The sequence below is a fragment of the Ovis aries genome, chromosome 17, assembly GCF_016772045.2.
Source record: "Ovis aries strain OAR_USU_Benz2616 breed Rambouillet chromosome 17, ARS-UI_Ramb_v3.0, whole genome shotgun sequence".
NCBI lineage: Eukaryota > Metazoa > Chordata > Mammalia > Artiodactyla > Bovidae > Ovis > Ovis aries.
Genome location: NC_056070.1, coordinates 62,908,511 through 63,009,957, shown reverse-complemented (window position 1 = coordinate 63,009,957; position 101,447 = coordinate 62,908,511). Strand labels below are relative to the sequence as shown.

Below are 101,447 nucleotides of genomic sequence, written 5' to 3'. Positions count from 1 at the left end.
AAGATCCCCTGGAGAAGGGAAAGGCTCCAGATCTTTGTTCCCCAACCAGGGATCAAACCTGTGGCCCCTGCAGTGGAAGCATGGAGTCCTAACCACTGGACTGCCAGGGAAGTCCCAAACAATTAATAATTTTAAAGCAAACAATTCAGTGGCATTGCATGACCACCATCTCTCTCCTGGAGAATTCCATGGACCGTATAGTCCATGGGGTCACAAAGAGCTGGACACCACTGAGCGACTTTCACTTTCATTTTTCCTCCCTGAGATTGGGAACAAGGCAAGAATATCTGCTCTTACCGCTTCATGCAACACTGGGAGGTCCTAGCCAAGACAATAAGACAAGGAAAAAAAGGGACAAAGGGCAAAGTGAAATGATCTTTATTTGCAGATGACATGATGATGTGTGTAGAAAACCCTAAAGAATTTACAAAACAAAACTAGAATTAATCATTTTATTTAACAAGATCAAAGGATATAAGGTAACTATATAAAAATGTAATTCTCTATATCGTCATCCCTTGGTATCCATGGGGGACTGGTTCTGGGAATCACCTGCCCATGGATACTGAAATCCACAGATGCTCAAGTCCCTTATACAAAAATGAGATAATACAGCCAGCTCTCCCTATTTGCAGCCGCAGAACATACGGATACAGGAGGGCAGACTATACTAGTAACAAACAATTGAGAAGTTAAATATATAAAAACATTTCCAATAGCATGAAAAAATATAGAATATTTAGGGGTACATTTAACACAACATGTAAGATCTGCAGTCTGAAAACTACAAAACCTTCCTGAGAGAAATTAAAGAGCTAAATAGGTGGAGAGATATACCACATTCATGTGTAAAATGTCATTCTCTCCATATTGACTTATAGATTCAATACAATCCTGATCAAAATTCCAGCAGGGTTTTTTTTTTTTTTTGTAGAAATTATCAAGTAGATTCTAAAGTACATATGAAAATAAAGGGTAGCCAAAACAATTTTTGAAAACAGGAATGAATTTGCAGCACTTAATGCTACTTGATTTTAAGAATTACTATAAATCTGTAGTAATCAAGACAATGTAGTATTAATATAAGAATACACATATAGATCAACAAAACAGAATAAAGTCCAAAAGTAAATCCACATATATACAGTCAATTGATTATTTTACTGAAATGCCATGATGATTCAGTGGAAAAAGGAAGCTAGTATTGAAATATATCAACACAGAAGGAGAAAAAAGAGCTATGACCCCGGCGTCATATCATACATAAAAACTTTTAGGAGAAAATGTAAGAAAAAACTTGTGGCCTAGGGGTAGGCAAAAATTGCTTAGAACACAAAAAAGAGTAAACAATAAAAGTCATTGATTGAAAAGTACAACTTAAAATTTCAAACTTCTGTTCTTCAAAAAATTAAAAAATGAAATTTTTCTATTAAAAAATGAAACTGTAAGCCACAGACTAAACAAAAATATTACGTGTGTCTCTCACAAAGTACTTCTCTATTCAGAATATATAAAGAAATCTTACAACTAAATAACGAGAAGACAAATAACCCAATAAAACATAGGCAAAAGAATTATTATTATTTTTAAATATGTTAAATGAATGAGTAGTTTTTTATTTCAAGGAAGTTATAGCCCAGTGTATAAGACACATTTGTCGTTGTTTAGTCGCTGAGTCGTGTCTGACTCTTTGGTGACCCCATGGACGGTAGACCAGCAAGCTCCTCTGTCCATGGGATTTCCCAGGCAGGAATACTGGAGTGGGTTGCCATTTCCTTCTCCAGGTAGGCAAAAGAATTAAACAAATACTTTCTGAAAGAAGACAAACATGGTCAATATGCATGTGAAAAGATGCTCAGTGGTTGACAGGGAAGTACAAACTTAAACCGCAATAAGGAACACTACACACAGATGGAAGGGCTAAAATTAACATGACTGATGATACAAAATGTTGGTGAGAATATGGAGTAACTGGAACTCACATATACTTCTAGTGGGAGTATAAGATGGTAGAATTACGTTGGAAAAGTTCGGCAGCTTCTTATGACATTAAATATAAACTTACCATATGGTTTGGCTATTCTACTCCTACCTATTTACCTGAAATAAACAAAAAAAACATATGTCCATACAAAGACATTTACATGAAGTTCAGAGCGTCTTTATTCATAATAGCCCCAAACTGGAAACAACCCAAATGCCATTGAACAGGAGAATTGGATAAAAGATTTACATCATATCTATGCAGTGGAATACTACTCAGCAATTTACAAAAGAATTACCAATACATGTAACAAGGTAGAGGTATCTCATAAACGATTTAGTTCAACAAAAGAAGCAAGTTGGACTTCTCTTGTTGTCCAGTGGTTAAGAATCCACCTGCCAATGCGGGGAACATGGGTTCCATCCCTAGTTTGGAAAGATTTCACATGCCGCAGAGCAACTAAGCCTGTGCGCCCTAGAGAGCCTGTGCTCTTCAGCAAGAGAAACCACTGCAATGAGAAAGCCTGCCCATCACAATGAAGAATAGTAGCCCCCGGCTCGCTGCAACCAGAGAAGGCCTGCATACAGCAACAAAGACCCAGTGCAACAAAAAATAAACAAAAAAGAAGCAAGTTACAAAAAAGGACACACTGTATGGTTTCATTTATATGAAGTCCTAGAACAGACAAAGCAAAAATCTATAGTCACAGAAAGCAAATTAGAGATTTCCTGGAGCAGGGCCCAGGAGGATTAACTGCAAAGGGCAAGAGAGAAAATTCGGGGGAACAAAAATGGTTATATCTATATTGGAGTGTTTTTACTGTAGCCCAATAATCATTGGAAGGCCTGATGCTGAAGCTGATACTCCAATACTTTGGCCACCTGATGCAAAGAACTGACTCATTGGAAAAGACCCTGATGTTTGGAAAGATTGAAGGCAGGAGGAGAAGGGGATGATAGAGGATGAGATGCTGCTGCTGCTGCTGCTAAGTCACCTCAGTCGTGTCCGACTCTGCGACCCCATAGACGGCAGCCCACCAGGCTCCCCTGTCCCTGGGATTCTCCAGGCAAGAACACCGGAGTGGGTGAGGATGAAATGGTTGGATGGCATCACAGACTTGATGGACATGAGTTTGAGCAAGCTCCGGGAGTTGGTGATGGACAGGGAAGCCTGGCATGCTGCAGTCCACAGGGTCACAAAGAGTCGGACACCACTGAGCGCCTGAACTGAACTGAATAAACTTGATTGAAAAAAATACTCCATGTGGGTTCAGTTCCTGGCTTGGCCACTTAGCTGTATAATTCTGGACAAGTTGTTTCACTTTTCTGTGCCTCTGTTTCCTCAACAGAAAAGTGACGATAATAATAGTATTCAGAGGGTTTCTGCCTCATTTTCTTTAGATAGCCTCCTAGGATTTTTGCCGTTGCTGTTGTTCAGTCACGCAGTCGTGCCCGACCTTTGCAACCCCATAGACTATACACTCCCCTGTCCTTCACCGTCTCCTGGAGCTTGCTCAGACTCATGACCGTCAAGTGGGTGGTGCCATCCATCCTCTGTGTCCCCTTCTCTTCCTGCCTTCTATCTTTCCCAGCATTAGGGTCTTCTCTAATGAGTCGGCTCTTCACATCAGGGATTTGGAAGGGATTAAATGAGTGAATGCATTGGGAACTGTGGTGGCCAACCTCCAAGAAGGCTTCCAGTGATTCCTACCTCCTGGTATTCCTTCCCCCTTGCCCCTCCCCGGCACCCCACCCCTGTCCATAGTGAATAGGCTGACCTGTAAAACCTACAGGGTATTGTTGAAATGATGGTCTGTGGATTTCCAGACGAGGTCAGAAAACATCTTGAGGATTGTGCTCTTGGCTCATTCTTTCTGAGGGAAGCAAGCCACCCACCATATCATGAGGACTCTCAAGCAGCCCTGTGGAGAAATCTGGATGGCAAAGAACTTGAAGCCTCCTGCCAACAGCCAGCACCGCCTCGCCAGCCTCAGGAGTGAACTGCTAGAGACGAGTGGCCGACAGCTTTGCTGTAACTTCAGGAGAGACAGAGTCAGGACCGTCCAGCGAAGCTGCTCCCAGCTGACCCATAGGAACTGTGTGAGGTAATATGTATTTGTTTTAAGCCACTAAGTTGTTCAGTAACTTGGAGGTTTGTTTGTTTGTTTGGGGCAAAAATTCACATGTATAAATTATCAGACAACGGTTTGGGTTTTTTGTTTTTTTTTTTGGCTACACCACACCGTTCGGCTTGTAGGATCTTAGTTCCCTGATCAGGGATCGAACCCGGGGCCTCAGCAGTGGAAATCGTGGAGTCCTAACCATTGGACCACCATGGAGTCCTCTGAGATAACTTGTTCCACAACAGTAAATAACTAAATATAATCACTAATAATAGTAGCTGACATTTATTGAGCGTGTGTCATGAGACCTACTGTGACTCCTACTGTTTACTACCAGATGGTGATCAAGTTGATGACCCTCCATCCGTCCATCCATCCAGGAGCAGGCTCCACTTTCCCCCAACCTGCTTTGTGCCCAGGAAGACCAACCACTTCAGACTCAACAATCTCCCATGTCCTTTGGCTTCTAATCAGGTTTGGTCATTGCGGAGCCCCCAGGAGGTGGAGATGGGAAGAGAAAAGGAAGTCGGATGCTTATTCCTCTGCACCTCCAACCCCCTCTCAACTGCAGGCCACCTCAGGCTGGCTGCTCCCACAAAAGAAGGTCACAGCTTCTCTGAAAGGTGGCCCTCTGCACACAGCTCCTTCTGGGAAGAACTGCTCCCTGGGCTCAGCCTGCTCCTAGCAAGGTGGCAGCAATTTCCCTACCCTCTGCTCACACCTAAGCTGTCCTTTATTCGGTCTTTCTCAAGTTGCCCAATTTTGAGCACGCCATCTGTTTCCTTGGGGGACGACTGGCCACCCTAATTAAGATCCCCTACGTTAGAGAAGGAAGTGGGGATTCAAAGAGAAGCAAAAACAAAGGAGGGAAGAATAGCGGCCACCCAGAGGTGAGTTCTGCAGCCAGCAAGCACTAATGATGCTTGTTGAACAAAAGAATGAATGACCTTTTGGGCACCAGGGAGGACCCTGCTTCCTTGAAGGTAACAGGTGCTAGACCCAGAACTACTTCAGACAGACCACCGAAGACGTTCCCCACAACCGGCCCAACCTGAATTGGCTTCAGGAAGTCTTGCCTTGTAAGGATTAACTCACAGCCTGGGACACCAAGGAAGCAGCCCCCCCACCTCGGGAAGAAACTCTGGAGTTATTTTTGAAAAGCAAGCAAGGCCTGCGGGCGGCCCTGGCAGAGCTCAGAGCTGGAAAGGAGAGCAAGAAGCAGAGAGGACAGACAGCGACAGCAGAACCCACACCACGCCCCTGTGACGCCGACCCCACGCTCTGCGACATAACACAGGCAACCCCTCCCCTCATCCTGTGTCCCTTTGGGGATTTTTTTTTAATTGTGGTAAAATATACATACCATAAAATTTAGTCTTGGAAATTTCTGAGCTATTCCCACCGCATGCTGAACAACACTGGAGACTCAATTCCAAAAGGAACAGGGAGAAAATATTTGCATCCAAATGGTATGTGAGGTTTGGCTGGAAAAACCCTGAAACTGGAGGGAGGGTCACCGCCCTGGGGCAAAGTCTTGGGGGCCAAGGATTAGGAGAGATTTGACATTCTTCCACCCCTACCAAACAGAAGTAGCTGTGGGGCGGGAGAGCGGAGCAGAGAGCAGGTGTTGGGCTAGAGTCTGAGCTGCAGAGGCAGAAAGTGAGCGGCAGGGAGGCAGCTAATGAACCCTAAACGAACTGACAGAGGTGTTTGCAACTGTCGGGGGAGCGGTGGGGGGAGGTCAGAGGCAGCCAGAGGGAGCCATCAAGTCCCCAAAATAACTTGTGCCTCTGCTGGGAGACTCTGGAACTAATCAAGAAGGGGATAATCCGAAAATCTCATCAGAGAGAGGTTGTGAGAGCCCTCCAAGTGGGGACTGGAGGGGAGGAAAATGAAGGAAAGATGTGGTTTGCAGTGCTCTTGTCCTCGAAGATGGTGCCAACCTCAAACAAGGTTTTCCTAGGAGCTCAATCAGGGGGTACCTACCGGTAGCTACCCTCTGTTGGGTGCCTACCCTCTGCCTAGGATGGAGTGCCCAGCTGAGAATGGGAGCTCTGTAGTCAGCCTGCTGGATTCGAATCCCTGCGCTCTTTTTTGCTGGCTCTGGGATCTTGGACAAATCATTTTGCCCCCATTCTGAGCCTCAGTTTCCTTATCTGGAAGCTGGGCATAAAATTCATTCCTGCCCCATGGAGTAGTTGCGAATATGTGCTCAATGCATGAGGGCTTTTAATGCAAATCTTCCCAGCGACCCCAGAAGGTGGGTTTCCATCTCCTCATCTTCCAGGGGTGTAAACTGAGGCTCCGAGAGTCCAAGGCCACAAGATTACGAAGTAGAAGCGTCAGAAGCATGTCGCTTCACTAGGCCCAGCAGCCCTGGCCCCTCCTCCCAGGGGCAGAAGGTAGTAGCCAAAGCCCCTTACTCACCACTTGTCTCTGGCCCCATGCGGGGAGGCGGGACCAGCGCGGACACTGGAAGGGACCTCCAGGTGACATACCAGGATATCCAATGGTGAGAATGTAGCCCTTGGCCCAGTCCTTTCTCCTCTCTGGGCCAGTTTCCCCAGCTCCAGAACAAGAAGGTAATAACAGGTGATTCTAGTTCCAGAGAGTCTAGATTCTCAGTCGAGGCTCTCTTGTGGGTGCCTCAGGCAGAAGGTGGTGGAAGAGGGGTTAAGAGGGAAACCTGGACAGCTGCAAGGCAGTCTTTCTTCATTGCTCCCCTCCCTCCCTCTGGGGGATGGCTCCAGGCAGAGGGAACAGCAGACACAAAGGTCGAGAAATGAGAGGGAGCATGGCGTGTTCAGGGAGCTGCGAGCAGAGTCATCTAGCAGCCTGGCTTATTTGTCCATTCAATTTATTCAACTCACATGCATTACTGTGGGCCAGGCCCTTACTGGGCACAGAGCAGTGAACCAACATAGACGGATTCAAGGTGCAGGGCTCGCATTCTTTTTCTTATAGTTTTTTAAATTTTTATTATTTCTTTTCGGTTGGGCTGGATCTTCACGTTGCTGCATGCCGCCTTTCTCTGGTTGTGGCGAATGAGGCTACTCTCTAGTTAAGGTGCGTGGGCTTCTCATTGCGGTGGCTTCTGTTGTTGCAGAGCGCAGACTTTAGGGCTCAAGGGCTCAGTAGTTGTGGCGCCCAGGACCAGTTGCCCTGCAGCATCTGGAGTCTTCCTGGACCAGGGATCAAACCCGTGTCTCCAGCATTGGCAGGCAGACTCCCAACTACTGGACCGCAGGGGAAGTCCAGAGCTCACATTCTAATTGGGGTAACAAGTAAATCAGTAATAGGGTAATTTCAGAATGGGATGAGTGCTCTGTGAATAACAGCACATTTTTATAAAGCATCTAACATGGGCAGCACATTTTTCAAAAGCATCATCCTTACTACAACACTATGAGCTAGGCACTATTGTCATCAGCCCCATTTATAGCTGAGGAAACTGGCACAGAAAGGTTAAGTAACTTGCCCAGTGCGACCCAGCTAATAAGCAGCAGAGCTGAGATTCAAACCCAGGCCATCTGGCTCCTTTGTGCTGGCTGGTAGGAAGGGCATTAAGTAGGGCAACTTGTTCAGGAAAGATCACTCTGACAACGTGACATTTGAGCGGAGATGCATGATAAGACGCCAGCCCTAGGAAGTCCAGGAGGCAGAAGGATCCAGATGGAGGGAACATTGAGTACAAAGGCCCTGAGGCGGGAAGGAGCTTGACAGGTTGGAGAGAAAGCAAGGAGGTCAGTTTTAGCTGAAGCAGAGGGACAGGAGAAGAGGTCAGGGTTGGCGGGGAGCATTAAGACACATGGAGGTGGGAAGAGGTGCCGAGGACACTCCTGGGGTCCTCCCAGCTGCTCCAAGGATGCTGAGGAAATGGTCCAGAGCCCCCTCCTCCCCTCACTTTAGGCCAATCAGTTCCAGACAGCTGAACTTTTTCCCCCTGGGCCTATTGCTGGGCAAGGGCCCCAGCTGGACTCTTGCCCACTGTTCATCCTCTGTGACTGATGGGGATGGGACACGAGGAAGAGCTCATTGCATTCCTCTCTCCTTATCCTAAATCCGCCTCCTCCTTAGCCCCACAAAGCCACAAATGAGGGCCTCTCATCCTTCAGCAGAGGCCAGCTCCTGCCCTCAAGAACCAACCCCCTACTAGGTCTGAGTCCAGTCCCAGCCCCATGAGGGGTGAGGTGGTCCTCAATGTGGCCTCAGAGGGCCTGAGGGTCTGAGCTTTTGCCTTCGGGAGAAATCTTGGGGTGGAGGGGAGGTAGAAAAGACTTTAAGCTCCTAGTCCTATAGGTCTGAGTTAGAATCCAGATTCTACCACCACCCCTCCCGTGGTGGGGGGCGGGTCATGGGCATGTGGTCTTACCTCTCTGAGCCTCAGTTTCCTCATCTGAAGAATGGGGACAATAATAATACCTACCTCCTAGTGTTACCATAGGAATTAAATATGCTGAGAGGGAGCTTCCTAGGGGGCTGGAAATGTTCTACGTCTGTACCTGAGAGGTGGCATATACAAAATTTGATTAACAAACTTAAGATTTGTTCAGTTCACTGTAGGAACATTATAGCTCAATTTTTTAAAATTGTATTTATTTATTTTTGGTTGCACTGGGCCTTCATTGATGTATGCAGGCTTTCTCTTGTTGCAGCAAGTGGGGGCTACTCTCTTGTTGTGGAGCACAGGCTCTAGGGCACTTGGGCTTCAGTAGTTTCTGTGCTCAGGCTCAGTAATTGTGGTACACAGGCTTAGCTGTCACGTGACATGTGGAATCTTTCCAGACCAGGGATTGAACCTGAGTCCCTTGCATTGGCAGGTGGATTCTCAGCCAGTGGACCACCTGGGGTGCTTTCCTAGTGGCTCAGATGGTAAATAATCTGCCTGCAATTCAGGATGCCAGGGTTTGATCCCTGGGTTGGGAAGATCCCCTGGAAAAGGAAATGGCAACCCACTCCAGTATTCTTGCCTGGAGAATTCCATGGACAGAGGAGCCTGGCAGGCTACAGTCTAAGGGGTCACAAAGAGTTCGATACAACTGAGGGATTAACACAGGGAAGGGCTACAGCTCAATTTTTTGAAAAGTGAGGAAGCTCAGATCTTAAAGACAGAAGGTCTGCAATTAAATTCTGGCTCTGCTGCTAACTTGCTATGCAACTTTGGACAAGTTAAGGAGCCAACTGAGCTTTAGTTTTCTCACATGAAAAATGGAGCTAGGAATATCCATCACTCTGAATTTTTTAAGGATTTTAGATAATATTTGAAAAGTACCAGGCAATGAGCACACAGTAAATGTTAAAAAAAAAAAAAGTACTATGTGCCTGGCCCATGGTTGGCACCACGTAAATGTTACCTGGTATTAGTATTAGGTGTCCCATAGCAATTCGTTGAATGAATGAAAACCTTAGCATCCTTCTATGTTTCCTTTAGCATTTGGTGCCTGGATGACTCAGGGGGCTCAAACTCAACATGTCCAGGACTGAGTTCTTTCCTTCGCCTATGTCTTGTTCTTTCCTCAGGCTTCCCCATCTGCCCAATGACAGTAACTCAGTCCAGAAATATGGATGGCATCCTGCCTGCCTTCTCCTCCATTTTCCCTCCCCAAGCCTTCATGGCCAACTCATCACCAAGACCTGCTAGGTTGGATTGCCTCTGAAGATGGCTCCTAACTATCCCTCCCCTTCTGGTAAGGGCATGCTGACTATTTGCCAAGGGATAGAGCTTAACCACATGCCAAAGCATGGAGCTAGACCCCTGCTTCACTCCATATACACAGCCTCCTGGACTTCCCATGACTGATGTCTATGGTCTCCTCTCAACCGTCACCTTTAGAGTATTGTTCCCTGAACAAACTGCCCTATTTAATGCTCTCCCCACTAGTCAGCACAGTGAAGCCTGATGGCCTGGGTTTGAGTCTCAGTTCTGCTGCTTATTAGCTAGGTGGCATTGGGTAAGTTACTCAACCTCTCTGTGCCTCAAAATTAACACAAAATGGATCAGTGACCTAAAGAGCTAAAACTATAAAACAATTTGAAGAATATATAGGGGTGAATCTTCATGACTTTGGATTTGGCAATGAATTCTTAGATTTGACACCAAAAACATGAGAAAGAAAATAAAAAATAAATGGGACTTCATGAAAAGTAAAAACTTCTGTGCACTAAAGGACGAAGAAAGTGAGAAGGTTACCTATAGGATGGGAGAAATATTCATAAATCAGGTAAAGGTCTAGTGTTCAGAATGTGCAAAGAACTCTTAAACTCAGCAACAGAAAAGACAAACAGCCCAACTAAAAGATGAACAAAGTACATTTCTCCAAAGAAGATAGACAAATGGTCAACAAGCACATGAAGAGGTGTACAAGATCACTGGCCATTAAGTAAATACAAATCAAAACCACAATGACATTATCACCTCACACCCACTAGGATTGCTTCAATTAAAAAAAAATGTTAGCAAGTATCTGGAGAAATAGTAGTTCCCATTGCTGATGGAAATATACAATGCTACAGCTGCTATGAAAAAAAGTTTGTTGGGGCCTCAAAAAGTTAAGTATGGAATTACCATATGACCCAGCTCCCAGGTAAAGAACTGAAAACAGCTATTCAGACAACAATTTATACACAAATGATCATTTGTATATTCACAATTCATAATCACCAAAAGATGGAAACAACCCAAATGTCCATCAGATGAATGGATTAGCAAATTGCATTATGTCCAAACAATGGAATACAATTAAGCCATTGAAAAAAAAAAAATGAAGCACGGATACTTGCTGCACATAGATGAACTTCAAAAACATTAGGCTAAAGAAATCAGACACAAAAAGTCACATTTTATGATTTCTTTTATATGAAATATGTAGAATGGGCAAATCCATAGAGACAGGAAACAGACTAGTGATTGCCAGGGGCTGGAAAGAGGGGGAATGAAGAGCAATGAGATGATGAAAGTTCTTACGAGATGATGAAAGTTAAAATTAGGGAGAAGTGCTGGTCGCACAACATTGTGAATGCACTAAAAGCCACTAAATTGCACTAATTGCACTAAATTGTGCAAGAATAAAGACAGAGTGCTTACTTCCTCTCCCCATGAATGAGGCTGGCCTTAGGACTGACCATTTTGATGCAGCAGAAGTGATGTTCTGGGGCTTCAGAGCCAGGCCTAAGGAATAAGGCAACTTCCGCTTCTTGGAAGCCAGCTGCTATGCTGTAAGAAGCCCAAGCCTCATGGACAGGCCACATGGAGATGAACTGAGGCTCCCCCCAGCACCGACTACCAGGCTTATGTGAGTGAGGCCACTTCAGAAACTTCCAGCTATCCCAGTGCCCCCAGCCACACAAAGAAGAACTGTACTGTTATAGAATCATGAAAAATAATAGCTTGCTGTTTTATAATTAATTGCAATTTTAAGTGAAAAGGCCCTGGTGACTAGGAGCGGCCTGGAGAAGAAAGAAGTCAGGGAGAGGCTGCTAGGGGCAGGGGTGATAAGCTAAAGGCTGGCAGAGTGCAGCCCTCCTCCATGCACCCAACACTTTCTACCCAGATGGTCGTGGTAGTCCAGGGGTTAAAGATGCTGCTTCTACTTAAAGAGACACAGGTTCAATCCCTGGTCAGGGAACTAAGATCCTGCATGGCCGTGAGGTGTGGCCAAAAACAAAAAAACACCTCATACCCAATCTCTGGACGGTACCTACTGAACACTTGGGCCATCTCCCCAGTAAAGAGACAGCGTCATGCATTCGTTTGCATGAGCTCTGCAGGCAGGCAGTCCAGAATTCAAATCCTAGCTCTGCAACCTCCTGGCAATGTGACGCTGGAGAAGGGACTTCACCTCTCTGAGCCTCACTCCATGCATAAAATAGGGCATGACAATGGCTCCTCTTCTGTTGCCATGAGGAATAAATGAGGTAAAAAATACTTTGTATAGTAGCTGGCACCTGGCAGGTTCCCTGAAATATCAACCAATCTCCTGTTGCCACGCCATGAGCTACCCTAATGTAGGCCTAGAATGGTGCCTGGCACAGGGCAGGTATTCAGCCAATGCCTTAGGGATGAACAAGTGAGGAAACGAATGAGGAAACACTAAAAATCATAATAGCCACCAGTACGAATTCATTCAATCCTCCAGAACAACTAAAGAAGATGGGAACTATTATCGTGCCCATTTTACAGGCAATGGAATTGAGGTCCAAGAGAATGTATACAGGTCGTAAGTAGTGGAGGCTGGATCTGAACCCAGATAGTCTGAGTCGTTTAACCTTTCAATCACCATGCTATAAAGCCACTCAAACCCCCAGGGTCTGCCTCTTCTGTCAGCTTTGGCTTCTAACCAGTGTTGTGATCTCAAGCATGTGAACTTCTCTCCCAGCCTCAGGTTCCCTGCTTGTCAAGAGAGGACTGCAGGAGTCAGTGTTGAAGGGCACTTCCTATTGGTCTAAGGGTCCAGGCCATGGCCAGTATCTAGCCAGTGCTGGTGGCCTGTTTGACCCCCCAGCCCAGCTGGGGTGACACTTTGCAGGGGCTGGACTGTCACAGGGAGGTCGCTGCATATTGACAGCTGCACTATCCACCTCCCCACCCTGGGGGGAGGCTGGCCTCTGCCTATTCCCGGTCCCTTAGGGCTCCTGAGGGAAGCTGAGGCGGCCACCCCCAGATGTCTATTCCTGTCCCTGGCCTAGCGCCGTGCTGGGGAAGCAACAGCTATTTTGAGACCCTTCTCCCTCCAAGCATGAGCGGTGGGAAGGCGCTGGGAACATCCCGAACTGGGAGGCTGCCCGTCTCAGCCTCACCCTGGATCTGGGCCACACCAGCCCTGCAGCTCTGCCCCTTTTTCCAGCTCTGGTGATGTGATCAATTCTGATCACAACACACCACAGTGGGATAACCCAGGAGAACCAGTCCTGAAGGACGTCTGTTGGAGGCTGGGGAGCAGCGGGGGTTGGGCCTCTCCCTTCAGGGTGGGGGCTGGAAAAGCCATAGCTGAACCCACCAGCTGGGAGACAGGACTGCTCTGAGCTTGAAACTGGGGGAGATAGCATTCAGGACAATAAGTAAAAATATTCAGCATTTCTTGAGTGGCTACAATTAGATGGGCTCTAAGTACTTGACAAGGAAGTATGTGTGTGTGAAAGACTCTGCGACCCTATGGACTGTAGCCTGCCAGCCTCCTCTGTCCATGGGATTCTCCAGGCAAGAATACTGGAGTGGGTTGCCATTCCCTTCTCCAGGGGATCTTCCTGACTCAGGGATTAACCCTGGGTCTCCTGCATTGCAGGAAGATTCTTCACTGTCTGAGCCACCAGGGAAGCCCTAACATGGAGGTAAGTCATTTAATTCTCACAGAGAGGAAACAGGTTCAGAGAGAAGTGACTTGCCCAAGGGCACACAGTAAGTGGCTGAGTCCAGACTTGAACTCCATAGGCTCTGGGGTCTGTTTTTAACTACTGTTCTGCCCTCTGGACCTTCCCTTCCCTCTTCACCAAGAGGCTAATAAAAATTAGGGGAATGAGCACTGATGTGACGATCAGTCCTTTGCCATTCCCAGATGTGTTGCTGAGCAAAACCACCTAGGTGAGCTCAGCTTCCTCACCTGCAAAACGAGGATCATGACAGAATCCACGACCAGAGTTGAGGGAAGGATTACTAATAACACACTGTGGCAACTGGGGCTCAATAAGTGCTCTAAATTATGAAACTAACATATGCTCATGGTAAAATAATATGGTCCAAAGAGGGACACAGTAAAAAGTGACATTCCCCTTCTATTTTGCACCTATAATTCTACTCCCCAGAGGTAACCACTATTAAAGCTTTTGTGTCACCTTCTGGAAAATTTTCAAGCCCATAAAGACAGAGAAGCTGACTAGGACAGTGGTTAAGGACAAGAACTGCCTGGGTCCAAGCCTGGCCCTGCTGCTTACCAGCTATAGCTGTGTGTTCTCACAGGAGACAATGAGCACATGTCCTTCCACTCTGCCATCTTCAGCCAACCTTCCTTACCAGCTATGTGACGCTTCAGCAAGTTCCTGGTTCTCCCTGAGCCTCAGTGTCCTCATCTGTCATAAGGGGTTACTAAAACTAAGTCCTGGGCTTCCCTGGTGGCTCAGTGGTTAAAGAATCTGCCTGCCAGTGCACGAGACACAGGTTCAATCCCTGATCCGGGAAGATCCCTCACGCCAAGGAGCCACTAAGCCTTGCACCACAACTCTTGAGACTGTGCTCTAGAGCCCTAGAGCCGGGGAGCCGTGATTACTGCACCCATGCGCCACAACTGCTGAAGCCCTCACACCCGAGAGCCCATGCTCCGCAACAAGAGAAGACATCGCTAGGAGAAGCCCATGCTCAGCTAGAGAGTAGCCCCTGCCTGCCACAACTAGAGAAAAGCCCAAGTAGCCACGAAGACCCAGCACAACCAGGAATAAATGAATAAATAAGATGGAAACAAAGGAAAAAACAGCTAAGTCCCTGCCTTACGGGGTAGCTGTGAGGATTAAATGAGTCAATCTATGTGACGCATATGACCAAGCCATGACCAACCTAGACAGCATATTAAAAAGCAGAGACATTACTTTGCTGACAAAGGTCCGTTTAGTCAAAGCCATGGTTTTTCCAGTAGTCACGTGTGGATATGAGAGTTGGACCATAAAGAAGGCTGAGTGCCGAAGAATTGATGCTTTTGAACTGTGGTGTTGGAGAAGACTCTCTTTTTATGTTTTTTTTTTTAAATTATTTATATATTTTTTATGTTATTTATTTTTAAATTATTTTTTATTTTTATTTTTTAATTTTTTGGAAGACTTGAGAGTCCCTTGAATGGCAAGGAGATTAAACCAGTCAATTCTAAAGGAAATCAGTCCTGAATATTCACTGGAAGGACTGATGCTGAAGCTGAAGCTTCAATACTTTGGCCACTTGATGAGAAGAACTGACTCCTTGGAAAAGACCCCAATGCTGGAAAAGATTGAAGGCAGAGGGAGAAGGGGATGACAGAGGATGAGATGGTTGGATGACATCACCAACTCAATGAACATGAGTTTGAGCAAGCTCCAGGAGTTAGTGATGGACAGGGAAGCCTGGCGTGCTGCAGTCCGTGGGGTCTCAACAAGCTGGACATGACTGAGCAACTGAACTGAACTGATGTGAAGCATTTAGCAAATTCTCTGGCACATGGTTGTTCAATAAATGTAGACATACAGTGGATCCTTTCTGGTGGACACTAAGGTAGCCTTTTACCATCACAAACAATGATGCAAGACACATCCTGGGCTACTTGTCATTGGGTACAAGCCCAAGAATCTCAATGGGATAAATTGCTGGTGGAGAAATTGCTGGGTCAAACAGTAGTGCCCTTGTAATTTCAATTAATGTGGGGATAAACGAATCCTCATGGCAAGCGGGGCAAAGGGAAGGAGGTCCACAAGGCAGGGAGGATGAGGGACAAGCATGATATTCTGTCTCTGAGGCTCAGGGAGGGCTGTCCCTGCCCCAGCAACCCAGAGTATGCAGCAGCCCCCCAGGCCCCTGGCCAAGGCGATGGAAGGTTTAATTTTATCCAGGTTGTCCCCGTGAAGGTTTTATAGGTAACTGGTTGATTGGATTAGAGGAGCAGGAGCCCCTAATGAGCAGCAGCTGCTTAGCAAGATGCTGACGCGGAACTATTTTTCTTTGCCACCATCCACTGTGGCAGCATGCAGGCTCCAGTCAGGACCCCCTGGATGCCAAAGATACTTCAGAATGGCATCCCAACTGCATATACCTCCTTTGAACATCCTTCTAGGTCCCAGACATCCCAGGAGAGATAGAAAGCAAGAGGTCAAGAGCACAGGTTTGAGGGGTAAAACAAAAGGTCTCTGCTGAAATTGTTACGGAAACTCAAATCCATGTGCCCAACGCACAGTGAGGCCAAACGATACCAAAACATCAGAGTTTGGAACAGAGAAAGGTTTGGGGCAGGGTCCTAAAGGAGACCGGTGGCTCGTGCCTTTAAAACCCCAAACTCCCAGAAAGCTCTCAGCAAAGCCCTTTTCTAGGAAAGGTAAGGAAGGGGCATGGTGAGTTGCAAACGTCTTGGTGTCAGATCCTTTGTTCCTGAGATCAGGTCGCAATCAGGTAACAACGTTCCTATAAATCTCCGCCAAACAAATGTTATTCTCTGTTCTGACAAGAAAGGGCAAGGTCCCAAAGGCACACCTGTCACCCTCCAAGGTCCAGGCCCTGGTTAAGAGGAAGGGGTCCCTGGAGGAGCTGTCACCCTGTCCCAAAGCCTTCGTCCAGCACCCAGTCTGGGTCCTCCCACCAGTGCTCAGGCCCAGCTGAGGAGGCAGGTCTCAGCTGGTGGCATCCTCAGGGCCAGGTCCCCAGGCCCTGCCAAGCTATCATCACTGAGGGACCCAAGCATCCGGACCCAGCCAGTCCTTAGGCTCCTCAGTTCAGTTCAGTCCTCCAGTCATGTCCAACTCTTTGCGAACCCATTCTCTGCAGCATGCCAGGCCTCTCTGTCCATCACCAACTCCCAGAACTCATGTCCATTGAGTTGGTGATGCCATCCAACCATCTCATCCTCTGTCGTCCCCTTCTCCTTCCGTGTTCAGTCTTTCCCAGCATCAGGGTATTTTCAAATGAGTCAGCTCTTTGCATGAGGTGGCCAAAGTATTGGAGTTTCAGCTTTAGCATCAGTCATTTCAATGAACACCCAGGACTGATCTCCTTTAGGATGGACTGGTAGGATCTCCTTGCAGTCCAAGGGACTCTCAAGAGTCTTCTCCAACCACAGTTCAAAAACATCAACCCAGCCAGCCCTCAGGCTCCTCAGGCCACCCAAATGGCCAGGGCCAGGTCCCACAGATGGCATCACACACAGCTGGCCACCGCCAGTAGGTCGCAGCATAGAGGCAGGGAAGGGGGAGAGGGTCCCCGCTGCCTCAAGGCCTGGGCCCGGCCATGGACGGCCATAGTGAGGGCTCTGGAGCCCTGCAGGACACAGCCTGTCCCCTGGGTCCCCTGCTCACTGGCCTGAGGCCGGGTGAGCTGGAGTGCACCGGAGAGCAGGCGGTGATCAGTCTCTTACGTTACTCTCCTCCTGACGGACGACCACTTCAACGACTGTTGGCTGAATAGCCCACGAAGGGTCACTTGGTGACAGTTGCTCGCTTGGGAGAGGGGCCCACTGTGGTGCCTCCCAGTGGCTGATGGGACTTCTAACCACCGCTCTAACTGGCCCACATTACTGGTCTTGTGATAACCACTGCCTGTTAATGGGTGGCACAGCAGTGGCGCCCTGCAAGGGTGACCTGGGCAAATCACTTTCCTCCCTGAGCCTCAGAGAATAATGGGGTCCATGTTCATGGGGTTATTGTGAGGACTAAAGGAAGTCAAGCCCACAAAGTGCTCAGGACAGTGTCTGGCTCATAGTGAGAGTCCAATAAATGGTAGCCCAGAACATAAGGATGAAGAATAGAGGCAGCTAGGGACTTCCTGAGTGGTCCAGTGGTTAAGAATCTGCTTCCGATTCAAGGGACGCAGGTTCCATCCCACATGCCATGTGGCAACTAAACCCTCAGGACACACCTAAAAGAGAAGCCTGGGCAGTGCAACTGAGACCTGATGCAGTCAAAAATAAATAAAAATTGAAAAAAAAAAAAGAAGGAAAGCAGCTATACTGGATCCCATCCCAGAAGAGAACAAGATAGATAGCATACTCAAAAGCAGAGACATTATTTTGCCGACTAAGGTCCATCTAGTCAAGACTATGGTTTTTCCAGTGGTCATGTATGGATGTGAGAGTTGGACTGTGAAGAAGACTGAGCGCCGAAGAATTGATGCTTTTGAACTGCGGTGTTGGAGAAGACTCTTGAGAGTCCCTTGGACTGCAAGGAGATCCAACCAGTCCCTTCTGAAGGAGATCAGCCCTGGGATTTCTTTTGGAGGGAATGATGCTAAAGCTGAAACTCCAGTACTTTGGCCACCTCATGCGAAGAGTTGACTCATTGGAAAAGACTCTGATGCTGGGAGGGATTGAGGGCAGGAGGAGAAGGGGACGACAGAGGATGAGATGGCTGGATGGCATCACGGACTCAATGGACGTGAGTCTGAGTGAACTCCGGGAGTTGGTGATGGGACAGGGAGGCCTGGTGTGCTGCGATTCATGGGTTTGCAAAGAGTCGGACACGACTGAGCGACTGAACTGACCTGAACCCTCGTGTTGAACCTCTGAACTGTGTGCTCAGTTGTGTCTGACTCTTTGTGACCCCATGGACTGTAGCCTGTCAGGCTCCTCTGTCCATGGGATTTTTCAGGCAAGAATACTGGAATGGGTTGCCGTTTCCTCCTTCAGGGGATGTTCCCCACCCAGGGATCCTGCATTCCCTGGTGGTTCAGATGGTAAAGCATCTGTCTACAATGTGGGAGACCTGGTTTCGATCCCTGGGTCGGGAAGATTCCCTGGAGAAGGAAATGGCAACCCACTCCAGTACTCTCACCTAGAAAATCCCATGGTGGGAGGGGCCTGGTCCATGGGGTTGCAAAGAGTTGGACACAACTGAGCGACTTCACTTTCACTTTTTCTTTAGGCTGAGCCATCCTGGAAGCCCACCTTGATGTTATGGGAGCTTTTATTGTCCCCCTAGCCACCCCACATGGCTTGCAGGATCTTAGTTCCCCGACCAGGGACTGAACCTGGGCTGTCAGCAGTAAAAGCAGCAAGTCCCAACCGCCGGATCACCAGGGAATTCACGGTGCTAGGTGTTTGCCCACGGTATCTCATTTAAATCTCACATGCACCCACATGCATCACTATGGGAGCATTCTAACAGTAGCCCCAACCACCTCCTAGGAAATGGACCAGGTTTCCCAGTCTGTGAAATGGGTTGTGACTTACCTTTCCAAGTAAACTTTAAAGGCCTTACTGGAGCTGATACTCGGCTTTGTGTCTGATCCAAAAGGGCAAATTGATGGTGAGAACCTTCAAATGGGAAGGAGGGAAAGAGCTCAAAGGAAGTCCCCCTCAACGCCCGCACTCCCCCGCCCCCCCGCCCGCCTCTTTTATCTGATCTGGGACGCAAGCATCTGAAAGTCCCAGGAGTCACAACAGCCACGTACCCCACTGATTCAGGCCGCACCGTGTTAAGAGCACTGGATTAGACTATTTCAGCGTGAGTTTTGCGCCTGAGTTCGCCTTTCCGAGCCTCAGCCCTCTTCCTCATCTGTAAAGTGGGATGATAATGATTCCAAAGACTGACTGAGCCAGGCGCACAGTGCAGAGCAGACGCCTCCGGGGCGCACCCCTGCCGCCGCCCAGCGGATCTCGCGGTCCCGGGCTGCAACCGCCGTCCACGCCCCCGCGGGGGGATTCCCCCACGGCCTCCCGCGCCGCGCGGCGGGGACCCGAGTGATTGCAAACAGCCGCCGGCCTCATTAGGAGACGTGTAATTAGCGGCTGGCTAGGCGGGAGCAGACACCGGCTAATTACCGCCGGGAGCGGCCCTTGCCGCCCACGCCTCCCCTCCCTGCAGCCCGGCCCGCGGGTGTCGGGACCCTGGTCGGTCCTGGACGCAGGGCGCCGGGCAGGATCCGAGGAGAGGAGGCCCAGCACGAACCCGGTGTGCTTCCCCCGGGGCTGTGCCTGCGGGTGGCAGTAAGTCATTCGCTCAAAATCACGTTTACAGTGCACTCAAGGTGCTAGCTAGGCGTTTGCCCGTGGCATCTCGTTTAAATCTCATATGCACCACGCACGAGGGAGAAACCATTATTATCCCATCACACTGATGATGAAACTGAGATCTGGAGACATGAATTAATCGCCTCGACAGCACGTGTCTGGTAAACGACGGAGATATTCTAATTTACACCTGTAGTCTCTCCAGTGTATATACAAAGTGGACGGCGAAACCGCTCACAGGAAGACTTTAGCGGGTTAGACCAGAGCCAGGACCCCGAAGTCGGATGTCCTGGAGTTGGAATTCTGATCTTGCTTCTTATTGAACGTGTGACTTTGGTCAGAGCTCCAGCTGCATCTATGAAATGGCGCGATTGGGGAATTAAATGAGTTGAAGGCTGGAGTTAGGGGAGTTATTTTAAGGATGGAAGGGGAGGCGGGGACACGACTGAAAGCGATTTAGCAGCAGCAGCAGCAGCAGCAGCAGGGGAGGCGGGAAACGCAGAGGCCGAGACTTTCTCCACACATTACGAGCATCTGCCGCCCCCTGCTGGCCAAAGGAGGACGCTGGCGGGGACCGTTTTTAGATAATGAGGTGGTTCTTGGATGAGGAGGAAAGAGCCCTGGGAAGGGCCACAGCTGTCCCCCCTTTAAGGTGATTTAGAGTGAGATGGAAAAATTGAGAACTCATTCCACATACTGCAAACAGTCGGTTGTGAAATCTGACTCCCTTCATGGTTCTCACAGGGCCTGCCAGGTCCCTGACAGGTCTACAAATAAATAGTCAAGGATGGCTACAAAGAGCTAGATATAAGGCTGAGCATCAAAGCACTGGGTATAACAAGAAATTCTGGAACAAATTTAAACGTCCATCATGGAAATATAGACCTGTTTAGCAGTGCTACCTCTAAACAGTGCGATCTGGGGCAGCTGAACACACGCACATACACAAAGTTCAAGAACAGGCAAAGCTTATCAATCATGATAGAAATCAGAATAGAGGTCACTTCTGGGAAGGTTTTTGGCTGACAAGAGGGCACAGGAAACTTCTTGGGCACTGGAAATGTTCTATCTGGGCAATAGTTGCAAAAGTCTATACATATGTAAAAATTCACTTAATATGCCCTTTATGTATGTTATGCCTCATTAAGATAACCTTTATTTTTTAAAGGATATTCGGGCAGGGGAGGGGAAGAATACTAAACTATATGATTCTATTCTTAAAAAGAAAATAAAAGAAAAAAATATAATTTAACATACAGCAGAAGATCTCATCTCAGTTTGTGTTTGTTTTTGTTTTTTTGCCTCAGGACACTTTTTCACTCATTAAATTACTGAGGATCCCAAAGAGCTTTTGTTTAGTGGAATATGTTGATATTTACCATGTTTATTAAAACTGAGAAATATTTAAAACACAATGCACAATTCTTTTCACCATCAGAGCAATAATGTCAGTACATGTCGTGTGGCCTCTGGAAAGCTTTACTGTCCACTCTGAGAAAGTGAAACAAATAGCATCTTAGTAGTATTAAGAAAGTAACTTGATCCTGGAGACTCTCTGAAAGAATCTCAGAAAACTCAATGGTTCCTGGACATCACATAGAGAACTGCAGGCATAAGGGGAAAACTAGGGAAGAAAACCCACTACATGATAAATTATTCTCTCTTGATGCTGGGGTTATAACTTATCTTTATTTGCTTCTTTGTGCTTTTCTGTTTAAAAAACGAGTACACACTGAATAAACAGAAACAAAATACAATGATCACAGATGGGTTTTGCACAAAAAGTGAGACAATACACCTGACTCCGTAAGTTTGTTGAAAGGCCTAAACAGTAATAACATATTTGGCTGTAAGGGGAAATTGAACTGAGCTGTATTCTGAATATGAGAGTCCTGATTTCCCCTCTGTGAATCCTTGGCTTGTGTGTGCAAGATCTTGCCCTCAAGATCTTCCAGCCGGGGGAGAAAATATAAATGCACGCACGACTGTGTTGCAAAGTAATAGAAAGTAAACATCGTGGAGGCTCCAAATGCCGCGGGAGCATCCTACGAAATTAATGAGTGGGCACAACCACCTATCACAGGCACAAAAATGCATCAATCGCGCAGCCTGCTGCTGCTGCTAAGTCGCTTCAGTCCTGTCCGACTCTGTGCGACCCCATAACGGCAGCTCACCAGGCTCCGCCGTCCCTGGGATTCTCCAGGCAAGAACACTGGAAGTGGGTTGCCATTTCCTTCTCCAATGCATGAAAGTGAAAAGTGAAAGTGAAGTCGCTCAGTCGTGTCCGACTCTTAGCGACCCCATGGACTGCAGCCCACCAGGCTTCTCCACCCATGGGATTTTCCAGGCAAGAGTACTTGAGTGGGGTGCCATTGCCTTCTCCGATCGCTCAGCCTATCTCTGAACAACTCCATCAGCTCGGAATTGAGCAGGACGCCTGCGCACTGTAGAGAGAGGCGGAGCTCAGGGGAGACTGACACAGGGCTCCGCCTACATTCTAGCTCCGCCTCCCTGAGTGGCTGCCAGGCCAACTTCCTATTGGCCGCCGAGGAGAAAGCAGACATCCGGTTTGCGCGTCTGGCCGCCGGAGGTGGAGGCAGCCATGGTGCGGTTCAAGCATAGGTAAGCAGTCTCTTGTCAACAGCCCCTTGCCCGGTCCCCGCGGGCCTAGCCCCGTGCTCACTTCCCTCTCGCCCGCCGCAGGTACCTGCTCTGCGAAGTGGTGTCTGACGACCCCCGCTGCCGCCTGACTCTGGAGGACCGAGTGCTGGGCACCCTGGTACGGGACACGATCGCCCGCGTGCACGGGACTTTCGGTGCTGCCGCCTGTTCCATCGGCTTCGCGGGTGCGAGGGTGCTTGGGAACCGGGCGGACGGCGGGGCTTGGAAGGGGCAGTGGCCACAGGAGGGAGAAAGGGGCACGAAGGACCCCGGGAACTGCCAAGCCTTGTGTACTGTCCTATGTAAGATACCGTTCTTTTTAGCAGGGTCGCATCCCGAGGTCTGAGTGAATCCAGTTAGGCGGAGAGCTAGTAGGCCACGAGTTAAGTCCTTGGGTTGGGAAGATTCCCTGGAGAAGGGTATTCTTTCCTGGAGAATCCCATGGACAGAGGGAGCTTAGCGGGTTACAGCCCATAGGGTCACAAAGGGCCGGACACGAGTGAAGCGAGTTAGTAGGCTGTGGGACATTGAGCAAGAACCCCTTGTATCTAATTACCCTTGAAAAGGGCCTGTATAGGACGCACTGCTGCTGCTGCTGCTGCTAAGTCGCTTCAGTCGTGTCCGACTCTGTGCGACCCCATAGATGGCAGCCCACTAGGCTCCTCGGTCCCTGAGATTCTCCAGGCAAGAACACTGGAGTGGGTTGCCATTTCCTTCTCCAATGTATGAAAGTGAAAAGTGAAAGTGAAGTCGCTCAGTCGTGCCCAACTCTTAGCGACCCCATGGACTGGAGCCTACCAGGCTCCTCTGTCCATGGGATTTTCCAGGCAAGAGTACTGAAGTGGGGTGCCATTGCCTTCTCCTACAGGACACACAGTTGTATGTAAACAGGAGCAGGCACTCTCAACATCCACACTACTGTCATTCACTTTTACCATATTCTTTGAATTCCAGAGGTGATCCACATAGGCATAGCTGTCCCACCTCAGGTGAGACTCAGATGACTGAAAAACCTACATAACCCAGTCATAGGACAACTTGGTTTTCAGCCAGGGGCTGGAGAAGGTGGATCTCTGCACTAGTCAGTGCATTAGAAGAACGTTTTAAATTCTAAATTCACCAATTCTGAGTGGTGTGTAGGGCACTGGATGTTTCTCCCTTCCATAAATGAAGTGTTAAGTCGCTCAGTCTTGTCCGTCCCAGGCTCCTCTATCCGATTCATGAAATTCTCCAGGTAAGAATACTGGAGTGGATAGCCATTTCCTTCTCCAGGGGATCATCCCAACCCAGGGATCAAACCTGGGTCTTCTGCATTACAGGGGGATTCTTTACCATCTGTAAATGGGCTGTCCTAATTTTTTTTCCCCTTCAGAAATGAAGTTTTTACTTACTGATGCATTCCAAGTGCCACTGTCTTGAGCCATCTCTGATCTCTAGCATGTAGGCGTTCAATCGTCCAAAGATTTTTAACCCATCCCTGACAGTCCAGTTCCCCAAATGATTTTTCTTCCCCCTGCTGTAGTGCGATACCTCAACGCCTATACCGGAATAGTGCTACTCCGATGCAGGAAGGAATTCTACCGGCTTGTGTGGTCAGCTCTTCCCTTCATTACATACTTGGAGAACAAAGGACACCGCTACCCGTGTTTTCTCAACACCTTACATGTGGGAGGTAGGGGTGCATGGGATATGGCTGGGTTTGTAACAGGTTCAGCATCGGTCTTCTGTGGTAGGTGGGTATTCCTGCTCTCCTGCTAAAGGCAAGATACTTTTTCCGAGCTCTGCAAGACTCTGAGGCAAATACTTTCCACAAGCTGCTGACCACAAAGCTCTTACCTGTGCCAGGTACAATTAGAACATGCCAGAAGTTCCTGATTCAGTACAACAGGAGACAGCTGTTGATCCTGTTGCAGAACTGTACTGATGAAGGTAAGGGATGCTAGCCCTGTGCCCACTGAGCAGGGACTGCCCATGGCCTCTGGCTGAATGAGAGGTCACTCATGCTCTTCACCATGCTCTTTCTGCAGGAGAGCGGGAGGCTATCCAGAAGTCTGTCACTAAAAGCTGTTTACTAGAGGAGGAGTCCGCTGGGGAGGAGCTTTCTGATAGCGGCGGTGAGGAGACTGCTGAGCCAATGGAGTGAACCTTTGCGCGCTGTGCTGTGCCCAGGCCTTGGGGTCCACCCACTGGGATGGGACATTCTGAGAGGCAGCAGCATCTTCTGCAGTTCCCAAACTGGATGACTGCGGACCCGAGGCCAGGTGACCAGCTCAAAATGAACTTACTTAAAACTAATCGAAGTCACCTTTACCCAGCATTGCCTGGTTAAGTGGTTCTGCAGTTGTGAAGCCCCTGTCCTTACACGCATCTTTGTATCTAACAGCAGGTTTAATAAATGTATTTGGCTTCTGTTAGCACTTTTCACTTTCATGCATTGGAGAAGGAAATGGCAACCCACTCCAGTGTTCTTAGCTGGAGACTCCCAGGGACAGGGGAGCCTGGTGGGCTGCTATGGGGTCACAGAGTCGGACACGACTGAAATGACTTAGCAGCAGGAGCATTTAGTGTGAATGTGAAGTTCATGGTTGGCCTAGTCTCTTTCCTCTTCTATCCCTGGCCTCAGTAGCAAGACCAGCTCCCTGTGTGGTCCTAGATGTATAGCCTCCCACTGGAGACCTAATATTCCTGCCCTCGGCTGGGCCCTAAGCAATCCAGGTCATTCAGAGAAGCAGTTTTGAAGTTTACTTGTCCACAGTGCGGGGCATGTAGGATCTCAGCTCCTTGACCAGGGATTGATCCCAGGTCCCTCACAGTGGAAACTCAAGAGTCTTAACCACTAGACATCTAGGGAAGTCCCCAGAGTAATAGTGTTAGTGAGACACAGCAACTAAACCGGCACAGATCTATAGCTGGTCTCAATGACCCAAAGGACCTTAAAAATAAACAGATTCTTTGCCAATACCTAACCAGGTAACCTGACAAAAAATAATAATACAATTCTTACACTTTTGAGTGGGGGAAAATATCTTTGTAATAATGATGTCACCTGAACTCATTATTACAAAGTCAAATAGCAGCTGCCAACATCTGGTGGTTTTCTGCAGTTCCACCCTTCTCTATTGCCTTATACCTGCCTGGCGCCCAAAGGTAGGTGAGACAATGCACTCACAGGAATTAGGAGAGATGAGAGACATGACCCGTTCTGATCTGCTACCTACTGAAGACACTTCAAGGAGATACTCTCTCCTTCATAAAATGGACATCACTCAAAAGTCCCTCAACATATTAATACATTTAATAAACATTTGTCATTTTAAGAATGGGAGGGTAGAACTAATGAGCCCAGATCAAGAACCCTTTAGGCCTGACACTAGTTAAGACATGACTCCATGAAAACAGAATTGCTCAAGTTCACAGCAGCTGTTACCTTAACCTATTAAGAAATATATGTCTAGCTGACCTGAAATAAATCTTAAAAGAAACCAGAAAGCTCACAATGCTTATGCAGGTGATTTATTTCAACTATTTGCCTTCATAGTCTATTATACCTAGAGGTCACTTTATTAAGCAGCAAAATAATTCACATCACTCAAATTCATTCAGCTCAAACCAAGGCGTAAGACTGCTCTAGACAACAGGGAGGCAGGGGGGGGCAGGGGCTGGGGGAGGCATCCCCACTGCTTTCAAACCTGTCCTGCTCTGCCTCCGGGTGTGCCAGACTCCTGTTTCTGTAATTCATTCAGGCCACTGTCACTTGAAACAAGTTTGACCTAAAGGCTATCAGGTCCTAGGGCCTCCTTAGTCAATTACAGTTACAACTTTCTGTGCCAAACAGAAGGTAAAACCCTCCATCACACATACAACCTGGGTCTGACACCACAGCCTGGTTGTCATAAGAAAAACTACAATTCAAGCTGGGTATCCTACATCCATTTTATTCCCATCCCTCTGTTTCTTTAACGAGAGGAGTACTGAACAGATAGAAAAGATTCAACTATTTTTAAAAGACACACCAATAGGTGTGCTGAAAGCAAGGTGCCCTAACACTGGTTTGGGCTGCTCCAAGAGACTAAAACTTAAGTTGGGGTTGAGAAAAACTAATTACACATGGGTCAAAAGGACTACCTGGCAACAAACTAAAAACCTTGGCAGGAAGAGCTCTCTTGTGAGTGTCAATACTTTATTTTGGTGTAAAGACGGGAAGCTGGAAAATACACTGTATTTAAAATTTTCTTGGTTCCCCCTCACATTGTGGAAACCCCCTCCCCCCAGAGCTAATCTGTTCAAACTCAAATACTTAAAAATTACAGCAGCAAAACAAAAGCGCAAATAAAAGAAAACCAGATGGAGAGGTTAGCCTGGGCCAGTAGTGTCACTTGGTGTGGACGATGGAGGTGCTGAACAGGAGCTTCTGTTTCTGTTTCTTTCTTTTCTTTCCTCCTTTCTCTTCTAAACAAAAAACAGAAAGGACTTAGCTTAGAATGCCACCCTTTTGCCCCCTGGCCAGTTTCCACTGATGGGAGTCACAGGCAACACCAGTGCAGGCTCTGGAATTAGACTGCCTGGATTCAAATACCGGACCTTGCACTCTCTGGGTGTTTGTCTTCAGACACATCACTTAGGTGCCTAGCCCAACTCATCTGTAATGTGAGTTATACCCATTTAATAGGGTTACTGGGAGAATAAAATTAGCACAATGCTAGGCGTGTAGGAAGCACATCATAAATTTTGACCTCCATCTATCTACTAGCCACCTTCACCACCTCAGGATTCAGAAATCTGTAAGGCTAGGAAAAAAAAGTTATACAGAACTTCACAAAGTCCTCAAGAATTAGTCTGAGGTGCAAAAAGGAGCCATCTGATATACCAGATGGGATGTTAGTTAACACTAGAACGGGAGCCCTGAGGTTCAGAGGGAAAGCGACAAGTGATTAGCGATCAGTGCCCCTGGATCCAGGAGGAAACAGCCCCGAGCCGAGCACCCCACTCCTGTGCCTTTACCAGAGAGTGGATCTGAAGTCACCGGTGTGTCCAGTTTCATGAAGGCTGCTTCAATAGCTTGGCTGAAGGAATTCTGGAAACTGGGCACAGGAACTCGGTCTGAGTTATCACTCTCCCCATCGCTGTCCACAGGGGCAGGAGGACCTAAGGTGTTTTCATCTAAAAAAGATCAGTGTTAAAATTGCAGAAACAACTCCAGAGCCTTCTACTTTCTGAAGGGGTTCAAGCTTCCCCTTTATCAGAGGGCCATTCTCACCTTTCTTTGGAGCAGTTTTGGGCCATACATCTGCTTTTGCTTTTCCAACTCTCAGCATCTGCCAAAGTGGGAAAAGGAAGGGAGATAATTTAAGTTACTGATCCTATTTCTTCTCCAGACTCCTACCTTGACAATGACTGGTACAGAGGACAAAGAATCAACTACCCCGACTGGGAAAAAATTCTCTGGATATTTCTTTTCCTAACACAGTGTTTTCATCATGTCACCTATTATCCGGAACTGGCAGTGAAACTAACAGTGGGAAACCAGAACCTGTTCTGTTCCTTAGGAAACAGGTAAAGAATACTGCAAAGAAGGCACAAGAGATTTATACTCTGATTTTGAAGTGGGGAATCCCGACTTTGTCATTCCTTCCTTCTGGACAAAATTTTCCTCCTCTTCTGGAGACGCCTAAAAACATCAACATGACTCCTCTTGCAGTAAGGAGTGTACAGGACCTTCCAAGTTTAAAACAAACCACCTGCTGAGCAAACCTCAGTTACCTAAGGCCACAAAAACCAATTTAACTTTATCCCGAAACTGCTCCCACAGCCCTCATTACCTTTCTGTCTTTGTTTTTCCAATAGCTCCTTAACTATTAACCTTTAGATTCAGCCATAAACCAGATTCCTGGAAGTACAGTAACATCAGATCCCTCCCAAGAGAGGAACTTTTCATCTCAGTTGGCCAAGGCCAGCTCTGTAAGTGCTGAAGGTCACTTTGCATGCTATCTACCACACATGCCATGCCACCTAAAGCAGGGTGCATTGTACCGAGAAACAAACCCCACAAGATTCACACCAGCATGCCTGTCCCAAATGTGTCCCAAACTGGCGCTTGCATATTGTGCAAGATAATTCAACTGGCAGATACTGATAAACTTTCTTCATCATGTACTACTGTCAAAAATCTCCCTTGGTCCCCAAGAGTTTGGGGTCTAACAGTACAACATCTGAATCATCTTATAAGATCATTAAAAATCACCTATATTTTAATCTCGCCAAAAATGTTTAAATGTTTAGCCTGGGTCCACTCATGAAGAAACAATCAGAAAATCTACAGTGTAGGATCATCTATAAAGCAACAGGCCTAGATGCTTCAAAAATACCCATGTGGTTTAGTCACTAAGTCATGTCCATCTCTCGTGACCTCATGGACTGTAGCCTGCCTTCTCTGTCCATGGGATTTCCCAGGCAAGAATACTGGAGTGGGTTGCCATGCCCTCTTCCAGGGGATCTTCCCGACCCAGGAATTGCACCAGGGACTCCTGCATTGCAGGCAGATTCTTTACCAACTGGGCTATGAGGGAGGCCCCCAAAATATCCATGCCACATGTTAAAAAAAAAAAAAAACCAGAAGCCAGGGGAACTGTTATGGGTCAAAGGAGACTGAGGAGAGCTGACACACTAAATGCAATGAGCAGTCTGATTAAATCTGACCGAAAACAATACAGGACACCGAGACAAATGGGCAAACAGAAATACGTGCCATCTTAGACAGTATTAAATCAGCTGGATGTCTTTGATGTAACAATAATTGTGGGCATATAGGAGAATGTCATTTGAGTGGTACGTATCTCCCAAGTATTTAGTGGTGAAATGTCATTCATGAGGTCTGTAACTTATTTTCAACGCACCAAAAAGAGAAAAAGCAAATATAGCAAAACAGTAACTACTGGTGAATCTGAGTGAAAAGTACTATTCATTACACTATCCTTTCAACTCCTTAAGTTTGAAGTTTTTCAAAATATAAAGTTGAAAAACACAATGGCAGTAAAACCTAGCTAAAAAAACAACTCAGGCATTGACCTAACTCCTGGGAGCCACTTGCTTATACCTCTGAAACCAAGTAGTTCATTTTCAGGATCAGTCTCAATTATTTCATCCTTGACTTCAAGGACTCTCCTCACCAAAGTTGAATTCCTGCTTATTTCTCAGCACAAACTGTCATCTATATGTGAGAAATAGCTGTATCAACTACCTGCTTTAAAGAACTGTTAAGTAAATGAGTCCAAACTAGTCCCAAAGAAGTGAACACTAACTTCCTAATGGGGTGCTTGTCAACCTGTCTGTCCATCTTCCTCAGTTATCAAATGCAGGAATGCTGACTGCTTAAAGATCGATACTGATTTGACATCAAATCTTACTAGCCTGGTGCTCTCTTCAACCCATCTCAAGAAGCCACTTTGGCTAGTTAGTTACAGGATAACCAAAACAACCTTCCCTTTCGCAAAGCAAAGAATGGTTTATTATATGTAACAGATACATACCACCTAAGTCAGAGGTCCCAGAACTAGGGGCCAGTTAAAATTGACTGATATATCCCCAGCCCTTAGATCAGTGTTAGTACACGAATAATCTAGTGACTTGTTAAATAATTAAAACTCTGATTCTTCCTGAGCTATTCTTGGCTTCTGTCCTTGGTAAGTTTATGGTAGTATCTGAGACTAAATCCATGAGCTTCTCTTTAAAAGAGCCTTCCGTGAAAGTCAGTGCGACATTAGCCTGTCAATCTTCCTGTCTCCAGCAGAGAAATTTCCAGGAAGAACAAGCAGCAGAGTTCATGTTAAATGCCCATGGGCTGCTTTACAAGCAGAGGGTTTACCTGGGCAAAGGAAGGGAAGGGAGAGTCTTCTTCCAGACTCCCAACGCAGAATGAAGGACTGCCCTGACTGGCAGTGGGTGACAGAGGGGTCAGCAGAAAGTCTGAAAGGGAATCAGAGACCTGATTATACAAGTCAACTTAATAAAACAGAAGAGATTAGCACCGAATCAGGTCTGGATAATTAGCAACACTGCCTCAAAAAGCTAAACCATGATCTACCTTCAACTCTGCCATGTGCTTATAAAGCCAAGAACATGGCCTACTGTTCACACAAGTGATCAGAATAGGGAGAGAAAAGTTTCAAGGTTATGACAACACTAGAAGGCATTGCGAAATCCATTCCCACAGTAAGAAAAACCCTTTCCACGTGAGCCAGCTCTCAAGGTGTAGGTATTGGATGTCATGGACTAGTTTTATATGGATAAAAAGCTTTAAGAAAAAGAAATGAAATGTAATCAGATCAGCCTTTATGTCCTAGCCAGCAGATGTCTATGACCTGGGGAATATTCAGTTAGAATTCAAAACACATACAGCAACAAAATCCAGCAAAATGCAAGCTTTTCCTTGCTACTCCCTTCCCTAGGTTGTCATCTTCTCCATCCTTGCTGACCCAGAGCTGAACATTTCCCACAGATCAGCCCACCCACTGCCCTGATCACTGCTGGTAGGGAAAGGCCTTTCCACAGTCAGTCAGGGCTCTGTGGTACTTTTATTTCTAGGCCCATCCACCTGCTCTTGCCTGAATGTGTTAAAGCCCACAAACCTTCAGAAAAGCTAGTCTGTGAAAATGCAATCTCTGAGTCACAGATGACGCAGTCAATGTTTTGCCACGTTCCTTTGTACAGTGGCTCTTGTCTCAGTTAAACTCAAGAGCGTGATGGCTGTGTGGCCCTTAGACTCTAGTCCCAGTCCCTGCCACTAGCCAAGCCCCGGCCTTCGTCTCAGGCTCCTAAATCTGCGAAGTGACAGGCAAATCATCACAAGAGTCACCAAATGTTCTGATCTTGGACAATTCACTGAAAATACCTGAGAAAAATAAACTTTAAGTATCAAAAACTATCTGCCAGGTGGATGAAGATCAGAAGACAGCTCTCTGAAATTGTAACTGTTTAATTTCATAACACAGTAATATATTCTATATATAAGCAAATCTGTTTTTAAAAAGCTGACAGCCTCTCAATCCTGATTTCAGTTCATAGAGTGGATCACTGTTAGTGGTCTGGAACACAATCATCCCAGGATTTGTCTATACATTTAGATATACAAACCTACATTGAAATGCTTTGTTTTGTGTGGGTTTTTTAACCCCAAAATGGTGTCATGCCTTGTCTTTTTCCACAAATTCCTTTCATCTTACAGGTTCAGGAGGTGAGCTATCTTCCTTTTCAGTAGGTGTAAAGAATTTCATAGTAAAAATGTTGTAATTGAGCCATTTCCTTACCAGTAGACTTTGTAGGCTGTTTCCTCCATCCTCCACCATAAACAATGTTACAATAAGACACAAATAAGGATGTTCACACATACAGAGGGAGTACTTCGAAGGCAGAACTAGAAATAAAACAGCTGGGCTGCAGAGAAGAACCTAGGTTTAACTGTCCTGCTGTACGGGCTGCCTGAGGTATTCAGAAGCTAGCAGGGCATAAACCAGTCGGTACAGCCAATGGAAAAGTGAATCAAATGTTACAAATTTAGTGTATCTCAGGAATCTATTAACTACCCTCATAAAATCAGTCCCCTAAAGACCCACTATGCTGAGGTCACTGTTGTAAATTCAGACACTAGGGCTCGGCTTAAGGTCTACGGCTGGTGGTCAACTTTATTCTCTAAATCCCAACTCCATTTACCTGCTTGGGAACCTGGACTTCTGCTAAGAGGAGAAAGGGAGAGCGCCCCATGGCCCTCAGTGCTGGTGGAACCCAAAGCAGAATCAGAGGAGCAGGTGTAGGAATTGAAGGCAGGAAACTGCTGTAGATTCTCCAAGGGAATGTGGACTTCTGGGTCTGCAAAGACAAGATGAGAACAGCAGGCCCATTTACAGAATTCTTCGAATCTTTTCCAACAGTTATGAACGGTCAATACGAATCTCCCAGGTATACGAAGCATGGAGACAGCTTTAAAAACCAAATTTGTAATATCTGCCACTTTATGTCTTTAATATAAAACCCTTGTTTTAACTATTCATGTTAAAGCTGAGTGATAAACCTGGAGGTTAATCATACTGCTCTATATAATTTTTCAAGATTCCCATAAAATAAAAAAAAGTTTTTGTTCTTGAAACATCAGTTTTCTCAACTGTTAGGACTTGTGCCAAACAGCTACACAACACCAGGATGCCAGCTACATACTTATCCCAGTTAGAGAAGTAAAATTTGTATTTACCATACCATGTGGATTCAAAATAGTCAAGTCTTTTCCCTAGCCAAGGATTCAACTCCTTGTTTCTGGAGGTTAAGCAGGCCCTCATGTCACAAAATTTTTAGTTCAGTGAAGCTTATGTTGCGGAACCAGATTAAGAGACTCTACTTGGAGCTCAAGTCTAACTCCCTGCACGTATTTCCTAGTATGTCAACAGGTTTCTACTATTTCAGACTCTCCTGGTAAACTAGCTATGTATAGATGTCTCCAGAGTTGAAGGCGAGGCCAACAACGTACCCAGAGTGCACATGGGCCAATTATCCCCAGCATTTAGCAGATGTCCAATTCCCTAGCCACACCCCCACCCTGGGTTTTTTCCACCCACTTTGCCAAGGATGAACTCACTTTTACTCCTTACTATGTGCTATGCACTTTGACCAGCGCCAACTCCAATTCTCTCAGAAGCCCATAAGGGAGGTACTCTTACAACTCACGTTTAAGAGTTGAAGAAAGCAAGTGGCAGAGCTGAGCTATGACTGGGCCGGGCCTGGGGCCTCTGTACAGTAATGCACAGCTGCGCTAGTCACAGATGAGCGCTCCTGAACTTACACTTGCCCTGCTTCTTGTTCTCCTCCATCTCAATCCGGCGCTCTCGGCGGCGTTCCTCCCTGGCCTTCTTCTGGCGCTGCCGCTTCCTCTTCTCAATGTCATCTGCGGGGTGGTGAGGTGGTCAGGAAGCAGACCCAGGACAACCTGGCAATTAACTCCTCCCAGGTGACTAGCCGCTAAGGGCACAAGGGAGGGCCCAGCTGGACTGGATGGAGAGTATCAGGAGATTCGGAGACTCATGACAGAAGTCCTTACTTCCTACTACATTGGGTTTTTAGTCATAAGAATCCCTGAATTCCACTAAAAAAAGGAAGCAAAGTACAGAGCATTCTCACCTGAGAATATCTCTAGGGTTTCCTTAGAGACCAGAGGAGGCTGAAGAGCCAGTTCACAGATGCTGAACTCGCAGGTGAGCGGCAAGTGAGAGAGGTATCTATGACGCTGTCGCACATCCTGCAGGGGAAAGGGGGCTGATGCTCAACTAAGTAAGACCAGCCGTGACTCTGAGAGTAGAGGTTCCCACCCAGATACCCAGCAGGGAGACACACTCGCTCAGATGGCACTGCGGCTCAGAGCAGCGCTCAAGTTATCGCCATTTTGGAAAGCTGAACAGAAAGTGTCAATTACCCTACAGTAAGGTAGAATAAGCAACCAAAAGCAATTATTGGGTTTGTGATGCAAATGAATTAATTGAGCCCAGTAATGAATGATACAAAGCTGATCAGCTGTTTCTGATTTTCTGGGGGTCCACAAAAAACAGGTAGAGTAAGGAAGACAAGAGTTATTTATTGGCAAAAAATCTGGGAACCACCGACAGAATTAATGGTAACTGGGAAGGCAGACAAAGCAGGTTTCCCTACTGAACAAAGCTTGGCCTGAAACAATAAAAATGAAGCTGATTTCATTTTCTTTTTATCCTTTTTCTTCACATTTGATAGAAAGGTTACAGTACATAGAAAGTCTCTTCATTTTAAGCTTTTAAACTGTGATCAATACAAGGGTGATTCTCAAAGGGCAAATATTCACATATATTATCAGACAATAATTCACAGGTATCTGCTAAGCCAAAATTCATAAGCTACCTTAAAGCCTCCAAGGACTTTGTTTTCTTGGCCATTTCTCCCAAGCAGTAGGAAGAAAGAGAAACAAAAACAAACTTATCTCAAATGAAAGCAGGAGACCTCTCTACCCCCAAAGCACAATCAAGGAGCCTGTGAAACAGACAGCAGTGGTGGGCTGACCCAATAGAACCCCCACATGGCAGGGGAGCCCCATTTGAGTTTTTAAAAATTCACAGGCTCCAAAACACACACACACTCACACACACAAAAACCAATGGCCTTTGAAGGTCTGTGAACCTGGACTGGCTAGGCCCAGCACAGAGAGAGGAGGTTAATGCAGCTCCTCGCCCCTCCACCTCGCAAGGCAGGCCCTCACCTCAGACATGGAGTAGCCGGAGATCTCCACCACCGTGGCCGAGATCTTCTCAGGGCTCTGCTCCAGGCTGCCGTACTCCCGCACGAGGCAGCGCACGTTCACAGGGTGCAGGAACATGTGCTGCCCGTCCTCCGCTGAAGACAAGCAGACCCGTCACTCCACGTTCTCGGCCAGCCCTCAAGTCGGGGCCCTCCTCGTACCCAGCCCGACAGGCACAACAGGCCCAGCCACCCAGGATCTGTGCCGCTGCCTCACTCTGCTGAGAGAGCCAGACCGCGTCTCTGAAACATCCAGCGGCACCCAGCCGGCCCCCTCAGGGAGGCTCACCTTGGTAAAAGTAGTAACAAGGAGAGCTGCTCAGGTGTGTGACGCTTGGTTTGCTGACGGGTTCCTGCTGGCTGGACTCGGTACAAATGGTCCCTTCTCCAAGACTGTCTTCTGCTAACTCCAGGTCCTCACAGGGCTCTGACAACCCCTCAGGCTCTGGTTCAGACACTGTTTCCTCCTCCTCTACCACAGGGAGAGCAACAGGACGAGGAGGACCCAGAGGACAAACTTCGGTGGTGTCTTCATCAAAAGCAGACAGGTACTCCAGCACGCCCTGTTGGGACAAACTGCAGGTTACAGGAAGAACATGTGGCAAAGGCAAGAACCAAGCTCTCAAGGTCTATCTTAGCTGTCACTGACTTAACACTGCCGCGGAAAGAACAAACAGGGGACAGCACATAGGAAAACTTTTTAAATAATTTCTTTTAAAAAAAGCACATAGGAAATACTCATAGTTCCCTTTTCTCCAGATCTAACAGTGCCTACCAGCTGGAGAAGAATGGTGGCCACTAGACGGTAACAAGGACACCAACCTTCCTGGGTTGAAAAACAGACTCCTTCGCCAAGGGAGCCATCAGCACCAGTTGTTCCAGAGCAGCCACGACACCAGGGACCTCCCCTCTGCTTTCAGCCAATCCTGACAGAGCCTCTTCCCGAGCCTAGAACACCAGAGAGAAAACCAGAAATGTATTGAGTCTGAAGGACCAAAGTTTACAATGGCCCCTCGACAGGAGCAAAAGTTAAAAGGCAAAAAGGAAGAGTCTAAGTACTTAAAATTCTCAATCTTTAAAGAAAGCAGGAAGCAAAAGGTACCTGGTACTGCAATGGGATGGTATTCTGCTTAGCATCTCTGACGGTGATAATGACAACACTACACAAAAGCTTCCTGAACAGAAATTCAAGGACACAGAAGTGGTCTTCTAGTTTTTATGAACTAAGCTTAGAGAGAGAGAACCACTGGAGGAAACAAGGGTTTGTGCAACGCCCACCTCAACCTGGACAGATCTACTCATATGAAGCTTTCCTTCTCCCTGAAATGCATTTGAACTAATGCCCTGCATTACAGAAAGAAAATAAAAAGTAAATACAGAATCCTGCCCGAAGAGGACTTGTGAGTCAGAGAGAGAGGAATTCAAATACCAGCTTCACCTCTTACTACTTGTATGTCCTCAAGTAAATTACCTAACCCATGATTCCACTTTCCTCATCTGTGAAAGGGGTATCTGTTCTATCACACCCAGTTATGAAGCTACATGAGATAAATACAAGAGCAGTACGTCAGCACAGGGCCTGTCACAGGCCCTTTCATCAGGGCTTTCATTGTTCTAACAGATCAGTGATTCTCAGAGTGTGATCTGGGGGTGAGCAGCACCAGACTCCCCTGGAACTTGTTATAATGCAAATTATTAACTTTAATGAGCCTAGACCTACTGAATCAGTCTCTCAGGGCAGAGCCCAACACCTAGCGATTCTGCTGCCTCTTAAAGTTTAAGAACTCCTATTGTAGAGGACACAGGGCATAGGGAATTCTGTATCTGGATACTGCTGCTCCAAAACCCTCAGCAGGCATTGGTAGAGCCTGCTAGAGAGGCCATAATAATTTCTTCACAATGTTCCTTAAATAAAACATTTCCAAAAATTAATCCAGGCGCTTTCTTAAAAAACAAACGAAAGTCTATGTTGCTTAATTAAGGGCACAGCTAGGGCTTTCCTGGTGGTCCGGTGGTTAAGAATCCATGTGCCAATACAGAAGACACAGGTTCAATCCCTGGTCAGGGAAGATCCCACGTGCCACGGAGCAACTAAGCCTGTGCGCCACAACTATTGAAGCCCGGGCGCATTAGAGTCTGTGCTCAGCAACAAGAAAAGCCACTGCAATGAGAAGCCCACAAGCCTCAGTAGCCCCTCCTGGCCGCAACTACGGAAAAGCCCATGCACAGCAATGAAGACCCAGAACAGCCAAAAATAAATAAATTTTATAACCAAAAAAGAACACAGCTAATCTAAGAAACTCCAGCATTTTAAAATCACCCTGACTTGATCTTTTCAGTTCCAGGAAGCTCCTGAAAAACCACTAGGTCACCCTTTCCCTCCTATCACCAAAACCCAGAGCAAACCTGCTTTCTTAGCTACTCCCTGCTCATCATCTCAAACGTGGGTGGGGCTGAAGTAGCTAATTTCCAACCCCTGCCCCCACTTCCAGGGCTTCTCCTCACCTTTAGCTCCTGGATAGCTGCCTCAATAAAGCAGGACTCGGGCGTGTGCTTCTCCTCTGCCAGCTGTCGCTCCAGCGCTGCTTTCTCTTCCTGCACCACCCGGCACAGCACCTGCTCCTTGGAGGCCAGCAGCAGCTTGGAGTACTGGCTGTGCTGTTCATCTGCAACGCCAACGAGATTACAGAGAGGCAAAACTCAGAGCTCACGGCTGTGTAGCTAAATAGCAACTTTCATATACAGCTTTTTTTCTAAGGTGAAAATAGAATGACTTAGTGTATCTTCCTTAGAAGAAAAATATTTAGCAATGACCCTTAACTTGAAGTTTATAACTCTGACTCTGTAACACAAGAAAGCTATCCTAAGGAAACCAAAGATGTAGAAAAAAATTAATGTTCTGGGAATTCCCTGGTAGTCCATACTTTCACTGCTGAAGGTCTGGGTTCAATTCCTGGTTGGGAACTAAGATTCAAAAAGTAATATGATGCACACCCCAACCCCGCCCCGCAAAAAAAAAAAAAAAAAAAAAACAAACTTCAGTAACAGAAAAACTGCAACCAACTAGTAAGTCCAATAAAGAGACAGTGACATGATGGTATACTCATTAAAGAGAATTCTGCAGACATTAAAAATGCTTTTCTAAGAAGGAAGCATTTAGTGACATGGAGAAATATCCACATTACATTGGGGGGAAAAAAACAGATGCCAAACAAGAAAACAATTCCAATCTCACAAAAATATACAGGTATAGGAAAAAACTCTACAATTAACATTTTGGGGTACCTCTGGGTAAAAGGATCAAGGATGATTTACTTCCTTCACATCCATCTCCCATATTTTATGGACTTAACCCTGAGATAACTATTTACAAATCTGAATGTGTGTCCTTTTTCCTATACATTTATATATATCCACGTTCATAAATAAAGATCTAGATCTATTTTTTTTTTACCTTCTATATTGTGTTAGAAATGAAGATATATTCTAACGAGTAAGTTTCTTGTGGACATTTAGGTTGTTGCCAATTTCTATTATGACTGTAACAACAACAAAAAAACTGTAACAAAAAAATCCCAATACATGCTTTTTGGTACAAATGATTTCTTTACGATACTGAATCAAAGGTTGGGTCTATTTTATATACTATCTGCCCCCCTCACATATACACTAAAGGCTGTATCAATTTGAACTCCTACCAAGAACAAGAGTGCCCACTTCCCCACCCCTGCCAAAACCCAGCACAGGCATACTTCAGTGATATGCTTGTTTGGTTCCACTGTAATAAAGTAAGCATCACAATAAAGTAGGTCACTAATTTTTCTGTTTCCCAGTGCATGTAAGAGTTATTCTTACACTATTCTGTAGTCTATATGCTAGCAACAACATTCTGTCTAAACAATGTAGATACTTCAATTAAAAAACACTGTTAAAAAATGCTAACCATGGGCTTCCCTGGTGGTTCAATGGTAAGGAATCCACCTGCAAATGCAGGAGACACAGGCTCAATCCCTAGTCCGGGAAGATCCCACATGTCTCAGGGCAACTAAGCTCATATACCCCAGCCATTGAGCCTGTGCTCCAGAGCCTGGTAGCTGCACCTACTGAGCCCGTGTGCCACAACTACTGAAGCCTTAGCACCCTAGAGCATGTGCTCCACAACAAGAGAAGCCACCACAACGAGGGGCCCATGCACCGCAACCAGAGAAAAGCCCACGTAGCAGTGAAGACCCAGCACAGTCGAAAAGCAAAAAACTGCTAACCATCATCTGGCCATGCAGTGTTGCCAGAAACCTTCAATCCGTTAAAGCTGCATGTCCGTGAGGCACAGTAAAATGAGGTATGCCTGTATTTGCCTCATCCTGTGTCTGTGTGTCACTGTTACAGGCATTTGGATTTGCATTTGTGTAACTCTAGGCAAAGTTAAACCTCTGTAGATACTTGGGAGGTTATTCAGATATCCTCTCCTGGGAAATACTTTGCCACAGGCTCAGCCTATTCTTCTACTAGACTGTTAACTTATAGAACATCTGTATGTTCTAGACATTAATCAGTATTTTAAATGTGCAAATCTTCCCGTATTTATCACCTGTTGACTTTAAGGAGTTTTGCTGAATCTTAATTCTCATAAAATCAAATTTATCAATCTTTTATTTTATAGCATTGATGGTTTCAGCTTGGTTCAAACACCTTCCCAGGTAAAACCCCAAGGACTTATAAAGATATTTTCCTATATTTTCCTTTAAAAGTTTTGAATTTTGTTATTCTTGATTTTTCAATCCATCAGGAATTGATTTTTATGAATGTTATGAGATAGGGATCTAATTTTTTTCCATAAGAGTCAATTGTTTCAATACCATTTATTGAAAATCCTCTTTTGCCCAAAACTGAAATGTCACTTTAATGCTCATCTCCATTGGAATACAGAGAATACAACCCCTTGCACTTCCCTACCGTTAAGCACTGACCACACTCTAGGTCCAAATGCCTGGCTACCAGTCTGTCTCTTCAATTAGACTACCGAGTTCCTTGATGACGGGTGTCAAGACTGGCTGACTGTGGAATCCCCCCCAAACTGGGCACAGCACTAGATACTACTCAACAAAGCCTTATAATGTGTATTTTAATTTTTCATTTCACAAATGAACTGAACTCAAAATCAAGAGTTAAATCAGTTTCTGCAAACTTCACCCCCAACCTACTGGAATCCTATGTCTAATTTGGAAATGCTAGAAATGGCTACCTTAAAGGCTCAGTTATGACAGTAGAAAGACATACTCAAGTAGCCTTAACGGATATACCCACCATTATGTGTTCCTCAAATTAACCAAACTCACCTCCAAGATGAATAGGATGGTCTACATTCATCCACTTAGATTTGGGCAAGGCCACCAACACCCCTTTCTCCCTCTTCATCAGCTGCATTGTAATGGTATCGCCAACAACATACTGACGTGACTCTGTGGCAACAACACTGTAACATGGACATTCATATGTAGAAGGGCAAGCAGTTGGCAGACTGAGGTCTAATTTAGTAAACACCTCCATCTTACCTCTTTAGATCCTTCTTATGCACAGAACTGTAACAGATGGGACATTTACTCCAGGTCTTCTCACTCAGTGAAAGATAGTGCAGGATGCATGCCCAGCAGAAGATGTGTCCACAACGGGTTATCTTGGCTGCAGTAGGTGGATATAGGCATATTGGGCAAGATGGCACTTCATGGCTACAAATGCGCTGAAACAAACGTCACCACAGGTTAAACTGCTTTCAGAATGGACTAGGGACTGTCAAAGCCTCTTCCATCCCCCTCCTCATCCCTACACATCTCTAACACATCTTCATAATACTGTTCAACAGTGCAGGTATATGCAAAGAGCACCTCAAGCAAATCATTAAGGAAACCAAAATAATAACACAATAAAACCACCATATAACAGGTATTTTCGGGGTTTGGCATCAAAAGGAAAAAATGACAATCAATATAGATCCCATTAACAAAAGAAGACTTATATGTACACATACATAAAGGCAGGATACCCTGGTGGCTAAGATGGGAAAGAATCTGCCTGCAATGCAGGAAACCTGGGTTTGATCCCTGGGTCAGAAAGATCCCCTGGAGAAGGGAATGGCAACCCACTCCAGTGTTCTTGCCTGAAGAATCCCAGAGAGAGGAGCCTGGTGGGCTACAGTCCATGGAATCACAAAGAACTGGACACAACTGAGTGACTCACGCGCACGCACACACACATGCATGAAAAGGGTCTAGAAGTAATGTACCAGTTATGGCAGAAAGTGAAGAGGAACTAAAAAGCCTCTTGATGAAAGTGAAAGATGAAAGTGAAAGAGGAAAGTGAAAAAGCTGGCTTAAAGCTCAACATTCAGAAAACTAAGATCATGGCATCTGGTCCCATGACTTCATGGGAAATAGATGGGGGAACAGTGGAAACAGTGTCAGACTTTATTTTTTTGGGCTCCAAAATCACTGTAGATGGTGACTGCAGCCATGAAATTAAAAGACGCTTACTCCTTGGAAGAAAAGTTATGACCAACCTAGACAGCATATTCAAAAGCAGAGACATTACTTTGCCAACAAAGGTCCATCTAGTCAAGGCTATGGTTTTTCCAGTGGTCATGTATGGATATGAGAGTTGGATTGTGAAGAAAGCTGAGCGCCGAAGAATTGATGCTTTTGAACTGTGGTGCTGGAGAAGATTCCTTAGAGTCCCTTGGACTGCAAGGAGATCCAACCAGTCCATTCTGAAGGAGATCAGTCCTGGGTGTTCTTTGGAGGGAATGATGCTAAAGCTGAAGCTCCAGTACTCTGGCCACCTTATGTGAAAAGCTGACTCATTGGAAAAGACTGATGCTGGGAGGGATTGGGAGCAGGAGGAAAAGGGGACAACAGAGGATGAGATGGATGGATGGCATCACTGACTCGATGGACATGAGTTTGAGTGAACTCCGGGAGTTGGTGATGGACAGGGAGGCCTGGCATGCTGCGATTCATGGGGTTGCAAAGAGTCAGACACGACTGAGTGACTGAACTGAACTTCCAACAGGAGTCAGTGAGACTTCCACATTATGTCTGTTTTTTCCCTAAACCAATGCATATAGAACTTAAGTTTCATAGGCTTTCCATGTCACTTTCAGATGATTTTATGAATTTTCACAGTAATGAGAGTGCAGGCCTTAGAGTCTATCACTTTGAAAGGTATTCTACATCATATAACTACGAGTAACAAAGGGATACCCAGAGGCTGTAACTTCAAGAGAAGACAAATGCAGCAGTAGCTTGGACAGAAGTACAGCTGTGGGGCTCATTTCACCTGTCACAAGGCCAAGGCCAAATCTCATACTGATGACTACACATGGCTACCAATGAAGCAGTGTACATCCTATGAGCCCATGCAGGGTCAGGAGGATAACCGGAGTTCTCTATTCCCCTGCTTATGTCTTCCCAGAGGAGAGGAAGTAGCAGACAGGACTCTATTACCCTATTACCCTCCAATGCCTAGTCCTGCAGGAGCCAATTAGCAGAAAATCAACTTTAGACAAAACCAGCAGTGATCTCTGGAAAATGCCCACAGTAAGGCCAGACAGAAAGCTGGATCAGCAGCAAACTCAGCCAAAAGCTGCTTTCACCACGGTCCCGCTCTTGAGTTCACTCTGCCACTCTCAGCTCATAAGTTGAGCTGAACTACTCACCACTTGTTCCACAAAGTCCCAGTTGACTAAGGTATCAGGATCAGCAAAATGAACTGTGTAGTCTTGGTCTTCAGACACCACAAACTGGCAGCTAGAAACAGGGAGAGACAAGAAAGAGGCAGACTGTCAGAAATCACCAACAAGCCCTCAGCAGAAAGTCACCATCTCTTCACTTAGAAATCAAACGCAGGAATTAGCAGCCAGGGTTTGTGAGGCACTGAACTAGAACTTCAGCCTGAGTTCCAAGTCCTGGCTTTGGAGGGAATTCAAAGACTCAGCGGGTAGGAGTCCAAATCCATGAACTCAAGTTTCCTTGCTCCCAGGCCCAGCCAAGCTGCCTGCAGGCCCTCCCCTTGAACTAAAATTAGCCCAGACAGTGGCTCCATCAGCAAGAAGGAAGCCAGATGTCCTTCCTCACCACCAGAAACCTCCAGTCTTCAAGGCAGCAGCAAAGACTGTCCCCACTCAGTCATCTGAGTACCAGGACTTTTTGTTGTTGTTTGTTTGGGTTTTTGGGGGGGCCATGCAGTGTGGCTTGGGGATATCTCAGTTCCCCAATCAGGGATTTAACCCAGGCCACGTCACTGAAAGCCCAGAATCCTAACCACTATACCACCAGAAACTCCCACCAGTTTTTTACATAAAATACTAAATGGTTACTTCAGTCTAGACCCAAGGTCAAACTTTACATGAACTAAGGTCACACAAGAGGAAAATAAAAGAGAATCAGTATTTGAACAAATGCATGCCAAACACTCCAGCGTGGCATTCAATTCTCCCTTAAGTAATTCCTCCTCCTTTATATGTAAGAGGAACAACTGAATCGCAAAGTGGTTAGGTAAGTTACCCAAGGTCTAAAGCCAAAATAAGATTCAAATCTGGATTCAATTCCAAAGGAAACATTTTTACTACCTCATCACAATACTAAAGCATTAATTTATTTAAGTATTATATTCTTTTAAACACCAAGAACACACGCTTGAAACACATCTGTGTTTTCAAGACCAGGTGAGAAAGAGAGGGAGCAATCAACTCCCTTTCCACCTCTCCCACAGTTGCTTAAAGGAAGCCTCTCAGTACCACAAACACCCAGAGGCTCAATTTCACTCCCCTCCTAAGAGTAGAGGTACTCACTTGGCTTGCAAAAAGAGTTCCTTATTAAAAGGCTTATGCCCCCACTTGTTCCTTTTTCCCCAGCTGCCATGTCCGCTGCCTTCGAAATGACCAGCCTGGCCACGGGGTTCAAAAGTGAAATTCAACAAGTGGTTCAGGTTGATCTTCTTCGGACCAGAGAACTGGGCAGGGCTAAACTCTGCCCGTTGAGCCTCTGCTACCTAGAGAGAATGAGAGCAAAGCAGAGGATTTCCAGTTAGGATGACACTTGCTACATGACAGTAGAAGCCAGCACCCCTCCTCCTACACGGCTTAAACTATGAGCTAAGTAAAACACAGGCTTTTATTTAGTAAACAATCTTCCTAGGAGGGGTAATGAAAAGGCCACCCAAGATCTAGACAGGGGTGGAAAAAAAGAGCCTCTAACACACAATTACAGATACTTATAAACTATTTAGTCTACCCTAAGTGGCAATTAACCATTACATGACAAAACCCAGCATGAACTCCTCTAGCTATCTCGAAGCACAGAGATTTACTTACTGGATTAATGCTTCCACCGTCCCACAAGACTCCGATACTTTCACTCTTGCTAGTTACTTGCTCCCTGGTCTTTTTCTGGCCAACATTGAGTCTGTGGAACTACACTCTGGAGGCGGCCTGCAGGCAGCTGCTAACTACCAAAGGCTTCAGGATCTTGCCAGAGACCTCCCATCTAAGACACACACTGCTATTCACTGTTAATTAAAACTGACAGAATTAGAGCACGTAGGCAGACTAGCTCTGTGTCCAGAAATAAATCCAATCAGCACATTCCAAAACAGTTTAACAAGAAACCAGCTATGAGAAATGCCACTGCAGGCAGGGATGGAATCTTTATCATGCTGGGGCTTTTTCAGTCCACTTGACATTCCCAGACTGAAGTGGTACAGGTACCTGCTTTGAGTCAGTCAGTGCATTTTCTAACCCCACTTTTCCACTTAAATTTCAAAAGCACTTGCCCCTGTCACTAAATCCTAGTAAACAGTTGCCTTACAAGACTATATACCATTACATGAGTCTCCTATTATGCTTTAGTATCGGATGCAGACTGTTCATGGCTTTTCCAGTGCTAACAAAATAATGCTACAATAAATACACTTGACAGATCTTTGTGCACAAATATTTGAGTGCCTACGATTATTTCTTTTGAATGTATAGTAGGAATTATTGAATCAAAGGAAATTCAAATTTAAGGGTTTTGCTGCTTATTAGTATATATGCAGCACTTGCACATACGTGATAAAGAAATCTAAAGAGTACAAGATAGGACACAAAGATACCTTCCATTCCAGAGGCAACCAATATACCCTCTTGAGATCTTTTATGCTTATGGAATCAGAGCATATGACCTTTATGATTGAATACAGCAGCACAAGATATAGTCAGACAAGCTCTTATAGTAACAATATATCTTCGGAATCAACACTCCACACACACACACACCTCCACCCCATCACTGTTGATGTAACTCACCACAGGAAGCACAGGACTTCCTGGTCATCCCTTATCTCTTACTCCCTAGATTCTCATCTCCAATTGGCTCCACTTCCCCTAATCAGTCTTCTACTCCAATGCCCCAAACTTGGTTAAGAGCTTGTGTTCACTCAACAAAACCCCCCACATTCTCATCCTCTAACTTCATCTTTTTACTCTAACTGGCCCCCCGTCTCTGACACTGCCCATCATAACTCCTGATTGCAACTTCCAACCTGTCGCCTCTCGGTTCCTTGACATCTTCTCCTCTGGTCTGCTTACCCTCTACCCTACCTCTGCTACACACTCCCATGAGCACCCCACCTAGAGCTGGACTGTCCGATGAAGCAGCCACTGCTATCCAGGCACGTTGGCTACTGAGCATTTGGTATGTGGCCAGTACCACATTGTGAAACAGCATTTTAGCTATATGGGATTACCTATATTAACATTAATTTCACTGTTTTTACTGTTTTACTGTGGCAACTAGAAAGCTGTTACATATGTGGCTTATTTAGCCTTTCATTTTTTTTTGCACTGGAGGACAATTGCTCTAAAATGTTGTGTTGGTTTCTCCTGTACAACAACATGAATCATCCGTAAGTATACAGCTACCTCTTCCCTCTTGAGCCTCCCTCCCTCCCCTCCCCCAATGGCTTAGCATCTCAACTGGACGGCACTGCTCTACAGTCCAGACCGTGGTGGTAACAATTCCACCTCTTCCACCATCATAGCTTTGAGCACTCTACCAGAATCTCACTCCTTTCCCGCTTGTTTCTGTTAGTTCTGATTCTCACAACAATTTCACCTCCACTGGGATCTCCAAACCAGTGATCCAATCCCCTTCTCCCCAAAGTTTTTTTCCTTGGCTCTGATTTCACGATCCATTGCCCCATTCTCTTTGATGACTGTACTCATCTGGCGAAACTTACCCCTGATTAATCCACACCAGCATCAGAGCAAGTAAACACGGCTGAAGCTGTGCTGTGCCAACCACACCATGCCAACCAGCCTCAGTAAAGCAGACTTTTGTGCGGCCCAGCAGTCACACTACAATCCAATTACACTTCTGTGCTCCACTGATTCCCCCTGGTCCCCGACACGACTCCTCCAGTCCTCAGGTTTCCAAACCTTCTCTCTCAGCTCCTCTTTGATATGCCTCTGACACAGTAAGAACAATTACAGAACTCCTAGGCCTTCTTTCCAGTCACCTGCCTTCCTCTATTACTGTGGATGAACTGGGGAAGCTCTTAAGCCAATTCCTTGCTTTCAGCAACTCTCTCCCTTTTCTCTCCATCACCTTTTCCCTCTCACCAGAACAATTCCCTGAGCAGACGTATGCTGCAATTTCTTGAACCTTAAAGTCTCTTTTGTGCTCACATTCCCCTGAAGCCACTGCCTCACCTCTCTGGTCCCCTACAAGAGCAAAACCACTAGAAAGTAATTATCTAAACTTGCTCTTTCTTCTTCCCATTCTCTCTAAATCTATGTCAATCAGGTTTTTGTCCTCGCCCACTCCACCAAGCTTCCCTGTTGGCTCAGAGGTTAAAGTGTCTGCCTGGAATGCGGGAGACCCAGGTTCGATCCCTGGGCCGGGAAGATCCCCTGGAGAAGGAAATGGCAACCCACTCCAGTACTTTTGCCTGGAGAATCCCATGGAGGGAGGAGCCTGGTAGGCTACAGTCCATGGGGTCGCAAAGAGTCGGACACGACTAAGCGACTTCACTTTCACTCCACCAAAGCAGCATAAGGCCAACAACCTAATCCACCGTCATATTTCCAAATCTAATGGTCAGCTTTCCAACTCAATCTTCTTACCTAGCCTAGAAGCACAAGACAAAAACTGATCACTTTCTCCAAACGGTTTTTAGTTCTCTTTCTCCTGTTTTGCAAGTTCCTTATCATCTGACTCCAGGCTCAGTCCTTGAATCCACTCCGTTTTTGCAACACTCACTCCTTCGTGATCACACTTAGTTTCACAGCTGCAAACACCAAGTGTACCTGGTCAGCTCTCTAGCCAAGGTCTTCTCCTCGAACTCTAGACTCAGTTACTAAGAGCCTAGCTATACTTAGAGATCCAATAGACAACACTTCTAAATGAAGTTCTTTATCTCAACACCCCGTGTTTCCTCCCCAGCCCAAAACTTGTACCTCTTGAAACTGCCCCCATTTCAGCACATGGTACCTGAATTGGGCTCCTGTCAAAAACATTAGTCACTATTTCTCTGCTCAGACCCCACATCTAGTCTATTTAAAAATTCTGCTGGCTCTTTCTGCAAATATCTCGTCTACTCATCTCTAATCATTATCACTCTGTTTCAATCACTAGAACCAGGGATACCTTAATAAGCTCCTAACCAGTCTCCCTGTTCCCACTCTCCCCTTTAAACTCAAGGGCACGTTCGTTACCTTACTTCTCTTCTGAAGCCAACAGCTTCCCATCTCTCTGAACAAAAGCCAATGTCCTTCGAGGGCCCATGTGATCTGGCCCCTCTCTCCCTTTCTGGCTTCATTTCCACTTCCCCATCCACGGCAGCCTGCCTGCTTTGCCTTGAACGCAGCAGAAATGCTACCGCCTCTGGTCCTATGCGCATGTAAACTCGCTGCCTAACACACCCTTCCTCAAAACTGCACTGTGTGCTCCTGGCTTCCCTCAGGACTCAGAATCCTCAGGGCAGCTTTCCTCACTCACCTCCTAAAACATGTCTTTAATACTCTCTATCCCTCTCCCTCTCAGTCTACTGTTCTTCAATTTAATAAGCACTTACCATTATATTTATTACAAGACGATCTGTCTCCCCAAACTAAAATATAAACCCCACCCAATGTTGTATTTCAAGCTCTAAATGGTATTTAGTGCACAGTTAGTAAGGAATAAATCTCTGGTGAATGAATGAATTATCCCATGAGTGCATCCATTAAATCTTATTCTATACCAGCTACACAGTATGGAATGTTATGTATGACACACAGTATGGAACAGCAGGATAATATATTTAACCAATAATATATTTAACTTTGATAGCAGTTAGGCTGTTTCCTAAATCATGCAATTACAATGTGGCAGTGAACCCCCTTGTACATAAGTCTTCATGCACTTTCAGAAGATATCTAAGGAACTCCTAGATACCTGGGACTGCTAGATACTATACATGGTTCAGATGGTAAAGAAACCACCTGCAATGCAGGAGACTCAGTTTCAACCCCTAGGTCATGGAAGATCCTCTGAAGAAGGGAATGGCTACCCACTCCAGTATTCCTGCCTGGAGAATTCCATGGACAGAAGAGCCTGGTGGACTTTAGTTCATGAGGTCGCAAAGGGTCAACCGCCACACTTTCACTTCACTTCATATGGCAAATTAATGTCATTAAGTAATGCTATTTTATTATCTAAATATTCCAAAGGGTACCTACAAATCAAGAGTAGTAATAAAAGGTTGATACAAATTAAGGTACCCTAAACTTGCTACAGAGCACATCAGAGGATGAGATGGCTGGATGGCATCACCATGCAATGAACGTGAACTTGGCCAAACTCCGGGAGATGGTGGAGGACAGGGAAGCCTGGCGTGCTGAAGGCCATGCAGTCACAAAGAGTCGGACACCACTGGGGCACTGAGCAACAACAACAAATTTGCTACAATGTCTCACAATCCATGATTATAATGTCTTCTTCCTCTAAGGAAATTTTCATAATCTTTAAGAGAAGAAAGGAGGCAAAGTTCCAAAGCAAGTTAACCCTCAACTACTCAAGACTGCTCCTCTGGCTCTTCAACTACTCAGACAGTCTGAGAAGTGGGGACCTCTTGCTCCACATCTTCTCCAACCACTAATAAACTGGGGGCCGGGGAGTCAGACCTCATGCTTCTCATGCTCTAGAAAGGACATTCTAAAATTCCATACCTCATCTCGTCTTCCACCATTAAAAGAAGAGCTAAAGAGTTTGCTGCTGCCGCCGCCCCTTTGAGGAGGCATCTTATTAAAAGTTTTGCTTTTCTGTGAATTGGAGCGACGGGACTGGTTGATAAAATTTTCATTTTTGGGGTAGGAAGGTTCACGTTTGCGATTGTAACGCTTGGATCCACTTGAGTTCTTTCCATCTGAAAGCAATAAATGTGAAAAAATTAGTTAAGAAACGATACACATACTTGGCCAATTACCCTCCACCTCCCAACGAAATTGTGTTTAAACAAGGGTAAACGGGCCCTTCCATGACCTCCAAGAAATCTGGGTTGGCCCAGACCATTAGTGCTTTGGACAAGACATTACACAGTAAGGTGGATTTCCTTTTTTATTTTAATGAAGCCTAAAGGGTCCCTCCCTCATAAGGGACACACTACAGATCAAAGCCGTAGACTCAGTTCACAATGTCTTTCTTTATAACAGAGCTTAACCACTGCTCTTGCAAAAGTCCATTCAGACACAGTAATAGAAAAGGAACAGGAAAAAGTCTGTCTATATCAGGAAAAAGTACTTTATCCAGAGGCAGGAAAAAAACCATTCTTCTTAAATTACTGCAGCACAGCTAGATCCTATACTGCAATGGTGTGGTCTAGTTTCCAGCACATATATATTCCAGAGGCACAAAAACAAAACAATAATTACATAATGTTTTAAAGGTCAAACTGAGAGGCTACTAAATTCATAAACGAAGGACTCTAACAGTATATCAGCCTAAGTTATATCCTCTTAAAAACTGCTTCCTGCTTTTTCTTCTCCAGTTACCAGAACATATGTTCAATTTTGGAATTCAGAAGGAAAAAATTTGCCAGTGCCCACAGAATACCAAACTATAGTGTTTAATTTCCTTTTAGTCTCCATTTTATACACTCATCACACACTTCCATAAAATGATAAGCATATAAGATATAGTGTCTTCCACTTATTAACCCATGAGCTATTTCATGCAGCCCTAGGCTTCAAAAGCAAGATTAATGGCCACACTGTACCTACTGTATGCTTACATACATACATACATAACATAACCAATTTGCTTTGTAGCTTTTGACTGCAACTCTTTGTGACCCCATAGACTGTAGCTCGCCAGGCTCCTCTGTTCATGGAATTTTCCAGACAAGAATACTGGAGTAGGTTGCCATTTCCTTCTCCAAGGGACCTGACTCAGGGATTGAACCCACATCTCTGGCATCTCCTGCAGGGCAAGTGGATTCTTTTACCATGATGCCATCAACAGTATTGGGAGCCTCTTCATACACAGACCTGTGCACATGATTATGTCAAAGTCTCAAAGCAGAATTAGCAGATGAAGTACGATCATAAAGCCTTTTACAAACTCAAGTTGCTTTCTAGAATCACCATACCAGTTTATTTATATTCTAACAACACTACAAAAGAGAATATCTTACTACACTATAATACTGAGTTGGATAAACTTTGCTAAATTCAAAGGTCAAACTAATTTGTTTTAAACGTGAATTTCTGAAGACTAGCAGCAAACATTTTTTCTATTAACCGTTTGTATTTTGTGTAAAGACTTCATTTGTATTTTTTGCCCCATTTTTTTCTACTGGGGAGCTGAACTGCATAGATTATTTCATCTCAAATTGAACAAAGAACCCTGGCCAGACACAGTTAACATGTGCCAAAGTTTACCAGCTTAAAGGGGGGCAAAATAAAACCTGAGAACCACACCAAGTAAGAAAAGGTGGATAAAGGTAGAAGGAACCCAGATTAGTCTTTGGACCAAAAAAAAAAAAAGACTAATTTTTTCTTGTCCCTTTAATACGCACTCCAGTTTGCCTTATTTCAACGTAGAGATCTGACCAAATCAATTCTGCACACTAATTCAATGGCTTTAAAAGCAAACGCAGGACTTCTGGTTCAAGATGGTGGAGCAGAAGGACGTGCATTCCTCTTCCCTGGCAAGAGCACCAAACGGCAATTAGCTGTTGAACAACCATCAACAGGGGGACGCTGGAACCCACCAAAAAAAGATACCCCACGTCCAAAGACAAAGAAGAAGCCACAGTGAGACGGTAGGAGGGGCACAATCACGATAAACTCAAATCCCATATGTACCTATGGGTGGGTGACCCACAGACTGGAAAACAGTAATAACAAAGAAGTTCTCGCAGTGCTGTGAAGATTCTGAACCCCAAGTCAGGCTTCTCAGTCTGGGGATCCGGCAAAGGAACTGGGAATCCCCAGGAAATCTGACCTTGCAGGCCAGCAGCATTTGATTATAGGACTCCCACACGACTGTCGGAAACAGAGACTCCAGTATCAGAGGGCAGAAACAAAATTTTGCACTGACCAAGACTCAGAGGAGAGGAGCAGTTACCCCACAGGAGACTGAGCCAGAACTACCTGCTAGTGTTGGAGGGCCTCCTGTGGAGCATGGGTTGGCAGGGGCTCACCACAGGGACAGGGGCACTGGAAGGTCCCCCCTGGAGTAAACCTTCTTGGAGTTTGCCATTAACCCGTAGAGCCCGCTGACCGCAGGGCTGGGTTGCCTCAGGCCGAACAACTACCTGGGAAGGAGTGCAACCCCACCAATCAACAGATAATTGAATTAAAGCTTTATTTAGCAAGGCCCTACCCACCAGAGCAAGACCCAGTTTTTCCCATCACCAGTCCCTCGCCCATCAGGAAGGTTACACAAGCCTCTTAGCCTCATCCATCAGAGGGCAGACAGAAGAAGCAAGAAGCACCATCTCACAGGAGCTAAAACAAAAACCATATTACAGAAAGTTAATTATGATGAAAAAGCAGAAAGTTATGTCCCAGAAGAAGGGATAAGATAAAACTCCAGAAAAACAACTAAATGAAGTGGAGATAGGCAACCTTCTAGAAAAAGAATTCAGAATAATGAGAGTGAAGATAATCCAGGATCTCGGGAAAAGAATAGAGACAAAGATTAAGATATGAGAAATGTTTACCAAAGACCTAGAAGAACTAAAGATCAAAGAGATGAATAATACACTACAAGGAATCAACAGCAGAGTAACTGGGGCAGAATGGATAAATGACCCGGAGGACAGAATGGTGGAAATCACTGCCACAGAACAGAATATAGAAAAAAGAATGAAAAGAAATGAAGACAGCCTAAGAGACCTCTGGGACAACATTAAACGCACCAACATTCACATTATAGGGGTCCCAGGAAGAGAAGAGAAAGGATCTGAGAAAATATCTGAAGAGATAAGAGCTGAAAACTTCCCGAACATGGGAAAGGAAATAGTCAACCAAGTCCAGGAAGTATAGAGAGTCCCATGCAGTATAAACCCAAGGAGGAACACATGGAGACACAAAGAAATCAAACTGACAAAAATCAAAGATAGAGATAAAATACTAAAAGCAACAAGGGAAAAGCTATAAACAACATAAACTCCCATCAGGCTATCAGCTGATTTCTCAAGAGAAACTCTACAAATCAGATGAGAATGGTGGGATACATTTAAAGTGATGAAAGGGAAGAACCTACAACCAAAAAGACTCCACCCCGCAAGACTCTCCTTCAGATTTGATGGAGAAATCAAAAGCTTTCCAGACAAGCAAAAGTTAAGAGAAGTCAGCACCACCAAACCAGTTTTCCAACAGACGCTCAAGGAACTTCTCTAGGCAGGAAACAAAAAAGAAGGAAAAGACCTACAGAAAATAAACCCCAAACAATTAAGGAAACGGTAATAGGATCATACACATATATAATATAATATAAATACCTTAAATGTAAATGGACTAAATGCACCAACCAAAAGACACAGACCAACTGGGTGGATGCAAACATGCGCATGTATGCACTCCCACTTACCACAGCACTCTGCTTGGCCCCCTCCAAGTTGTAGGTAATTATACTGTTAAGTTAATCATGTTCTCATTATGGCCTGCAACTGTAATTATCTCTCATTTTTTCTCTAGCTATTGATTGTGAAAACTGATTCAGAATTTTCTTGAAAACTTTTGAAAAATACTAACGCTCAGGTACTGCTTTTTTCTCCAGAGCTCCAGATATGTTTCTAGTGAGCAGTCATGTTTAAACTGGACTACATAATGATGTTTTACTTTTATCTAATTTGTTTCATTTTTCTATTTCATATTCAGTGCTCCCATTTCATTTAGTTTATGTTCTTCAATTTCTCTCTCTCTTTTTCTGTTTTTTCTCAAGCCTTTATCAAGTGTAGTAGAAAAGCTTTTGTATATACATATATAAATATGTATAATATATATACTTTAGAAAACTTACCAATTTTTGCCTAACTAAAAAAGTTATGACATTTGACTCCACTTGTTTTAGTATGAATAGAATGCTAGATTACTAATTAAAAAATAGATATGCAACAAAGCTTTACTATATAGCATAGGGAACTACAGTCAATATCTTGTAACAACCCATGATGGAAAATAATTTTAAAAAATAACATGTGTGTTTGTATAACTGAACCACCTTGCCGTGCACCTGAAACATTCTAAGTCATCTATACTTCAATAATTTTTTTCTTTTAATTTAACAGAAACAGAGAAAACAGAAGTTGGAGGGACAATTAATGAAATCCACTAGGCTTACCCTCAAACTTTAAGGAGGTGGTTCATTTCAACGTCAAGAAGACTCCAGCATGAGCCTCAGAAACTACAAATCCTCACCCCCCATAGTTTAATCCTGTTTATGTTAAAATGTACAATTAATAGAAACATGTCTGCAAAGACAACACAGCAGGCTGTTGATGACAGTAACCTTTGGGAAACAAAACTATTCACTTTGGCCTAATACAATGGTTCTCAATCCAATCCTGACAGTTGGCAGGAATCACAGAGATGAGCTTTTAAGGGATTCTTGTGCTGAGGCCTCACCCTCTAAGATTCTGACTAAAAAAACAGTCTTACTGTTCTGTATAATAATCATTTGGATAATGATTAGTACTTAGTAACTATAAGTACCTAGAAGAAATTATTTCTAACAAGATGACCAGCTTCTTTACAGCATACTAAATAAATCCAAAGTGAAGCATATCCTCAGACAAAAGGAAATGGTAGCTGACAAACCAGAGTCCAAATTTTGAAAGCAACCACCTCACACTCAGTTTGCCAGCAACACAGAAAATAAATGAGACGTACGCCATCCTCTTCAAACCTGACCGAACAGTCCTGCGAGACGGCAGCACTACAAACAGAGAACAGATGGTCCAAGAAACACTGCCAGGCCTAGGGTTCACTCCTGTCTGTCACCTTTTAATCCCAGTCAGGGAAAGTGACGAGAGTTTAATCTTAAATTAGAATTTAAGAACTAGACTTTTACCTACTATTGCAGTTAGCAACAGTTACTGTCAAACATGGCCCTCGGTAGTAACACCTAGAAGGTGAGGCTTCAAATCTCATACAAATTTTGCCTTGCTCTCAACCCATGGAATTAGTTCATAGTAACATTTCAAATAAACAGAGAATTCACAAGGGTATAGAACTCCAGCTAACTTTACCGTGAAAATAAGTGAGGTTTTATGAAGAGGACAGGCATATACAGAAGACATATGTTCCCCAAACCTTACTATCCAAGACTATTTCAGATGACCTGGCATTCGACCCTGTTGTTTCCAAAACTTAACAAATTTAGACTGTGCAGATTTAGGTAAAGTCAGGTTCTACACTGTAAGGGCTCAAGAAAGCAAGCTAGCACTCTGAAGAAGGGCTGTTTTCATTTCTCTACTTGTTACCACACTGGGAAGGAAAGTTTCGTAACGCTTACAGAACTCCTCTCTGACAGTAAAAACTGCTGCTGCTGCCGCTAAGTTGCTTCAGTCGTGTCTGACTCTGTGCGACCCCACAGATGGCAACCCACCAGGCTCCCCCATCCCTGGGATTCTCCAGGCAAGAGTACTGGAGTGGATTGCCATTTCCTTCTCCAATGCATGAAAGTGAAAAGTGAGAGTGAAGTCGCTCAGTCATGTCAGACTCTTCGCGACCCTATGGACTACAGCCCACCAGGCTCCTCCACCCATGGGATTTTCCAGGCAAGAGTACTGGAGTGGGCTGCCATTGCCTTCTCCGACAGTGAAAACTGCTCACTCCTAAAACATTTCAACAACTGACCACATGAAGATTCATGATTTTAGTTGCTAAAACCAAATCTTTCATCTTATATTTACCTACAGGTATGAAGTCAGATGGACAGGGAAGCCTGGCGTGCTGCAGTCCATGGGGTCGCAAAGTCAGACACGACTGAATGACTGAACAACAACAATGAAGTCAGACATCTATAGTGAGAGGCTGGCTCTTATCTCTAGAGCCAGGCTACAGGGAGCTAAAGATTGAAGGAACAGTCAGGCCTGGGCCCCAGAGATAAAACTCAAGAGTGTTGTTTTTGAGGTGTCCTATAGGCAACTTGCCAGAATCTTCATGTGAATAACTTGGGGGTTGAACTTGGCCTCCCTTCTATGATAGGAGATAGCAATGAGGTGATCTGCTTTAGATTTTGGAAAACAGTCAAACTAAAGCTCCTAGGACAAACATATTCTCTGTTGAAAGTTTTAGATTTCAAAGTGGTTGTTCTCAGTCCTGGCTGCATAAGAGAAATCACCTGCAGAAACTTTTAAAACTATGGATGTCAGGGCCCAACCCAGACCTAAGAATCCGAAAGAACTGCTACAGAATATTCCCACATATACTTAAAAAAAAAAGGTCCTTAGGAGATTCTAATGCATACCCAGAGCTGAGAACTGCCAAAAACTACTGTCGAGACACATTCCAAACCGGACCATTAGTTAAATGGCTCAAATTCAGCACTCAGGATCCCAGAGTCAACAAGAGACTTGAAAACTTAATCGGTGTGTCTCAGCTGTTCCACATTTCCCTCCAACAAAGGTCTCTTCAGGTAAAAGGAAGCGTATCTCAATTTCTTCCCCATTACCAAATCACAACCCATAAAGTTTTCAGTGAAAAAAATTGGCATTATCAGCATTCCTAGTTGTAACAGGTGGCACAACCTAGAGGTCAGAATACCAGCCAGGAAATTTCTGCTGCTGATTCATACTGTAGCCACAAGCAGACTGCTTACCCATCATCCAGAGTGGTTGACAAGCACCTCCAGAGGGGCAGCATATGGTTTACTACAGAATCCACTGATAACAAACTGACTCCAGCTGAAATTAGTCATTCTGAATGAAAGGAAGGGGGTGGGGCAGATACCAGGAACATGCATATGTCAGTAAGTCACACGCCTGCTAAGTGTATTCAGGAATATTGCCTGGGATTTCCTAGGAACTTACTTGGACAAGCACTCTAAGCCCTGGTTTTCTTATCAGTTAAAACAGGGTTAATCCTCTCTCCTCCCTCCTCATTGGGTGTAAGAATTAAGAGAAAACTTCTGTAAAATGCCTACCATGGTGGCTGGCACACAGTTACTACTGTCATTTGAAAGTCTTTCCTGTTTTTTTTTGGAAAGCCTACTGTTACAGCTTGCAAACTCTTGTAACTTCCCTAAATGGTGTTTACTGAAGGTTTCAGGTCACCTCAATTTTCAAATCCATCTAAACCTCCAGGTCCATTTACAGCTCAAAGGCTTTCTTCAAGGTAGATTACCACCAGCCACCTGGCTTCTGGTACCAGAAGAGGAAGAGGGTCAGGACAGTGCTTCATATTGCCAACCTCAAAATAACTGCTTCATAATACCTGACCTTCCTTTAACCTCCATGGCAGTACCATCCCCCACCCAGGAAGATGGAGCAAGAACCTGGCTCTGGGCCAGGGTCCATCGTTTGCCCATAGAGAGCCAGGTCTCTCTCTTGCCTTTTTTTTGCTTTCTTTGCTCTTTCTAAACAACCTTCCCCAAACTCTAACCCACCTCTCTCGTCTGGGCCACATTACTGGGATATTCACTGTTGAACATTCTTAGAACTACATTCTTAACCCTACTGGAACAAAACTGTAGGAAGAGAGCCAAGAAAAGAAGTATTATGTGACTGTTTGAAGCAATTAATCAAAGCAAAGAAACTGGTACGCCAATCTGGCCAGAAAGATCAAGTAAATCCTGGTAGCCAAACTGACTTATTTCCTGTGTACATGAAGGACAAACTTAAGCCAATCACTGGAACAAAACCTCAAGTATATTAATCATGTAACTAGGAAGCAAATAACCATTTATGACAGGCATGGTTTAGAGACTAGAAACCAAAGTTTTTTTTTTTTTTCTCATGGCAAGCAGGGAAAGGGAAGCGGAAAAGGGAATTAAATAGTTAAAAACGGAAAAACTTGTTCTTGTTACTTTAGTGACAGAAAGACAAGTTATGTCTTTTCACCTTTCCCTTTTCTTCCTTCAACCTAGTACTCAAACTCAAGAGTTCCTTTCAACAATTTCCAGCTGAATAAAGTACATCAAGTGTTGAATCAGCTTTTGAAATCCTACAGAAAACCTTTTACGGAATTACGCTGAATTTGAATCTAGTGTTTTGTTAGAGTGGCCACCTAGAAGTCACTGAGTAAGAGGCTCTGAGTGGTATCTGCTGTGGTAGCACTGGTCTTCGCTGCAATGTTCTTAAGGCAGAATATGCTATGAAGAATTCTATTTAGCTACAGACCTATCCTTCCTTTTTGCTAAGGGAATATATTAATAAATAATAGTCAGAAAAGTAGGCAATAGCAATGGCAAACATTCAAGCTCTCTCATAAACACATTAAACAAAAACTAATGCTACAGGGGGACACCTGTGTATTGCATAAAACCCAGCAAAGAACTCCTTGAACTGAGTTTCTACTTCCTTCCTCAGAAGCTTTCAAATAATAACCTGAATAGTGTTTTAAGAGCATTTTATAGAGTATTTTTTTTGGGGGGGGGGGGCAGTTTTTTTATTTTTGGCTGTGCCACACAGCATGCAGGATCTTAGTTCCCAGACCAGGGATCAAATCCGTGCCCCTGCAACTGAAGCAGTGTCTTAACCACTGGACAGTCAGGGAAGTCTCTTTATGTATTTGTTAAAAAAAAATTCACTTTAGTCAGAATGAACCCAACAACTTATATTTACTCTGTACAAGTCTGACAAATACCTGCTTTGGTCAAACCACAACAAAATTGTCATTATCCTATTGGTTAACGACAGTTGGACTAGTCAACACAGTCACAAAGTCAGAGATCACATGAGGGAAATGCCTTACATGCCTCAGTTTTTTGTTGCTATTTTGTCTGAAAGGGAAGTCGCTCAGTCCTGTTTGACTCTTTGCGACCCCATGGACTGTAGCCTACCAGGCTCCTCTGTCCACAGGATTTTCCAGGCAAGGGGACTACTGGAGGGGGTTGCCATTTCCTTCTCCAATTTACTTTGTCTAGGTTCTGGCACACTTTCACCTGCTGCCTCACTGAACAACTTCAGGCATTTATTTATTGAACTGAACAACTTCAGGCATTTATTGCAACTGACTCATGACCGTATATTAGTGGCTTAAACAGGAGCCCCCCGAAAAATTAGTTGAGAATTCAGATAGCTATAGAACCAGAATCTTTAACATCTAAGAACAGAATGCAAAAGTAATTTGTCAACTACACTGAAAAATAGACAGACCATTCACTCTAAACCAGCTCCAACATGGGCCAAGAGGACTGGCGAATCTCTAGATCTTGGGGGATCTGTGATAAACCTACACATGTGCAAAATTCCAAACGTAGTCTCCATAATACTGCCTGATGTGGCCTGAGAGTCTACACTAATCTCTGCTTAAGATATTAAAAGCATTCATTTCTTAACCAGACAACTGGTTTCTACCTGAGTTCCAAAAGCAAGCTCTACAAACCCTCAACATACCAGGTAAACAAGTTTGCTCTACCGAGTGGATTAACTCTGAACCAAAGTCAGCATTACGGCTGTTTATGTGGTTTCTAAGTTTTTTCTTAATCTTTTTACACTTTAAACAACTGGAGTTCCACATTTTAGGGCTCCAAATGTTCCGCTCTCTGCCACACATCCCCCCTATTCCCACGGAAAAATTTTCCTATTACTGCTAATATAATCAGAAATACAAAAAAGCAGAGACAAGTGTCTCTGCCTTTGAAGTAAGGCAGAGAATATTCAACTCCAGACTCTGCCAACTCCTGGCCTCTCACCTTTTTCCTTCTTTAGATGTGAACAATTCCACCCTGATGGACAGGTTAGTGACTGGAGTATTGGAGAAAAACAAGTAAAAGCCTAGTCCAGCACTTGGCATAAGGTAAGCAATGGTAGCTATAACGATCATGATGATCGAAATTCAGTATTGAGAGACATGGTTACAGAAATGACAAAATATTTCCCCTAAAAGGACACAACTCTAGCCTAACAGGTTGTGTCCATGCACATTTGGTGCATACCACGCATCAGGTACTCCCCTGAGCCATCAGTTAGTTCATTTGCTGGCTAATTTATTTTCTCACCATCTCCAACTTACACGTAAGAAAACTGAGACATTCATTCAAGGTCTAAGCCTAAAAAGACTGAATCCAGAGCCTGTACTCTTACCTCCTACTCCATACTAAACAAAGCCATTCCAAGATGAGTCCTCTTCTTCTGAGCGGAATCTGGGGTCGTTATTCAACATGAAAACCTGAGTTTAACAAATATTTAGGCCAGCCTCCTCTGTTTATACTTGAATACTATCCAATGCTAACTTAACATTAAAGGGTAGATCAACTGGGTGGTTTTAGGAGTTGTACACTGATGCGTCAGACAAACCGGTCTTCGGGCCTGGCTGTACAGATTAGCTGGGTAACCTGACCTTTTCTGAACCTCAGTTCACTCATACGCAAAATGGGAACAGAAACAGTAACTACATCCCCGAGGTGTTTCCAACTTTAATGCAAGGATTTATGTAAACCAGGCAGTTCTCATTAAATGTTAACTGGAAGTAATGGAAACCATGGAAAAGAGACCAGAATAGTAAAAAGCGGAGCCTGTCCCTGGGTGACCCAGCAGACAACCGAGGAAAGATTCCGCACCCCCACCCCAGTATTAGCGGCAGTCGCCCCCCGCCCACCGCCTTGGGAACCCGCCCTTACCGCTCTTGGGTTTAGACTCGCCGGCCGGCCCCGCCGAGGCGGAGCGAGGCGGCTGTTGCCCTTTGCTGCTGCCCGAAGAGGCGGAGGAGCTGCTGGAGCCGCTGTTCTTGTCCATGTCGGAGGCGGTGGCGGCGGCGCTGGGAGAGCTCTGCGGCATCAACAGGGGCCTTGGCGGCGGCGGCGGTCGGAGCGGAGCGGGCGCGGCGAGGACCCAGGCTCATGGCGTTCGGGGCCGGCGGGGGTCGGCGGCGGCAGCGGTTCTCGGTCTTCATGGCGACATTTTTCCCTGTTTCCTTTCTCGGCTTCTCAAACTGGAAGGAGAAGCGGCTGGAGGGGCTGTTGAGCCCAACGGCGGCGGGGACCAAGAAGGAGGAGGAGGCCGGGGCTCGGAGGTCCGGGCCGGGCCTGGCGGGGCGGAGGCTGCGGGGGAAGGGGAGGCGAAGAGGGAGGGTGCGCGAGCCCCGCCGGCCGGCCGGACACGCTCTCCCGCCGCGGGGCAGCGGAGAGGGCTGGCTGTCTTGGTGTCGGGGACAGATGTCTCCGACACAGCTACCGACACTCGCCTCTGGGCCGAGGCCGAGCTGCTCCGGGAATGGCGACGAGTCGCCAAACAGCATCTCGAAGAACCCGGATGGACTATATATATAGTGGAGGTGTGAGAGTGAAGCATGCTGGGAGATGTAGTTTTCTGTGTACATCCGGGTCCAGTCATTTTTTTTTTTTTTTTTCCTTCTTCCTTTCTCAAAGTGTGAGAGAGCTTAGAGTGATTGGACTTGAAGTCCAGGTTTTAGTCTTATTACACTAATGCACGTAATAATAATATAAACTACTAATCAGTTCAGTTCAGTCGCTCAGTCGTGTCCGACTCTGCGACCCCATGGGCTGCAGCACGCCAGGCTTTCCTGTCCATCACCAACTCCCGGAGCTTGCTCAAACTCATGTCCGTCAAGTCGGTGATGCCATCCAACCATCTCACCCTCTGTCGTCCCCTTCTCCTCCTGCCTTCAATCTTTTCCAACATCAGGGTCTTTTCTAATGAGTCAGTTCTTTGCATCAGGTGGCCAAAGTATTGGAGCTTCAGCTTCAGCATTAGTCCTTATAATAAAGCATCCAAACATCGGACTACCTGTGGAATTCCTTTACTGACTCATTATTTTATAGTCCTTATTCTAATATTAATATCAATTTATTTATGGCTCTTATTCAATCTCCTAATAATAATGATAATAGTGACAATAATGACAATACTTTACATTTAATATCACTTCCTCATACTATTACTTCATTTTATTGTCACTTATTAATATAAATCATTGTTAATATTTAATTTCGTCGTTAATAATAATAGTTATCCAACTCTTTGGGACTCCATGGACTGTAGCCTACCAAGCTCCTCTGTCCATGGGATTTTCCAGGCAAGGGTACTGGAGTTGGGTTGCCATTCCCTTCTCTGGGGATCTTCCTAACCCAGGGATTGAAACCGGGTCTCCCTCATTGCAGGCAGACACTTTACCACCTGAGCCACCAGAGAAGCCCTAATAGTTATTACTGAGTGCTTCTTATTAGCAGACACTGCTCTGTGCAGTTTATATGAAGTATCACATCTTTCCTCACAATAACTCAAAGATGAGGAAATGGGATCACACAGCTAATAAATGATGTTCTCAACTACCTGTAAGATAAGCAATTCTCCCTTTTACAGATAAGGACACTGAGACTTAGAAAATGATATAGGTATTTTAGAAATTATATGACACCCATCCATACTTTGAAACATTATAAATGATTCCTTCCAACCATAGCAGTTTGAGATTCAAAGGATCACAGGAAAACACTGTGAAAAAGATAAATAATTCTTATAACAGTAAATAAGGTTAACCTTAGCTAGTTTGAAACCTATTATATGCCAGGCGCTGTGCTGAGAACAAAGAATTCCAAATTATACTAATGGGAGAATGTGATAAGGACTATAATAAAGTTAACACAAAATGCTGTCCAGAGGAGAGGCCTGAAGGAGAGAAGTACAAAAAGTTAGGAGGAGTAAAGGAGGACTTCCCCAGAGGTGATGTTAGTTGAGCTGAGCATAGAAAGATGAGTGGAATTTCAGCAGTCATACATGAACAAATTAATAAACAGACAAAATCCTAGACATCTCCTAATTAGGCCCTTTGGGGTTTCTTTTTAATCATCATATGTTAGACAAAACATTAATAAGTATATAGAAGTCAATTTCTTGAACTTAACAGTTTTAGCTGGGATAAAAGAAACTAGATACTAATCTCATATTTTCTAACATTTCTTAAATGCCCTCCACCAGCCCTTATCTTTCTTTTCCAGTTTTTTCCCCCACAAATCATACTGAAATGAGAGAATGGCTACATAATACATCAAATTAAGTCTAGAAAATCCTAAAAGTCCATTTTTATGTATGACCAGATTTGGAAGATACACTAAGATTCCTAGGTGATTTTTTATCTCCTTTAACAAAATTGTGGGAACTCTGATGACCTGGGTAAATCATTTCTTTCTTCTATCACTCTTAAAAGTTAGAAAAAGAGAGAAAGCCCTGTGCAGTTCTTCCCAAATAAAGCAGTAGGTGTCCATCTGTTAGGCTACATTAAGCCAAGAAAAGATTTTTCACTTTCAAAGTAGTTTCTCAGGGGCCTTGGCACTTTCTCCTTGTGAGAAAGTTTCTCATTCTCCTATGTTTCTCATTTACAGGAAACATACATTTACAGAGAAGTAAAGCAAAAACACACAGAAATCCAAATAAAACTCACCACCTCCATCCTCTTTTCCGCAAGATGGTCTACATTACCCTTTCCATAGAAAATAATGGGAAAGTCTGAGGTTAAAGTAAAGCACTCATTCTGTGCAAGCTGGAGCTAGAAATGTAGTTTTGTAATAGTAGGAGACAGGCTGAATGGTGCTTAGTTGTGACTTACTAAATAGATGGATACCAGAAGGACTTCCCTGGTGGTCCAGTGGTTAAGAATCCAGCTTCCATTGCAGGTGGCACAGATTGGATCCCAGGTCCAGGAACTAAGATCCTGCGTGCTGCAGGGCGTAGCCAAAAAAGTAAATAAATAAAAGTACGTTAAATACATACCAGAGCTTTCCTTCCCATTTGTGAACTTCCTAGGTTCATAAGATGGAAAGACCAGAGAACTGTCTTTCCTATGTCTATCATTCAGAGTAATCTAGCATAAATTTCTCAAGATTATTCTGCACATCCCCTTCATACAAATCACCAGAGAATTTCGATCAAAAAGATTCCTAGAATCCATTCTCAGTATCATTTACTGATTCAAAAGCTCCTTTTGCCCTCTTCCGCACCGGAAAAAGGGAGCTACCTGGTATCTCCGGAGTTAGTACTACCGATTAGAGATTCCTTGATGGCTCAGATGGTAAAGAATCCGTCTGTAATACAGGAGACGCAAGAGACGCGGATTCGATCCGGACATGTAAGAGATGGGGGTATGATCCCTGGCGTGGGAAAATCCCCTGGAGAAGGGAATGGCTACCCAGTATTCTCGCCTAGAGAATTCCATAGACAGAGGAGCCTGGCGGACTACAGTCCGTGGGATCGCAGAGTCGAACACGACACTAACACACACTACAGATTGGCAGGATTCAGAGACCTGGCATCTGGAGTGACTGGGGGCTCTCCCTAAGGTCCGTTGATTCCTTGTGAATTCTATATTTAATTTGAAGACGGAGAGAAAGGGATTTCGCGTACTCAAAGACGAAACAGCCTCAGGATCCCAGAGATCCTGCAGAGCTACTTAACATCAGGTTTCAAGACGCGTTCAGCTAATACTGTCTCCGGTCGGCCGCCGTCAGCCGTGATGCAACGCTGCGTCCTGTCTGACAGCGGTCACCCGACTGTCAAGATGGCAGCCCCCAGAAGCTGGGCTCTATGGAGCTTCTGCGGCCGTGGGTGGTCGCGGGCAGTGTCGGGCTACAGGGTCCCCGGGCTTCGTAGCTCCTGGCCCAGGGGCCCCCTGGGTGCACGGCTCTTGTCCCAAGAGAAGGAGGCAACCGAAACGCACTTTGGATTTGAGACTGTGTCGGAAGAGGAGAAGGGGGGCAAAGGTGAAAGGGGTGAGAGGGTGAATGGGGAGGATCTGACCGTCTAGTTTCTTCTGCCGAAACCAAGGGTTGATTTACCGTACTGTGAGCTCCGCTGAAGGGCTTCCCAGGTGGCGCTAGTGGTAAAGAATCCACTGGGTCGGGAAGATCCCCTGGAGGAGGGCAGGGCAACCCACTCGAGTATTATTGTCTGGAGAATCCCCGTGGGCAGAAGAGCCTGGCAGGCGGACACGACTGCTTCAAGCCACTTAGCGCGCACGCACGCGCCTCTGATGCATTAACTTGTGCAGTCCTGACCTCCAAGGAGTACCCTTAGTCTGTCTCTGCCAAACTTAGAGCCTCCTCTTTTCAAGTAATTATCACAGAACCCGATCAATTGAGCATTTATGATGTGCAGACATTATTTACAATTCTCATTTCAACTTCCTGATGGTGAGTATTTTTATTCCATCTTACTCATGAGGAAATAGAGACAAAGGTTAAGCAAAACCTTGCCCAGTTTAACGTAGTAAGTGGTGGCACTACTATTCCAACCTAGTTCGGTCTGACTACTGAGCCCATATTGTTAATCTCTTGCTAAAGGGACATGCCGTCTTTATAGAAAGAAAGAAGGAGACTATTTTCTATTAATATGTGCCTCAGCTTCCAAATTTGCCAGGTAGGGAAGATAGTAATTTCTTTCATAGAGTTCTTGTGAAGATTACATTACTTCATACACTAAGGAATTTTGAATAACGCCTGGCACTTCATAATTGCTCAATAAGTGTTAGATATTGTTCAGCACTTTCTTGGTTTTCAGCATAAGACTTAGGAAAAGACCTGTTTTAAAATTCCAGCTGTACCATTTGTAATGAGAAAGGTATTATGGTCACATTACAGATAGATAAGGTGAGGCTCTGAGAGGTTCCTTAACTTGGCCTGTAGTCACCCAGGAAATAAGAAAAAGAGCCTACAATGGAATTTTTTATCCTCGTATAGGCTAGTATATTGTATTACCTTTCACCTCAACCTTACTAAATACAGAGCTCTACTATAATTCCTTGAATATCAAATTTAAATTAACACATTTCATTGTGAATCCCCAGAAAGTTAAGACTCATTCATAACTGTGTTCTCAGCATTTGATGCACATTAGGAGCTTGATAGCTGGTTGTGGGGTGAAGTAAGTGGAGCCAGGTAAAATGATAGTAAACTCCATAAGTTCATCTTCCCAAAGCTCCTGTGGCTGCAATTCCAAAATGTCGGGGGCGGCAGTATCAACATCCCCGTGGTCATGTGTCTCCTATGATTCTATTGACGTTCTGTTCAAGTTTCACCTCTAAGGTTATCCCTTTTCATTATTTTGTTGCACTTTCATTTTTGTAGTCCAGCTTCCTCTTTCTGTTATTTAGTTTGCAAAATGCCACAGAGATTCCCAGCTGAGATCAGAAGGCAACACAGCTACATGCTTTGCTGTCTGCACGTGAATAAGGGATGTATAGTGACCAACCCCCTACAACTGTGACAGAAGTGGCATAATTGGTTTCTGATCGTGATGCATATCTCTTATTTATGGATGATTTATGGACTGAAGGACTACTAGCAAGATTTGTACTTTATGCAGTTACTCACAGTTAATATACCATTGTATTGAATGATGTTGCTAGAGGACTGGTGTTATTGAACTAAACCACAATAACCGAAATTCTTACATATTAGAACCACATAAAGCAAGAAGGGCTTATACTCAGTGAGTTGAGCCTCAGTGTCCCTCTAAATATCCCAGATGTTCAAAAGCAAAGAGCAAGCTTATAGGATCCCAGGGTTGAGAATAGATATTCAAGATTGAGTGGAAGGAGGAGGGCTCTATTGTCTGCTGATTTCAGCAGAGGACAGTAATGTTTTGGGTCTTAGCAGCACATTTCATCTGAGGAACTCAACATATCTCCCCTTCTTTACCTGATTCAGTCCTTTTGGCAGGTAGGTAGGAGGCTCGCACTGATATTGTTATCTCATGAACAGAAATGGAGATGCAAAGAAGTTAAATGTAGCCTGTGCTTTGAAGCATCTTAGATAGTAAATTCCTTAACTCTTCAGCCAGTCCATATTCCACATTCTTCCTTGGTCCTGTGGAGTCACGAGAACCCTCTACAATTCAACTTGGCCCTGACTCACATCCTACCATTCATCTGCCCACCAAGTTGAACCTGAGGTTTTTCTCAGTGACACAGGCAGAGATGAGCTGAGGTCTTCCCATCCATTTTTCATGTCTTTCTAATGGATTTTGTTGTCTTTAATGATGATACTTTTAGAAAAACTCCAATCCCCCCACCCCTTTCTCTAAGAAATGGAAATGAGGGAACTCCCTGGCGGTCCAGTGGTTAGGACTCAGCTTGAGTCTCATCCTTGGTTAGGGAACTAAGATCCCGCAAGCCAGGTAGTGTGGCCAAAAAAGAAAGTGATTTACTACTAAGTATGTGCATGGCATTACTGCAAGGTAATGGTCCTATGTGAAGCTAAGATAACAGAAAAGAGGTTGACTTATTTCTTACTTGAAGCAATTTAAGCCTTTTTAAATTCTTTATTTATTTGGATACCCTGGGTCTTAGTTGCGGCAGGCAGGATCTTCCGTCTTCCTTGTAGTATGCAAACTCTTAGTTGTGGCATGTGGGATGTAGTTCCCCAATCATGGATCAAACAAGGGTGCCCTGCATTGGGAGTGTGGAGTCCTAGCCACTAGACCACCAGGGAAGTCCCTAGTTTAGCCTTTCTTTAAAATCGTTAACGTGCAGATTTGGGCATCAAGCATTATGTCTTGGCTCCACCTTGCAGATAGTTAATTTTATGGGGGGAACGGGGAACTTTCTTACATTTAGGACTTTTCCAGGTTAATATTAGTAGCCCAGTCATGTTGTATTTCTCTCATGTCAAGTCTATCAGGTGTTTGAAAGTGTGGCCAAGAAGTATGATGTGATGAATGATATGATGAGTCTTGGTATCCATCGTGTTTGGAAGGATTTGCTGCTCTGGAAGATGCGCCCGTTTCCTGGCACCCAGCTGTTGGATGTTGCTGGAGGCACAGGTAATGTCCAGTTTGGTCTCCTTGGGTAACACTGAGCTCCTTTTATAAAAACTAGTTTCTCTTGTTGTAATGAGCTAGCTCACCTTCCATAAGGCTGAACATGGTGATTGAAAATCAATACACTTCTCAGAAAGATTTACTTTTTTCTTTTTTTAGTTTTATTTATTTAAGTTGTGCTGGGTCTTCCCTGAAGCTCAGGCTTTTTTTTAATTGTAGCGAGCAGGGGCTATTCTCTAGTTGTGGGCATGGACTTCTCACTGTGGTGGCTTCTCTTGTTGCAGAGCACAAGCTCCAGGGTGCACAGACTTCAGTAGTTATAGCACGTGGGCTCAGCAGTTGCGGCTCCCTGGCTCTACAGCGTGGGCTCAATAGTTGTGGCTTAGTTGCTCCACAGCATGTGGGATCTTCCGGGATCAGGGAGTGAACTCTTGTCTGCTGGCAGGTGGATTCTTTACCACTAAGCCACCAGGAAGCCCTACTGAATGCCAATCAAAAACACAGAATATCAACTTTGTGCCTGTCATTTTTCTAAAATTCAGAGGATTACAAAGTAAACTGACCAATTTTTTTCCTCCAGTGTCCTTTCCCCATCTAAACAACTATTTTTGCTTTCTGTTTAACCTTTAGCCCACTTGCCCTCTTTCTTTGCTGAGGAAGGGAGGGGCTTTTATCATCTAAGTTTTCAAGGCAGCCTTTTCTGCCTAATCTACTATCATATCAGATATCAAAAGCTCTTTTATTGGGGAAAAAAAGCCTCTTTTTATGCATGGTCCTTTGTTTCTTGGTGCACACTAGGCATTTGGAGAGAAAAATGTCATATAATATAATAATCGATACTAATAGAATAATGTGTAATAATAAACTGCAATAGAATAATGTTCATGTTTATGTTTGGCTTTGCTGGTGTGATCCTCTTCCTAAAAGGAAGCACAGAGGGCAGTGAGGTAGAGGACATTAGCAGAATCTATCAAAATCTAAAATGCCTTTTAGTCTAGGGCCCCACAATTCCAATTCTAGACATTTAATCTGAAAAAAGAAAACAAACTTGCACAGAGATATAGCTACAGAAAAGTTTCAGTCAGAGCTGCCACCATCTCCAGTGCACCCCAGCCAGTAACATTACCACATGCCAACAACTGCCCATTTAGAAAATGCAATTAAAAAGTAAGCCAATATATTTAAAAAGACATTTAAAACATACAGTAACAAATATGCTCACACTGCATAATTTTTAGTAACAGTGAAAAGTTGGAAGTAACCTATTTCTACCTCAGCGAAGAAATGACTTTAAGATATATCAATACTATAAAATATTAATATTAGGTAGCTATTTAAAAGAATGAGAAAAGCCTATGAATACTGATAGAACAGTATCAAGGACATATTAAATGGGAAAAAAAAGAAAAGTTATATACACTGGATATAATATAACCTTCATTTATTTTTTTAAGTTGTTTCATGTGAGTACATATAATTATATTTAAATTTATAGGAAAGTGACTGAAGAATACCTAATTGGATGGAGAAAATGGAAAACCTAAGGCTGTATTTCTTACAAACAGTGTAAGAAGAAAACAAAGACAAGGAAACAGCATTATAAAAAGGGAAATATGATCCTGAAAGCACTGGCTTTGCCTAAACAATATTTACGACGTGGTCACAATAATGTAAACACTTGACTTTCTGCTTTTAAACTCAAACCATCAACAAAGCACAGAAAACATAGAGCTATAGAACAAATACAATGTTATCAGGCTTGACAGAACATATACACACACACATACATATATATATATACACACACACACATATATATATATAATGGAAGGTTGAAAGGAATCAAAAGATACTATCTATAGTTGATGGAATAATAAAACAAGGTGAGAGGGATAAACTTGGAATGGGATTAACAGATATATTCCTCTACATATAAAATAAGCAACAAGGACCTTCTATATAGCACAAGGAACTATAGTCAATATCTTGTAATAAGCCATAATGGAAAAGACTCGGAAAATGAAAATATACGTGTAACTGAGTGGTCTTGCTATATACCTGAAACATTGTAAATCAACTGTACTCCTAATTAAAAAATTAAAATTAAAAAAAAGAAAATCTAGATTAGTTTATTACTCTAGGTTACACAGCTATCTGTGAGGAACTATTAAAAGTGATATAAATATATTGAGAGGACAGAGGCAAGCAGAGATGGGGGCAGGATAGCTCTATAAATTTTTTGAGGGAAGAAATAGCTGTAACCAACAGAAGAAACCGCTAAAGGGATTGGGAAAGATGGTCTGTGGGGAACTGAGCTGGTTATGGGAAGTGGTGGGGCAGTGAGTTGTTGTTGCTTGTGAGTGTACCTTCATGTTACCGTCACAAAAATTATTAGAAAACGACTAGGAAGCGGTACACTCAGCTCTTCCCACTTGTTATTTCTGGAGAGTTGTGGATATGGCAACTTTCATGTTTTAGTCTATATATTTAAGTATTGAGCCTTTTAGAGTAAGAATGTGTCCATGCATTACATATACAGTTTTTAAAGGTTTTTTATTTAAAGAATCTTAGCAGTTAAAAAATTGCTGTTAAAAAAAATGAACTATTGAAATGAGTACAGCCTTTCAGTTTTCATACACTCCTCAGCCCCTGTACCTTTGCTGCTCCTGTTGGGTTTAAGAAATGCTGCAGTTGTGTTTGTGTTTGATCTTTCCTCCTGTTGGCTTCCCACAGGTGACATTGCATTCCGGTTCCTTAATTATGTTCAGGCGCAGCATCAGAGAAAGCAGAAGAGGCAGTTAAGGGCCCAACAAAATTTATCCTGGGAAGAAATTGCCAGAAAGTACCAGAATGAAGAGGATTCCTTGGGTGGTTCTCGTGTCATGGTCTGTGACATCAACAAGGAGATGCTAAAGATTGGAAAACAGAAAGCCCATGCTCAAGGATACAAAGCTGGTAAGTCCTGCAGAAAGTGGACCTGGAGGAGATGTTTGTAAGATGGAACGTGTACAATGCTGAAGTGCTTTCTCTTCCAGATTTCAAAAACTTATAGATACATAGGAGTGGAAGATAATTTGTGGGGCCGAGCCCAGCATGTGTACTATTGCATATGTTATTTCAGCAACCAGTTATCAGCCTCAAGTCACAGGGGAGACAACCCAGACCCAAAGAGGTTAAGTATCTTATTCAAGTCACACAGTTTACACGGCAGAGCCGAAATGTGGACTGACTCTTTGGGTCTCAGCTCTTGGACCCTGAGACAGAAGTTTGGTTTTCAATTCCCAGCAGCTCTCTGATGACCCCAATTCTTGAGCCATTTCATCCCCCTCCCAAAACTAAGCTCTGCCTCAGCTTTCCAACCTGGTGGCACCCAGCCAATGACCAAGGATCCATGGGGCTCCCGGGCCTGAACATATGCCACATGGGGCTCTCTTCACAGGCAGTCTTTGTTCCAGAACCCCCTGTTGGGTTGGCTGGGGCTTTCTCAGGTCTGCATCAAGGTCTCATGGCTCTTCCCACACATCCTTGCTTCCTCTTCTTTTTATTTTTATTCTGGATGTCTCCCCTTACCCCCAACCACCAACCCCCCACCTCCCAGAAAATGAAACTGCCCTCCTACCTCTATTTCAGCATGGGTTTCTCAGAGGGCGCAACTGATGCAGTTGAAGAATCACCCATAAATGGTACTCTTCAAACTTCCCTCGCACAGTCTGCTGTTCAGCCAAGGGGAAAGTGACTGGGTATCTCCAGGCAGCTGCTGCAGCTCCCAAATGGACAGTTTCTGCTCTAGCTTAAAGATACACGTTTTACATGTGGCTTTCTCTTTCAATATTTTGAAATACTTTTGCCCCAGTGTTTTGCCTCAGTAGATGTACTGATCTGGCAGCTGCAGCATGTTTGCCCAGCTTTTCAGAGCCACTGTACTGCCCTATTCCACACTGGTGGAGCACTGCAGGCAGCCCCGGTGAGAGGCAGTGGCACCCAACAAAAAACCCACGCCCCTCGGGTCAACATCAGCACTTCTCTCCTCCCCCACCACCTCCCTACCACGAGTGTCTACAGTTATTTTAGCTTAATTCTTCCTGCTCCTACTTCCACCCCCAGAACGAGCTGCCTAGACGAACTGCAGCCCACTTGGCCCCCCAGATGAAGGGCTCTTTTGTTAACCATCAACACTGATCAGAAGGCCAACAGTCACTAGTGTTTCTAGACAAAGGCACTGTGTTCTTACTCCTACTGAGAAACATGTTTCCCTTCTCTCTGGCGCCCAGCTACGAAGAGTGGAGAACAAAGATGGGAATGATGGGTAACGTTCCACTTCTAGAATCATCTCTGCCATAGCATAGCTTGCCTTTCAGGCTCTCCTAACAGCCAAGACAGATCCGCCTGTTGTAGGAATCATTAGGTGCTGCAGAGTTTGGTTTTATTTTTCCTTCTTGCTTTGAAAGTGAAAGGAAAGTCGCTCAGTCATATCCAACTCTTTGCAACCCCATGGAGTCCTTGGAATTCTCCAGGCCAGAATACTGGAGTAGGTAGCCTTTCCCTTCTCCAGGGGATCTTCCCGACCCAGGAATTGAACCAGGCTCTCCTGCATTACAGGCAGATTCTTTACCAGCTGAGTTACCAGGTACCAGTCTCCAATAATAATGCCTTTACAACACATATCATGCCAAAATAAAGTTGAAACTAAGTAGAAGGATCCTAGAAATGATTTAATAATTATAAAAGTTAATGTATAAAGGCATTTTTGTGCGTAGCACTATTATGTGTTTTATTTACATGTAGCACTTCCTCCCAAAGTAGAAGCTTGGAGGGCAGAACCCTTAAAAAGATTTGATGGGTTATAAAAGTGATATATTTGGGAAAATTTGGGATGTTAGAAATCAAACATTTGAAAAATTACATTATGAAGAGGTTAATATTAACCATAGTTCCAGCATCCAGAGATGACCCTCAGTATTATAGTATATTTGCTCCCTAGCTTTTTCCTAATCATTTCCTTTTTATAATATTGGCAACATCTTGGAGATACAATTTAGTATTCTGCTTTGTTTAATTCAGCGTTGTATCATGCTGAATTAAACAAATTTTTCCATGTTATTAAAAACTTCTGGAGACTGCCCTGGTAGTCCAGGGTTAACACACTGCCTTCCAATGCACGAGGTAGGAGTTCGATCCATGGTCAGGGAGCTAAGATTCCCTCATACCCCTCACAGTCAAAAAAACCAAAGCATAAAACAGAACCAATATTGTAACCAAATTCAATAAAGACTTTAGAAATGGTCCACATTAAAAAAAAAAGTCTTAAAAAGAAAAATTCCTGGGAATTCCAGTGGTCCAGTGGTTAGGACTCTACATTCTCACTGCAGAGGGCCTGTAGAAGCTAATGTATGTAAAGTGATTACATAGACCTCGTCATCGTCATCGTGGGCTTAGTAAGCAGTAGCTTTGATGATAATGTTGTTAATGTCTTCCTCCGAAAAAACAAATGGCTATGTTAAAGGGCATGCTCATTGCTAAGGCTCTTGTTAAATACTGTTAGTGTGCCTCATAGGAAGATTATTTACATTTACCTTCCTCTATGAAGCCTCCTATGAAGTCTGAGGAGGCCTTACAAATAGCTGTGAAAAGAAGAGAAGCGAAAAGCAAAGGAGAAAAGGAAAGATATAATTATCTGAATGCAGAGTTCCAAAGAATAGTAAGAAGAGATAAGAAAGCCTTCCTCAGAGATCAATGCAAAGAAATAGAGGAAAACAACAGAATAGGAAAGACTAGAGATCTCTTCAAGAATATTAGAGATACCAAGGGAACATTTCATGCAAAGATGGGCTCAATAAAGGACAGAAATGGTATGGACCTAACAGAAGCAGAAGCTATTAAGAAGAGGTGTCAAGAATACACAGAAGAACTGTACAAAAAAGATCTTCATGACCCAGATAATCACGGTAGTGTGATCACTCACCTAGAGCCAGACATCCTGGAATATGAAGTCAAGTGGGCCTTAGGAAGCATCACTATGAAACAAAGCCAGTGGAGGTGATGGAATTCCAGTGGAGCTATTTCAAATCCTGAAAGATGATGCTGTGAAAGTGCTATACTCAATATGCCAGCAAATTTGGAAAACTCAGCAATGGCCGCAGGACTGGAAAAGGTCAATTTTCATTCCAATCCCAAAGAAAGGTAATGCCAAAGAATGCTCAAACTACCACACAATTGTACTCATCTCGCACGCTAGTAAAGTAATGCTCAAAATTCTCCAAGCCAGGCTTCAGCAATACATGAACTGTGAACTTCCAGATGTTCAAGCTGGTTTTAGAAAAGGCAGAAGAACCAGAGATCAAATTGCCAATATCCACTGGATCACGGAAAAAGCAAGAGAGTTCCAGAAAAACATCTATTTCTGCTTTATTGACTATGCCAAAGCCTTTGACTGTGTGGATCACAATAAACTGTGGAAAATTCTGAAAGAGATGGGAATACCAGACCACCTGACCTGCCGCTTGAGAAACCTGTATGCAGGTCAGGAAGCAACAGTTAGAACTGGGCATGGAATAACAGACTGGTTCCAAATAGGAAAAGGAATACATCAAGGCTGTATATTGTCACCCTGCCTATTTAACTTATATGCAGAGTACATCATGAGAAACGCTGGGCTGAAAGAAGCACAAGCTGGAATCAAGATCACCGGGAGAAATATGAATAACCTCAGATATGCAGATGACACCACCCTTATGGCAGAAAGTGAAGAGGAACTAAAAAGCCTCTTGATGAAAGTGAAAGAGGAGAGTGAAAATGTTGGCTTAAAGCTCAACATTCAGAAAATTAGGATCATGGCATCTGGTCCCATCACTTCATGGGAAATAGATGGGAAAACAGTGGAAACAGTGTCAAACTTTATTTTGGGGGCTCCAAAATCACTGCAGATGGTGACTGCAGCCATGAAATTAAAAGACACTTACTCCTTGGAAGAAAAGTTATGACCAACCTAGATAGCATATTCAAAAGCAGAGACATTACTTTGCCAACAAAGGTCCATCTAGTCAAGGCTATGGTTTTTCCAGTGGTCATGTATGGATGTGAGAGTTGGACTGTGAAGAAGGCTGAGCACCGAAGAATTGATGTTTTTGAACTGTGGTGTTGGAGAAGACTCTTGAGAGCCCCTTGGACTGCAAGAAGATCCAACCAGCCCATCCTAAAGGAGATCAGTCCTGGGTATTCACCGGAAGGATTGATGCTAAAGCTGAAACTCCAGTACTTTGGCCACCTCATGTGAAGAGTTGACTCATTGGAAAAGACCCTGATGCTGGGAGGGATTGGGAGCAGGAGGAGAAGGGGATGACAGAGGATGAGATGGCTGGATGGCATCACCGACTCGATGGACATGAGTTTGGGTAAACCGGGAGTTGGTGATGTACAGGGAGGCCTGGCGCTGCAATTCATGGGGTCGCAAAGAGTCGGACATGACTGAGCAACTGAACTGAACTGAACTGATGTAGCCTCCCTACTGAATCATACTTCGTGTCTGAGTCACTGCATGTCAAATAATATTGAAGCTGAATCAGGATTCTCAGGGGATATAGCCACCCTGATAGGCAGCTCCCTTGGATGTTTTCGAATTCATGACCAGACTTGGGGTCAAGACACTTTGCTTCTCTGTGAGTCCAGTAGAACCAATAGAACTATGCTAAATTATGTACTTAGAATAAATTCTAATGACTATCTGAAGTAGGTACTATTATTGACTCCACTTTACACATGAGGAAACTGAGGCAACGTAGTTTATCCAAAATCATATAGCCAGGGGCCTCCCTGGTGGCTCAGTGGTAAAGAATCTGCCTACCACTGCAGAAGACATGGGTTTGATCTGGGTATGGGAAGATCCCACAGGCCACGAAGCAGCTAAGCCCACGCTCCGTAACTGCTGAGCCTGTGCTCTAAAGCCCAGGAGCTGCAGCCACTGAAACCATGCACTGCAACTACTGAAGCCCAGGAGCCTGGAGTTTGCGCTCCGCAACAAGAGAAGCCACCACAATGCGAAGCCTGTGCACCACAACTAGAGAGTAGCCCCTGCTCTCTGAAACCAGAGAAAAGCCCTCACAGCAACGAAGACCCAGCACAGCCAAAAATAGAAAATAACTCTATTCAAAAGCTTGATTTTAAAAAAAGGTCATATAGCTAATAATTGGGGAAGCTGGCATTAGAACCCAGGCAACAGCAGGACCTGGGCTCGTAACCACAGTGCTTTACACCTGGTTGGATAAAAATTGCTTAAGAGTAAGGCATAACTAAGTAGCCAGTGTCTACTCTGAGAACCTTGGGGGAAACTGTCTTCTAAACTTCAAGGACACCAGAAACTTCAAGTTCTCAGGACTGAAGGACACGCTGAAGACGGTGGCCAGGAATCCACTGGAGAAGGCAGGTGTGTGTTTTCTGACACCGCTTCAGATACCGCACGTGTGATGTTCCCCCAGCACCATACAGTTCTCCAATTCTCCAGCGCCAGCCAGCTGTCCAACAATTCAGTTCAGTTCTAACACTAATTACCAGAGTTCGATTCCACGGGTTTAAGGGCTTATTGCCACAAGACGGCCCCCAGTTCACAAGACAGCCACAAACAGGGTGTTCAGGGTACCCATACTTCTGTCCAGCTGACTACAAATTCAGGGGTTCCCACAACCCCCTTCCCAGGTTTGACAGTTCCCTGGGTGCAGAGGAGACAGCAGTCCAGGCTGAAGCCAGAACTGCTTTTCTCTTTCAGGACTTGCCTGGATATTGGGAGATGCGGAAGAACTGCCCTTCGATGATGACAAGTTTGATGTTTACACAATTGCCTTTGGGATCCGGAACGTCACACACATTGATCAGGTAACCAATGGCCGCATCTGCTAGTGTGACCCAGGATATTAGCTCTCTAGGGGTGTCTCCATAGTGAATGAGGAAAGGGAGAGATTCTTCTCCGAGCCGAGCTCCTGAGTTGAATGTTTCAGGCTGAGAGGTCTTAATCCTTTAAATTGCCAATTTTCCTGCTCACAAAATTAAAAAAAAAACAAAACCACAGAGCAGATCCCCATAGAAGCCTTTGTTGCTTGAGTTGGTATTCATATCTTCGAGCCTGTCAGTCTTGCTCTCTCATGTCATCTGCTTCCTCCGTCCCCATGAAGCCTCCTGACTCAGAGTTTGCAGATCAGAGCAATTCCCAAGGCTGACACAGGAAAAGGCACTCAGCCCCTATTTTGGCAGAAGGTGGCTAGATTCATGGATCCTCTGTTGGAAGAAGGGAATGTTCAGCCCTTAATTTGATGCAGCTCTTCTTTTATTTCTACTTGAACATTCTGTCCAAACATTTGAAGATGACAGGCGAGGCCCTGAGTTTCATTTCTGTAACGTGGACTCCAGTTGCCTGGTTGCCTGCTTTGGGTGGGATGTTGTTTATGGTGTATTTTAATTTCATTTTATTCCTGTGTCTATAGCCAGTTTATTATTCTTTTTAAATTAAAAATAAATTTTAATAAATTCAAAGCTCAAGCAGCACAAAAGGGATATATCACTAAAAAATCTTCATCCTTGTGTGCTAACCATTCAGTGCCCCTTCCCTCTGTGGTCACCAATTTCTTAGTGGCATATCTTTGCAAAGATGTCTTGGGCATATTAAGCATATTCATTTCCTTTCTTTTTTTAATAAAAATGTTAGCATATGAAACATTTTGCCCATTGCTTTTTTTCCCTTAAAAATATACCTGCAAAAAAAAAAAAAATATATATATATATATATATATATATATATATCTGCAGACTTCTCCATGTCAGCACATAAAGAACTCTGGCTCTTCCTTTTTTAAATAGCTGCATAGATTCCGTTTGTATATATATTCCCTAATATAACCAGTCTCATTGATGATTAAGATGCTCTGCTCTTATGCTGTTCAAATCGTGCTGTAATGAGTAACCCCACGTCATTTCCACAGTAGAAGCATTGCTGTAAAATAGACTCTTTGAAGGAAAATTGCTGGATCAAAGAGGGATAGCCATCATGATTCTGAGAAGTAATTCAAAAATTTCCCTGCCCCAGTATGGCTCAGCTTAGATTACTCCAGGTAACCTTCTCTAGTCATGGGCAGTGGAATGGCTAAAAGATTTAGGAGACTGTGGGTTTGTTCTGCTGTTACCGCTTCCCAACTGAGATTGAACACGGGATCTGTGGGAAACACGCTTTATAATGCCCACAGAAGCTAGTGCCGCCTCAGCCTTCCAGAGATGAGTGAGGGTTGCTGAGGGGTGTGTCCTATTGTTCTTGTCTTGCTCAGGCACTACAGGAAGCCCATCGGGTCCTGAAACCAGGAGGAAGATTTCTCTGTCTGGAGTTCAGCCAAGTAAACAATCCCCTCCTATCCAGGTTGGTATTGTTAACAGGGCTTGATTTTCACCATCCAGCCAAGGGTTTCCCATCCCCAAATGGATAGAAAATAGCCAGTAGCTTTAAGCAGGAACCTCAGAGTCCCTGAGTCCCTGGTGAGGGACAGTGCCACCTCTGTGGTCAGCCAGTTCTGAATGAAAACACCTAGACCAGAAGAGTCTCAAACCACTAACCAGAGACTCAAGTGGGCCTGCATATATATTTTGTTTGGCTCATGGTTATTTTAGAAAATTGACTGAGATGTCTATATTTTAAAATTGAGAAATTTTACATAAAAATTTGGATTTCCAACTTGACTTGAGAAATCAGAAATATGGCAACCCTGGTTAAGCCCATATTCCCACATGGCAATAATCAGAGCTGGGTAGTAACTGCCCCTTCCCCACTTTTCTGGACCTTCCTAATTGTGCCTGTCACCACACCCTCAACTGGGTCACTTATTTCAGGTACTTGCTTGACCCCTATAGGCATTTTTGAGTTTATAATCCCAGGCTTAGACCTTCTTGCTTATTAACAGTCACGTTCTAATCTTAATCTTTTGCCTTTTTGTTTAGGCTCTATGATGTATATAGCTTCCAGGTCATTCCTGTCCTGGGAGAAGTCATTGCAGGAGATTGGAAGTCCTACCAATATCTTGTAGAGAGTATCCGACAGTTCCCATCTCAGGTACAAAAAAAGCTGTAGCTTACAACCCAAGGCCCCACAGTTGAAATCCAGGCAATTTCTGCTGTATCTTTCTTTGTGTTTTAGGAAGAATTCAAGGAGATGATAGAAGATGCAGGTTTTCAGAAGGTGACTTATGAAAATCTCACATCAGGCATTGTAGCCATTCACTCTGGTTTCAAACTGTAACTCCTTTAAGATTCTGAAGCATGAACGAGTCACATCCTGTCAGAAGTCTGGAGCTGGAGGATAATCCAGTTAGTGTGACCAGCAGCAGGACATCTCTGCTTGAGGTTGTATGCCTTGGACCCATATTCTGACATGACCAATCTCAAAGTGAAAGAACCAAGTTCCTGTCACTTGACTGCAGCTTTCCTTAGGGGCTACTTCAGGCCTTCTCCCAGAGTTATTTGTCTGTATTTTTGCTTAAGTCCTATTGTTTCTTGGCTGTGCAGTACGTGGTTAAGGTAAAACCAGCACTAAAACTCAATTTTGAAGTGTATTTGTAGCTTCTCTGCCAGTGCTGCCTTCCAGAGGGATAATGAATCATTTGAATCCAATGATGATTTGAACCAGAAAACTTGCTAGCTATACCCAAGTTCACCTTTCAGCCTAGGACTAAGTCTGGGGCCAAAAGCCAAGGCCCAAAGTATAGGGCTAAGGATCACAACTAAAACTGTGTAACTGAAACACTAAGTGAGTTTACAATTTTCATGGATTTTGTCAGTTTCTCCTTGAGGGAGGTGAAAGAAATACACTTTCTTCATCATTCATTCAGTACTCTTCCACCAAAAGCCAGTATTGGGTCCTCAGTTCCAGTCATGAAGAAAACAACTTGATAAATCCTTGTTGAAAGAATAAATGTACCAGCAGACTTCTGTTTTCACATCTAAAAAATTGAGAGCTTGTCAGAATACATTTGAAGAAAGGATCTTATAGCTGAAAAAAAAAGTTTGGTATCTAGCCAAGCCCCCTCCAGTACACAGCAGAGCTAGGCAGAGCTTAATATAGTCCACTGTTTGATGTTAAAATCAAACCATAAATATTTTCAGAATGGATGAAATTTAAGGGTTTTCTTTTTTGCAGGGGGCTAGGGGTGGGAGAAGGGCTGGTAAGAAATTACAGAAATCAACCTGGGAGTTGCTGGCAGTTTAATTGCAGAGACCTTGCTATTTTTGTTGAATCACTAAAGTTATGTCCAACTCTTTGCGACCCCGTGGACTGTAGCCCACCAGGCTCCTCTGTCCATGGGATTTCCCAGGCAAGAATACTGGGGTGGGTTGCCATTTCCTTCTCCAAGGAATATTCCCGATGCAAGGATCGAACCCACATCTCCTGCATTGGCAGGCAGATTCTTTACTCCTGAGCCACCAGAGAGGTCCTGCAGAGACTTCAGTTCAAGGCTATTTGAAATGTCTTCAGATGTGCTACCTCTCGCCCCAGCACAGAAGGGGTCATTTATGTACCCTCACTCACAGGATCTTGCCCTGTCATTGAAAAGCTTCCAGATACAGCTCTCTATATACAAGTGTCTCAAAGAACAGCACCTAAGAACTTTTGATACAATGCTAAACCTTAGAAAAACTTTCAGCTTAGATTTTGTTTTCAGCCAGTTGGAGCCTTTGAAATTAACAAGGATCAGGCACTGAAAAATCTTCATAGGCGATCAACCCAGTCCTATCTCAGTGGCAGTGATTCTAAGAAATAAAAAGTTAAAAGCTGTCACTTTCTGGTGATGTGGGCCAGGTCAAATTAGAACTCCCACTGTCCAGCTGTTTATGGCCTGAAAGCAGCTTTAGGCTCTTTGCTGGACTACTTCTAAGAAGAGCTAAAATCGACAAGATTGATGCAGCTCTGGAGGCCAAATTCCTGTCGGGTTTCAAACAAATAGAGCCAGATCACAAAAGTGGGAAAGGAGCTAGATGAATTACAGGAATCTTTTCAGTCTGTTCATATAAATCCAAACCCAAATCACCCCAATTGCAGCCCCCTGTTCCACAGTACCTCCTTATCCTTTTCCTGCAGAAAGCAGGAAAAACTCTTCTTCCATTTTAATTACCCTAAAACAATTTTTTGCTTTCTCTGAAACTTTCCCAGTCCTAACATTGTTCAGCTTCATCAGAACTTCTAAAACCCCAAGTTCTCATCAAGAAAAAGTCTCCAAAGATGTTACAGACTTAATACCACTCTTAAGATGGAGTCATTGATCAATTCAGATCCATCACTTCCTCAGTGTAGCTGTAGCCTGGCTGCAAGTTCTAAAACAAAGGAGCTTTACCTCATGTAAACACTGAAAACAAAGGGAAACTAAAAACCTTCCTTGCAGCTTCCCAAGATGGTGTGGGTTGTTTGAGCCTCTGCATCATTTCCTTTATCTACAAAAGCTGTCTGCTATACTTGCTTTTATTCAGAGATCCGTCTTCCTAAAACTGATAGCAGGAAAACTTTACTTATCCACAACTTTAATTGGGCCTTTTAATGAAAGCTTCAACTCACATGTGAACACAGCTAGTTAAAAGCACAGCACAGCAGGCTTATGTTTAAATTCCTGCAGACTTTATTAGAATCACATGGAGGACTGCTGCTCAAAAGCTTTTTCCCTTCAAGACCACCTTTAATCTCTGGAGTATACTTTGGCCAAGGCAGGGGAGGGTAAATGTCTAGAGCCCAACAAATTTCTCATTAGCCCAACTTTCTCACCAGCTTATTTCCATTTTACAGCCACAGAAAACTAAAAGGAGTTCTACGACACATTCATCATCTCTTGAGGCCTAAGGCCTAGAACATTCTATAGCAGGTATCACAAGAAGGAGCACTTAAGGAATGTATTTATCAGGTTAGGAGCAAGGGTTTCTCTGCCATGCATTTCTCAACATGCACTTCTGAGTAGTATTCTTCAATGCACAACAGGAGCAGGATGGGCAAGAATGAAACTCAAGAGTGTTGAATAGGCTAGTCTGTTACATCCCACAGAAACTTCAAAGAATCACCCCCACCAACCTACCCAAGATCAAGTAATAGGCCACCTTCAATAGATTATTTGAACAAACGGTAATTAACGCACACTTCTCCAACAGATTTATTTCTTTAAAGGAATGGATTTTGAAGAGAAAAAACATGGGGCAGAGAGGTATGGAATAGAAAATAAATACAAATGTAAGCTGTTTTACTAATTGCTTTATAACCACAAACTAGTACAGAGAATGCCCTGTACAAAACACAATAAAGGTTCAAAGATGGAGGTGTTCCCTTAGGCAAGGCTGAAGACTTCAGTCTCTGGTATTTGGAATTTAGGCTGCAGTCCTTGTTTTTGGATGGATCACTGAGTGTGTGGCACAGTCCATGCTTTTAACCAGATTTGAACAGGAGAATAGCCACTTGGCCCAGGTAGAAGTAGATGAAGTGTTTGGTTTCATGTGTCACATAACTACCGAAGTTCCTCCCCACGATGCAGTGCCAGGTGGGGTTGTACTTCTTGTCAAACTCCTGGGGGAAGGAGGTGGAGAAAAAACACAGAATTTTAGTGCTAAACCTGAGGTCAGAGTTTGCCTCCTAGATAAACAGAGCCTGTAGGAGCAGAAAGGAGGAACTTCGGCATCTGCAAATTCTTAAAATGAAAGAATGTTCCCCAGCTCCAAATCGCCTACATAGTGCATTAATGCAAACATACTTGCAGTCTGAGCTAAACTGGGAATGGGGGCTGGGGAGGTAAAAGTCAGAAAGGGCAGCCTCTGAGAGTGCTTTGTTATCATGATAATTACACCTTCTAACTTCTATAATATACAGGGACAGCAGGTGACATCAGTTATAGTTTACCCTCTAGTATTTATCTCTAAAAGAACTAAGCTATCCTACTGTATGACATGTACCCCCAAATCCAAGAGAATAGTATTTAGCCCAAAATACGGCCATTGTAACTCATTTTAGTATTGCTGAAAACAAAGGTTTCCAAAAGAACAGAGCCTCAGTAAGCAGCTAAACCACTGGAGATCAAAATTTAAAGGACAAGACACTTGGCGCTCCACTGTCCCCGTAAAAAGAAAGCTGGAAGCAGAACCTGACAGCCACCTGGGCAAATCTTATCTTTACGGTCAACAACCCTTCTTCCCCCATCTATCCTGATGGCACCAATCTACCCCACCACCTGGTCCTCAAGGCTACCAAATTGCACTAACAACTTCCCCTATTTTTCTCCACCCCTAGAAGCTCTAGGAACTAGAATGCCTGTGTTAATTTCATCACTAGGTAGCTCTAGGTAGGGGCCAAAGGTAGTCATTCTCTGAAATCTTTCTCTATTAAAGTATTACGAGTCTCGGGCCAGTCAGGCGAAATTTGGCTACTACTGTATTGTACACAGTGGGAACGTCTTTCAGACTAAGGGGACTAACATTCTTATAGACTAGACAAACGCACTCCTGTTGCTGCCTTTGTCAGAAAAGGTATTTCTGTTCCATCTAAAATCTTTCATCTTCTCATTCTCGACTGGAACCCTCCCACGACTTAGGCTGCCAGTTTCCTTCCCTTCTAGAAAACACAGCTCGAGAAGTTGGCAGACCTGCCAGCTTTCTACAGACTGCCATTTACCAATCCCCCAACCCAGTCCCCAACCACCACCACCCACTTTCCCTCAACTGCCGACTGACTCCCCACTGGAGGCTGGCAAGATCTCCCTCCGGCCCTGCTGGAAACACCCACGCAGCTCCCCCCTCTCCAACACCCAGATGGATCCTGGGCGCAGCAATCATGCAGAAGGGGGAACCGCTGCTCCCTGATCCTAGAAACCGTTGCTAGGTGGCGCTTTCCCCGTGGAGCTGGGTTTAAAAAAAAAAAAAACAACAAACTTCGGGCGCTGAGGGGCCGATCTTCAAGATAAGTGCAAAATTAATTTGCGTCCTTTTCTGGAAACCTCTACACCGCGCCACCTTGCGTGCCCACAAGGATCTCTGCCAGCACACTGGGGACGCATTATCGAGGAGAAGGAAGTTGTGACTCGCCCCAACAGCGCGCAAACTGCCCGAGCCCCCGCCCGCGCCCCGTCCTCACCTTCTTGATATGGGCCGCAATGTCCTTCTCTATATTATACTTTTCCAATGCCTGAGTAGCACACTCCACCGAGTCCTGTTGCATCTCCTCCGACATATCGGCATTCTTGATTACGGCCTTTCGGTCACACATGGTTACCTGAGGGGCGAGGCCGAGGCAAAGGATGAGGAGTTGGGAGTATGGGCTGCAGGCGCAGTTTCCCCGGTCCACTCTGCCCGCCCCACGCCAGACGACCCCCCCCCACCCCACTTCTCAAGAAGCGCGAGCCGCGCGAACAGAAGGCGGGAGAAGTCCTGCAGGGGACGAAGCTAAGGAGCGGAGCCCCTGAGTTTCTCACCAAGGAGCAAGGGCTGGCCGACTGCAACGGTCTCCTGGGGGAGGGGCTGGCGAAGCTCACACCCGTGTAGAGAGGCGGTCGCTACCGAAGCCGTGGCGCATCTAAGGAGCCCCACGCCAGCCGCCGCCGCCTAGTACCTAAGCCCCGCCCTTCTCCCGTCGACCCCGCCCCCCACCGAACGTCCCTATTGGCTTGACGCAGCCCTTAGAACTCTCCCATTGGCCCATAGGCTCAATGGTTCCCTCAGGATCTTTCTCCTGCATTTTGTTGCAGACCACAATGCACCGCTCTCGGCGTCGGTTTCCCCGGCAATGGGCCGCACGAGGTGAGGCCCAAACATCGCGAAGATGGTGCAGGGGCGGGGTGGCGAGGACGTACCCGGGACTAGAGAGATGCAAAGGGAGCTTCCGCCAGGGCCGAGAGAAATGATTACAAGTTTTCGGAGGTTGTCCCAGGATGCATTCGCGAATAAAGACAGTCTTTGGAAGTTGCGTATTCTACGTGTCCCCTCGCCCCCCGAGGTCAGAAAGAACTACCCTTTCGACTGAGGTAGTCAGTCCCTTCACAAAAGGGTATCTCTTAAGCTGGGAGGACTTCTTGAGCGAGTGATCGATACAGTCTCAGAAAAGAAGCCCTAGGGTTTGGTTTAATGCTCTGCTGTCTCACTGTTGAAATTCTTTTTAATTTTATTTTAAACAAGGAACGCCACATTTTGATATTGCATTGAGCCATGCAAATTACGCAGCCGGACTGCCTCTGAAATATAGGGGGTGGGGGGTGTCGGAGATCCTCAGGAATGAAAGAGGGCTTCCTTATAAATTAAAGATTATTCTCAAGAGTGGAGTCTCCCGGCTGGGCAATGCTGATCTCCGTTAAGGGGGTGGGGGACCCTCTGGGTGGATTTGGGAGTGCTGATGTGGGGTGTGACCAGGGTAGGGCTTCTTGCTCTGATGAGGCAGTCTTTCCGGTGTGGGAGTTTCTCGGTGGCGATTTAACTCTAGGGCCGTGGTGTCCTAATAAATAGGCATCCCTCAGAGGTATTTCCTCTGGTTTAGGGAGACTACGCTAAGCTAAGCTAAGTCACTTCAGTCGTGTCCGACTCTGTGCGACCCCATAGACGGCAGCCCACCAGGCTCCGCCGTCCCTGAGATTCTCCAGGCAAGAACACTGGAGTGGGTTAGTAATTAAAAAAGGACTTGGGGTGGAGGATTGGGAGCAGGGTCAGGTCTGGCTTTAAATACTTAAATATTAGCCCTGTCATCTTACTAGAAACCCCTCGGGGTTTCTAATCTGTAAAGGGACTAAATATAAAAGGAAACCACTACATAGGTATATTGGGAGTATTACATAAACTAGTGCATTTGAAGTTCTCTGCACATAGCAAGGAGTCGCAAAGAATCAGATAGGACTGAGTGACTTCACTTTTTTTTTTTCTGAATTAGTGAGAGTGGGTGGTCAAGTAGAAATAGGCAGAAATATAAACAGAAAGCTTTTGGTTACATGGTTAAACTGGTAACTTGTTTATAGGCTTTCCTGGTGGCTCAGATGGGAAAGAATCCGCCCACAATGCAGGAGACCAGGGTTCAATCCCTGGGGTGGGAAGATCTCCTGAAGAAGAGAATGGCTACCCACTCCAGTATCCTTGCCTGGAGAATTCCATGGACAGAGGAGCCTGGAGGGCTACCAGTCCATAGGGTCACAAACAGTCAGACACGACTGAGACACTAACGCTTTCACGCTTTTGTTCAATGCATTTGAAGTACTCTGCTCATGGCAAGGGCTGGAAGAATTTTGCCAATAACTGTCAACTTAGGGAACTGTCCCAAGAGTCATGACAAGGTTTTGAACTAACACTTCAATGCCTATAATGTGTTTTTCAACTTCCATAAACAAGTTACCAGTTTAACCATGTAACCAAAAGCTTTCTGTTTATATTTCTGCCTGTTTCTACTTGACCACCCACTCTCATTAACCCAGGGGAAAAAAAAGAAAAGGGAAGTTGCTCAGTCCTGTCTGACTCTTTGCAACCCCATGGACTGTAGCCTGCCAGGCTCCTCCATCCATTGGGTTTTCCAGGCAAGAATACTGGAATGGGTTGCTGTTTCCTTCTCGGGGGATATTCCTGACCCAGGGGTCAAACCTGGGTCTCTGGCACTGCAGGCAGACTCTTTACCATCTGAACCAGCAGGGAATCCAGAGCCCCTTACAATTTGATCAAAGGCACACAAGAGTCAAAGAGAAACAGGTGGGAATAATCAGAAACTCTGGTAGGACACATGCTTATCAATTAAATTAGGAGGCTTTTCCCAGTTTCAGGTTTCCAGTGGTGGGGTTATTTATTTGAGGACTTAATGTAGTTCTACCTGGTGTTATTCTTGAAGAAGTTGCATTGGCAACAAGAGGGGGGCTGGGTTAGTGCTTCTACCTAACTTGGGTGTATGATTCAGAGCTAAGGAATCTATGATGCCAGAGCCCAAATCTCTCTTGGGGGCCTTTAATTTTCATAGATATAGTTTTTACTCCCTGTGATCCATGGTTTGACCAGCTTCTCCTTGTTTGAACAGAAAGAGCTGAGAGTCCTTAAAGGGATGAGGTAAAACAGCCGCTGTGTATCAAGTGGTTGCCTACCAGCCAGTGCTTTGCAGTCACTCAGTTGTTCTTCACAACAGCTGTGCCTAGGACCCCTTTGCTCCTATCTCCCTCTTGCCATAACTTCTGCTCATTTAGATTTCAGTAGAAGGAGGCTCAAATACCTCCTTCCCTAGGGAATCATCTCTACTTACCCTCTATCACCACATTCAGTTGCTCTCTATTGAAATAACTATTATTTATTTCCTCTATGGTACTTGCCTCATTTATTCCTTCAGAATAAATTCACGTGAATTATCTCATGTATTTATTTGCTTGGTTATTATCTATCTGTCCCTGCCTGTCTTGTTCACTGCTGCATCTTCAGCTTCGAATTCAGCGTCTGCCACATAGCATGCATTGACTTAGATATGCATTGAATTAAATATACCATGTCTTGGTTCTTCCCTGGTGGTCTAGTGGCAAAGACTGCGCTCCCAGTGCAGGGGCCCCAGGTTCTATCCTTGGTTGAGGAACCAGATCCCACATACTGCAACTAAAGATTCCAAGTGCTGCAACTAAGACCCAGCACAGTCAAATAAATATATATTTTTAAAAATACCAGGTCTTATTTCCCCATTTTACAGATTAGAAAACTGACTTTCATTAAAAGCTTAAGCTGTTAATTAATGAATAAATTCCAGGTCTGGATGACCCTAAAATCCATTCTCTTAACTTCAATATTACTCTAATACATTTAGCTAAGGAGCTAAGGAGACAGTGTGCATTTTTCTTACAGTTTGAAGAAAAGGAGATTGAAATGGGATGATATTAAGGTTTTCTAACAGATAAGAGGATTTGTTCAATAAATGCCTATAGGTTTTTTCCCATTTATAGCACCTGCCTTCCCTAGAGTCTCCTGTGTTTTTTGCCCATCTCAACCAGCTCTTGACCCTAATTATTTCCTTTTAATTGAAGGAAGAGCACTGTCAGACACTCATGCTTTTCTGGCCTGTGTTTAACCCCAAGAGATCTTTTGAGGGTTACTGTTTCTAGTAACCAGCTGCCTTTTTCATTCCTTTACCATTTATTTTTGCAAAATCATTTCTCATTTCCTATGTGCTTATAGGATATTTATTGAGGCAGGCAATAAATATCTCCTAGTTGTGAATGAAATGTACTGTGTAGGATTTGGATGCTTGAAATATTCACCCAGAGTAAGGTACAGCCCCATCCTCGAGTTTCTGGTTCACAATAACCTAATCTTTCCAACATCATAGGGGGCAAGCAGGTAACATTGAATGAGCTGAGGGAAGAGGTAGAATAGGGAGTGGAGGGGGCTGTGGCAAACAGAGAAACCTGTTTAAAGGTGCCAGTCAGGGAATTCCGTGGTGGTCCAGCAGTTAGGACTCTGTACTTCCACTGCAGGGGACATGAGTTCAATCTCTGGTCGGGGATCCTGAAAGCAGTGGGGCCAAAAAAATAAAGGTGCCATGTTGCCACTTGGGAATATTGACCCAGTTTTGCTAAATCATCTGATTTTCAAGAGAGACCAGAAATTGGAATTATTTTTATTATAAATACCATCATTTTCAAATTTGGTCACAAATTCATTTCTTAAAACACAGTGCAGGACTTCCCTGGTGGCACAGAGGATAAGAACCCACCTGCTAGTGCTGGAGACACAGGTACAATACCTGGTCCAGGAAGATCCCACGTACCTCAGAGCAACTAAGCCCACCACCACTGGTGACCCTGCACTCTAGGGCCCATGAGCCACAACTCATGAGCCTCTGTGCCCCCAGGCTTCAGCAGTACCTGAACCGTGAACTTCCAGATGTTCAAGCTGGATTTAGAAAGGGCAGAGAAACCAGAGATCAAATTGCCAACATCTGTTGGATCATAAAAAAGAACGAGAGTTCCAGAAAAACATCTATTTCTGCTTCATTGACTACGCCAAAGCCTTTGACTGTGTGGATCACAAAAAACTGGAAAATTCTGAAAGAGATGGGAATACCAGACCACCTGACCTGCCTCCTGAGAAATCTGTATGCAGGTCAAGAAGCAACAGTTAGAAATGGACATGGAAAAAGAGACTAGTTTCAAATCAGGAAAGGAGTACGTCAAGGTTGTATATTGTCACCCTGTTTATTTAACTTATATGCAGAGTATGTCGTGCGAAATGCCAAGCTGGGAGAAACACAAGCTGGAATTAAGATTGCCAGGAAAAATATCAATAACGTCAGATACGCAGATGACACCACCCTTATGGCAGAAATCGAAGAAGAACTAAAGAGCCTCTTGATGAAAGTGAAAGAAGAGAGTGAAAAAGTTGGCTTAGAACTCAACATTCAGAAAACTAAGATCATGGCATCTGGTCCCATCACTTCATGACAAATAGATGGTGAAACAATGGAAACAGTGACAGCCTTTATTTTTTGGGTTCCAAAATCACTGCAGATGGTGACTGAGGCCATGAAATTAGAAGACGCTTGTTCCTTGGAAGGAAAGTTATGACCAACCTAGACAGCATATTAAGAAGCAGAGACATTGCTTTGCCAACACAGGTCCATCTATTCAAAGCTATGGTTTTCCCAGTAGTCATGTATGGATGTGAGAGTTGGACTATAAAGAAAGCTGAGTGCCGAACAACTGATGCTTTTAGCTTTTGAACTGTGGTATTGGAGAAGACTCTTGAGATTCCCTTGGATTGCAAGGAGATCAAACCATTCAATCCTAAAGGAAGTCAGTCCTGAATATTCATTGGAAGGACTGATGCTAAAGCTGAAACTCCAATACTTTGGCCACCTGATGGGAAGAAATGACCCTGATGCTGGGAAAGATTAAAGGCAGGAGGAGAAGGAGACAACAGAGGATGAGATGGTTGAATGGGATCACCGACCCGATGGACATGAGGTTGAGTAAGCTCTGGGAGTTGGTGATGGACAGGGAAGCCTAGCATGCTGCAGTCCATGGGGTTGCAAAGAGTCGGACACAAATGAACAAGTGAACTGAACTGATATATGTGTGTGTGTGTGTGTGTGTGTGTGTGTGTGTGTGTGTGTGTGTGTGTGTGTGTGTGTATTTGGTCTTTGTCCAAGGATCCTGGCACAGAACTCTTAAAACCTTGAAAATATTTTAGTGCTAAGAGCATCATTTGTTACCATGATGAGCCCCTATCAACTACACTGGAGTTTAGGTAATGTGGTAACTCTTTGTGAGGAGGGGGGCAAGATGTTTCAGATATACATATAGTTTCAGATATCTGGATAGCTGGTCACCAGAGGAAAGAAACAACCATGTGATTAGAGAGTTAAAACTTACAGCCCTGTTTTCCTTCCCATGTCCCCTTCCCCTTCTTACCCATCTCCTGACCTCCTGGGATGGGAGAGTGGCTGGAGATTGAGTTCAGTCACCAGTAGCCATGCCCATGTACTGAATTCTCCATATAAACTCCCAAAACCATGAAGTGCTATGAGGGTGGCACACTCTGAGAGGACATGGGAACTCTGGACCACCCCATCCCCCAATACCCTGCCTTATGCATCTTCACCACTTGGCTGTTCCTGGAGATGTATCTTTTATAATAAATCTGTAATAGTAAGTAGAGTACTTTCCTAAGTTCTGTGAGTCATTCTAGAGAATTATCAAACCTGAGGAGGCAATTGTGGGAAGCCAAATTTGTAGTTAGCTGAGCAAAGTGAGGGTAACCTGGGAACGCTGTTTGCAGCTGGCGTCTGAAATGGGGGCAGTCTTGTGGGACTGTGCCTTTAGCCTGTGGGTCTGCACTAACACTGGGAATCAGTGTCAGAACGGAGTTGTTGGACATCTAGTTGTTGTTGGAGAAGTGATGTGGAAAAAATAAGTATTTGATGTTATAAAAACAAACAGGGAATTCCCCGGTGATCCAGTGGTTAGGACTTCACAATTTCACTGTGAGGGTGGTGGGTTCAATCCCTGGTTGGGGAACTAGGATATCACAAGCCCCACGGCACAGTACAAAATGTAAATAAATAAACATGGTATCAGAAGTGATGTCAGAAATGACACCACAGAAGGGAAGGGACGAAGGGACCTGCCTGTGATTACACAGTGAGTTAGTTATGGAACCAGATTTCGAAGATCCTGATCTAACTCTCAACCTAGTGCTCTTTCCATCACATCAAATAGGTTGGCTTTATTTACCCTTGGGTGCTGGAGATTTCACACTTTCTGGAAATAAATGGAGTGTGGCCTATTCTGACTACTTGGCATAGGATGTTTGCTGAATATATGCTGAATAAATGAGTGTGTCCAGCACCAAAATGCCTGCGCTCAGAGCTACATGAAGACAGTATCTGATGTAGTTTTGATTGGCAGCAGGGAGGGTTCAGCTCATTACGAGCACCGGGGCTTGGGGGTTGAGGGTGGGGTTCCATGAGAAGGCAAGAAAGTAGGGACTCAACAGCATTTTTGGTTTATCAGCACCAGGTCATCAGATGTAGAGAGCCCAGGAATAGATCATTTCCACAGACCTCTGGAAGTTCAGATGATGCTACAGTAAACCCACTATGATTCCACCAAACAGAAACCCCTGAGACATATCCTAAATCATGGTTTTTACCCTCATGATTTTTACCACAACTGCACCCTACTTCTGTTGTTATTTCTTCAACATTTTTTCTTTAATTAAACTCCCTATTTTTAATAAGCATATTTTAAAAAGGTAAATCTGGATCATTCCATAAATGGAAAACTAGTCTCATTCATTATAAATAAAAAATAACTATAAAATATAAATAATATTAAAATGTAAAATGTTGGATTTCCCTGGTGATCCGGTGATGAAGAATTGCCTGTCGGTGCAGGGGACATAGACTCGATTCCTGGCCCAGGAAGATTCCAGAAGCTGTGGAGCAACTACACCCATGGGCCACAGCTACTGAAGCCCACGTGCCCTAGAACCAGTGTTCCACAAGAAGAGAAGCCAGCACAGTGAGAAGCCCATGCACCACAACTAGAGAGTGGTCCCTGCTCACCACAACTGGAGAAAGCCTACGTGCAGTCCAGAAGACACAGTGCAGCCAAAAATTAATTAATTAAATTTAAAAAGAATATAAAAGGTCTATCCTCATAGTGCTGAGCTTACCTGGGACCCCACTAGTGATGTGTCCCACACTTGGGCAATACTGCCCTAGAGGAGAGTTCTTAAGGGCGGGCGGGTCCACGTATGGATTGCAAAGGTTTCACAAGTCCCCAGGAATTATGCACAAGATATGTGTTGTGCTCATAAGCATTTTTCCAGGAAGAGGATCTATAGGATTCAGAACCCAAGGAGGATAAAGAACAATTGCTCTACAATAACCTCTACTCCTGGAATGAATGCAAGATTCTCTCACCATGTCCTACTGAATTGACCCATCTGAGATTCCATAGCATTACATACCTGGGCAACTCACTCTATTCCACTCCTAGCTGCTAAATTTTCTTGAGAACCCTTCTGAGCCTGAAAACATGCATTTTCTACTCTTCCTACCAGAAATCATTTTTAGAGGGAGGCAAAACTGAGAGTATAGGCTTTGGAATCAGACATACCTGGGAAAAACCTAAGTTGTATGTCCTCCTATGAGTTAGTTAGCCTCTCAGAGGTATAGTTTCCTGATTTTTTTTTAAAAATATTTATTTGGCTGCGCCAGGTCTTAGTCTTGGCGTGTGGGACCAGGGATCTAACCCAGGTCCCCTGCATTGGGAGCACTGAAGTCTTAGCCACTGGACCACCAGGGAATTCCTTGATTTTTAAATGGAGATAATACCTTCATTGGAGAAGGAAATGGCAACCCACTCCAGTATTCTTGCCTGGAGAATCCCCATGGACAGGGAAGGCTGGTGGGCAACAGTCCATAGGGTTGCAAAGAGTCGAACACGGCTGAAGTGACTTAGCAATACCTTCACTGTAGGGTGGTAGCAAGGATTATATTAAAGAATACATCTTAAAGACCTAGCCAAGGGACTTCCCTGGTAGTCCAGCAGTTAAAATCCTGAGCTCCCCAATGCAGGGAGCCCAGGTTCCATCTCTGGTCAAGAAACTAGATCCCACATGCTGCAGCAAAGATCCTGCTTGCCACAACTAAGACTCAGCACAGCCAAGAAAAAAAAAAAAACAAACCTTGCCAAGGTCCAAAAGATGGTAGCTATTGCTGACTTAGACCTTATTATGTGCCAAGCATCTAGGACACATTATCTCCTTGACTTCTCACAACTCTATGAGCCAGATGTCAAGAGCTGTTGGTCTCTGCCTTACACAGATGAGGAAAATGAGGTTCAGAGAGATAAAGTCCCTTGCCTAAAGTCACACTAGAAAATGACAAGGGATTTGAGCCCTGCTCTGTTTGAATCCACAGTCCCACATAGAAGATGGAGCCTCTGAGCTGCTCCCACCCCTCCACCCAAGACGAATGGAGCCTGTGAGTGTCCTTGGAGGTTCTTAGCATCTCTGGCATCTGGCAGGAGCTCCCTAAATATATGTTGGGTTGATGGAAGAAAGAATAAATTCAAACTATTGAAAAAAATTCAAACTAACAGCATTGTTTCCTCTCAAACTTGACCCTAGATTGGTCCTTGACTGTCTTGCTCTGCTCTGAACAGATTTCATTTGCACTTTAGTCCCCAGACTCTCCCAGGGCCCTCAGAAAGCCCTTTGGAATTGTCCACAAGCACACTGAGGGATTTCTTGCAGGGATTGGAGTTCAACCCTCCCAAAATAGATGACACAAAACCACAACCTGCTCCACCTCCACCTGGCCACTGGCCCAGGACCATATACTGTCCCCAGCCCTGTCCAGTAGTCACTTTTCAAGATTTTCTGGTACCTCAAGCCCTTTCCGTGGACTGTGAGTTCTGTCACCAACCTAGCAGCTCCAGCACTCCCTTATCTGAAAGGAAGTGTGAAGAATATGACCTTGCAATCCCCAGAGTTGATTCAAGAACCCTTGTCCAGAAAGGAGAGGCTCTATGGGAGAGTGTGCAAGGCCTTAGGTCTCAATCTAGAACCTTTCTCCCCATGAAGAAGGGCTGGCACTACCCTGGTGCTGGCAGGGGAACTGAGTTTTGGAGCCAAGTACCGTACTGCAGTGCAGAGAGAATGAAGCCAGGCAGACCTGGGACAACTTAGGCAACAAAACACTTCCCTCTGGCCCATAGCCAAGCCTCGCCTGAATGGGCAGACACCTCCAAGGCCTGAGTGCTCAGCCTCCTGTACATGGGGGCAGCAGATACATTTAGGCACATCCAGAGAGGCCTAGTCAGTTAGCAGCTCCCAGTCAATAAGCAGAGTAACCTAGGGGAGAGACTAAAAGTGCAGACTTTAAAGACAGGCAGAATTGAGTGTGAAGCCTTACCCTGCCCCTACTAAGATGTCTGACCTTGTGTAAGTGACTCTACCTCTCTGAGCCTTGGTTTCCTCATCTGTGAAATGGGGATTGTAATAGCCCTTGTTTCTCAAGGACTATGTGGAGATTGAGATGGTACGTATAAAGCAGGTGATTTAAAGAATCTAGCGATGGTCCAATGGCTAAGACTCCAGGCTCCCAATACAGGGCACCCAGGTTCAATCCCTGGTCAGGGAGCTAGACCCCACATGCTGCAACTAAGAGTTTGCATGCCATTATCGAAAATCTTGCATATTGCAACTAAAGATCCTGAGTGCCACAACTAAGATCCAGTGCGGTCAAATAATGAATATTTTTTAAAATAAAAATAAATAAAAAATAAAGTAAGTGGTAAAGGACTTGGCAGGGCTTCCTTGGGGGATCATAGATAAAAGGATCCGCCCGCCAAATGCTAGAGACGTTGGTTTGATCTCTGGGTCAGGAAGATCCTCTGGAGCAGGAAATGGCAACCCACTCCAGTATTCTTGCCTGGAAAATTCCATGGACAGAGGAGCTTGGTGGGCTACAGTCCATGGGGCTACAAAGAGTTGGATACAACTTAGAGACTAAAACAACCACCACCACAACAAAGGTCAGTGATGCTAGCTATCAATTATCGTTAATGGCACCCTAAACCAGGATTCTTTACTTCAGTGCCAACATTTTGGACTAGAAAGTTTTTCGCTATGGGGGTGCTGTCTTGGGCATTGAAGGATGTTTAACAGCATCATGTCCCTAGCCTCTGCCCACTGGAAGCCAATGGCACTCACTCCAAGTTGTTAGCCAAAAACGTCTGCAGACAGGAAATTCCCTGGCAAACCAGTGGTTAGGACTCTGCACTCTCCCTGCCAAAGGTGTCAGTTCAACCCTGGTTGGGAAACTAAGAGTCCACGACCAAAAAAAAACCAGTCTGCAAACAGTGTCAAATGTCCCCTGGAGAGTAAAATTGCCCCCCCAGCCCCGGTTGAGAACCAGTGCCCTACATAATCTAGGATGAGTCTGAATGCCTCAGATCCCTCAATTCAGAGCCCTGAGTAAGGCCTACTTACAAAGGGATGGAATGTCTACCAATTATAGAACAAGTTCCCTCCTGCACAGACTGAGGCAGGACCTGACTGCATATGAGCCGCCTCTGACTCACTAGGTGACCTTGCTGTCACTCTTTAATTATATGCAAAGTAGCCCTAAGTAAAATCTCAGTTATTCTAGGGCTCCAGACAATGGGACAGGTAGTTGGTTTCTGACTTCTGGCATCTCCATTCTTCTTCACTGACTGGGAGAAAACCTGGCTTCCCCAGAACTCAAGAGTTCATTCAGACCTTCATTGATTGTTGTGGTCCATGCTCAGGTTGAAAAAGAACTTCCAGACATGAGGCAGAATGAAAGGAGAATAAAGTTTATTAGAGCAGGGGAGGGGGGTTTGCTGTCAGCACAGAGAGCGGACTTCCTGACAACTGGGGTGAGCCAACCTTGAAAGCGAGTCCTTGGTCTGTTTCTATAGCCAGTGGGGACAAGGAGCTGGGTAGGGGTCTTGAGAGTCATTTGCTGATTGGATAAGGGCTTCCTAGGTGGCGCTAATGGTAAAGAGCCTGCCTACCAGTGCAGAAGATGTAATAAGAGATGTGGGTTAGATACCTGGGCAGGGAAGATCCCCTGGAAAGGGCATGGCCACACACTCCAGTATTTTTGCCTGGAGAATCCCATGGACAGAGGAGTCTGGCGGGCTACAGTCCATGGGGTTGCACAGAGTTGGACACGACTGAAGTGACTTAGCACACACGCACATATACTGGGGGAGAGAAGAATAAGGCAAATACCTTCTCCTTATATGGGGTGGGAGGGGAGACAGGACATACTACTCGGGAGGGCTCAAAAATTCCGCAATAGTTACAGCATGGCGGGAAGGGAGATAAGGGTCTGGTTTTTTCTGTTTCTGCATTCCAAGACCCTCCTCCTTCACCGTGTTGCTTTATCCTTGGGCCATCACATTCATGACTGCTGACAGAGAGCCAGGTCCAGTGGCTAAGACTCAGTGCTCCCAATGCAGGGCGCCCAAGTGATCCAGTCAGGAAACCGGATCCCACACACCATAACTAAAGATCTCGCATGTCGCAATGAAGACTGAAGATCCCTCACGTTGCAACTAAGACCTTGCACGGCAAAATAAATACTTTTTTTTTTTAATCAGTAGGGACTTCCCTACAGGGGCAGTGACTGAGACTCCATGCTCCCAATGCAGGGAGACCCAGGTTTGATCCCTGGTCAGGGAACTAGATCCCACCTACTGCAACGAGAGATCCAACATGCCACAATTTTTACTAAGTCTAAGCTTCCTCGGCTCGCCACACGTAAGCTACAGTTGTTTACTCGTCTGTAGGCTGCCAGACTCCTCTGTTCATTGGATTCTCCAGGCAAGAATGCTGGAGTGGGTTGTCATGCCCTCCTCCAGGGGGTCTTCCTGACCCAGGGAGTCTTCCCTGACCCAGGGATTTGAATCCGTGCCTCCGGAGGCTCCTGCATTGCAGACAGATTCTTTACTGCTGAGCCACCAGGGAAACCCTATAGAACTAGAGAGAGAAGCACTGAGAAACTAAAGCCAAAAGGCAGAATAGAGTGGTACAGGCAGTAAGGAAGCAAAGAAAAAAGGATCTTCAGTCTTGCAAAATATCTCTAGGAAGGGCCAGCCTTTGGAATGGGTATGTTAATCTCTTCTTTTTATTTGCAGCCATTTACAGGTGGGCAGGGTCAAATAATCTCTCTATGAGCTGAACTGAGGAACCTGAGTTTAACAGTCTGGCGGAGAAGCAGCATCCTTTGAGGAAACCGCAATGAAAAGCAAGTCAAAGATACAGTTCTAACATGGCGTAAGAATTGGTTCTTCTCTGCAACACAACTAAGACCCAGCTCAGCCAAATAAATACATAATAAATAGAAAGAAATGTGTATTTTTCTTCGTCCGTTTCCTAGGTCACAGCTCCCAAACCCGTGGAATTTTCTGAGCAACAAGAGCATTATAACATGTTTTGTTATAATATTTGGTCTCATGTCCTCAGTTCCTGAAATCATTTCAGATCCATAAAGGTACAATGAGTGTCTTGTTATTCACAATAAGCTCCTTTCCACTACAAATGGGTTTCTGCTAATGAGCTGACTTTCGGAAACCACCTAAGGTGGGGGGCTGGTTGCCAGTGGAGCCAACCATGGGATTAAAGGCTTGGAAATTTCAGTCCCATCCCTGGCCCCCAAGGGGGTAAGAGGGGCTGGAGTTTGAGTTTAGATTCCAATGACCAATGATTTAATTGGGCTTTCCTGGTGGATCAGTAGTAAAGAATCTACCTTCCAATGTAGGACACCTGGGTTTGATCCCTGGGTTGAGAAGACCCCCTGGAGAAGGAAATGGCTACCTACTTCAGTATTCTTGCCTGGGAAACCCCATGGACAGAGGAGACTCGCAGGCCAAAGTCCATGGGGTCACAAAAGAGTAGGACACAATTTTGCAACTAAACAACGATTTAATCAACCGTGCATGTGTAATAAAGCATTCATAAAACCCCAAAAGGATGGGGTTCAGGGAGCTTCCAGGTTGGTGAACACGTGGAGGTTTGGCGAGGGCAGTGTGCTGAAGAGGGCATGGAAGCCCCCCCCACCCTTCCACCATACCTTGTGTCTCTCCCATCTGGCTGTTCCTGACTTACATCTTTTCATAATAAACCAGTGATTTAGTAAGTAAAATGTTTCTCTGAGTTCTGTGAACTGCTCCAGCAAATTAATTGAACTCAAGGAGGGAGCTGTGGGTACCTCTGACTTACAGTCATTTGGTCAAAAGTACAAGTAACAACCCAGGCTTGCAACTGGTTTCTGAAGTGGGGCTGAGGGGTAGTCTCATAGAACTGAACACTGGACAGTGGAATCTGATGTCATCTGCAGGTAGATGGTGTCAGGATTGAGCTGAATTCTAGGACATCAGCTCGTGTCCAGAGAATTGCTTGTTGGTGTGAGGGAGACTCTCACTCCCCACACACATTGTAACTGGTGACCAGAACCCTATTAGGGATGCACAAGAGAACCAAACAGGCAAAACCCCTTCTTCATGGAACTTATATTCTAGCAAGTGAATAAAGATAATAAACAAGCAAAAATATGTCTGACTCTGATAAGTGCAATGGATAAAAAAAATAGAATAAGGTAACCAAAGGGGACAGAGTGAGCGATCTTGTCTTAAATAGAGGTTTCCAGGCAGGGCTGTCTGAGAAGGTGCCATTTGAGCCAAGACTTGATGACCTAGCTCTTGGGTAGAGGATAACGTGTACAGAAGCCAGGGGGAGCAGAGAGGCCAGGCCAGGACCCTGCAATAGTCCAGGTGAGAGGTGATGGTGGCTTGGACCAGGACAGATGCAGCAGAGGCAGGATGAAAGGTAGCTGGATTCTGGATATATTCTAGAAATGGAGTGGACAGATTTGCTGATTGATTAAATGCGGAGAGAGGGAAAGAGAGGAGTCAAGCATGACTCCAAGTCTTGTGATCTGAACAGTGAGAAGAATGGATTGAGATGGGGAAGGCTGGCCAAAAGAGAAACAAAAACTTGTGTTGGCTATGTTAGTTTGAGATGCCTATTAGAATTTCAAGTGGAGATGTCAAATATGCAGTTGAATATATGTGTTCTGGGAAAAGGTCCAGGCTAGAGCTATCATTTGGGGAGTCATCAGATTATAGATGACATTTAAAACCATGGGACTTGATGAGATCACCACCAGCAGGAGGAATATGTGTAGACAGAAGAAAGTGAAGTTGCTCAGTCCTGTCCGACTCTTTGTGATCCCATGGGCTGTAGACTACCAGGCTCCTCCCTCCATGGGATTCTCCCGGCAAGAGTACTGCAACGGGTTGCCATTTCCTTCTCCAGGGGATCTTCCCGACCCAGGGATCGAACCAGGGTCTCCCGCATTCCAGGTAGACACTTTAACCTCTGAGCCATCAGGGAAGCAAAAGAGGTAAGGCTTATCCAGGTAGCAATATCCTCTGAGCTTTCACTGTAGGCCAGGCCCCAAACTAGGTGTTAGGTACGGAGATGTAAATCCCTCAGCACTTGCCCAAGAGAAGCTCCATTACTTATTTAATTTTTCCTGCCTAAGTGCTTTGGCCAATTAGAGGATAAACATTGAGAATTCCTGCCCTGTGTCTTAGTCACTTGCTCATTTTTTCAAGAGATATTTATCGAACACCTAGTTGATACAAGGCCCCCAACTAGGCAGGAGGGACATGAAAGGGAGCAACTCAGATGTGGCTCCTGTTCCTCATGGAGTTTATATTTTGTGTGTAGAGGAACTGGACAATGAACGAGATGCACATGGTATTTTGTTATAGCAGCCCAAACAGACAGAGTCCATTCACTTTTCAGTCCATCCCCTCAAACCAGCTTATCACAGTTATCAAAGTGACCACCATGCTGCTAAATCCAGTGGCCAGTTCTCAGCATCCTTCATTGGTGGACTTGTCACCATCACCGTTGCTCACCTCTCTGAAGCTCATTCTTTGCTTGGCTTCCAGCATCCCTGGAAGAGTTCCCCTCCTGTCTTGCTGGTTGCTCCTTCTCAGCTTCATCTACCTGCTCCAGCTCTGCTTCCTGACCTCTAAAGGATGAAGCGCCCTGGACCTCAGTCTTTGGACCACTTCACATAGTTTCCATCTTCAATTCTTTGAACACCACCTCTATACTCCTGACTCTTAGTCTATTCAGGATGCCGTCACAGAGTATCATAGACCAGGTGGCTTAGAAACAATAGACATTTATTTCTCACAGTTCCGGAGACTGGACATTCAAGATCAAGGTGCCAGCATGGGTAGCTTCTGGTGAGGGCCCACTTCCTGGTTCACAGACGACCATCTTCTTTCTGTGTCCTCATATGGTGGAGGGGGTGAGGGAGCTCTCTGAGGCTTCCTCCATTAGGGTCCCAACCCTATTCATTACCTAATTATCTCCCCCAAAGCCTCACCTCCTAACACTATCACATTGGGGGTTAGGTTCCAACATATGAATTTTGGGAGATACATAAATAGTCTATCTGTGTTAGTCGCTTTCCTGGTGGCTCAGATGGTAAAGAATCTGCCTGCAATGCAAGAGACCTGGGTTCAATCCCTGGGTTGGGAAGATCCTCTGGAGAAGGAAATGGCAACCCATTCCAGTATTCTTGCCTAGGAAATCCCATGGATAGAAGAGCCTGGTGGGCTCCAACATACGAGTTTTGGGGGATACATAAACATCTATAGGAACCCCAAATTTGTAGTTGCCAGGAAGAACTATGGGTAGACTGGTAATCCCATTTGTGGCTGGCATCTGAACTGAGGGTAATTCTTGTGGGACTAAGCCCTCCCTTAACCTGGGGTGGGGGAGGTCTGCACTAACTCTGGGTAGTTGTGAATTACTGGACACAGAGTTGGCATTGGAGAACTGACGTGGAAAAATGACACATTTGGTGCCAGAGGTGGTGTCAAAAGAAGACACCACAGTAGTCCCTGGGTATCTGCCTAGTGCTAAAGATACTTCAATAAAAACAAAAATTATAACCATAAATAGGAGAAAAGAAAAAAAGATAAATAATTAGTGATACCAAACTTCTGGATGGGAAAGCCAAATTTAGCAAGAATGGAAAAATCTTCCCCAAGTAAATTTATAGATTTAACACCATTCCAATGAAAAAACTAGAAGGTGCCATATAGAAATTGATAAAAAGATTCTAGAATGTACTTAGATAAATCAACTGGCAAAAATTCTGAGGGGATAAAAGGAACAGTAGAGGATACCTAGGCTTTTCTCAGGTACAAACTGGGAGGAAAGTACGAAGCTGGGGTCACAAGGTCTTGGCACCACTGAAGACTAACTTACTAAGTCAGGGACCTGAAAGTCAAAGAGGGTTTGACCAGGCTAGAGACCGAGGAGGCAGAGGTGGAGAAATCAATGTTCCAAGAAGTAGCCCCTGCAAGACAGAGTACAGGCTCTGAGACACAGCAGATCCTGGAGAAGCTGGCGGTCTGGGAGTAATGGGAGATGAGGGAGAGACTGGAGGCAAATCACAAAGGGTCAAGATAAAGGGGAACAGACAGGGCTCTCTCCAGAGGGACAGAAACTCTCCCCTCCACCGCTGGGACCCTAGTATCTAGCACAGTACACACAGTAGGTATTCCAGAAATAGCCTGCAGATCTTTTCATAAGTACGTTTAGGGACTTGATTGTTTTAACATCTGCAGGGTATTCAGAACTGCACATTTTCTCGTGTCGTTCTGATCCTCTGGGTGGACCCTGAGATGCTTCCAGTTTCTTAGGGAATCACAGTTATGAACAAATTTCCCAGCAGTTTGAATATCGCCCCCCTGCAGCCCCTCTTCCTCAGGCCCACGAGGGATCACTGGCTCTTTGCTTGGTCCTCTTCTGCTTTCCCTCTGGCTTCCCAACAAACACCCCTTTGCTCTGCATAGCTCCCCTAGGAGACTGTGAGACTATATTCCCCTCAGGCTCTAGCCTTCCCCCAGCTTTGAGTGTCTCATCCCATTTACAATCATCCTAGTCAGGGATATACAATAAACATTTGTATGAGCAGCTGAAACACTCAGGATTTACATGTAAAATCTAACCCAGCCGGGCTCTGACTTACGTTAGGGCTTCTCACCCTAAGTCACCGGTGGCTTTAGAGTGAAAAAGGAAGAACCCCCCCCTACCCCCACCTAACTATGGTTAGGAAAAGCACCAAGCTCTTTTCTCTTCTCCCAGCTCTCTTTGCACATGCTCTTCCTTCTGCCTGGAATGTTTTTATTTATTTTAGTTTTATTTATTTATT

General features: G+C 44.8%; 4 protein-coding genes and 1 long non-coding RNA gene across 13 annotated transcripts; 3 read left to right on the top strand and 2 right to left on the bottom strand.

Annotated features, from left to right (window-relative positions):
* Positions 1-22,334: 22,334 nt before the first annotated feature.
* On the top strand, positions 22,335-24,843 carry POP5 (POP5 homolog, ribonuclease P/MRP subunit). Its single transcript, XM_004017422.6, has 5 exons — positions 22,335-22,390; positions 22,472-22,614; positions 23,952-24,101; positions 24,275-24,358; positions 24,457-24,843. Exons 1-5 carry the CDS (start codon positions 22,371-22,373, stop codon positions 24,570-24,572), a joined length of 513 nt encoding a protein of 170 aa, XP_004017471.1. The 5' UTR covers positions 22,335-22,370; the 3' UTR covers positions 24,573-24,843.
* A 1,083-nt stretch (positions 24,844-25,926) lies between these two features.
* Positions 25,927-83,743, bottom strand: RNF10 (ring finger protein 10). 7 transcript variants are annotated; one of them, XM_015101675.4, is made up of 19 exons: positions 83,641-83,743; positions 63,387-83,441; positions 60,034-63,090; positions 48,969-49,165; positions 43,572-43,771; positions 42,438-42,528; positions 40,282-40,466; positions 40,066-40,202; positions 37,235-37,395; positions 35,552-35,677; positions 35,019-35,292; positions 34,692-34,825; positions 33,590-33,707; positions 33,255-33,356; positions 32,135-32,290; positions 30,291-30,391; positions 27,687-27,744; positions 27,431-27,589; positions 25,927-26,878 (listed from the first exon to the last, which is right to left on the bottom strand). In XM_015101675.4, the coding sequence occupies exons 3-19, from the start codon at positions 60,188-60,190 to the stop codon at positions 26,802-26,804; spliced, it is 2,433 nt and encodes an 810-aa protein (XP_014957161.2). In that variant the 5' UTR covers positions 60,191-63,090; positions 63,387-83,441; positions 83,641-83,743; the 3' UTR covers positions 25,927-26,801. The 7 variants fall into 7 exon arrangements, with proteins under 7 accessions (XP_014957161.2, XP_060257251.1, XP_060257253.1 ...); XM_060401268.1 differs by having other exon boundaries at positions 25,927-27,589; positions 60,034-62,852; positions 62,979-63,090; XM_060401270.1 differs by having other exon boundaries at positions 25,927-27,589; positions 60,034-62,852; positions 62,979-63,090; positions 63,675-83,441.
* On the top strand, positions 63,903-78,750 carry COQ5 (coenzyme Q5, methyltransferase). 3 transcript variants are annotated; one of them, XM_004017420.5, is made up of 7 exons: positions 63,903-64,128; positions 67,037-67,186; positions 69,917-70,138; positions 75,942-76,048; positions 77,488-77,576; positions 78,152-78,263; positions 78,348-78,750. In XM_004017420.5, exons 1-7 carry the CDS (start codon positions 63,927-63,929, stop codon positions 78,447-78,449), a joined length of 984 nt encoding a protein of 327 aa, XP_004017469.3. In that variant the 5' UTR covers positions 63,903-63,926; the 3' UTR covers positions 78,450-78,750. The 3 variants fall into 3 exon arrangements, with proteins under 3 accessions (XP_004017469.3, XP_011953303.2, XP_011953304.1); XM_012097913.4 differs by having other exon boundaries at positions 63,903-64,137; XM_012097914.4 differs by having other exon boundaries at positions 63,903-64,557.
* On the bottom strand, positions 81,316-83,743 carry DYNLL1 (dynein light chain LC8-type 1). The gene is made up of 3 exons (XM_004017419.5): positions 83,641-83,743; positions 83,304-83,441; positions 81,316-81,746 (listed from the first exon to the last, which is right to left on the bottom strand). The coding sequence occupies exons 2-3, from the start codon at positions 83,433-83,435 to the stop codon at positions 81,609-81,611; spliced, it is 270 nt and encodes an 89-aa protein (XP_004017468.1). The 5' UTR covers positions 83,436-83,441; positions 83,641-83,743; the 3' UTR covers positions 81,316-81,608.
* Positions 83,744-83,837: 94 nt separating this feature from the next.
* Positions 83,838-91,278, top strand: LOC132658049 (uncharacterized). The gene is made up of 2 exons (XR_009597055.1): positions 83,838-83,965; positions 87,837-91,278. It is a non-coding gene; the product is annotated as an uncharacterized LOC132658049 (long non-coding RNA).
* Positions 91,279-101,447: the final 10,169 nt, after the last annotated feature.

Excerpts from the sequence above, each read along its gene's own strand:
- POP5 (XM_004017422.6), top strand. The coding sequence starts at position 22,371 with ATGGTGCGGTTCAAGCATAG. Across the intron at positions 22,391-22,471 it reads ATGGTGCGGTTCAAGCATAG|GTACCTGCTCTGCGAAGTGG; the intron begins GTAAGCAGTCTC and ends CGCCCGCCGCAG. Across the intron at positions 24,359-24,456 it reads GCAGAACTGTACTGATGAAG|GAGAGCGGGAGGCTATCCAG; the intron begins GTAAGGGATGCT and ends CTCTTTCTGCAG.
- RNF10 (XM_060401266.1), bottom strand. The coding sequence starts at position 60,190 with ATGCCGCAGAGCTCTCCCAGCGCCGCCGCCACCGCCTCCGACATGGAC. Across the intron at positions 35,678-37,234 it reads CAGCTATCCAGGAGCTAAAG|GCTCGGGAAGAGGCTCTGTC; the intron begins GTGAGGAGAAGC and ends CTGGTGTTCTAG. Across the intron at positions 35,293-35,551 it reads CTGTTTTTCAACCCAGGAAG|GGCGTGCTGGAGTACCTGTC; the intron begins GTTGGTGTCCTT and ends TTGTCCCAACAG.
- COQ5 (XM_012097913.4), top strand. The coding sequence starts at position 63,927 with ATGGCAGCCCCCAGAAGCTGGGCTCTATGGAGCTTCTGCGGCCGTGGG. Across the intron at positions 64,138-67,036 it reads GGGGGGCAAAGGTGAAAGGG|TCTATCAGGTGTTTGAAAGT; the intron begins GTGAGAGGGTGA and ends TCTCATGTCAAG. Across the intron at positions 76,049-77,487 it reads ACGTCACACACATTGATCAG|GCACTACAGGAAGCCCATCG; the intron begins GTAACCAATGGC and ends TGTCTTGCTCAG.
- DYNLL1 (XM_004017419.5), bottom strand. The coding sequence starts at position 83,435 with ATGTGTGACCGAAAGGCCGTAATCAAGAATGCCGATATGTCGGAGGAG. Across the intron at positions 81,747-83,303 it reads TTGCGGCCCATATCAAGAAG|GAGTTTGACAAGAAGTACAA; the intron begins GTGAGGACGGGG and ends TCCTTCCCCCAG.